This window comes from Salmo salar, chromosome 21, assembly GCF_965601325.2.
Source record: "Salmo salar chromosome 21, fSalSal1, whole genome shotgun sequence".
Taxonomy (NCBI): domain Eukaryota; kingdom Metazoa; phylum Chordata; class Actinopteri; order Salmoniformes; family Salmonidae; genus Salmo; species Salmo salar.
This window is the reverse complement of record NC_138311.1, coordinates 22,491,247-22,635,425: the sequence shown is the minus strand read 5'-3', so window position 1 is coordinate 22,635,425 and position 144,179 is coordinate 22,491,247. Positions and strand designations below refer to the sequence as shown.

At 41.5% G+C, this 144,179-nt stretch overlaps 2 protein-coding genes across 7 annotated transcripts; both read right to left on the bottom strand.

The window, feature by feature from the left end:
- Nucleotides 1-25,853: 25,853 nt before the first annotated feature.
- Nucleotides 25,854-86,950, bottom strand: LOC106581932 (calcitonin gene-related peptide type 1 receptor). 2 transcript variants are annotated; one of them, XM_014164439.3, is made up of 13 exons: nt 86,610-86,950; nt 58,573-58,682; nt 57,153-57,306; nt 44,192-44,302; nt 34,810-34,922; nt 34,401-34,492; nt 34,123-34,249; nt 33,764-33,917; nt 33,587-33,647; nt 33,221-33,287; nt 32,308-32,526; nt 31,454-31,495; nt 25,854-29,235 (listed from the first exon to the last, which is right to left on the bottom strand). In XM_014164439.3, exons 2-13 carry the CDS (start codon nt 58,645-58,647, stop codon nt 29,014-29,016), a joined length of 1,437 nt encoding a protein of 478 aa, XP_014019914.1. In that variant the 5' UTR covers nt 58,648-58,682; nt 86,610-86,950; the 3' UTR covers nt 25,854-29,013. The 2 variants fall into 2 exon arrangements, with proteins under 2 accessions (XP_014019914.1, XP_014019915.1); XM_014164440.3 differs by having other exon boundaries at nt 58,573-58,679.
- A 4,955-nt stretch (nt 86,951-91,905) lies between these two features.
- Nucleotides 91,906-135,661, bottom strand: LOC106581931 (kunitz-type serine protease inhibitor bitisilin-3). 5 transcript variants are annotated; one of them, XM_014164435.3, is made up of 7 exons: nt 135,441-135,661; nt 101,000-101,203; nt 95,579-95,755; nt 94,628-94,729; nt 93,881-93,937; nt 92,809-93,006; nt 91,906-92,501 (listed from the first exon to the last, which is right to left on the bottom strand). In XM_014164435.3, exons 1-7 carry the CDS (start codon nt 135,526-135,528, stop codon nt 92,434-92,436), a joined length of 894 nt encoding a protein of 297 aa, XP_014019910.1. In that variant the 5' UTR covers nt 135,529-135,661; the 3' UTR covers nt 91,906-92,433. The 5 variants fall into 5 exon arrangements, with proteins under 5 accessions (XP_014019910.1, XP_014019911.1, XP_014019912.1 ...); XM_014164436.3 differs by having other exon boundaries at nt 101,000-101,200; nt 135,441-135,634; XM_014164437.3 differs by lacking the exon at nt 94,628-94,729.
- Nucleotides 135,662-144,179: the final 8,518 nt, after the last annotated feature.

Here is a 144,179-nt window from a genome sequence, read left to right as displayed (position 1 = left end):
CAAACCTCCGCTTGCTTTTGGCCAACATGGAAGTAAAAATGGGTATATCGATATGGCTATACAGCACTAGTAGCGCAGTTGTTGCACAAACAAATGATGATATGCATGTTTTCTGACAATATTGTCAAAAGGAACAATTTCAACTGGCTCAAGCCAAGTTTATTTTAGCATCAGCCTATTAGATTACCCTGTTCTCATCGTAAATCCATTGTTATAAGAAGTATGAAAAGGATTATTGCATTCTCTTTCAACCTGAGTTCAGACAAACATGCATTCAGTGAAGCTGCAAAGAGGAGGGTTGATGTCATCTCATGCTGTAATGGGAAGAATTAGAATTTATTGCCCTGTGAATCCTTGCGGCATAATGATTCCGACACTTCCTGCAGCGCCACCCAAAACCAGGTTGCCATAGCAACCGTGATTCCGAGTTCTTGACTTTCCGTGTCACTCATCAGCACCCCATTCCTATAGCAGGTTAATACATTGTTCCCTAGAGTCCTAGGTCTTCAATCTTGCAACTTTGTGTTCTTTGCGTCATAATTTACTATAATTTATTATCTGCGGTAGGGTGAGGATTGCAGAGACAGTGGCTGAGGTTTTGCAGCTTTACAAGGGCTAGGTTCATCTTTCCTATGCATGCTCTACGTCAGTCCTGAGTGGAAATATATGATACTCAAGCAGCACAGGAGGCTGGTGAGGGGAGAACGACTCATAATAATAGCCAAAATGGAGCAAATGGAATGGCATCAAACACTTGGAGACCATGTGTTTGATGTATTTGATACCATTCCACTAATTCCGTTCCAGTCACTACCACGAGTCTGTTTTCCCCAATTAAGGTGCTACGAACCTCCTGTGTCAAGCAGACCGGGTCTTGACCAAGGTCATTTCTGTTCCCTTATGAAACCAGAGATCACAGACTTTATGCTGAAATAGATGCCACTATTGATAGTACTTTGTTGACATGTCACTGTTTTGCAGCATGGAAATGTGAAACTGTCAGTTGTCATGAGTGGAAAATACAGTATGCTGCCATTTAAACGCTTCGACAGATGTGTTACCATTAATATGACAGTGCAAACCAATCTCGTTTGGATAGTGCTACAGAGATTATGACAAAGGTCAAATAATCTATTGCTGTTTTGAACTGCTTTCTCTGTTATTTTACAAAGGCACTTACCTCAAAGATGTTATATTTATGGATACATTTCTTAAGTTACCCTTTAACACCAAGTGTCTTGGGAATTTGACACTAGGACACCGCTGGGACTGAAGAGAACTGCTGAGCCACACACACATTCTACTCTCCCTTAGCAGGAGTCTGGGTAACGGTAACCAAAGAAACCCTGTCAGTTGGCACCCTTTAAAAGGTTTGGCAGGGGACTATGCTTCACAAACGGGTAATAAAACTCTTATGATCCCTCAGTTGTGATGATGCAAATCCCACAGGCCGTTGGATTGGATCGTCGTTGCATTTTTTTTAATTTTGTATACTCTGTTGAACTTGCACGTCAGTGATGTGTGGTTTTTGCCAGGCTTCACAGTGAGCTTGCTGATCTAGTTCTCCTAGTGGATGCTGACTCCCATGTACAGATGTCATGTTGGACGCCCATCTTCACACTGAGCATAATTGTAATTTTCAACAAATGTAAAGGTTTAAAGACTAAATGTTTCTTTAACCTTTACTGCCAGTTGTATAATGTAGTAATGAAGGTAAATACTAGGTAAATAGGTAAATACTGAACATATTACATAATACACATCATTTTATGTATTTTAAACATTTGTATAATGCGTTAATATTAATATAATCTGAAGCATCAATCAATCATATCTTTATAGATATATTTTTTTTATATAAATCTGTAGCTATAGAGCAGCTATATTACATTTTACATAACATCCAATATATCCTGTATTTTAGGGAATGTCCAGGGTTGAGCCAACACCCAGCCACAGATCCAGAAAAGGCCAATTATACAAAATACTTGTGCTCTAAAAATACACAGTGGTGTAAAATACTTAAGTAACAATACTTTACTAAAGTACTACTTAAGTGGTTTTTGGGGGTATCTGTACTTTACCTTACTATTTATATTTTTTACAATTTTTACATTACTTCACTACATTCCTGAAGAAAATGATGTACTTTTTACTCCATACATTTCCCTGACACCCAAAAGTACTTATTACATTTTCAATGCTTAGCAGGACAGGAAAATAGTCAAATTTACGTACTTATCAAGAGAACACCCATTGATCTGGTGGACTCGTGTTTCATGCTTTGTTTGTAAATTCTGTCTGAGTGTTGGGGTGTGCCCTTAGCTATCACTAAATTAAAAAAGAAAAGAAAATAATGTTGTTTGGTTTGCTTAATATAAGGATTTTTAAATAATTTATACTTTTACTTTTGATCTTTAAGTATATTTGAGCAATTACTTTTACTTTGATACTTAGGAATATTTAAAACCAAATACTTTTAGACTTTTACTCAAGTAGTATTTTAGTGACTTTCACTTTTATTTGAGTAATTTTCTACTAAGGTATCTTTACTTTTACTCAAGTATGAAAATGTGATACCTTTTCCACCACTGAAACCATATATTTAATTTACTCAGTTCAGTTAAAAGGCCAAAACCAAGCGTTTTAACCTTTCTCCAGATGTGTATGCATTCAACTTGCAGAAGGGTTTTTGGGGGTGAGCTATTTCTGAAAGACATCAAAATCTACAAATACTGCTTCTAAATGTGGGAGACATGACCTGTCCTTTTGATCCAACCGCATTACTTTAAAGCTTATTCTATGCCACTTCTGTTGACTGCAGCTTGAAGTGGATTCGTAGGTCAGGTTAGTCATTGTTTCTATGACTCATTCCTATTGTACACTAAATGCTGGGTTAAAAACAACCCAATTTGGTTAAATATTGGACAGAACACACATTGGGTTATTTTGACCCAGTCAGTTGGGTCACAAACAACCCATTGTTTTCTCTAAGTTGGGTTGTTAATACTGGGTTATTGAGCATTGATCCACTGGGACAGATCAGAAGACTGGAGGTATGGTTTGCTGGAGTGTGGCTTTGAGGTAGTTATTTTAGGCCACCTGTGAAAGTTAATGTCATTGTGGTAAATCTGTTCTGTTGTATTGTCAATACATGTTAAGGTTGAGCAGTGAGACTTTGTAGCTTTGAAAAGGCTTACACAAGAGTTTGATTTAAGTGCCTATGCATATCCCAATATTGGGATTGTAACCACTTTACTGTAATCTTTCAATATTAATGTTATACATTTCATATAAAAGTATGTCATTTGTATTTTATTTTGGGGTAACTAATGATTTGCGAAGAACGAACTGAACATGACATTTTCTCCAAAAATAACTATCTAAAAGCCATGCCTTTGGATTGCCCAAACATATCATTTAAAGATCATGAATAGTCAGAATCATGTTTTTCATGAAAATGTATGATATTTGAAGGAAACCAGATCAAATATGACAACCAAAGTATGAAAAATCACTGTTACTTCTACATTGATAATGTTTGATTATAAAGTTACTCCCCCATGTCAAACGCTTGTATTCTTTATTAAGGGGACAAGGTGACATCTTAACTCTCATTAAAATGAGAGTTAAGGTGATGTCACCTTGTCCCCAACTTCTTATGGCTAGGGGGCAGTATTTTTTCACGTCCGGATGAAAAGCATGCCCAAAGTAAACTGCCTGTCACTCAGGCCCAGAAGCTAGGATATGCATATAGTTAGTAGATTTGGATAGAAAACACTCTGAAGTTTCTTAAACTGTTAGAATAATGTCTGTGAGTATAACAGAACTGATTTGGCAGGCGAAACCCCGAGCACAATCCATCCAGGGAATTTCTTTTAGGTCATTGTGTTTTCCAATAGATTTCTATGGGAGACCTGATTTATTAGGGCCCAGATTGCAGTTCCTATGGCTTCCACTAGATGTCAACAGTCTTTAGAAATTGTTCGATGTTTTTCTTTTGAGAAATTAAGAATTAGTGCTGTTCTTTGTATGTGTCACTCTGAAGGGCTTTAGTCTTTTGTTGCGTGTGAACAGGAGCGCGCTGTTATTTTTCTTCAGTATTGGAAACAGATTATCCCGTCTTAAATTTGATCGTTTATTTACATTTTAGGATACCTGAGGTTGGATTACGAACGTTGTTTGAAAAGTTTGGACCAAGTTTACAAGTAACTTATTAGATACGTTGTAGACATGTTGGAACCGGTGTATTTCTGAATCAAACACGCCAAAATAATTTACATTTTGGGGATATAAAGAAGGAATATTTTCGAACAAAACGACCATTCATTGTGTCACTGAGACATTTGGGATTGCAAAAAGAAGAAGATCTTCAAAGGTAAGGCATTTATTATGTGGCTATTTCTGACTTTTGTGTCGCACCTGCCTGGTTGAAAAATGATTTTCATGTGTTTGTATGAGGGGCGCTGTCCTCAGATAATCACATGGTGTGCTTTCACCATAAAGCCTTTTTGAAATCTGACACATCGGCTGGATTAACAAGAAGTTAAGCTTTATTTTTGTGAATGTTGAATATTTATATTTCTGTAGTTTGAATTTGGCGCTCTGCAATTTCACTGGATGTTGTCAAATCAATCCCACTAACGGGATTCGAGCGGGATTTGCGCTTAAGGGATCCCTAAGAGGTTAATTAATAATGAATGCAAGTGTTTCACATGGGGGAGTGGACCAGTAACTTTATGATCAAACTTTATCAATGTAGACGGAACAGTCATCTTTCATACTTTGGTCGTCATACTTTGATCTAGTTTCCATCAAATATCATCAGATTTCTTGAAAAAATGATGTCTTTATGACCTTCAAAAAAAGACTGCTGGGTCAACCCAATAGTGACGTTACGTTTGATACTGGAGCTTCGAGGCATGTGTTTATATTTTTTATTTCACCTTTATTTAACCAGGTAGACTAGTTGAGAACAAGTTCTCATTTACAACTGCGACCTGGCCAAGATAAAGCAAAGCAGTTCGACACATACAACACAGAGTTACACATGGAATAAACAAACATACATTCAATAATACAGTAGAAAATGTGTATATACAGTGTGTGCAAATGAGGTAAGATAAGGGAGGTAAGGCAATAAATAGGCCATGGTGGCGAAGTAATTACAATATACCAATTAAACACTGGAGTGATAGATGTGCAGAAGATGAATGTGCAAGTTGAGATACTGGGGTGCAAAAGAGCAAAAATAAAGAAATAAATAACAATATGGGGATGAGGTAGTTGGATGGGCTATTTACACATGGGCTATGTACAGGTGCAGTGACCTGTGAGCTGCTCTGACAGCTGGTGCTTAAAGCTAGTGAGGGAGATATGAGACTCCAGCTTCAGTGATTTTTGCAGTTCGTTCCAGTCATTGGTGGCAGAGAACTGGAAGGAAAGGCGGCCAAAGGAGGAATTGGCTTTGTGGGTGACCAGTGAGATATACCTGCTACGGGTGGGTGCTGCTATGGTGACCAGTGAGCTGAGATAAGGCGGAGCTTTGCCTAGCAAAGACTTGTAGATGACCTGGAGCCAGTGGGTTTGGCGACGAGTATGAAGTGAGGGCCAGCCAACGAGAGCGTACAGGTCGTAGTGGTGGGTAGTATATGGGGCTTTGGTGACAACACACATGGCACTGTGATAGACTGCATCCAATTTGTTGAGTAGAGTGTTGGAGGCTATTTTGTAAATGACATCGCCGAAGTCGAGGATCGGTAGGATGGTCAGTTTTATGGGGGTATGTTTGGCAGCATGAGTGAAGGATGCTTTGTTGCGAAATAGGAAGCCGATTCTAGATTTAATTTTGGATTGGAGATGCTTAATGTGAGTCTGGAAGGAGAGTTTACAGTCTAGCTAGACACCTAGGTATTTGTAGTTGTCCACATATTCTAAGTCAGAACCGTTGACAGTGATGAGTGGTGGTCGTTTGACCGCAGACCCATTACAGATGCAGGCAATGAGGCCGTGATTGCTGAGATCTTGGTTGAAAACAGCAGTGGTGTATTTGGAGGGCAAGTTGGTTAGGATGATATCTATGAGTGTGCCCGTGTTTACGGATTTGGGGTTGTACCTGGTAGGTTCATTGATAATTTGTGTGAGATTGAGGGCATCAAGCTTAGATTGTAGGATGGCCGGGGTGTTAAGCATGTCCCAGTTTAGGTCACCTAGCAGTACGATCTCTGAAGATAGATGGGGGGCAATCAATTCACATATGGTGTCCAGGGCACAGCTGGGGGCAGAGGGTGATCTATAGCAAGCGGCAACGGTGAGAGACTTGTTTTTGGAAAGGTGCATTTTTTTTATTAGAAACTCGAATTGTTTGGGTACAGACCTGGATAGTAAGACAGAACTCCTTAGGCTATCTCTGCAGTAGATTGCTACTCCGCCCCTTTAGGCCTTTCTATCTTGTCGGAAAATGTTATAGTTAGTGATGGAAATTTCAGGGTTTTTGGTGGTCTTCCTAAGCCAGAATTCAGACATGGCTAGGACATCCGGGTTGGCAGAGGGTGCTAAAGAAGTGATTTAAACAAACTTAGGGAGGAGGCTTCTAATGTTAACATGCATGAAACCAAGGCTTTTATGGTTACAGAAGTCAACAAATGAGAGCACCTGGGGAATAGGAGTGGAGCTAGGCACTGCAGGGCCTGGATTAACCTCTACATCACCAGAGGAACAGAGGAGGAGTAGGATAAGGGTACGGCTAAAGGCTATAAGAACTGGTTTTCTAGTCTGTTCGGAACAGAGAGTAAAGGGAGCAGGTTTCTGGGCGCGATTGAATAGATTCAAGGCATAATGTACAGACAAAGGTATGGTAGGATGTGAATACATTGGAGGTAAACCTAGGCATTGAGTGATGGTGAGAGAGATATTGTCTCTAGAAACATTTAAACCAGCTGATGTCACCGCATGTGTGGGAGGTGGAACTAAAGTGTTGGCTAAGGCATATTGAGTAGGGCTGGAGCCTCTACAATGAAATAAGGCAGTAATCACTAACTAGACCAGCAATGGACAAGGCATATTGACATTAGGGAGAGGCATGCGTAGCCGAGTGATCATAGGGGTCCAGTGAGTAGTTAGGCTGGCTGGAGACACGGCGATTCAGACAGCTAGCAGTCCGGGGCTAGCAAGCTAGCAGAAGGGCCTTAGAGGGACGTTGTGATGGAGGAAGTCTGTTATAGCCTCCTTGTGCGGTTACGTCGATAGACCAGTCGTGATGGATTAGTATTGTTCTGTGTAGCAAAGGGGTCCAGTCCAATTGACAAAATAGGTATAGTGGCCCAAGAAATTGGCCGATGGATCTCTTCAGCTAACAGTCCAATATGCTCTAGACAGCTAGCTGGCAGCGGCTAGCAGGCTAGCAGATGGGCATTCAGGGGACGTTGCGACGGAGGGGCCAGTTGAATAACCCCCTCGGGCAGATTACGTCAGTAGTCCAGTCGTGAAGGAGCGCCATACCGGCAGTAAAAGGGGTCCGGGCCAATTGGCAAAATAGGTATAGTGGCCCAAGAAATTGGCTGATGGACCTATTCAGCTAACAGTCCAATATGCTCTCGACAGCTAGCGGGCCGTGGCTAGCAGGTTCGCAGATGGACATTCAGGGGACGTCGCGACGTAGGAGCCAGTTGAATAACCCCCTCGGGCAGATTACGTCAGTAGTCCAGTCGTGATTGGAGCTCCGTACCGGCAGTAAAAGGGGTCCGGGCCAATTGGCAAAATAGGTATTGTAGCTCTGGAGTGGCTGATGGACCTCTTCAGCTAGCCGGGAGATGGGCCTAGTATGGGCTAGCTCCAGGCTAATTGGTGCTTGCTTCGGGACAGAGACGTTAGCCAGGAGTTGCCACTCAGATTGCAGCTAACTAGCTGCGATAATCCAGGAGAGTCATTGAAATCGCTAAGCAACTAACTATGGGCTCCTGAGTGGCGCAGCGGTCTCAGGCGCTGCATCTCAGTGCTTGAGGTGTCACTACAGACACCCTGGTTTGATTCCAGGCTCTATCACAACTGGCTGTGATTGGGAGTCCCATAGGGCGGCGCACAATTGGCCCAGAGTTGTCTGGGTTTGGCCGGTGTAGGCCGTCATTGTAAATAAGGATTGGCCCCTTTTTTAAAATTTTGCCTAAAATGACATACCCAAATCTAACTGCCTGTAGCTCAGGCCCTGAAGCAAGGATATGCATATTTTTGGTACCATTTGAAAGGAAACACTATGAAGTTTGTGGAAATGTAGGAGAATATAAAACAATAGATCTGGTAAAAGATAATACAAAGAAAAGACCAACCATTCTTTTGTATTTTTGGGGGGTACAATCATCTTTTAAATGCAAGAGAAAGACCATAATGTATTATTACAGCCCAGGTGCAATTTAGACTTTGGCCACTAGATGGCAGCAGTGCATGTGCACATTTTTATACTGTTCCAATGAACCATTGCAGTTCTGTTAAAAAAATTCTATCAAGACTGCCCAAATGTGCCTAATTTGTTTTTTATTAACTTTTCATGTTCAAAACTGTGCACTCTCCTCAAACAATAGCATGGTATTCTTTCACTGTAATAGCTACTGTAAATTGGATGGTGCAGTTAGATTAACAAGAATTTAAGCTTTCGGTTACTTACAACCTCATGCTAATCGCATTAGCCTACGTTAGCTCAACCGTTCCGCAGGGGACCCACCAATCCTGAAGAAGTTTTAACCCTTCAAGCTAACCCTTCCCCTAAACCTAACCCTAACCTTAACCCTTTAACCTAACTCCTAAACTGAACCACTAACCTTAAGGCTAACCCCTAGCCTAACTAATGTTAGCCAGCTAGTTAACATTAGCCACCTACCTAGACTTTGAGCATGGTATGATTTTTGGTGCCATGCGTGCCGGATCCAGTTTCTCAAAAATGGCCGCCCACACAACAGTGTCTGGGGTTTACCGAGAATGGTGCGACAAACAAAAAACATCCAGTCAGTGGCAGCCCTGTTCGCTAAAACAGCTATTTGATGAGAGAGGTCTAAGGAGAATGGTTAGATTAGCTGCTGGTCACAAACCAACCTGGACTCAGAGCATTTTGTATTATTCTGTACGTAAATCTGGGAACCTCCATTTAGTATGATATAATATGTTTCATTTGGTATGTATTAATTTGTGGATGTACATCACCCATTTCGTATGATATGTTACAAATTACAATTTGTATTATATGTTGTGAATTTGCAAACCAATATGTTACGAATTAAATCTAATGTTCAATCGAACAGTAACTGAATGCTTTGATGCCTGTCTGCCTGCTTTGTATAGCAAGCCACGGCCATGTGACTCAGTGTCTGTAGGAGCGATCCATTTTCGTGAACATGATGGTGTAGCTAATATAATGTCCGGTGAGTGTAGGATGAAAGGAGGCCACAAAATTGTGAACCACTATAAAGAAATGGCATAGAAAATTATTTTGTATTTTGAAAATACAAATTACAGCTTTCGAAAGTATCTTCTTACAAAATACATTGGAGTGCAGGCTATTATAATACAAAATACTCAGATGCAATTAAAATATGTATTTCAAATACATGGCCAACGGGTCATAGCTCAATAACCCAACTAAGTGACCCAACTGCTGGGTCAAAAAGAACCCAGCTGAGGGACTCCCATTTTACATCTCTATCTCTCTAGAATTATTGAGGAATTGTTACACAATCAGATGTAATTCTAAAGTTAATGAAAGCCATAAAAATGTTCCTAGAGGGGAAGATCATTCGAGGCACATCACCATCTGACCTTTGGAATAGCTATGGGAGAAGGTGATCTGACGTGTTATTCAGTCATTTCCATTATTCAAGATTGGTAGGTCTCTCCTCAAGCTTGGTAGGTCTCTCCACCAGCTTGCTAGGTATGTCCTCAAGCTTGGTAAGGTTCTATGCGGACAAACAGCTGCAGTCTCAATCTGCATTAATCTGGCATTACTGTCTTAATTGCCTTCATTTCCGAGCTAAGGGCAGAGGAGCAAGGGGACATTTATAAATAATCCCTCCCTTGTTTATGGAGCGCTCTTATCTAAATACATGCACAAGATTGCATATTAAACCCATTTGTTGTTGTTGGCATGTCCAAGGGAACATACAATACCTTAAGTTAAATAAATGTCAGCTGTCTCCTTGTCGGTTTATAAACATAGAATATAAACCAACTTTATCCAAGCAATGATTTGATTAATGATGGATTGTTTGATTTGCATTGGCATGCCAAGTTTAAACTAGTTCTTCAAAGCACTGCACTAGTTTCTCTTCACAGCACAATAGAAAGGGAGGTCTCACTTGAACCTCATTCTATTGATTTGGGATTTATATGAACATTTGAATTGCATGCTTCTCAAATCAGGATTATGCCTATGTGATTACATTGGAAAGCAATGTTAGACAGTTGAAGAATTTAAACTCTTTCAACTCTCTATCGGGGTCAATTTCCATTAGCAGTTGCTTATATAATCTATAGCCTATGCACAAGACATGATTGACCTTTATGGGAGTCCATAAGGTTGACATACTTATGTAGCCTGATGACCACAAGTAAAGACAAAAAAAACTTTCACCGGTGATTTCTTACAATCACAGGAAAGCTGCATATAGTGCTCTTGACCCTCTGACATGAGAGTGTGGAGTGACCTGAACAGATATTTCCTAATCTGATAGAGGAGTTACTCTAGTAGTAGTAGTTACCATTGTTAGTGGTCATCAGTCTACTGGCTCCGCAAACATGTCATCTACAGACTCTTCCCTGGTTTTCCTAGAGTAATCGCTGCAAACTGTGCCACTATACAATCCAAAGCTTTCCTTGTCTTTGTGAAACTTGACAAATAAACCATGCTCTCTGACCTATCAGGGAGTAATCGACTTTGCACTGATGGACCTGATGACACTCCCATCAAGGCACACAAGTCTGTGCAGGTAAGCTCTGAAGATTTATACTGAACGAAAATATAAACGCAACATGTAAAGTGTTGGTTTCATGAGCTGATATAAAAAGATCCCAGAAATGTTCTATCCCCACAAAAATGTTATTTCTCAAAGATTTTCTGAAGAAATTTGTTTACATCCCTGTTAGTGAGCATTTCTCCTTTACCAAGATAATCAATCCACCTGACAGCTGTGGCATATCAAGAAGCTGATTAAACAGCATGATCATTGCTCAGGTGCACCTTGTGCTGGGGACAATAAAAGGCCTCTCTAAAATGTGCAGTTTTGTCACACAACACAATGCCACAAATGACTCAAGTTTTGAGGGAGTGTGCAATTGGCATGTTGACTGCATCAATGTCCACCAGAGCTGTTGCCAGAGAATTTAATCTTCATTTGTCTACCATACACCGCCTCCAACATCGTTTCCGAGAATTTTTCAGTACGTCCAACCGGCCTCACAACCGCAGACCACGTGTAACCACTCCTGCCCAGGACCTCCACATCCGGCTTCTTCACCTGTGGGATCGTCTGAGACCAGCCACCCGGACAGCTGATAAAACTGTGGGTTTGCACAAGCAAATAATTTTTTTACAAACTGTCAGAAACCGTCTCAGGGAAGCTCATCTGTGTGCTCGTCGTCCTAACCAGGGTCTTTACCTAACTGCAGTCCGGCGTCGTAACTGATGTTAGTGGACAAATGCTCACCTTTGATGGCCGCTGGCACGCTAGAGAAGTGTGCTCTTCACGAATGAATCCCGGTTTCAACCATACCAGGCAGTATGGAGTCGTGTGGGCGAGCTGTTTGCTGATGTCAACATTGTGAACAGAGTGTCCCGTGGTGGCAGTAGGGTTAAGGTATGGACAGGCATAAGCTACGGACAATGAAAATGTTTGATCAATGGCAATTTGAATGTAGAGAGACACTGTGACGAGATCCTGAAGCCCCTTGTCGCGCCATTCATCCGCCACCGTCACCGCATGTTTCAGCATGATAATTCACGGCCCCATGTCGCAAGGATCTGTGCACAATTGCTGGAAGTTGAAAATGTCCCAGTTCTTCCATTGCTTGCATACTCACCAGACATGTCACCAACTATTGAGCAAGTTTGGGATGCTCTGGATCGACATGTACGACAGCGTGTTCCAGTTCTCACCGATATCCAGCAACTTCACACAGCCATTGAAGAGGAGTGGGACAACATTCCACAGGCTACAATTAACAGCCTGATCAACTCTATGCGAAGGAGATGTGTCACGCTGCATGAGGCAAATGGTTGTCACACCCAGATACTGACTGGTTTTCTGGTGCATGCTCCTACTTTTTTTTAAGGTACTGTATGTGTGACCAACAGATACATATCTGTATTCCCAGTCGTGATATCCATAGACTAGGGCCTAATTAATTTATTTCAATTGAGTGATTTCTTTATGAACTGTACCTCAGTACAATCTTTGAAATTGTTGCATGTTGCGTTTATATTTTTGATCAGTGTACATACCCAGGGAGAAGAAGTCACACATTGATATTTGATTCGCTGACAGATCCTGTGCATGTTGCGTTTGTATTTTTGTTCAGTGTACATACCCAGGGAGAAGAAGTCACACATTGATATATGATTCGCTGACAGATCCAAAGGGGGATTATCCAGATATTCCAATAGATGCCTGACACAGAGGCGCAGACCTGCAAATTATTGTTTGGAAAAAGACTGACGCAAGAAATGGAACAGGACCCTTGGGTGTCAAGCTCAATAAGCTCTCTGATTTCCTTGGGCGAAGACTTATATTACAACTAAGTCAGTAACTTTGTAAAATGAAGTGGGATGACCCATGTTAGTTAAAGTGGATTTAAATATGTTGATAATTTCTCTCACTTTAAAAAAAAGAATTTACAGTCGTTTTTTCTCTCGCTGAAATGTACTTGGTCAATTGAAACACTGAGTAACAATAAAGTACCTTACTGTGATTTTTGTTCAATTAACATGGTCAAAAGGAAACAAAAATTGCTTCTTAGCAAAAAGCAATTTCTCGATCAAAAATGTCACCAGGACTGTCTGGGAGTGTTCTGTATTTAACCTGAAAACAAGAGGTTCTAAACTCTCTTTGTTATTGGTCTATTAACTTCACCAGGCCATCCAAAACCCCACCCATGCAAAACAACCTGACATTTTTTCTGTCTTTTCAAACAACTATTACACTAAAAGGGTATTATGCTAATTTTCACAATTTCACAGTATTGTTCCAACCTCAGTGTGGAAAGAAATATAAAACCCAGGAGAACCCCGTTTTTGACTGCACTGCCCCTTTAAGATCATCTTTCACTTCACTTTAACTCAACAACTACATTCAGTGGCTGTCTTAATTACGGTTTCCTTATGGAGGATGAACAAAAAAAGAAGGAAAAATCTGATATTCTTTCTACAATGTTAACTTGACCCAATGCTCTGTTCCTGATGACAGTGGGTGGTTTTAGCTGGGAGCAATCCAAGCAATCCATTTCAAGGACATATATTATCTCAACAACTGAGAAGACTGTAGTTACTGGTCTGTTGGGACACACACACACACACACACACACACACACACACACTGCTCTGGTTACCCACACACTACAGTGCCTTGGAAAAGTATTCAGACCCCTTGGATTTATTCAGATTTTATTATTACAAAGTGGGATTAAAATTGATTTAGTTGTAATTTTTTGTCAACAATCTACACAAAATACTCTGTAATGTCAAAGTGGAAGAAAGATTCAATAAAATAAAAAAATAGGAATAGAATAAAATATAGTTGTTGCATAAGTATTCAGCTCCCTGGGTCAATACATGTTAGAAAAACATTTGTCATCGAATGGAGCTGTGAGTCTTATTGGGTAAGTCTATCAGTGATTTGCACACCTGAATTGTGCAATATTTGCCGATTCTTTTTTTGTTTTCATTCTTCAGGTTCTGTCAAGATTACTGTAAATTTACAGGACCTTTAATGTAACACAACTGTACAGCATATTTCTTGGAACACCTGACTACAGTAACATGCTGTATTTCTAGAATTTACAGTGCATTACTGGAAACACAATGGTTAGTAAACTGTTGCAGATTTAAAATTCAGGTAGCTAGTGCCAACGACGGGCAGTATTTCTGTTACATGTATTTGATATAGGTATTTCTAGTGATATTACGTTTGATACCGGAACTCCGAGGCATGCTTTGAAATCGCTAAGCAGCTAACTTCAAAGCAGTGTGCCGATGAGTGTTTCACTTTATCAGAAGTACGTCATCAATGACATCCGAAGTGTCATTTGATCACATGCTTTTTCAAACCGTGTGTTGCAAATACGAGATCCCACTGATTTTGCCGTGGTTCCAGTGCTTTCTTCGATTCCAAGCTTACCTCTACTGGACACCGTACTTAAAAATAGAGTTAGGATTTTGTACATATAGTTTAACCTGACAGGTAGCTTAGCAGGTAGAGTAGGGAACTACCGAACATTCAGTGTCTTGAGGGTATGAGGTTGAAAACCATTGAAGACACTCTGTTTTGAATTATAATTTTTTTGATCCACACCTTCTGCACTGTTGCTCAAATAATTTATTTTTATTTAGTATAGTAAAAGCTTCTGTCTTAAGCATCCTAAATAATGCCATAGATTACGTTTTTGAAAAACAGTCAACTTGAATGCAAAATAGGGAAGTATGATGTAAGATGTAGACCTGGTATTCCAACTGATTATAGGCTACTAAAGCCAACAACTCTTCGTAGCGTCACAGTGTTCCAGAACAATTTGGCGAAAGCACCGAAGCCTTCAGAAAGCCTTGGTTTCCCATCACTAGGTATTTCTATACCTATTTTGTAATCTGTTTTTCACTGGCCTGAACTATAATTCATGCTGCTTACTTCGTAAGAGTTTAATTAGAACACATGTATTTTGTATTTTCTAATACAAATATACTTGCAAGTAGCACGCTTAACTACAATCTTCTCGGTAATGATAATGTCGTTTTTTTACTTACTATGAATGTGATACTGTACATTCTTACTTACCTTAGTTTAATACATTGACTGTAAGTTTCTCTGGATAAGAGTGTCTGCTAAATGTCAAAATGAGCACTTGCAACGCACAACGCTGGGTATTATTCTAATGACCTCTGCCCCCAAACAAGGCCAGATTTGATCAAAATGCAAATAGTTTGAGGGCAGAGGTCATTTGAAGAATACCCAGCAGTGTGCTTTGCAAATGTTCATTTTTAACGTTTACATTTTGGTAATTTAGGAGACGCTCTTGTCCAGAGAGACTCATAGCTGATTTATGCTTGATCCGGAAATGCTGTCCGGAGGCTCTGTCCGGAAGCTCCATTTGGAGGATGTGATGCAATTGTACGCCTCCCAATTTTTGTAACAATGCAGAGGGCTCCGTGTAGCTCCGTGTAGCTCCACATTGACATGATTGATTGACGGTAAGTTTGGGCAGGCGGTTGGTCGGTCTTGTATAAACACAAACTCACTTCGTTGACAACATCCTTCACAACAGCTCTGCTCTGTGCCTTGAAGCGCAAGAAGTATGAATGCCCTGATTTTTGATTTTGACTGTTCATGACCTTTTATTTGGTAAAAAAATTATCTTACAGATAAAATGTAAACTTAAAATTCAATCAACATTATTTTAACATTCAAAATAATAAACGATTCAAAACAATAAGCAATCAATTCAAATTAGGCAAACCAAATGGCCATCTAATCAACCAAAAGCATAAACAAAACAATCAAAAAACAAAACAAATCGGGAGAATAATTCCGACAGTCAATCAGTCTGTCAGTCAGTCAGTCCACAATGTGTCTGTGTCTTTGTGTTATTGAAGGGGTGGGATCTGGGCTGGCAGTTGCTGGATGGAGGTGGCACTTGTGGTTGGTCGGCACTGTGTCCAGGGTTGGTGCTGGTGTTGGGGCTGGGGCAGGGAGAAAACTGTGTTGATGCTGGTGCTTGGTTCGGGACTGGAAGTCATGGTGGTACCGGGACTGGAGACCAGGGGTGGTGCTGGGTCTGGTGCTGGTACCGTGGACCAGGAAACAGGAACCGGGAAGAGGGAACTGGGAACTGGGGCTGCTGCAGGTTCTGGGTCGGGATCTGTAGCGGGGAGGAAGGACAACCTGAGGAGCAAGCCGACACATAAGGGAGCCCCAGGGGTCAGTGGTAGTACTCCACTGTGGACTGCCAGCTCTAGGTGAAGGTCTCATCTGGTCCCTCTTCCATGCCTTTCCTGGTGGTCTGGTGCTGGAAACCGGAATCTGGTTTGGTGCTGGGACTGGTGATGGATCTGGAAGCCCAGGACCCGGAGGTCAGTGATGGTACTCCTCTCTGGCCTGCTCGCTCTGGGCGTACATCTAGATCTTTGGTCCTTCCGCCATGCCTGTTCTGGTGTGGTGATGAATAGTTCCTGGTTCTGGTCTTGGTCTATGTTCCGGTCCTGGAGGGGGAGGAAGTGTGAGCAGTGAGCAGACACACCTGGAAACCTGTGACCCATAGGTCAATGGAGGCACTCCCCTGTAATCTCCTTCCTCCTTGCCTCTTGTGCTGGTGCTAATACTGTCTGGTCTGCTCCGGGGGGTTGGCGGTCTGCTGGTCCTGGTCTAGTTGGTGGTGGCCTGAGCAGGGTAGATGGGGAAAAAGAAAGGCTCATCTCGGTAGCAGTCCGTTGTCTTTTCCTCAGGCAGCTGGTCCAGCACTAGTTCTGGATGCTTGGGGGGGGGGGGGATCTGGTTACCTTTCCATCTTCTCCAGTCCTTCCGGTGATTGTCCGCTGGACAAGAGAGACAGGGCCATTCGAGGTCAAGCCACTATTACCATTGCGGACTCCTGGTCCATCCAGTCCAAAGACAAGGATAGAGAAAGGGACACCATCCCAGAAAATCTCCACCAAACAGAGATATGCATAATGAAGAGAAACCATTTACGGTTTGAGACTTGTTGCCACTCTGATTTGTCCCCTATATACATTCAATTGCTGGGCATCTACTACCACATATCACTTAAATTGTTACAGCACTCTCACTAACGGGCGCAACAAGTATAGCCTCCAACAAGGCACACCTCAAAATGTGTTACTAAGCCACAACAACACCATGCACCCACAAAAGGTTTTTGGCGCAACAAAATTACAATATGATATTGTATTCTGTGGGCATGGTACTGAATTGCAGTAAATTACTGGCAGCACATTAGCCAGTAACTTGCTGTTGATTCACAGGAAATGTTTTTTAAATTCCCCAAATATTTGTATTGTTCTTTTCACTCTGTCATTTAGGTCATTATTGTGGAGTCACTACAATGTTGTAGACATTGAACTCTGTAGCTGTTTTAAAATCATCAACGGCCTAATGGTAACATCCCTGATTTGTTATCGATTTGTTATTGTTACCCATCTACCAATCACTGCCCTTCTTTGTGAGGCTTTCGAATAGTTCCCTGGTGTTTGTACTTGAATCTGTGATTGAAATTCCATACTAGACTGAGGAACCTTACACATGTTGGATGTATGAGGGACAGAGGAAGGGTTAGTCATTCAAAAATCATATCAACCCCTATTATTTCACACAGAGTGTGTCCATGTAACGTATTATGTGATTTGTTAAGCCAAATTCAGTGGTGTAAAAGTAAAAATACTTTAAAGTACTACTCAAGTAGTTTCGGGGGTATCTGTACTTAACTTTACTATTTATATTTGTGACAACTTTTACTTTTACTTCACTTCATTCCTAATGGACATAATGTACTTTATACATTTTCCCTGACACCCAAAAGTACTCGTTACACTTTAAATGCTTAGCAGGACAGGAAAATGGTCTAATTCATGCACTTATCAAGAGAACATCCCTGGTCGTCCCTACTGCCTCTGATCTGGCGGACTCACCAAACACACATGCTTTGTTTGTAAATTATGTCTGAGTGCTGGAGTGTGCCCCTGACTATCTGTAAATAAAATAATAAACAAGAAAATGGTGCTGTCTGGTTTGCTTAACATAAGGAATTTGAAATGATTTATACTTTTACTTTTGATACTTAAGTATATTTTAGCAATTACATTTACTTTTGATACTTATGTATAATTTTACTCAAGTAGTATTTTACTGGGGGACTTTTACTATCTTTACCTTTACTCAAGTATGACAAGTATTAGGTACTTTTTCCACCACTGGCTTACATTTAGGATTGCCTAAACAAAGGGGTTGAATACTTATGCAACGTTTCTATTTTAGTTATGACTTTTTTGACATTACAGACAATTTTGTGTAGATGGTTGATGAAAAATGACAATTAAATCCATTTGAATCCCACTTTGTAACACAATAAAAGGTAATACTTTATCCTTCAATTCTAATTTTCTGTTGACGGGGCCTCTGTTACGACACACCTGTCTTTGCGCGCCAGGCTCTTAAGACTTACAGTCCTCAAGAAACTTTCGGGCTGACGCAGGTTGGCCACTGCTTCAGAACTTCTCTTGGTCAGATCTCAACAGATGGTTGGCACCATCAGGTGGTTTACGCAAATAGCATCGGACGTGGTAATAAAGGGCCTCGTTAGGCATGAATTATTACAGTGGGTGTGCAGGTCAAACATACTGGTTGGGGGACACAACTATTTGGGGCACTCTAATTGTTGGGCTTCCAAGTGTAATCCTCTACAGATATTTCATTACCATTCTCATTCCTTTTCTTTTTAAGAGGACAAATGGGCAGCGTGTTGTTTGGCAGCCGAAGCCATTAGAAGAATTGCCATTGATTGCTCAGCAAACAGCCTAACTAGGCTCCAGCCTTCAGAGCATGCTCACAAAGATAATGCTCTTATTTGTGCTTTTATTTATTCATGGTGCTGGTCCGACCTCTGGGGATGAGGGAAGCATCCAGGCCTGATCTTGTCATTTCAATTTATTTTTATTTCAGGGGATGAACTGATGCTCTTCAATTTAGTTAAACTGTGCCTGGGTGAATATGTCCTTATAGTGTTTCATTTACATTACATTTACATTTGAGTAATTTAGCAGACGCTCAATCCAGAGGGACATACAAGGCAGATGACACTGCTCTAACAATCTGTGGCATGTTAGAAATTTGCAACAGCCATCACAATAACACACGAAAGCACAACACTTGTGATATGACAGCACTTTGTTTATGTCATTACCTCTTTTATAAGGGCACTGCAATATAATACATGTATGTGACCTGCACACTGATTCAGATAACATACAGTGTTAGTATAACTGCTCTGTGAAATGACAAACAAAGTGTGCATTGCCTTGGTCAACTCACACCAAATCCCCCTTCGGTATTTCCCAAGGCACAGAAAGACAAATCCGACCAACCTGACTCCTCTTCGCAGCTGTGACCCCTGCAAAGGGACAGAGGGGTGACGACCGAACACCCTCTCAAATATCAGCTCCTGTCCCTGTTGTGTTTCCGGGGGGGCCCTGTGAGGGGAGTAACGAGAAAGAGAGAGAGGAGAGTCCTACTCTTCCCAGAAAACCACGGTCAACCAGTAAACAACACCACGACCACCAAGAGTGCCCCCACGTTGATCCAACTGCATTGATAAAGCAGGTGGAAATAACAAGGAATCTACATTGACAAAACCACCCTCCCAAGAGATGTTGTTCATAAATGTGTGAGGTGGATTGTAATTTGAAAGTAAATGTATTAGGAGTACAGCAGCTTCTCTTATTAGGTTCAGGGTTACCATCTCTGTTTGGTTTACTTCAAAAGGTCCAACACTTAAGAATACATATTATCAGCCAATTGGTCATTGATTTGGTTTGTGAGGGTTCTGATCTATACCATTCACTCTCTTCTATACCATTCCAGACACAACCAATTAGAGGGAGAGCTACTGAGTCCATTAACCCATAAGAGTCTAAGTCATGTCTTAGCCGGCGGAGGAGGGGGGGGGGGGGGGGGGGGGGTACTATGTGGAATTGTTTTAAGAAGGTCATACCAAGGATCATTTAGCTATTAAGATCCCTTGAAGTAAGATCCCTTACTGCCATTAGCCCATACAAATGCTCAGAATAATAGATTCACTACAATGAACAACAGTCCCCCCAAAAGTATATGTGAAAGATATATGAAAGATCAGGAAACATTCTGTATTTTAGTTTTAATGTTATTTAGCATTTTACATTTAACCCCTTATTTTTGTCAGTTAACAGTCTCCATATACTGTATACTTCCATACATGTTTTCAACTGGTACCGGAGGTCCTTCAGATGAGTCTTAGAAGGCCTGTGGTCATCCTAGAGCAAATCAACTGACATGTACGTGTTCGTGAGAGTCTAACCTTCACACAGAGGGCCCATATTAGTGTGTAGCCCAACTGTTTGGATGCTACATACAGACGTTGGCAGATCGGCTATACCGACTTCATACCTGTGGGGGTACTTTGTAGGCCAAACTGTTCAGATGATACAGACAATTTTGTGAGATGACTGACTTTCAGGATGTCTCATGGTCTGACAAACATCACTCTAGCTCTGTCACCTTTCACCGCAGATGCGGAAGTGTTACATAGGCGGTGGGTTGAGATGCATCTAATGCAAAAAAACATATCTGTAGCTTAAACTGTAGCTTTAACAGATATCTATGCTTTTTTAATTATTATGCTAATTCGATTTCCGCAGGGGTGCAGACATCGACCTTGGGGGGTTTAATGTGTCCTTACAAAACCTCTCAACGCTGCTTACATAATGGCTAGATCAGCCAATCAAAAGAGTCCAATCATTAGTCCAACAGTTGCTGAAGCCCAGTTGCACTCAAGCCGGCGATTGTCGTTCTTGATCAAAAAAGTCTTGTTCACTTTGCAGATAACCATTTCCAAAGTTCCGCAAGTAAACAGACCTTTCTCTCAATAGAAAGTTGGCTCAGTTCCTAAGGATACATTGGAGCTATCAGCACAAGCCTTTCTAATTGTTCTTATTGAGCAGAGACCCTCCCTTCACCCCATTTCCTCTTCTATCATAGAGAGGGGGTGATTAGATAAGAAAAGCATACAAGTTGGCTCCTTCCTATCCTGTGTTTCCTGCCTTGCAGCTCTCAAGAGCCTGAGCAGGTCAGGACCTTCTTAGACGTGTTGCATAAAATCAAACTCATGGTTTGTCCTCTGTGTTCCACTGTGTCCATGTACAAAAGGGACTTTAGTAGAATAGATTTTCCAAAATTAGACAAAGCAAAATAAGGAAAATTCCTCTACTTCTAGGGTTTTAAAGCCATCCTCCTTATGGTGTGTCAAAAGTGATTGATGGCATTTTACTGAACACGTTTCACCACTCTTCAATAGATGATGTCATCCTGAGTCTCAGTAGGGTTGGACCGCTCTCCGTTATCCTCACTTAAGTGGTGGCCAGACCATAAACACTGGGTTTTCCTGGCACCGCCGTTATGGTGTTGCCCGATTGTTGATGGAGGACACCGGCGGTTGGTTTTCTCATGAGATCATGTGTTTGGTTTGGCCAATCGTCGACAGGTTAATGTCTGTCAGGCCAGAGTATATAGGAAGGTCAGTCTATCATTAACTACTAATCACCATGCACATGAAGAGGCCATGCCTAGTTAGATCATTTCCTAACTGACTTGTAACCAGGCATCTTGTTTTATATATGGTCCTGTATTTTTTCATTTGCTTTGGCTTGTCTTTTAGTTAAACATAATTTTCTAAAATAGAATGTTTGTTTATGTTAAAATTATACAAAAGGACGCAAGTCATCGAAACAGGTTTTGCACTACTTTCATCTTGAAAATAAAAGGTCTCTATAGCGTGCAATCAACATCTCAAGCCTCAAGTTCCACATTAACTGCAGTGGATTTATTTGATATTCAAGGATGAACCACACAATCTGTCAATACTATTTCCTCGTGTCCCGTCATCTCCAAAGACCCCAAATATATACTCTTAATCCTAGGCAATATTTAACAGACATGTCAGTGGTACCATAAAGGTCAGAGACAGTCTCCAATGCACAGCTCCACAGACATTTCTCTCTTGGCACTTTTCCACTCCTCTGGATGTCTCTTTTTCCCCTTTCACTCATTGCACCCAGCGATCAAGGCTCGTTAGTGAGCCGTGGGAGAATCAGAGCACTGATCCACGGGAACCGTGGCTCTTTGACACATTTCACTGGCACTCATAGCAGGAAGAAAACAGCCTTCAAATGGAGTGCACTGAGAACAGTAGGAAGTTGGATGGGATGAGGGCAGCATTTTGCCATTTGGTTGCACTGGATGCATGTGTTTTTTTGGCTGTTTCAGCAGCAGTGCAACACATGCTTTGCGTCTGTTTTAAACATGTCGGCTATCATTAACAACACAGTCAAAGGTGCATCTCCTCCCTTTACTGTACTGTACCTATCAAAAGCAAGCCTACTTTGTGCATTATGCATCAGTATATCCCAGGCTGTGGCTGAAGACCTGTCGATGGGTCTCAACCAATTCCTTGATGTTGCGGCTTAAAATTGGGCTGCTGGAGGACACATCGTTTTGTTCACCTGGAGGGTTAATACAGGGAAATGATCTCTTCCAAGAGGAACACATTTGAAATGTCATGAGGTAGAGCAAACATGCAACAAAAGAATGGGGTGCTGAGAACTGTGTTCGTTGTACCAAATCTCATCCCACACATCGTTCTGTCTGTGGGTATCTGAGTCACTGAAACAGAATTTGCTGAGTTAAATAGAACATTTTGGAGAATTATTTAACAGCAAAATGATTTGTACTGTATGTACCTATGTGGTTTGAAGAGCAGGGAGTCATCTACACTGAGCCTGTAGTTGTGGTTTGTGTAACGCCTGTTACCGTCACATTTTGAAGCTAAGCGCAGGTGACAGTGGCCCAAAGTCAACCTTGTCCTGCTATAACCAACCATCGGTGTGGCAGCCCTGCTATATTCAGGTCATTCTGCAGGAAGACAAGTTAGCAGCAGGAGCATTGGACTGACACGAAAGTGTTCTCTCTCAGGCAATATACTGTAGAACCTTTTGCTTTATGCGGCCATTTAAAATAAAGGTCTAAAAACCTTCCATTTTGGACTGGTGTGAACGCATAAGGAAGTGTTGAATAATGCCTGAGTTTCCCCTCCCATGCGAAAATCTCACAAACGGTCATTTGAAATTCCAGCCGTCAACTCCAGCTAGTTGTGGCCGGTCAACCAGCAGTAACCTAACTGTATAGGGGAGTTATAATTGGATAACGTGTGATATTGAAAGGGATTGGTGGTGAATACATCTCTTTTGCCATTTTGGAAGAATAACTTAAAGCTACAGTAGTAGCAGACATGGGTTTAAATACTTTTTGAAATCTTTCAAATAATTGCAGCACTTGCTTTAGCCTGCCGTGAGAGCCAGATGGGCGGTGTTTGCATTTTTGTGACTATTCTATTGGTCCCACTGCATCAGGCAAGCTCAAATCAAGCCCAGCTATAGTATTTGAAATGATTTCAAATGGTGTTTGAACCCAGGTCTGTGTAGGAAGGTGTTGAACTGTTGAACTCCTCAGATAACTATTTGTGTAATGAAGATTAACCCTTTCTAGCAGAGTGATTCTAACCCTAATTCTAACCCTAACCCAAAACATAAACCTAACCACTAAGTCTAAATTTGCCTTTTTACAAGTGATGACCATTAAAATATCCTACATTCTCGGAATTTAATTGGTTTACTATTCTTTTGGTACTCACAAATATAGTAAAACGTGTACACAGACGCACACACAGACGCACACACACACACACACACACACACACACACACACACACACACACACACACACACACACACACACACCACACACACACACACACACACACACACACACACACACACACACACACACACACACACACACAGTGAAGTTCAATTGATCATAATATTGATTATCATTCAGGTTTTGTATTGCAAACCTATATGACAATCAGTGTATTTTCTTCTCTTTCCACGCTTGATTGATTATACCCGAGGCATGGAAAGAGAGAACACATACAAGGAAACGGCTTGATAATGCTCAGTGCTTGTGCAGAGTGATTTCATCTGGAACTTACATTGATGAGACTGTTTCAAAAAGCTAATTAGAATAATTTGTAGCAAGTGCATGGTCTGCCCCAGAAATAAGGTTCAGAGAACCATTTTGTAACTCATGAGGTATACTAAGTTGACTGTTAGACTTCCATTTGGCTTGTATTCATATCCTATTTGTAAATAACTGAAATAACAACCAGTAAGTTATTGGGAAATAAAATGTGTCCTCAATGACTTACTAGGCAGATGCTAATAAAAAGTGTATAAAGTTGCATACAGTACTGGATTGGATTGGTTAGTGTGATGCTTCAAATCTATCTATTGCCTTTGGCACAATCCAATACTGACTAGCTCAAAACCGTCAATAGCACATAATAGTCCATTTTTACCGTAGGCATAAAAAGAAAGAATGACGCATGCCCAAGTTGTTGAAGCCCCCACAACTCCTCTAGGTACAATAAAACATACAGTGAAACAATAGCCTGTGGGTAGTGGGCAAGGCACTTGTTCTCCATTTGTCAAGCACGCTCTGTTTGTCACATCACCTATTCAAGTGTCCATTCTTTAAGTGAATTGTTCTGCTTTTTTGTTGGTTTCTTCAACAATCTATAGTTAACTCATAAACAGTATGGTCATGACAGGATTATTCTAAGAATAATCCATCTGAAACAAAACTCTAAATTAAAGAATAGGACTAAATCAAATCAAACTTTAAATGGACTTTAAATAAAGTTTCATTTGATTTAGTCCTATTCATTAACTTACATTTTTTGTTGAGATGGAGACGTGAATCCAACATATCAAATATTAATTTGTAGACAAACTGGAATTAAAGACAGACTACTATCCAAGCAGAAGATACCTCTCCTTCAAACATTTATACTTCGAGAGTTTAGGATATTTTAATGATTCTGCGAAAATTGGCTTTAAAGTTCAGAACCCTCATTGGTTTGAATAGTGTCAGCAATTTGTATATTGTATTCTTTTGAACTTAACATGAATTTGGGTATTTCTAGTACTATATAGGCAGAGACCATTAAACAGAACAAGTCTATGCCAATAATTCAATGTTGACAAACTGGAGATAGAACCTTATAGCCCCAAGCCCTTGGTTTGGATGCATTGACAACCAAACACAATTGAATATCACTACAGTAAATATTATTACATTTTAAAATCAACCAGAGCTTGAAATCCTAGGCCTATTCTATTGTCTATTTTTAGGTGAATTTTGTGTTGAATTGTAACAATAGATGTTGATGACTTCGCCAATGCTATATTGATGATATATGAATGAGAGTATGGTCACATTTCATTTGCTCTGTTAAACCTACCCTTTGGAATGACTTCGATAGCGTTTTTAAGTGGAGAATTCTCAACAATAATTCTCATGATAGCACATTGGTAATAGGTACTGACAAATATTGTAGCGTAAGCAAGGTTGGGCTTGGTTAAAACCCTGTATGGGGAGGCAAAAGATTTGCTGTAGATATATCAATTCTCCAGTAGGAGATGCTGCCCAACCTATTTTTTTATTTTTCTGATAGTGGATATAACATTGAAAATCTGACATTGTTTTAAAGATACAAATTCAACATATTTTATACAAGGTTTGTCTATGTTGAAATGTTAAAACAATAGTTAACATTGATTTTTTTTTTTAAATCCAATGTATTTTTCACGTAGATTCCACGTCACAATACTTTGACATTATGTGACTTTCTTATTAAATTAAAAAACGTCAGTCTATCTTATTTTTTCTGTTGAAATAGAGAATATAAAAAAGTGCTAGTAATGTCTTCTAAAAAATAACAAAGAAAAATAAATGTTTCACAAATATATATTTTCACATCCAAAAATTAAAACACATACAAATTACACTCATACAGTAGAGTGGAGCCAGGGTGTGTAGACTTCCAAATATATATACACACAGTACATTTTTAACATACAATACAGACATTATCCTTGAAAATACTTTTCTTCGTAGTAAGTGCAACTTCAAATGTCAAAGTCGTCTAATATGAAAACACCTTTGAATACAGTTTTAAGATATCATTAAGTTCTTTAATAAGAAACTGTCCTGCAGTCCACGTCACATTCTGACAAATGTTACGAAACAGGATGCATGAAATTTACTTGCCAGAAGTACAGGTAGCTAATATAGAGATATATCTGAGAGTTGGTATTGACATGTCTTCCTGTCTCCATGCCACACTACACATGCGCACACACACACACACACACACACACACACACACACACACACACACACACACACACACACACACACACACACACACACACACACACACACACACACACACACACACACACACACACACACACACACACAAACACACACACACACACTTGTGCTGTGTAATAGTATCTGTTTAGTTACCAACAGTCACTGTATGATTATGATTGAATAATGTTCCAGTGGTAGATGCCTGTTCCTCTTCCTACAAACTCAAATGGGATGGCCAAAACAACTTTCCTTGTTAGGAATTTACAGATGCAATTCAGGCATCCTTCACCCTCCATCAGAGTGCACTGGCAAAATGGAGGAATGGATTTGTTTGTACCCTTGTGGAAAGCTAGCAGAAATGGCAGAGACAATTCATTTGAATGTCAGTCCAATGGCCAATGATCAGTAAAAGCATCAAAATGGTAAAAAACAAACAACTTCCTGCTGACAACCTCCCACACACTTTTATATGACAGCTGCTTCATATTTGAATACCTCGCATACACCCATAAATACTGCGTAAATATATACAGTATATGTACATAAAGTACTCATCTTAATTGCACTTCTGCACTGCAAGATTTACAACATACAAAAGTATGTGGACACCTGCTTGTCAAACATCTCATTCCAAAATCATGGGCATTAATATGTAGCTGGTCCACCCTCCACTCTTCTGGGAAGGCTTTCCACTAGATGTTGGAACATTGTTGCGGGGACTTGCTCCCATTCAGCCACAAGAGCATTAGTGAGGTTGGGCGATTAGGCCTGGCTCGCAGTTGGCATTCCAATTCATCCCAAAGGTGTTCGATGGGGTTGAAGTCAGGGCTCTGTTCAGGCCAATCAAGTTCTTCCACATTGATCTTGACAAACCTTTTCAGTATGGATCTCACTTTGTGCGCAGGGGCATTGTCATGCTGAAACAGGAAAGGGCCTTCCCGAAGCTGTTGGCACAAAGTTGGAAGCACAGATTCGTCTAGAATGTCATTGTATGCTGTAGTGTTAAGATTTCCCTTCACTGGAACTAAGGGGCCTAGCCTGAACCATGAAAAACATGGTTCCTTCTCCACCTAACTTCACAGTTGGCACTATGAATTCTGGCCGGTGGCGTTCTCCTGGCATCCACAAAACCCAGATTTTCCGTCGTACTGCCAGATGGTGAAGTCTGATTTATCACTCCAGAGAACATGTTTCCACTGCTCCAGTGTCCAATGGTGGTGAGCTTTACACCACTCCAGCCGACGCTTGGCATTGCACATGGTGATCTTCGGCTTGTGTGTGTCTGCTCAGCCATAGAAACCCATTTCATGAAGCTCCCGACGAACTGTTCTTGTGCTGACGTTGCTTCCAGAGGTAGTTTGGAACTCGGTTGTGAGTGTCACAACCGAGGACAGACAATTTTTACTCGCAAAGGGCTTCAGCCCTCGGCAGTCCCGTTCTGTGAGCTTGTGTGGCCTACAACTTTGCGACTGAGCCGTTGTTGCTCCGAGACACTTCCACTTCACAATAACAGCACTTACAGTTGACCGAGGCAGCTCTAGCTGGGCAGAAATTTGACGAACTGACTTTTTGGAAAGGCGGCATCCTATGACGGTGCGACACTGAAAGTCACTGAGTTCTTCAGTACGGGCCATTCTACTGCCAATGTTTGTCTATGGAGATTGCATGGCTGTATGCTCGATTGTATACACCTGTCAGCAACAGCTGTGGCTGAAATAGCCAAATCCAGTCATTTGAAGGGGTGTCCACATACTTTACATAATCTGATTGTGAGTTGTTTCCAGCATTTGGATGAAAACAATCATTTAAAAAGTAGTGAAATTCACATGAATGATTCCGATAGTGAACAGTGGCAATTTTATGGAATTTAGAATATATGAACATACAGTATGTGCCAGACATATAGAGAACACAATGTTTTATAGGCATACTGTTTGTCACTGAGGGGAATGTAAGGTTTAACCTATAAATAATTATTCCACAGATTTAAAACAGTGCCAGAACCAAACTTCATAATTGAAGTAACATTCAGTTGTACAGGACAGATATTGGCATAAATGACAATAGTTGATAATGGTAAAGCATGTACCTTTTCAAAAGTTATTAACTACCAAAAAGGGACTGTACTGTTTATCTGCGTAACTTTGCCTTTAACTTGAGCTTAGATTCAGCTAGAGAAACACAGATAATAGCCTCAGACAGCCTAGTTCTTAGTGGCATAGATTGTTGTGTATAAAAATAGCCGACAAGGGCGGTTCTTGGTTTGGCATGTCACAAATAATACTTTTGGGCAAACACCCAGGCTTTATCTAAACAGATAATATCTTCATTTGGATTGTCAAACCTCCTTTTAATTTTTTTTTTTAATGTACAATCATGTTAAAAGGACTGCCTAACACTTTAATGCTTTAAGATAAATTATCAGAATATATACATTTGGCTTCCTCTGAAAAGCAGCAAAGAAGCTTCATACATGGATACTTGAAAAAGGGTGGCAAAAAGTGATTCTCACTAAGCTGATAAAACGATTAAGTGCCCATTTCAATGTGTTAATCGAAGGTAGCAAAATTTGTTTCTTTTTTTTTGTTTCAGTGCGTATACAAGTGGGCGAAAGTTTGTTGTTTATCCCTTCTTTCTCCCCTCCCTCGGTTAACCCAGTAAACCTAGTAACAAACTGCAGCCTCCCCTTCCCCACCCCTCCCCTTCATTCTGAAAAAGAGTCATCCTATCCTCAGCCGAACGGGTTCTCTGATTTTAAGATGGAGGTCTCGATGTCGAGGCAGCCCCCCTTGCCGTTCAAGTGTTCTGTGTTGCTGTCGATGCTGTAGCAGCCCTGGACCTCGGTGATGGACGAAGCAGTGTACGAGGCAGACCGCATGGCATCTGAGTGGGCGAAGGTGCTTCCGAACTGGATACGGTACTGGTTCCAATGTCTCCTCAGAACCCCTTGCACCTACCAAGACACGATGTCGACCATAAGATTCAGCACACAGAAAATAAATCAATACATTTAGTAATAAATGACTAGTAATGAATGAACCCTAATTGCAAGACCGTCCATGTATCCTCACACAGTGTTTGCCTGGCCATCTCTCAGGCATTCACAATTACCATATTAACCCTTGACCACTTCATCTGTTCCATAAAGCAACCCCAATTCAAACACAAATAACACATTTGGTAAGAAACCCTCTCAACTGAAGGAAACGTATAGTATTACGCAGAGCCATGAGTGCATAGAACTCCCTTCCATCTTATATAGCGTAAGTGAACAGCAAACCTGGTTTCAAAAAACAAATAAAGCAACACCTCACAGCCTCTCCCCAATGTGACCTACTTGTTGTGTGTATGTACTGACATGTACAGTTGAAGTCGGAAGTTTACATACACTTCGGTTGGAGTCATTAAAACTCGTTTTTCAACCACTCCACACATTTCTTGTTAACGCAGTATAGTTTTGGCAAGTCGGTTAGGCCATCTACTTTGTGCATGACACAAGTCATTTTTCCAACAATTGTTTACAGACAGATTATTTCACTTATAATTCACCGCATCACAACTCCAGTGGGTCAGAAGTTTACATACACTAAGTTGACTGTGCCTTCAAACAGCTTGGAAAATTCCAGAAAATGATGTCATGGCTTTAGAAGCTTCTGGTAGGCTAATTGAGATGATTTGAGTCAATTGGAGGTGTACCTGTGGATGTATTTCGAGGCCTACCTTCAAACTCAGTGCCTCTTTGCTTGACATCATGGGAAAATCTAAATAAATCAGCCAAGACCACAGAAAAAAAATTGTAGACCTCCACAAGTCTGGTTCATCCTTGGGAGCAATTTCCAAACGCCTGAAGGTACCACATTCATCTGTACAAACAATAGTACGCAAGTATAAACACCATGGGACCACGCAGCCGTCATACTGCTCAGGAAGGAGACACGTTCTGTCTCCTAGAGATGAACGTACTTTGGTGCGAAAAGTGCAAATCAATCCCAGAACATTTTATCTGGTCGGATGAAACAAAAATAGAACTGTTTGGCCATAATGACCATCGTTATGTTTGGAGGAAAAAGGGGGAGGCTTGCAAGCCGAAGAACACAATCCCAACCGTAAAGCACGGGGGTGGCAGCATCATGTTGTGGGGGTGCTTTGCTGCAGGAGGGACTGGTGCACTTCACAAAATAGATGGCATCATGAGGAAGAAAAATGATGTGGATATATTCACATTCTTAAAATAAAGTGGTGATCCTAACTGACCTAAGACAGGGACTTTTTACTAGGATTAAATGTCAGGAATTGTGAAAAACTGAGTTGCAATGTATTTGGCTAAGGTGTATGTAAACTTTTGACTTCAACTGTATATAGGGGACAAATCAGATTTGCAACAAGTCTCAAACCATAAATGTTTCTCTTCATTATGCATATCTCTGCTTGTTGGAGATTTTCTGGGGTGGTGTCCCTTTCTCTATCCTTGTCTTTGGACTGGATGGACCAGGAGTCCACAACGGTAATAGTGGCCTGACCGCAAATGGCCCTGTCTCTCTTGTCCAGGGGACAATCGCCGAAACCCCCCCCCAAGGTGTATGTAAACTTCCGACTTCAACTGTATGTGTAACTGATAGATGCAGACACACACACACACACACACACACACACACACACACACGTACGTTAATGTTTTTAAATGTATGTAAATTGTTAAGTGTTTTGTCTGTAATGTCTTTTTCGTTATATGTCAGACCCCAGTAAGACTAGCTATCGCTATTGGCGTCGGCTAATGGGGATCCTAATAAATCAAATCAAATCAGCACTGCTCATACCACTCTGTGGACTGTCCCGTGACTGTCTCTGGATGCCTGCCAATGCTTTAATGATCTTCAATCTGAGAGAATCATCTCCAGAGGCCCACAAGCTCCCATGAAATGCAACTTCCCCAGATGCATCCCCAGGTCAGGTCACCTCCCGGGGAGGATTTGCACAGAGGAAGTTGCCTAACCTTGACTTGATCGCACAGGGAACTGAGGACAATAATGTACAGGGGAGGAGAGGGTCGCAAAATTCCTGAAACGGTCCCCAAATTTCCTGTGAATAAGCTGCAAGGGAATCCTCCAACCTAGAATTCTATATCTGGGATTTCAGAAAACCTGATAAATTAATGTGGGTCAGAATCTTACCTCTCCGTTGAAGAAGCAGAAGATGGTGGCTACCAGCAGACCCTGAGAAAATAAAGCAAACAAGGGAGCCCAGTCAGTGCTTATTGGTGATAAACCCATCGCTTTAACGCCCTGGGAGAATGTCTCAAGCTCTCAAACACCCAAAACAGTCGAGCCGTGGGGCAGAATGCTGATTTTGCCAACTTTGATGCATTTTGGCAGCGGACCTTTCGAGGAGCATGTAAAACGAGGGCGAGAGAGATACAGAGAGAGAGCAGGGAAAGAGAGAGAGCAGGGATAGAGAGAGAGCAGGAATAGAGAGAGAGCAGGGATAGAGAGAGAGAGAGGTACAGAGAGAGAGAGAGTAGAGGCAGAGAGAGAGAGTTGTAATATATTATTTATTGAGCTGATTCAGCCTGGCACCAGAAGGCACTGACTGTACCTCATCATGAGTTGCAGCATTCAACCCTCCTCCTCCCCTCCCAGACAATGACTTATACTTTCTTCAACAGGCCATGAGATAAAGACGCGGGAGTCAAAGGCTAATAGGGCGCCGACCTGGTCTTAATCCAAAAATAAGAGAACACAATAAGAGACGGTGGCTACAGATGACAACTTCAGTTTTAGTGTGGCAATGGGAATGTTACTGCTGCTTACTTCAGAAGGGGTATGGTTCTCTTTTTCTCCCCCATACACCTTAGTATGCACTTACCGACAGTACGTCACTCTGGACAAGAACATATGCCAAATTACTATGTACAAGTCATACTAACCTTGGTTGGAAACATGGAAGATACATTACTGTAAGCCTAGAAATGTATAATGTTATAATCATATGTGAGCTAGGGTAACTAGCAGAGAATAGATAGTCTTACCTGATAATGCATTAAGATGTGCATGATGTAGTCGTAGATCTCAGAGGAAACCCGTCCCTCTGGTTTGTAGGGCAACAGGACGTACTGGATCCCCAGGAGAGGTACCAGAATCAGGGTGGCGCGCACCGCCTTCATGTAGAGACTGGACTCAGCCTGGTGGGTCACCTTCAGCTTGGTGATCAGGACACGCACAATGTTCAACAGAAAGAACAGGTTCACCTTGAAGGATATAGAAAGAGGCCAAATTTGTCAGAATATAGCCATTGAGAGGATATGTTTAACCAAAGAACCCTCAATCACCATACATAAAAAACAAGGAATACTGTTCACAACTGTTAGCAATAGTGTGTTTAATCTTGATGTCATAAAATGGTGCATTATGGGTAATATATACGTTTCTGAACCACGGATACGTTTATTAGTGGAGAGCAGATTAACATAATATTCATTACAATTCTCTAAACAAGGAGAAATCAGGCAGAATTCCTCAAAATAAAGAAACATCAGCACATCTGATAAGACATGCAGCTCTATACCAGATTGGACCCACAGAAAATAATTGCAAACTACAAGAGGATGCTTGATTGTCCGGTTTCCTTTGAAGTCAGACCAATGGTTTTATCAGGTCATTCCTAGAATGCCAAAGGCACATTGCTCTGCCAAATTACTAATGGGCGGGTCACGAATCTATCAACCTACAGGATAGTTCTGTGAAAGTACCTATCTAGATATTTGTTTCCTGGGCTAGTTGAACAAAAACAAAGTGTGGTCTCTTTTTGTCCATAGATTACGTTCAAGGTAAGGAAACAAAAAATGAAAACCACATCCTTGAACACTGCAACCCCTTTCCACTTAAGTTTGCACTCAAGAGAAGCAGGAATATAGCTAGTATTTACATGTACCACAGACTTACCAACAGAGCAGCGCAGATGGGCCCGTGGATGATGTAGAGGAGTGAAGTGTTGGAGCTTATCCAACAACTGTAGGAGGGGAAGAGACAAATTAGCATTCAGGGTCTGCCACCTTCTTTTATGGTTTAAATTTGATTTTACAAGAGCTGCTTACAGGAAATATATTCATAAAATTGGATTGAAAGCTCTAGAAGTGTGCCAACAGGATTCTAATAGGCAATGGATACATGGTAGGGAATACTTGTAGCTGTAATAGAAACTAATTACAGCAAGATGTGTTATGCTGTATGAATAGCTTGTAGTTGAAGAAATGATAAATTCACTGAAAACAATTGTGGTACAAAATACAGTATCTGAATGTAACTCACTTGTCATTGTAGTAGTAACTGCGAGCGATTACATGTATAGATGCTGGAATTAGAGGAAAGCCTGAAAAACAACAGACATCCATTGTCCGTGACAGACAGTGTTACTTCCATGAAATAACATCCAAACTTCACATCAAAATCATATACGGGGCTACGGAGGTATCCCCAAAAACCTACCCCAGCCGAGAAGATAGTACCACATCAAGTGCTGTTTCTCAGCAAACACAGCAACAACGATGAGGGTGTGCAGGTATATCCCTTCACAAAGCATCCAGAAATAGTTGCAACCAAAAAGATAAAGATGGATAAACTGGGACACTTTACAGCTTGTCTGGAAAAAAAAGAAAATAAGGATGTTGGGCATGCAGTTCTGTGCTTACTCTATGAATATCTCTAAAGGCAGCAGCAAATTAGCAGTGTGTATATTGCCATTGCATTGGTGTTTGGCTGTAAAATATACATATTATAATACACAAATAAAATGATCAATCACATAATATCCATCCACCCACCCACCCACCCACTCATCCACTTACAGGGTTTCTTTGTACCAGCTCCTGGTTATTCGCCACAGCGGTCAGCCAGATGATGGTAATGACCGAGTTCAATACAAAGGAGAAGAAGAGGTTTTTGTGGAGAGTGATTCGTTGACAACTTAAACTCCTACAGAAAGGGGAAAAGGTGTAGACTTTTTCATTGTGGCGTTAAAAACAGAAAGTAATTTGGCATCAACTGTCCGCGTCTAAAAACAGATCCAGGAATAAAACATTTTGAGTATTCAATTAGTTCTATTGTTTGTTTCATTTATACTCACTTGAAATAGAAAAATATTCCCAGGGAAATTAATAGCGATGTCAGTGACAAGCCATGACCGATGAGGGCCAAGTAGAATAAATTCATGGCAGTCTGAAAGAGAATAGACACAATAAGCCTCATATTGCCCTAGCATATTACTGTATGTGTTCTGAACTCCCTAAACCCAGCTATATAATGGCAATGCATTGATGAATCAATACAACATTATATTGTAAGTTAAAGTCCCATAGCCCTGATAATCAAAGAGCAAAGAGTATTTTCAAGTACTTAATGTCCATTCAATCAAAATAGCCATCTGGAAGTTTCTGCAGGAGGGCAAAGTGAAATTCCTCACATGCAGCAAGCACTTGCGTTTGAATTAATGGAACATCCATTTGAGAGTTGTTGTTTTTTGGACCACAACGTACCATTCTGCCTTCATTAGTATGCTCGTTGCATCGTGTGTAGTTGGTCCATGTTCGGTTGCTCTCAGGATGCAGAAACCAGTGGCCGTTGTCACTGCATATTTTTGTCACCAATTCTGTAGAGCATTACATCAAAATGTAAGTAGATGAAACTATAAACACATCAAATACAGTCTTCAAAATGCAGAGACTTGAAGTTGCTTTTTCCGAAGTTATCTTTCCTCATAGTACTATCATTTGCAAGTGCTTTAACGTAACAAGGCTTCTGAAGCCTCTAGGGCAGGGCTGCCCAAATCTCTTCCTGGAGATCTACTGTCCTGTGGGTTTTCAGTCCAACCGTAATTTAACACACCTGATTATACTTATTAGCTGCTCAACAAGACCTTAACCTGCAGTATTTACACGGCCGGATAAAAAACGTACCCAATTTCATCTGGTTATTACTACTGCCCAGAAACTAGAATATGCATATAATTATTGGCTTTGGATAGAAAACACCCTAAAGTTTCTAAAACTGTTTGAATGGTGTCTGTGAGTATAACAGAACTCATATGGCAGGCAAAAACCTGAGAAGATTCCTTACAGGAAGTGGCCTGTCTGACCATTCCTTGAGCTTCTTGCCTCTGGTTATTGAAGACTGAGGATCTTTGCTGTAACGTGACACTTCCTACGGCTCCCATAGGCTCTCAGAAGGCGGGAAAAAGCTGAATGATGTAATTCCAGCCCCAGGCTGAAACACATTTGCGCTTTTGGCAAGTGGCCGATCAGAGGACAATGGCCTTAGGCGCATGCACGAGTCGACCCCATGCTTTATTTTCTTTCGTCTTTTTACCTAAACGCAGATTCCCGGTTGGAATATTATCGCTTTTTTACGAGAAAAATGGCATAAAAATTCATTTTAAACAGCGGTTGACATGCTTCGAAGTACGGTAATGGAATATTTAGAATTGTTTTGTCACGAAATGCGTCGTGCTCGTCAACCTTCTTTACCCTTTCGGATAGTGTCTTGAACGCATGAACAAAACGCCGCTGTTTGGATATAACTATGGATTATTTGGGACCAAACCAACATTTGTTATTGAAGTAGAAGTCCTGGGAGTGCATTCTGACGAAGAACACCAAAGGTAATAACATTTTTCTTATAGTAAATCTGACTTTGGTGAGTGCTAAACTTGCTGGGTGTCTAAATAGCTAGCCCTGTGATGCCGGGCTATGTACTTAGAATATTGCAAAATGTGCTTTCACCGAAAAGCTATTTTAAAATCGGACATATCGAGTGCATAGAGGAGTTCTGTATCTATAATTCTTAAAATAATTGTTATGCTTTTTGTGAACGTTTATCGTGAGTAATTTAGTACATTTTTTGTAAATTCACCGGAAGTTTGCGGGGGGTATGCTAGTTCTGAACGTCACATGCTAATGTAAAAAGCTGGTTTTTGATATAAATATGAACTTGATTGAACAAAACATGCATGTATTGTATAACCTGTTATGGCTAGGGGGCAGTATTTTCACGGCTGGATAAAAAACGTACCCGATTTAATCTGGTTACCACTCCTACCCAGTAACTAGAATATGCATATACTTATTACATATGGATAGAAAACACCCTAAAGTTTCTAAAACTGTTTGAATGGTGTCTGTGAGTATAACAGAACTCATTTGGCAGGCAAAAACCTGACAAGGTTTCATGCAGGAAGTGGCCTGTCTGACAAGGTGTCGTTCTTCTTGTCTCTGTTTATTGAAGAGTGAGGATCTTAGCTGTCCCGTGACACTTCCTACGGCTGCCATAGGGTCTCAGAAGGCGGTAAAAAGCTGAATTGTGGCTGTGCAGGCTCTGGCTGAAAAAAAGTAGCGCGTTTGGGTAGTGGCTGGTTACAGTACTGTGAGACTCAGGCTCGTGCCCGCGTCGACCGAAAGCTTTGTTTACTTTCCTCTGTTTAGCTAAAAGGAGATTCCCGGTCGGAATATTATCGCTTTTTTTACGAGAAAAATGGTATAAAAATGGATTTTAAACAGCGGTTGACATGCTTCGAAGTACGGTAATGGAATATTTAGATTTTCTTTGTCACGAATTGCGCCATGCGCACGACCCTGATTTACCATTTCAGATAGTGTCTGGGACGCACGAACAAAACGCCGCTATTCGGATATAACGATGGATTATTTTGGACCAAACCAACATTTGTTATTGAAGTAGCAGTCCTGGGAGTGCATTCTGACGAAGACAACAAAAGGTAATCAATCTTTTATAATAGTAAATCTGATATTGGTGAGTGCTAAACTTGCCGGGTGTCTAAATAGCTAGCCCGTGATGCCTGGGCTATGTACTTAGAATATTGCAAAATGTGCTTTCACCAAAAAGCTATTTTAAAATCGGACATATCGAGTGCATAGAGGAGTTCTGTATCTATAATTCTTAAAATAATTGTTATGCTTTTTGTGAACGTTTATCGTGAGTAATTTAGTAAATTCACCGGCAGTGTTCGGTGGGAATGCTAGTCACATGCTAGTCACATGCTAATGTAAAAAGCTGGTTTTTGATATAAATATGAACTTGATTGAACAAAACATGCATGTATTGTATAACATAATGTCCTAGGGTTGTCATCTGATGAAGATCATCAAAGGTTAGTGCTGCATTTAGCTGTCTTCTGGGTTTTTGTGACATTATATGCGAGCTTGAAAAATGGGTGTCTGATTATTTCTGGCTTGGTACTCTGCTGACATAATCTAATGTTTTGCTTTTGTTGTAAAGCCTTTTTGAAATCGGACAGTGTGGTTAGATAAAGGAGAGTCTTATCTTTAAAATGCTGTGAAATAGTCATATGTTTGAAAAATTGAAGATTTTGTATTTTTAAGGAATTTGTAATTCGCGCCACGCCTATCATTGGATATTGGAGCAGGTGTTCCGCTAGCGGAACGTCTAGATGTAAGAGGATAACATAATATCCTAGGTGTGTCATCTGATGAAGATCATCAAAGGTTAGTGCTGCATTTAGCTGTCTTCTGGGTTTTTGTGACATTATATGCTAGCTTGAAAAATGGGTGTCTGATTATTTCTGGCTGGGTACTCTGCTGACATAATCTAATGTTTTGCTTTCGTTGTAAAGCCTTTTTGAAATCGGACAGTGTGGTTAGATTAACGAGAGTCTTGTCTTTAAAATGGTGTAAAATAATCATCTGTTTGAGAAATTGAAGTAATAGCATTTCTAAGGTATTTGAATAATGCGCCACAGGATTCCACTGGCTGTTACGTAGGTGGGACGACTTCGTCCCACTGGCCCTAGAGAAGTTAACTAGCTGAATCAGATACGCTAAATTAGGGTTGGACTGAAAACCTACAGGACAGTAGATCTCCAGGAAGAGGGTTGGGCATCCCTGCTCTAGGGCTTGAATACAAAGGAAAGCACATTGGAAAAGGCATTTGATCTGCCTCAAACCCAGTGTTTTTCAATGTTGATCCTGGGAGACCCACTGTAGGTTGAACTTCACTACCACTGATATCACTCAATTAGACCAAGGGTCTCCTACTCCCGTCCTGGAGAGGCAGCCTATAGGGAGGAAGTTAGGGACCTGGCAGTGTGTTGCCAGGACAACAACTTCTCCCTCAATGTCAGCAAGACAAAGGAGTTGATCGTGGACTACAGGAAATGGAGGGGCGAGCACGCCCCCATCCACATCGATGGGGCCGTAGTGGAGCGGGTCGAGAGCTTCAAGATCCTTGGTGTCCACATCACTAAGGAATTAACATGGTCAACACACACCTATACAGTTGTGAAGGGGCCACAACTTTGTGGGAGGCTGAAAAGATTTGGCATGGACCCTTAGATCCTCAAAAAGTTCTAGAGCTGCACCTGAGAGCATCTTGAATGGCTGCATCACCCTTGGTACGGAAACTGCAAGGCACTACAGAGAGTGGTGAGTACGCCCCAGTACATCACTGGGGCCAAGCTCCCTGCCATCCAGGACCTCTGTACCAGGCGTCAGAGGAAGACCCCAAAAATGTTCAAAGATTCCAGCTACTCAAGCCATTGACTGTTCTTTCTGCTACCGCACAGCATGCTGAACTTGGGCTCCCGAGTGACGCAGCGATCTAAGGCACTGCATCTCAGTGCTAGAAGTTTCACTACAGACCCTGGATCGATTACAGGCTGTATCACAACCGGCTGTGATTGGGAGTCCCATAGGGCGGCACACAATTGGCCCAGCATAGTTAGGGTTTGGCCGGGGTAGGCCGTCATTGTAAATAAGAATTTGTTCTTGTTTGAATTGCCTAGTTAAATAAAAAAAAACAGTGCACCAAGTCTGGGACCGTGAACAGTTTCTACCCCCACTGCTAAATAGCTAATCAGATGGCTACAGAGACTACCTGCATTGACCCTTTCTTGCACTAACTCTCTGGCATTGACTATGCACACACACTGGACTCGACCCACACACTCACACATACTACACTGACACTCCAACACACACATACACTTTTTTGCACAAACTCTCCTGCACTGACTCCCACATTTTTTTATGTATTACTTCTTACATTGTTACCCCAGGAAATCTTAAATCTTATTACATACAGCTGGGAAGAACTATTGGACATAAGAGCAACGTCAACTTACCAACATTACGACCAGGAATACGACTTTCCTGAAGCGGATCCTCTGTTCGGACCACCACCCAGGACAATGGAGCTAATTCCAGTAGCCAACCCAAAACAATGATGCCGCAGAAGTGGCAGATGAAGCGGCCACCTGGCCAGGCTCCATAGACGTGCACATCGCACATCGTATACTACTAGCCAATGTCCAGTCTCTTGACAACAAGGTAGACAAAATTCGAGCAAGGGTTGCCTTCCAGAGAGACATCAGAGATTGTAACATTCTCTGTTTCACGGAAACATGGCTCTCTCGGGATATGTTGTCGGAATCGGTTCAGCCACCGGGCTTCTCCATGAATGGCGCTGACAGAGATAAACACCTCTCTGGGAAGAAGAAGGGCGGGGTTGTATGCTTTATGATTAACGACTCATGGTGTAATCATAACAACATACAGGAACTCAAGTCCTTCTGCTCACCCGATCTAGAATTCCTTACAATCAAGTGCTGGGAATTCTACCTACCAAGACAATTCTCGTCAGTTATAGTCACAGCTGTGTATATTCCCCCTCAAGCAGACACCAAGACGGCCATCAAGGAACTTCACTGGACGATATGCAAACTGGAAACCATACATCCTGAGGCTGCATTTATTGTAGCTAGGGATTTTAACAAAGCAAATTTGAGAACAAGTCTACCTAAATTCTTCCAGCATACTGATTGCGCTACGCGCATGCGCAATACCCTCGACCACTGCTACTCTAACTTCCGTGATGCATACAAAGCCCTCCCCCGCTCTCCCTTTGGCAAATCCGACCACGATGCCATCTTGCTCCTTCCGTGTTATAGACAGAAACTCAAACAGGATGTGCCAGTGACAAGAAACATTCAACGTTGGTCCGACCAATCGGAAGCCACGCTTCAAAATTGTTTTGATCACGCGGACTGGAATATGTTCTGGTAGCCTCAGAGAACAACATCGACCTATACGTTGACTCGATGAGTGCGTTTATAAAGAAGTGGATTGGAGATGTTGTACCCACTGTGACTATTCAAACATAATGTAACGCCCTGGCCATAGAGAGGGGTTTTTGTTCTTTATTTTTGGTTAGGCCAGGGTGTTACATTGGGTGGGCGTTCTATGTTCATTTTTCTATGGTTTTGTATTTCTTTGTTTTGGGCCGTGTGTGGCTCCCAATCAGGCACAGCTGTCGTTCGTTGTTGCTGATTGGGAGTCACACATAAGGAGCCTGTTTTTCCTTTGGGTTTTGTGGGGGATTGTTTCTGTTTCGTGTTTGCACCTGACAGTACTGTTTGGCTGTCGGTTTTCTTGTTTTTGTATAGTGTTCACTTTGTTTAATAAATTCCTGAAGATGAACACTAACTCCGCTGCACCTTCGTCTACTCTCTCTTCCGACGGCCGTTACACCTAACCAGAAACCGTGGATGGATGGCGGCATTCGCACAAAACTGAAAGCGTGATCCACCGCATTTAACCATGGAAAGAGGTCTGGGAATATGTCTGAATATAAACAGTGTAGCTATTCCCTCCGCAAGGCAATCAAACAAGCGAAATGCCAGTACACGGACAAGGTTGAGTTGCAATTCAACGGCTCAGACATGAGACGTATGTGGCAGGGTCTACAGGAAATCATGGACTACAAAAATAAATCCAGCCACGTCACGGACACTGACGTCACGCTTCCAGACAAACTAAACACCTTCTTTTGCATGCTTCGAGGATAATACAATGCCAGCATCACAGCCCGCTAACAAGGACTGCGCACCCCCTCCTTCTCCGTGGCTGACGTGAGTAAAAGATTTAAACGTGTTAACCCCTGCAAGGCTGCTGGCCCAGACAGCATCCCTAGCCACGTCCTCAAAGGATGCGCAGACCAGCTGGCTGTTGTGTTTATGGACATATTCAATCGCTCCCTATCCCAGTCTGTTGTCCCCACATGCTTCAAGATGGCTACCATTGTTCCTGTACCCAAGAAGTCAAAGATAACTGAACTAAATGACTACCGCCCCGTAGCACTCACTTCTGTCATCATGAAGTGCTTTGAGAGACTAGTCAAGGATCATATCACCTCCACCTTACCGGCCACCCTAGACACACTTCAGTTTGCATACCGCCCCAACAGGTCCACAGACGACGCAATCGCTATCACACTGCACACTACCCTATCCCATCTGGACAAAAGGAATACTTATGTAAGAATACTGTTCTTTGACTACAGCTCAGCATTCAATACCATAGTACACTCCAAGCTCAACATCAAGCTGGAGGCCCTGAGTCTCAACCCCGCACTGTGCAATTGGGTCCTGGACTTTCTGACGTGCCGCCTACAGGTGGTGAATTTAGGAAACAACATCTCCACTTCGCTGACCCTCAACACTGGGGCCCCACAAGAGTGTGTGCTCAGCCCCCTCCTGTACTCCCTTTTCACCTAGAACAAAATCCTGCGGTTTATTAGTTCAGCATATCTACTTAGTACCAGTGAACTGGAACACCCTGAATCTGCAGCATTAGAAGTATTCTAAGACAGAACATGACGCAGAAGGCACAAAATAAGTTAGAGGAAAAACTAAAAGAAATGGAGCAACTTATTCAAGAAAGATCAAGTGTAATATATTCTAAAAATAAAGCCAACTGGATGGAAAATGGGGAAAAACACAACAAAACATTTTTTTCTCTTCCACATCGAACCAAAAACAATTTACAGAAACTTGTTACAAATGATGGAGTCATCCATGATTCACCAAACAACATTTTGAAATACAATACAATTCAATAAAAAAATGATACAACTTTTACATTACCATGTAGTTTACCAATCAAATGTTCCAACTGTGAAGTACTCAGTACTTATATACCGAAAGAAATAAATTATTTCACTGCAATATATTTGAATAGAAAGTTAGCCAAATTAGATATGATTTATGCTACCACACCTGTCTACATAGATGGTAAATTCGCTCTGGCTATCTACTCCGATTTCAGACATGGGTAAAATAGTCTAGCTAGCTACATTTTCAGATATTACAAGTTTCTAATTTTGACAGAAAGTAGTTTTCATTTCAAGTTAAATTGTACAGTTAGCTAGCTAGCTAACGTTAGCTGGCTGGCTCACTGGCTAACATTACGTGTATGATCTTATTATTCGTATCTCAGCACAATTAGCTTTTGCTAGTTATAGCCTAATGCTAGCTAGCTAATATTGAACCTGGTTGGTTAGCTACCTGCAGATTCATGCAGGGCTGTAACGTCATGAGTTGGGATTATGGTTTGTTGTTTACCTAGCTAGCTACATGTCTTAACATAAGACTCCACTATGCAAGTAGCCATTTCATTAGAATGTCACTACAACAACTGTTGACAGACATAGCTGGTAAATTCGCTCTGGCTATCTACTCCGATTTTTCAGAGCACTGTGCCAGAGCGCCAAATAACTGACGAATTTATGAAAGCTCAACCCTCATTGAATATGGTCGGTGTCAGTAAATATTGGCAAAAGAGTGTAAATTGTTGCCAGCAGCACAGTTGCAGTCGCCAATGCTGTGGATACCATAAAAACTGCCTAACCAGCTCTGCTAGGTCGAGTAAAATGGTCAGTGAGCTGTTCTCTCATTTCTGTCTGGAAGTAGATAGTAAGCTAGCTAATGTTAGCCAGTTAGCTTGGGTGCTTGACTGTTGTTGTTGGGACAGAACGCTTGGATGGGTGGGGATATGCGCTTAAGAGGGTGTGAACGATGCTGAATGGGTGTAGACAAAGATCTCTCCCGTAGGTACTAAAACATTCAAAGGCCATTTTCTCAAAAGTGAGTTTACAATTTTATCAACTTTCAAAGCAGAATTACTTTCCCATTGTTTCTCAAATGCAGTGTATGATATAACACAATTTCAAATTATGCTACATTAGACCGAATCAAGGCGGTCGGTCACAAATAAAAAAGAAGAGACAGAATCATTAGATCACTTGTTTCGGTACTGCTCATATGTAGCTTGTTTTTGATCGCAGGTTCAGGAATAGCTGAAAAAAATTCAACTTTTACTTGGAGCCAACTCTGCAAATAGCACTGCTGGGTGATTTGTTAATCATAGTCAATCGATCAGTAATATAAAAATACTCTTAGCAAAGGTGTTTATCTTAAATTTACAATCTGTAGAAATTATGAGAAATACAAGCTTCAGAACTTCTGTGAAACATCACAGCACAATGGAAAAATGGATGGTCTTCAGAGATAGATGAGAGGGGTTGAGGGTAGCTGTAGGTTGGGACTAAAAACAAACAAAAGATGACTAATGTTAAATATACTGTCCATAAAATGTATGTAGTATGTATACGCTGGAAGTGGACGCCAAAGTATTGTTGTCCATTAGCTTACTCCAATTAGGGGAGAGGTTGTAGGGTTAGGGGAAAATAATAAAGAAGGGATATATATGTAATTAGTTTACTCCAATTAGGGAAGGGGTGGTAGGGATAGAGGAAAATAATAAAAAAGGAATATCTAAAATATCTTTAAATAATATATATTTACAAAAACTAAATATGGGAAATTGGAAATGATGCAGACAATTACATTGATAGCAGCCACAATCTATCAAAAAAAAAGAATAAATAGGACAGCACATGACACATCTGAAATAGCTAGAATGATTCAAAGTTACATTTTGGGCATTAAATTGAGCATTGTTGATGGGAGGTATGGGTTGAAATGACATGGGTCCACAATCCCCAGGAACTCCAGCCTATGTCACTGGGCACTTCGTGGGCTTCGGGGGTTACCTGAGGGGTCAAAGTCCTGGAAGTAGTCAGGGCAGTACTGCTCTGAAGTGAAGCCTGCCTCTGTGTCGTCCCAGCACAGCCACCCATCCCAAGTCCGGTTACACACTGGCCCTGCAACATAGAAACCATCAGAGAAGAAACCTGTTCAAATAAAGCAGGAACACTGAGAGGTGAGGTCACTGACACTGTCTGTTACACTAATCAACACTGTGGTTCACCGAAGCAGGTCAAGCCTATATGCAGTTTAAATCAATATGTGATGTATGTGATACAGTGTCTTCAGAAAGTATTCACACCCCTTTACTTTTTCTTACATTTTGTTGTGTTACAGCTTGAATTAAACATCAATTAAATTTTAGATTTTTTTTTTGTAACAAGTCACATAATTTTATTACGTTTGCAATTGCAACAAATAATCTGCTCAGACCCCAACCAAGGAGCATTAAAAGTCGTGCTATAAATTCTCAGACAACCCAAAGATTCCTTGATGCCCTTCCAGACTTCCTCTGCCTACCCAAGGACGTCAGAGGACAAAAATCAGTTAACCACCTAACCGAGGAACTCAATTTAACCTTGCGCAATACCCTAGATGCAGTTGCACCCCTAAAAACTAAAAACATCTGTCATAAGAAACTAGCTCCCTGGTATACAGAAAATACACGAGCTCTGAAGCAAGCTTCCAGAAAATTGGAACGGAAATGGCGCCACACCAAACTGGAAGTCTTCCGACTAGCTTGGAAAGACAGTACCGTGCAGTATCGAAGAGCCCTCACTGCTGCTCGATCATCCTATTTTTCCAACTTAATTGAGGAAAATAAGAACAATCCGAAATTTATTTTTGATACTGTCGCAAAGCTAACTAAAAAGCAGCCTTCGCAAATGGAGGATGGCTTTCACTTCAGCAGTAATAAATTTATGAACTTCTTTGAGGAAAATATCATGATCATTAGAAAGCAAATTACAGACTCCTCTTTAAATCTGGGTATTCCTCCAAAGCTCCATTGTCCTGAGTCTACACAACTCTGCCAGGACCTAGGATCAAGGGAGATACTAAAGTGTTTTAGTACTATATCTCTTGACACAATGATGAAAATAATCATGGCCTCCAAACCCTCAAGCTGCATACTGGACCCTATTCCAACTAAACTACTGAAAGAGCTGCTTCCTGTGCTTGGCCCTCCTATGTTGAACATAATAAACGGCTCTCTATCCACCGGATGTGTACCAAGCTCACTAAAAGTGGCAGTAATAAAGCCTCTCTTGAAAAAGCCGAATCTTGATCCAGAAATTATAAAAAACTATCGGCCTATATCGAATCTTCCATTCCTCTCAAAATTTTTAGAAAAAGCTGTTGCACAGCAACTCACTGCCTTCCTGAAGACAAACAATGTATACGAAACGCTTCAGTCTGGTTTTAGACCCCATCATAGCACTGAGACTGCACTTGTGAAGGTGGTAAATGACCTTTTAATGACGTCAGACCGAGGCTCTGCATCTGTCCTCGTGCTCCTAGATCTTAGTGCCGCTTTTGATACCATCGATCACCACATTCTTTTGGAGAGATTGGAAACCCAAATTGGTCTACATGGACAAGTTCTGGCCTGGTTTAGATCTTATCTGTCGGAAAGATATCAGTTTGTCTCTGTGAATGGTTTGTCCTCTGACAAATCAACTGTAAATTTCGGTGTTCCTCAAGGTTCCGTTTTAGCACCACTATTGTTTTCACTATATATTTTACCTCTTGGGGATGTCATTCGAAAACATAATGTTAAATTTCACTGCTATGCGGACGACACACAGCTGTACATTTCAATGAAACATGGTGAAGCCCCAAAATTGCCCTCGCTAGAAGCCTGTGTTTCAGACATAAAGAAGTGGATGGCTGCAAACTTTCTACTTTTAAACTCGGACAAAACAGAGATGCTTGTTCTAGGTCCCAAGAAACAAAGAGATCTTCTGTTGAATCTGACAGTTAATCTGGATGGTTGTACAGTCGTCTCAAATAAAACTGTGAAGGACCTCGGCGTTACTCTGGACCCTGATCTCTCTTTTGAAGAACATATCAAGACTGTTTCAAGGACAGCTTTTTTCCATCTACGTAACATTGCAAAAATCAGAAACTTTCTGTCCAAAAATGACGCAGAAAAATTAATCCATGCTTTTGTTACTTCTAGGCTGGACTACTGCAATGCTCTACTTTCCGGCTACCCAGATAAAGCACTAAATAAACTTCAGTTAGTGCTAAATACCGCTGCTAGAATCCTGACTAGAACCAAAAAATTTGATCATATTACTCCAGTGCTAGCCTCCCTACACTGGCTTCCTGTTAAGGCAAGGGCTGATTTCAAGGTTTTACTGCTAACCTACAAAGCATTACATGGGCTTGCTCCTACCTATCCTTCCGATTTGGTCCTGCCGTACATACCTACACGTACGCTACGGTCACAAGACGCAGGCCTCCTAATTGTCCCTAGAATTTCTAAGCAAACGGCTGGAGGTAGGGCTTTCTCCTATAGAGCTCCATTTTTATGGAATGGTCTGCCTACCAATGTGAGAGACGCAGACTCAGTCTCAACCTTTAAGTCTTTACTGAAGACTTATCTCTTCAGTAGGTCCTATGATTAAGAATAGTCTGGCCCAGGAGTGTGAAGGTGAACGGAAAGGCTGGAGCAACGAACCGCCCTTGCTGTCTCTGCCTTGCTGGTTCCCCTCTTTCCACTGGAATTCTCTGCCTCTAACCCTTTTACAGGGGCTGAGTCACTGGCTTACTGGTGTTCTTCCATGCCGTCCATGGGAGGGGTGCGTCACTTGAGTGGGTTGAGTCACTGACGTGGTCTTACTGTCTGGGTTGGCGCCCCCCCTTGGGTTGTGCCATGGCGGAGATAGTTGTGGGCTATACTCGGCCTTGTCTTAGGACGGTAAGTTGGTGGTTGGAGACATCCCTCTAGTGGTGTAGGGGCTGTGCTTTGGCAAAGTGGGTGGGGTTATATCCTGCCTGTTTGGCCCTGTCCGGGGGTATCATCGGATGGGGCCACAGTGTCTTCTGATCCCTCCTGTCTCAGCCTCCAGTATTTATGCTGCAGTAGTTTATGTGTCGGGGGGCTAGGGTCAGTCTGTTACATCTGGAGTATTTCTCTTGTCTTATCCGGTGTCCTGTGTGAATTTAAATATGCTCTCTCTAATTCTCTCTTTCTCTCTTTCTGTCTTTCTCTCGGAGGACCTGAGCCCTAGGACCATTCCTCAGGACTACCTGGTATGATGACTCCTTGCTGTTCCCAGTCCACCTGGCCGTGCTGCTGCTCCAGTTTCAACTGTTCTGCCTGCGGCTATGGAACCCTGACCTGTTCACCGGACGTGCTTGTTGCACCCTCGACAACTACTATGATTATTATTATTTGACCATGCTGGTCATTTATGAACATTTTAACATTTTAACATCTTGATCATGTTCTGTTATAATATCCACCCTGCACAGCCAGAAGAGGACTGGCCACCCCTCATAGCCTGGTTCCTCTCTAGGTTTCTTCCTAGGTTTTTGGCCTTTCTAGGGAGTTTTTCCTAGGGAGTTTTTCCTAGCCACCGTGCTTCTTTCACATGCTTTGCTTGCTGTTTGGGGTTTTAGGCTGGGTTTCTGTACAGCACTTTGAGATATCAGCTGATGTACGAAGGGCTATATAAAAAATACATTTGATTTGAAAATTTGATAATAAGTTGCATGGACTGAATCTGTGTGCAATAATAGTATTTAACATGATTTTTTTCATGACTGCCTCATCTCTATATCCCACACATACAATTATCTGTAAGGTCAACAATGGCGCCGGAGAAAAAGGCTGACGTTTTACGTGTCCGCAACCGATTATGTTTTTTGTTCGTTTATTTGCATTGTTTGTAACTTATTTTTGATTTATTTTGTACATAATGTTGCCGTTACCGTCTCTTATGACCGAAAAGAACTTCTGGACATCAGGACTGCGAGTCTGACAAGCCCAACGCAAATGATATACTGCTTTCTCGGGAACAGGCCCAGATCCCCGTGATTTGCTTGAAGAGGATGAGGAGAAAAAGGGGCCAGAGGGCGGGCTGCCTTCTGAGAATTCGTAGGCAATCGAATAAACCTCCACTTCTTTCCATTCTGCTAGCAAACGTGAAATCTTTGGAGAATAAAATAGATGACCTATGCGCAAGATTAAACTACCAACGGGACATTCAAAACTGTGATATCTTCACAGAGTCGTGGCTGAACGACGACACTATCAACATGTTGCTGGCTGGTTATATGCTGTACAGGCAGGATAGAACAGTGGCGTCTGGTAAGACAAGTGGCGGCGGACTATGTATTAGAGCGGGACTCTAACCCGGAAGCTTATAAGAAATCGCGCTATGCCCACAGACGAACCACCAAACAGGCAAAGCGTCAATACAGGACTAAGATCGAATCGTACTCACTGGCTCTGACGCTCGTCGGATGTGGCAGGGCTTGCAAACCATTACAGACTACAAAGTGAAGCACAGCCGAGAGCAGCCCAGTGACACAAGTCAACATTCACAACATTCACAAGGCCGCGGGGCCAGACGGATTACCAGGACGTGTACTGCGAGCATGCGCTGACCAACTGGCAAGTGTTTTCACTGACATTTTCAACCTTTCCCTGTCCGAGTTTGTAATCCCAACATGTTTTTAGCAGACCACCATAGTGCTTGTGCCTAAGAACTACTTAAATGACTACCGACCCATAGCACTCACGTCTGTAGCCATGAAGTGCTTTGGAAGGCTGCTCATGGCTCACATCAACACCATTATCCCAGAAACCCTAGACCCACTCCAATTTCCAATTTGCAAACCGCCCCAACAGATCCACAGATGATGCAACCTTTATTGCATTCCACACAGCCCTTTCCCACCTGGACAAAAGGAACACCTATGTGAGAATGCTATTCATTGACTATAGCTCAGCGTTCAACACAACAGTGTCCTCAAAGCTCATCAATAAGCTAAGGACCCTGAGACTAAACACCTCCCTCTGCAACTGGATCCTGGACTTCCTGACAGGCCGCCCCCAGGTGGTAAGGAAAGGTAACAACACATCCGCCATGCTGATCCTCAACACAGGGGCCCCTCAGGGGTGCGTGCTCAGTCTCCTCCTGTACTCCATGTTCACTCATGACTGCACGGCCAGGCACGACTACAACACCATCATCAAGTTTGCTGATGACACAACAGTGATCACAGACAACGACGAGGAGGTGGTCAGAGACCTGGCCGTGTGGTGCCAGGACAACAACCTCTCCCTCAACGGGCACGACAAAACCTATTCCCCCTCAGGAGACTGAAAAGATTTGGCATGGTTCCTCAAAAGGTTCTACAGCTGCACCATCGAGAGCATCCTGACTGGTTGCATCACTGCCTGGTATGGAAATTGCTCGGCCTCCGACCGCAAGGCGCTACAGAGGGTAGTGCAAACGGCCCACTACATCACTGGGGCCAAGCTTCCTGCCATCCAGGACCTCTATACCAGGCGGTGTCAGAGGAAGGCCCTACAAATTGTCAAATACTCCAGCCACCCTAGTCATAGACTGTTCTCTCTGCAACCGCATGACAAGCGATAACGGAGCGCCAAGTCTAGGTCCAAGAGGCTTCTAAGCAGCTTCCACCCCCAAGCCAGAAGACTCCTGAACATCTAATCAAATGGCTACCCAGACTATTTGTATTGCCCCCCCCCCTTGTTTTACACTGCTGCTACTCTCTGTTGTTACCATATTCACTTTAATTACTCTACCTACATGTACATATTACCTCAACTAACCTCTCCGCACATTGACTCTGAACCGGTACCCCCCTGTTACAGTATATAGTCTCGCTGTTGTTATTTTACTGCTGCTCTTTAATTACTTGTTACTTTTATTTCTTATTGTTAACCGTATTTTTTTTAAACTGCATTGTTGGTTAGGGGCTCGTAAGTAAGTATTTCACTGTTTCACCTGTTGTATTCGGCGCATGTGACTAATACAATTTGATTTGATTTTAAGGTCTCTCAGTCTCTCAGTGAATTTCAAACATAGATTTAACCACAAACACCAGGGAGATTTTCCAACGCATCGTAAAGAAGGGAACCTATTGGATGGGTAAAAATAAAAAATATACAGTAAATCCCCTTTGAGCATGGTGAAGTTATTAATTACACTTTGGATGGTGTATCAATACTCCCAGTCACTACAAAGATACAGGCATCCTTTCAAACTCAGTTCCCGGAGAGGAAGGAAACCACCCAATGGTGACTTTAAAACAATTACAGTTTAATGACTGTTACAGGAGCAAACTGATGATGGATCAACAATATTGTAGTTACTCCACAATAATAACCTAATTGTGTTATTTTTTGGGCAAATCCAATACAACACATTACTGAGTACCACTCTCCATATTTTCAAGATTAGTGTTGGCTGCCTCATGTTATGGGTATGCTTGTAATCATTAAGGACTGGGGAGATTTTCATGATAAAAAATACATGGAATGGAGATAAGCACAGGGAAAATCCTAGAGGAAAACCTGGTTCAGTCTACTTTCCACCAGAGACTGTGAGATTAATTCACCTTTCAGCAAAAACACAATGCCAAATTTACAGTTTTGACTTAAATCTGCTTGAAAAAAAAACTTCAAAATGGTTGTCAAGCAATGATCAACAACCAATTTGACAGAGCTTGAAGAATTTTGAAAAGAATAATGGGCAAATGTTGCACAATCCAGGTGTGGGAAGCTCTTAGAGACTCACAGCTGTAATCACTGCCAAAGGACTGCTACAAAGTATTGACTCAGTGGTGTGAATATTTGAGATATTTCTGTATTTCATTTTCAATACATTTGCAAACATTTGAAAAAAAATACATTTTCACTTTTTCATTATGGGCTATTGTGTGTAGATGGGCGACACAACAAATATATTTAATACATTTTGAATTCAGGCTGTATACGAGTATATGAAAACTTTCTCAAGGCACTGTATGTTGTTTGTTGACATTACATACAGAAGTTATTGGAGACACCTTCTGAAATATCTTGTTGCTAATGTCTTTGTTTTTTGTCTACTTATCAGTTTGTTATGTACAAAACTAATGAATGAACAACTTTTGATTCTGACTAAGCCTGACTAAGCCCCTAATTGTATGGTGGCAATGAGATATTACTGTGGAAAACCCAGATAATGAAACATCTCACATCAGACTGATTTCTAAATATAGAATTGCTTCCTGATTCTGTCTCCCATCCACCAAAAAGTCTAGTTGACTAAAATCAATCTTAGGAAACAACATTGATTCAGAAAGGAATACAAATGCTGTCACGGTTGTCGTAGGAAGGAGCGGACCAAAGTGCAGCGTGTGTGTCGTTCCACATTTTATTTTCACTGTGAAACTAAGCAATACATACACATAACTAAATAACAAAAACAACAAACCGTGACGCAGAGGTGAAACATACACTAACTCAAAATCAATCTCTTTGGGAAAAACACCTACTTAAGTATGATCTCCAATTAGAGACAACGATGACCAGCTGCCTCTAATTGGAGATCATCCCAAACAAACACAAAACTAGAACATCACAACATAGAAAAACTAAACTAGAAAACCCCCCTGTCACGCCCTGACCTACTCTACCATAGAAAATAACAGCTTTCTATGGTCAAGACGTGACAAATGCCCTTTCTTGGGTTTGAATTTGATTTTTTTTTATCCCTGCTTGTCTCACTATTTACTTTTCTTCACTTTTATCTAATAGTCAGGAGTTTCAGACTTTGTTTTTGACAACAGGGTGGGATGTGGGTTTTAAAGCTTCGGATTGAAATTCACAATCCCCTGGCATGTGGTGACAATAACGCTTGAAATAATGGAAGAGCTAGACGTTGCTCTTGATGGGGAGACTTATTTTAGAAAACATTTCCCTGTCAAAGATTGGGCCTTCTACTGAAGGAAATTTGTCATACCTCCCTACTGTAGCAGCCACCCACACAAACACTTTAATAAATACATATAACACTAAAGTTAAAAGCATTATTGAAAAAAGAAAAGTGGCAAATATACTTCCCCAAATATCTCCAAATGTTTTGGTTGAAATAGTCAGTTAAGTATGTTTAGAGTCTTTAAAAAGTTTTGGTATTACACCTGTAGGGTTACCCTAAAATGAAATACTGATTATAAGTGTGATAGGATTGCTAATTTGCCAAGACTCCAAGCAAACATCCCCTAGCTGATTGCTGGTGTAACTGAATGCTAATTAGGATTGGGCAGTATCCAGATGTTCATACCGTCATACCATTTCTGTACTATACCGGGGTATACGGTATTACCGGAAGTGCACACAAGGCAAACTATTTTAAAAATATATATAATTTCGGCCCCAGGGCAGTAGTGGAAAAAGTACACAATTGTGATACTTGTGTAAAAGTATTGATACCTTAATAGAAAGTTACTCAAGTAAAAGTTAAATTCACCCATGTAAAATACTACTTCAGTAAAAGTAAAAAAATATTTGGTTCTAAATATACTTAAGTATCAAAAGTAGATGTAATTGCCAACATTTACTTCAGTATCAAAAGTAAAAGAAAGTATAAATCACTTCAAATTCCTTGTATTAAGCAAAGCTGACGGCACCATTTTAATGTTTTTCAAATTTAAGGATATCCAGGGGCACACTCCAACACTCAGACATAATCTACAAATTATGCATTTGTGTTTAGTGAGTCCGCCAGATCAGAGGCAGTAGGGATGACCACGTATTCTCTTGATACGTGTGTGAATTGAAACATTTTCCTGTCCTACTCAGTATTCAAAATGTAACGAGTACTTTCAGGTGTCAGGGAAAATGTATGGAGTAAAATTTAGATTATTTTCTTTAGGAATGTAGTGAAGTAGAAGTAAAAGTTGTAAAACATTTTTTTTTAGTAAAGTAAAGTACAGATACCCCAAAACACTACTTAAATAGTACTTCAAATTATTTTTACTTAAGTACTTTACACCACTGCACAAGGGACCTTGATCAGGAGGAGCTTGAATGTCTCTGCTGTTAATCTTGACATCTAGCCACTTAGCTAGCAAGTTAGCAAACCAGATGCATAGCTGGAGCCCTGAGAAAGATATAATATACTCAACTGACCCCTCCCCGGATGTTGTGTTAAACACTCTACAACAAAGCTTGCTTAGTGTCCAACAAGTTTTCTCTGCCCTTAACCTTGTTCTGAACACCTCCAAAACAAAGGTCATGTGGTTTGGTAAGAAGAATGCCCCTCTCCCCACTGGTGTGATTACTACCTCTGAGGGTTTAGAGCTTGAGGTAAACACCTCATACAAGTACTTGGGAGTATGGCCAGAGGGTACACTGTCCTTCTCTCAGCACATATCAAAGCTGCAGGCTAAGGTTAAATCTAGACTTAGTTTCCTCTATTGTAATCGCTCCTCTTTCACCCCTGCTGCCAAACTAACCCTGATTCAGATGACCATCCTACCCATGCTAGACTATGGAGACGTAAACTACAAAAAGTTCTGGGACACTGTAAAGTCAATGGAGAATAAGAGCACTTCCTCCCAGCTGCCCACTGCACTGAGGCTTGGAAACACTGTCACCACCGATAAAGCCACGATAATTGACAATTTCAATAAGCATTTATCTACGGCTGGCCATGCTTTCCACCTGGCCACCCCTACCCTGGTCAACAGCCCTGCACCCCCCACAGCAACTTGCCCAAGCCTCCCCCATTTCTCTTTCACCCAAATCCAGATAGCTGATGTTCTGAAAGGGCGGCCAAATCTGGATCCTACAAATCAGCAGGGCTAGACAATCTGGACCCTCTCTTTCTAAAATTATCATCCGAAATTGTTGCAACTCCTATTACTAGCCTGTTCAACCCCTCTTTCGTATCGTCTGAGATCCCCAAAGATTGGAAAGCTGCCGCGGTCATCCCCCTCTTCAAAGGGGGAGACACTCTAGACCCAAACTGCTACAGACCTATCTCTATCCTACCTTGCCTTTCTAAGGTCTTCGAAAGCCAAGTTAACAAACAGATCACCGACTATTTTGAATCCCACTGTACCTTCTCCGCTATGCAATCTGGTTTCCGAGCTGGTCATGGGTACACCTCAGCCACGCTCAAGGTCCTAAACGACATCATAACCACCATCAATAAGAGACATTACTCTGCAGCCGTATTCATCGACCTGGCCAAGGCTTTCGACTCTGTCAATCACCACATTCTTATTGGCAGACTTGACAGCCTTGGTTTCTCAAATGATTGCCTCGCCTGGTTTACCAACTACTTCTCTGATAGAGTTCAGTGTGTCAAATCGGAGGGCCTGTTGTCCGGACCTCTGGCAGTCTCTATGGGTGTGCCACAGGATTCAATTCTCGGGCCGACTCTCTTCTCTGTATACATCAATGATGTCGCTCTTGCTGCTGGTGATTCTCTGATCCACCTCTACGCAGACGATATCATTCTGTATACTTCTGGCCCTTCGTTGGACACTGTGTTAACTAACCTCCAGACAAGCTTCAATGCCATACAACTCTCCATCCGTGGCCTCCAACTGCTCTTAAATGCAAGTAAAACGAAATGCATGCTCTTCAACCGATCGCTACCAGCACCTGCCCGCTCGTCCAGCTATTCTGGACGGTTCTGACTTAGAATTTGTGGACATCTATAAATACCTAGGTGTCTGGTTAGACTGTAAACTGTCCTTCCAGACTCACATTAAGCATCTCCAATCCAAAATTAAATCTAGAATCGCAACAAAGCATCCTTCACTCATGCTGCCAAACATACCCTCGTAAAACTGACTATCCTACCGATCCTTGACTTCGGCGACGTCATTTACAAAATTGCCTCCAACACTCTACTCAGCAAATTGGATGCTCCAGCAGGTATATTTCACTGATCACCCCCAAAGCCAATTCCTCCTTTGGCCACCTTTCCTTCCAGTTCTCTGCTGCCAATGACTGGAACGAATTGCAAAAATCACTGAAGCTGGAGACTCATATCTCCCTCACTAACTTTAAGCACCAGCTGTCAGTGCAGCTCACAGATCACTGCACCTGTACATAGCCCATCTGTAAATAGCCTATCCAACTACCTCATCCCCATAGTGTTATTTATTGTGGCTCCTTTGCAACCCAGTATCTCTACTTGCACATTCATCTTCTGCACATCTATCACTCCAGTGTTTAATTACTAAATTCTAATTATTTCACCACTATGGCCTATTTATTGCCTTACCTCCCTTATCTTACCTCATTTGCACACTGTATATAGACTTTTTTTTTTACCTATTGTGTTATTGACTGTATGTTTGTTTATTCCATGTGTAACTCTGTGTTGTTGTTTGTGTCGCACTGCTTTGCTTTATCTTGGCCAGGTTGCAGTTGTAAATGAGAACTTGTTCTCAACTAGCCTACCTGGTTAAATAAAAGTGAAATAAAAATAATATTTGTTTTTTTTTAAATGTAGATCGGCAGGTAAGGGTGATCTCGAGCGGCTAGATGTTTTTTACCATTCGGCCATCAGATGTGCCACCAATGCTCCTTATAAGACACATCCCTGAACTCTATACTCCTCTGTAAACTGGTCCTCTCTGTATACCCGTCGCAAGACCCACTGGTTGATGCTTATTCATAAAACCCTCTTAGGCCTCAGTCCCCTCTATCTGAGATACCTACTGCAGCCCTCATCCTCCACATACAACACCCGTTCTGCCAGTCACATTCTGTTAAAGGTCCCCAAAGCACACACATCCCTGGGTCGCTCCTCTTTTCAGTTTGCTGCAGCTAGCGACTGGAACGAGCTGCAAAAAACACTCAAACTGGACAGTTTTATCTCGATCTCTTCATTCAAATACTCAATCATGGACACTCTTACTGACATTTGTGTCTGCTTCGCGTGATGTATTGTTGTCTCTACCTTCTTGCCCTTTGTGCTGTTGTCTGTGCCCAACAATGTTTGTACCATGTTTTGTGCTGCTACCATGTTGTGCTGCTGCCATGTTGTGTTTCTACCACGTTGTTGTCATGTTGTGTTGCTACCATGCTGTGTTTTCTTGTGTTGCTGCCATGCTATGTTGTTGTCTTATGTCTCTCTTTATGTAGTGTTGTGGTGTTTCTCTTGTCGTGATGTGTGTTTTTTCCTATATTTGTATTTATTTTTTTATATTTTTTATACCCACGCATGAGGCTTTTTGCCTTTTGGTAGGCCGTCATTGTAAATAAGAATTTGTTCTTAACTGACTTGCCTAGTTAAATAAAGGTTAAATAAAATTAAAATGTATTGAAAATCATACAGTCGGTATCTTTAAATACCCCGGTATACGGTATAAATGGTGTATCGCTCAAGCCTAAAGCTAATCAGACACTACGCTAGCGGATTAGCATCCAAATAAGAGGCTCACTAAAGCCCCTTGTGTAAATGACACCAAATTACTGCAGCACTGATATATTGGCATTCCTCTTAGTCCCTCAGCACCTTTTCTCTCCTCACCTGCCGATTGGCTAACGTTAATTCTCTGGATACAAATAGGACTGGTGGGATTATCAAAGCTTGTCAGCAATCGACTACTTTTTTTCTACCTATCAAATACCTCCTCGTTGGACATCAGTTGCTCAGCTCGAGTGCTTGTGTAACATTAATCAAACCCACTTAGGATTCAAACTCATACATGAGCACAAGCACTCGATAATCAAGTTATCCTACCTAATCGGCTGAGGATGTTGCCATTCACAATGAGTGGTACAATCTTCAGATTTTCTACAGTAAAGAAAAAATAAGTATGTCAATGTAGCAACCTAATTTTGCTACAAGACAACTTTTCCCTATTTGGGATTCAGACGCTCACTTTCCCTCACACAAATAATAATTTACCATGACCCACTATGCCAATGACAGTGGTGCCTGAACACAGGTAATGCATTTTTGATCATTTTACCTATTTTGTTGTGGTCGTTATCCTTCATGATTTTCTGGTAGCACTCAAACTGGGCGGTCACAATCTTTTTCCTGGTGACGTCTGTGTCATGGTAGACATTCACCACTACGTGCTCCTGGGTCTCGTTCACCTCTGGGCTAGCCACAACAAAGATCTACAAGTAAGAGAACCCAGTGCATTACATAACATAACACATAACATCACATGGCATCACATGACAGAATAAATATAGAATATCCAAGGGAACAGTATCAAGTTAATAGCAGAAAATAATATGAATCATATAAATGCAAAGCTTAAGTGAAATTAATAAACATTCATTTAACATTTTTGCTAATCACAAAATAAAAAAGGCCTCATTCATATTTGATAGAAGTCATCTTAAGCTAAATTAACTGGATTGTATATAGATTGTCATCTCCATCATTAGTTTATTGACTCATTTGGCTGTAAGCAAATAGCTAAACAACAGTATATTTTTAAAATGTGTCTACACCCAGGGTTGTGTCTGAGTTCTATATTTGAACTCCACGGGGGACCGATTAAAACGCTCAGTCACCATATCCTCATTTAGGACACAGGAAGAGGCAGTAATGTAGAGCAGAGCGACTCCCTTTAAATCCATATGAGCTCCATGGAAAATTAAACAAAGTCAATGGTGTACAAAGACATGTCAAACCACCCAATGTGAACCCAAATACTATGGGGCAATGTTAAATTGCAAGTCTTAACAAAATGTCATGCCAAAATAACAAAATTGTGGGTGTACTGGGTGGGCAGATCAACAAAATCCTATTGCTGAATCATTAGGTGATCACTGGACGCAAAAGCAGGATACACTGCTTTGTATTCAATGATTTTAAGTTTGTCCTGCTCTTTTTTTGAACAGATCAGTCCCCCAGAGAGGGATAAATTGATGGGGACAATAGTGACAAGATTCAATGAACAAGTTAATGCATGTTTACCTACCAGTGTCTGGACCTATATGCCATCATATTGACCCCTTGCCAATCTCACATGCACTTTATTGAATATTCATCAATATAAATGTTCACCAAAGTTAGAGATTTTCTGCATAGAGAATTCACTAGATTTAAAAAAAGATACAAACACCAATTGATGTTCCCAACAAACGGTGGCGTTCTATTACTGAGCATGCCTTTTAGAAATGTAAACATACACAGTATCTTATTTTTTTTATATATCTTTTTTTCACCTTTATTTATCTTATACGATATGAACCCACTAATGAGACAGTAGACATGAAAAGAGCATTTCTCTGTGCTTATATGGCCCTGCACATATGTGTGTGCGTGCGTATGTGTGTGTGTGTGTGTGTGTGAGGGACAGAGAAAGCGACAGAAACACAGACAGACACAGAGAGAAAGAAAAAGAGAGAGTAAAGAGAGTCAATTCTTACATCAGTGGGAGTGCACAGCAGGAGACAGATGACCATCCAACACCAGCCGAAACCGTCCATCTTCTTTTTCGGCATGTCAGACGATCCACTCTTTAATGGCTATCGAGCTGCTAAGAGGAAAAAAGCCCATTCAAATACAGATCCACATTTTCTCACTACAGCAATCAACATCATCCCTCCATCTCCATCCCTCTTTCATCACTCATTCCCTCCCATATGAAGATGCACACCCATTTGCTGCTCTCTACCTAAATCCAATGCAATCGAATGAGCACCTTCATGAGATTATTTCCAACCACGGACATCACATCGGCTCCTTAGTGCAGCTGTGGGCTGTGCTGTGCCATCACCAGTATTTATGGCAACAGAGCATGCACCTGCACTCCAGTTCAGTTCAAATTGGCCAGTGTGGATAGTAGCGAGGTCAACACAATCCCGGAGGATGACCAGAGGAGACTGGGGAGAGTGAAGAAACACCTGATCTGTAATATGTTCAGACGTTACAGACTCGGAGGCGTATTTCTTGTACAACTGCCATTTGCTCCTCTTGATGTAGTCCTGATGTTTTTGTATATTGTAAATATATAAACAGTAAAATGCATTTACTACTCCAAACAATCTTTGAGAAAAGTCTTTATGTTACTCTATTTGTATTTTGAAATTCACATAGATCATTTGCATATTAATTACATTTTGAAATTCCCAATGCAATTCCCAACGCAATTCCCAATGCAGACACAATGCAGACACGATGCTTTGTCAGGTGGATCAGAACACAGCGTCTTGGATGCTATATCAATCAGCATCTAGGCGCGTCGCCCTGACACGTTGTTTGGACCGGACATCCTACGTACTGCACACTTAATGTAAGTGTTGTAGAATTGGGCCTTGTCAGGGCCACAAAAGACTATATTAAAAGTTGCATGGTAATGCTTTGAGGTTGCAGCATGGCTGGTGCATAGTTTAAGAGACAAAATTCAAACGTTCACATGCCCCTCGGGTCAAACAAAAGATGAGGGAATTTCAATCTTAACCAAGTGTGGGTGCCAGGAAGAAATGTCTGTGCAAACGTCTGCGCTGGATTCAGAGTCTAATGCATAGACCCGAGGGGAGCCCATCTAGCACTAATAATCCATCCGATTAACAAGACATAGATGTACAGATATGTTTGCAGAGTCAGAGTTCTGTATGATGCATTGGCTGAACCTTGCAGTAATGTTGCTAGCTGTTAGCCGGAAACAGACTTTTCTAGTGAAACAGTAGGGAAGAGTGACCATTGTGTATACAACTGTTATATCACAATATGTTAGCTAAATATGTCTGTTTAGCCTCAAGTGCTATGGGAAGGGAGATGTGCTATACTTGAGTGGTAGGGTTAAATGAGCAGAAATACCATTAATGGCCTATAGGAGTAGGACATTTTTCTACTTCAAGTTGCATGGCTAATTTTACTAAACTGTAATGCAATTGACCCAGTATAATAGGAAATATAACTGAGAGAAAATTGCTGTTTGTATTCAAGAACTGCTGTTTGTATTCAAGAACATCCAGCAAACAATTCAATGTCTTTGTTCACAATACGATGCTCAATAGACTCGGTGTGCACAGAAAGAAAATCATTTTTATAAAGAATTCACAACAAAAATATATCAAGGCCTACTTCCGATTCAAAGCCTAACAAACATGGTCATGGGAAACTTCACTTTATCCTGAGCTGCGCTATCTACTATTCTAGAGAACCTAAATCCAAGCCAGGGGAATGGATGCCCACCTCCCAAGTCTGCTAGGAATTAAAACGCCATTACACCAGGGAAATGCTGGAACTGGGATTGTAAAAAAATATGCCTAAGTGCAAATTGGAAACAGACAGGAAACTATCAGCTGCACTGTCACACACTAATGGTCCTCTGTGCCAAATCCCCCAGCTGTATTGGAAGGGCTGACTCCAACCTTTTACAAACTGAGACTAGAGCCAAGGATGGATCTGTCCAATGATAATATAAAACATACATTACAGATGTTTAATTTATTGATTTTATTTCACCTTTATTTAACCAGGTAGGCCAGTTGAGAACAAGGTCCCATTTACAACTGCGACCTGGCCAAGATAAAGCAAAGCAGTGTGACAAAAACAACAACACAGAGTTAAACATAAACAAACGTACAGTCAATAACACAATACAAAAATCTATGTACAGGGTGTGCAAATGTAGAAGAGTAGGGAGGTAAGGCAATAAATAGGCCATAGAGGCAAAATAATTACAATTCAGAATTAACACTGAAATGATAGATGTGCAGATGATGATGTGCAAGTAGAGATTCTGGGGTGCAAAAGAGCAAGAGGGTAAGTAATAATATGGGGATGAGGTAGTTGGGTGTGCTATCTACAGATTGGCTGTGTACCGGTACAGTGATTGGTAAGCTGCTCTGACAGGTGATGCTGAAAGTGAGAGAGGGAGATATAAGACTCCAGCTTCAGTGATTTTTGTAATTCGTTCTTGTCATTGGCAGCAGAGAACTGGAAGGAAAGGCGGCCAAAGGAAGTGTTGGCTTTGGGGATGACCAGTGAAATATACCTGCTGGAGCACGTGCTACGGGTTGTGTTGCTATGGTGACCAGTGAGCTGAGATAATGCGAGGCTTTACCGAGCAAAGACTAAAAGTTGACCTGGAGCCAGTGGGTTTGGCGATGAACATGAAGTGAGGGCCAGCCAACGAGAGCATACAGGTCGCAGTGGTGGGTAGTATATGGGGCTTTGGTGACAAAATGGATGGCACTGTGATAGACTACATCCAGTTTGCTGAGTAGAGTGTTGGAGGCAATTTTGTAAATGACATCGCCGAAGTTAAGGATCTGTAGGATAGTCAGTTTTACGAGGGAATGTTTGGCAGCATGAGTGAAGGAGGCTTTGTTGTGAAATAGGAAGCCGATTCTAGATTGAATTTTGTATTGGAGATGCTTAATGTGAGTCTGGAAGGAGAGATTACAGTCTAACCAGACACCTAGGTATTTGTCGTTGTCCACATATTCTAAGTCAAAACCGTCCAGAGTAGTGATGCTAGTCGGGTGGGAGGGTGCAGGCAGTAATTGGTTGAAGCATGCACTTATTTTTGCTAGCATTTAAAAGCAGTTGGAGGCCACGGAAGGAGTGTTGCATGGCGTTGAACTCGTTTGGAGGTTTGTTAGCAGTGTCCAAAGAAGGGCCAGATGTATACAGAATGGCGTCGTCTGCGTAGAGGTGGATCAGAGAATCACCAGCAGCAAGAGCAACATCATTGATATATACAGAGAAAATGGTCGACCCAGGAATTGAACCCTGTGGCACCCCCATAGAGACTGCCAGAGGTCCGGACAACAGGCCCTCCGATTTGACACACTGAACTCAATCTGAGGTTACAGAATGCATCCATGGTTTACTTGGATTAGATTCAGATATGCAGTGCTACTTCATGATACACATCTCTGAGGGTAAAACTTGGCAAAAATGCCCGCTGGGGTATAGACTGAGAGGTTTGCAGAAACATGTTATCTAATCAGCAAACCAGCTTAAGACACCAAGAGTGAAATGCTTAGCTTTATGTCAAAGACAATAATCTGCAAAAGCCATTTGGAGGATTAAATCATTGTTGGACATTCTAAATAAATATTCAGTTGTCGTATGTTTTCAAGATGAATGACCATGATTTTTTTTATTGTTGGGGGTTTTACAATATCAATTTCAACTCATATTTTCATTTTATATAACATGTACCCGTTAGCCGCCACTCAAAATAAAAACTAAAGTAAGACATACATACAGAGAAACTATCATATTAATCAAACATGATTTTGTAATAATAAAATTGGTATGTAAAGAAAAATAAACAAAAAGAGGTAGGCCTACACCCCCAACTCCCCATCCCATTCCCCCCACATCCCCCCAACCTCCCAACCCGGACTCCAACAATTCTAACAATATATCCCTTTGTAAGACATTCAAAGGACTGTTTGAGATTGACAAGAGGGATACATTTGGCACCAATTTAGAATGATGACCCTTTTGGTCCCACTTTAAATGACTTTCAGCTTATAAAGGCTTACAGAAAGTCTTCATAATGCCTTCCTAAGCATTACATACATGTGTTACAAAGCATCTACAACCATATGTCATGCTTTTTAAAGCGTTCATAAATGTGCCATACCTGTGTGACATAATCACCAATGTCAAATGTGACATAACCCACTATGTTGAATATGACATAAACATGTGCTTTATAAATGGTGACATGTTGTGCTACAAGATGACATAGGCTCTAAAGTAAGGGTGGGCAACTCCAGTCCTCGAGGGCCTGATTGGTGTCACACTTTTTCTCCATCCCTAGCAAACACAGCTGATTAATCAAATTGCATTCTAACCTGAAGATCATGATTAGGTGATTATTGGAGAGGTGTGTTAGCTGGGACTGAGGCAAAACTGTGATGCCCACCCCTGCTCTAAAGAGAAGTCATGTTAGTCACATTACACCAGGCACCAATTACCTTGATGAAAGTCCCCAACATCAGGAAATTGAAAGTGGCTGGGCCCAGTCAGGTCTTTGACACAACAATATAACTAGCCATACCGCAGGGTGCTGGGCCCAGTCAGGTCTTTGACACAACAATATAACTAGCCATACCGCAGGGTGCTGGGCCCAGTCAGGTCTTTGACACAACAATATAACTAGCCATACCGCAGGGTGCTGGGCCCAGTCAGGTCTTTGACACAACAATATAACTAGCCATACCGCAGGGTGCTGGGCCCAGTCAGGTCTTTGACATAACAAGCCATACCATGGGATGCTGGGCCCAGTCATATTCACTCACTCCACCACTGAAAGGTCAGCCACAAAATGTTGGCACCATTGTAACAGGTTGTAATCAAGCCCTGGTCTCCAGTATGAGAACAGAAAGGGTATACATTACATGGTGCGGTAGTCTCAGGTTGGACTACTCCAAATCATCTCAGCTCTGACACACACACACACACACACACACACACACACACACACACACACACGCACACACACACGCACACACACACGCACGCACGCACGCACGCACGCACGCACGCACACACGCACACACACACACACGCGCGCGCGCGCGTTGCAGGTCCATCAATCCATCTAAATACCTCTCACACCCTACAGTAATATGTGGATCATGAGAACATTCATAAATCAGCAGACAGTTTTTAACCAATTTATTCACGTCCTGTAATACTTTCTTTGAATTGAGACACCTTCGGTCATTCATAACACATCCATAAATACTTTATATCACATGACACTGTACTTACTTTAAAGTCAGATATCTTTGGTCATTCATAACACATACAGTATCAGTCAAAAGTTTGGACACACCTACTCATTTCAGGGTTTTTCTTATTTTTTTTTTTACTATTTTCTACATTGTAGAAATAATGAAATAAGACAATATGGAATCATGTAGTAACCAAAAATCAAGAGTAGCCACCCTTTGCCTTGATGACAGCTTTGCACACTCTTGCACACAATTAGGCCCCCCCAAAACATACTGATTTTAAAGGGCCCTACCAACGTTTTTTTGGCTGTGCATGATTGCACTTGAGAGTATGTCATCCTGCAGCACAGCATTTTGGGTCAAGTTGAGGTCAGGTCCAATATTGGCTGGGCACCCATGAGGGAAAGAGGTTGGGCCATCTTAGAAAGGGTTTAGAGTAATGGAATGTGTACAATTTATCCAAAGTGACTGGTGTTATCCCACCATCCTGGTGTTGCAATGCTCTACCAAGATGCATAACAGGGTTATAAATGCTTTGTGAAGCCTCAATTTAATATGATTTCTAAAGCCTTTATTAAGCGGTGCATATGCCACCCTTTATAAAGAACAGGTTTATGTCATATTTGACATAGTGGGTTATGTCACATTTGACAATGGTGGTTATGTCACACAGTTACTCCACATTTATGAACCCTTTATAGAGCATGACATATGGTCACAGATGCATTGTAACACATTTATGTAGCTCTTACGGAGGCTTTATGAAGCATTTATGAGTTGAATGTAATTTGAAGCGGGACCAGGCTAGGTCCACCAATTTTTCACATTTGTCTATTTTCTTTATCAGAAATGATTGGTTATGGGTACCTTCATGTGTTTGTAAAATATTACTGTTCTCAGATTTTTTATTAATAGATTTTAGTGTATCCATTGCTACGCATAATAGAATGTTCAAATCCTGATTATTTGACTGTGATATGTGGGTGTCTCACCTAGCTATTTTAAGATGAATGCACTTACTGTAAATCGCTCTGGATTAGAGCATCTGCTAAATGACTAAAATGTTAAATGACTATGTTTTACATACAGATCTCATTACACTGTATTAAGTAATTTTTTTAAAACATTTTAAAAATATTGATAAATAATAGAGGTATTTATTAATAATCTAGTTATTTGTTACATTTGACTGTGGAAAATCTAGCAGTACTACTTATTTCTCTGAATGTGAGGTGGATATATAGCATTTTGCAAATAAAACATGATTATTTGTGTCTCTGAAATTAAACCATCAAGTGATAAACAGTAAATGCTCGAGTGTTAAATTTAACACTGGTCCAGTATCTATACGGGTCCACACTTCTCAGTGTTAAATTAACACACTGCTTAGTGTAAAGCCTTATTTGTATTTTTCCCAGTGCCTTGACTTTCGATGGTATGGAAGAGTTACCCCCCATGACTGTATTTGTTAGTGAAAGAGACATGGTTGTTGCGTTGGTCAATTTTCAGTCCTGTGTCCTTCACCAAGTGTGATCTTAAACTAATATGTCATCTTTAAAATTAAATAACAATAAAACAAGTATTTAATTAGGCCTTATTTTGGGGGCCTAGTTTTCAGGCATGAAACTCACACTATAATGGCTTGCAAAGTGATGTGTAAATCCTATTGGAATTCAGCCAGAGTGGGATATCCAACTTTTGAAATTTTATTCACAAAGCAGGGGTGGGGAACCTTTTTGCCATCAAGGACCATTTAGATATTTATAAATTCATTTGGGAGCCATATTAGGCTATTTTCTGCTTTATTAATGTTTTAATGTGACTTTAATCACTGACAGTAGTTTTTCAGTTTATATATGACTTGTATGATGTTTCTTGTGTCCTTGAGTATTTAGAAAAGTGCTAGTCTAATTTCAATAAATATTAGTATTGGCAATTATGTTGTTGTTGTTTTTATGATTACTTGTTGAATCTCACCTCTAATGCGATGACTGAAACTGCTTATTTTTGACGAGGTGTTTGATGTCAGCTGGCTGTGAAGATGACGCAACTCGCAGCTGGTTTTCCAGGTTTTCCCAGGTTCCAGTCAGTCTTGAGCGGAATCAAGTCTTTGCAAGAGTCAGTTTGGAAAAGAACTGCTCACAGCAGTAGGTCGTCCCGAACACAGATGCAAATTTAAGTGCATGTCTCCTCAGAACAGAAAAATGCTCATTGCTAACGTACATTTTGTAGAACTCAAGGAGAGGGAGGTTGTTGTACCTGGCTTTGAACCCGTCATTGTTATGCAGCTCAATGACTTCGTGTTGTAGGCCATCCGGCACATCCGCTGGTTCGACGATAAACGGGGCTGCAAATATGTTCAACTCCAGTTGTTTACTTTTCACATCCTTAAACCGCTCACAAAATGCCTTCGCGAGCTTTCCACACTTACCGGCATATTCCGACGTAATTTCAGGCTCTTGTCCTTGCAGAGTAGGAAAATGCACTGTGTTACCCCTTTCTAGTTGGACTTGCCACAGCTTTAATTTCGCTTCGAACGATTTCACGTTTGATCTAAGAAGCTGGTTTGGCCAAGTATCAGACAGATACTTAATTATGTCCACCATGAAGGCCAAATCACACATCCACTTGTCATCACTCAGTTCCGCGACAGGTTTCCCCTTCATCTCCATGAATTGTTTTACTTCATCCTTCAGTCACTGCTCAACCATGGCACCTCACAGTGGTAAACCAGATCACCATACTCCGATTCAAGATCACTCAATAGCTCCAGAAATTGGCAGTTGCTCAGCCCTTTGCTTTTGATAAAATTGATGGTCGACACTACAGTTGCCATTACGTTGTTCGGCTTCAGGGACCGTGCACACAGACTTTCTTGAAGTATGATGCAGTTGCATACAGTTAAATCACTTGGATCAAGACTGAGACAACTCATTTCTTTTTTCAGTAATGCAGTTAACCCCTTTTTCAAGCCAACTATGGCTGGTGCTCCATCTGAAGTACGGCCACTTAATTTTTCAAACCGTAGCTCAAATATGCTCATGGCCGAGACAAGTCTCTCAAACTAGTTCTCATCTCTGGTCGTGCCATTCATGGCTTCCAAAAACAGCAATTCCTCCCTTGTGCCAAACTCAGCGGTAATCCCACGCACAAAAATGGCAAATTGGGCCGTATTTGTGATGTCAGTCGTATCATCACATGACAAAGAGAAAAAAATCTAAATTTCTTGCAGAGTCCTTCAATGTTTTTTCTATATCTTGTGCCATGCCACTTATCCGCTCCGTGACGGTTCTTCGAGACAAACGGACACTTTGGAACAATTTAACTTTCTCCTTCCAAATGAGACTTTAGTTTCTTTGCAATTAGCTCGCTCACCACAAAACTTGCTTGCATAACATTTTACCCATCTAAACAAGGTTTCGTAAAGGTGGCTTGTTGGGCACCCAAACCCCGCTGAAGAGCAACGACTTTATCCACACTAAGTTGTTATTGCAACTCATTCAGTTAAGCATGTTTTAAACTGTAATGATGCTCCAAATTTGCCTTTTTCATTACTGCAAGTGCATTGTTCAGGGGCAGAAAGACAGATTTTTACGTTGTTAGCTCGGGGATTCGATCTAGCAGCCTTTCAGTTACTGGCCCAACGCTCTAACCACTAGGCTACCTGCCACCCCGATGAATGTCAATGCTGGGGTTCTTTTACACAGATGAGTGTTAATCTAACACTTACAGAGATAATGTAACACCTGAATTACCAATAGACACTAGGTAACACTGGCCAAATTGCTGTGTAGATTTTAAACAAATACATGTATGTCATAGAACAAACCCTGCTGTGATTAGATAGTGAAAAACACACCAATCTCTTTCATAACTTTAAACAATAAAATATAATTTACCAACATTTCTGAAAGTGGATATACAGCATAGCATTTTGGAATGAAACTCTTCCAGCACAACTCACAGGAAGAAGTGTCTGTAAAAGTGTTTTTGGAGGACCACCCTATCCCACCCTCTCCTGTCCTAATACACATAATGCTCCCGTGAATCTTGTTGCTATGGACTACAGCTATTATTTACGATGGAAATAGCCACAATATCCTATGTCTGGGGCCGCACGCTATAAGAAAAATGGAGGAACACTTAAAACATATATTACCTCCTAAGTGACCTACAGTTCATAGAGATCAAGAAGAGAGAACTCCGCTTATCATATAGCTCTGATTTTTGGACAGGACAAGATACCACAAATGACTCATTCAATAGGGTGAAATGAGCATTGCAGGTAGAATTGTATTTTAACATAACAAAACAGATATGATTATTTTATCACGTGGAGTAGCCAATCATGCCCTCTCCATCCACTACATTTTTAGCTACAACAGAACGTTTTCTCTTTCTGAACGCAGCCCACGGCTAAGCTAAGCAGGTATCAGGTCAGTTATTGATCTATTTGGGTAATACAACTTTTAGCGTTGTTTAGACACATCTGTGGAGGGGGAAGACAGTGGGTGGTCTTCTAAAAGCCATACATCAGAGTAGTAGGGAGGGAAGAGGTTAGTCACGGGGCCTTTGTAACAAGAACAACATTACTTCTTCTACATCTGAAGGCCGAGAGAGATCCCTGGGAAATATGAAGAACAGCTGTGAGTTCTCGCCTGCCACAACAAGCGAACTAAGGAGCCAGCGAGTGAGCAGTCTTGGCTTATCAACTCCATTGTCCGTTGATGCAGTTGTGTGTTGTAAACATCCTACTGCCCGCACAGGATGTTTGCACCCCATCCTTCCCAAGTTTCTTTGTATGGCATTTAGAGAAGCAATTTATTTCCCTTTTTAGAGAATGCTCAAACATTGCAGTCTTTTTCTCACAATATGACCTGCTGCGATTACACTTATCGTTCGATAGCACGCCAGATGCAGACCAATCGCAAGGACACAACCGTAAACATTGGACAATACAATGTTTACATAATTCCCATCACTGTTTAAGAATTCAAATAACAAAAGGCTACTGAAGCACCTAGATAAGAGCAGTGTGTGTGTGTGTATCTGTAAACCAAAAAAAAAACAGTCAAAATATTGAAGTTGCTTATCTTTCTTTGTAGAAGCATGCAGTATTCAGCACCGTGGGTGTATTTTATAATTCCCATATTTCAAAACGACTTCACCATTCACAAGTTTGAACATTGAGTTCAACAACTGTGTAGGGAGGATCCTTGGAGAGACAAGGAGGCCATTGTCCCATTTCTTAAGGTCATTGTTGCAGTCAACATGCAGCTTTAAAACATTATACTAGTGGCAGATGTCACCTGGGAGCCAAGGGAGGACAGTCTGACTTTTGGCTTCTTTTGGGCCTGGAGTAACCCAGATTAAACCTTCTCCTGGGCCCGTATTCATAAAGCGCCTCAGAGTAGGAGTGTAGATCTAGGATCAGGCCATCCCTGTTCATTCATTATAATCTAAAAGGCATAACTGAACTGAGATCAGCACCGGTACTCTGAGACGCTTTATGAATACAGGTTCAGGACAAAAAAAACACTCATTACAGAAGCTCAATGGAGAATAGATTATCCGCTTTTCCTTCACTGTATTACAAAGTGAAGGGGCACCTTCTCTTTGACACAAGCATGGACCTTGATGAAAAAGTCCCTTCATTTTCCCTGATAGTGTGCAGGTGAATGACTTATGGCACTCTTTCCTATACAAGATACAGCATGTGCCAGGGCAGTTATTCAAGGAAACAGGTGGCTGAGTGCATAGGCATTATCAGCTGTAACCATGAAACACTTTTCTACGGACCGACATAAGGATTCCAGGTGACAAATGATGTGTTGAATGAATTTGAGTCCAGCTTCAATGAAAGCAGATAATATGCATCCAGCTGGGCTGTGTTTATTTGCATATGCACATGCTGGCTTTAAGACCTGCTAACAAACCCTGTGTAATGTCAAGGGAATGAATTCGGCGAAACACTGTTCAAAGCCCATTTTTTGCTAGACCCATCTGTATGTTGTAATGAAATGTAGTGAACACTATGTCTAGGAGATATGGGACACTTGGATGGCAAAGGGGGAGCAAATCAATCATCTTTAGTTCCTAGAATGTCTCTTGAAGGGAAATGATCTTTGGTTCCTAGAATGTCTCTGGAAGTTTTCTGCATGGTCACATTCCAGGAACAGACCACAGGGGAGGGGAGACATATGAAATATGACTAAATGAGAGCCTGTTGAGTAATATACTGTATATATATATATATATATATATAATGTAACGTCAGTGGGGAACCGTCAGAGCATTCTAGACCTTCAGAGGATCTCGTCACAGTATCTCGGAGCATTCAAACGGCTATCAATAAAATGCAATTGTGTTCGTTGTCCGTAGCTTATGCCTGCCCAAACCATAACCTCACCGGCACCATGGGGAACTCTGTTCACAACATTGACATCAGCAAACCGCTCACCCACACAATGCCATACTGTCTGCCATCGGCCAGGTACTGTTGAAACCGGGATTCATGCGTGAAGAGCACACTTCTTCAGCGTGCCAGTGGCTATCGAAACTGAGTATTTGCCTACTGAATTCGGTTACGACACCGAACTGCAGTCAGGTCAAGACCCTGGTATGGATGCTCTGGATTGACAGCGTGTTCCAATTCCCACCAATATCCAGAAACTTCGCACAGCCATTGAAGAAGAGAGGGACAGCATTCCACAGGCCACAATCAACAGCCTGATCAACTCCATGTGAAGGAGATGTATCGCGCTGCATGAGGGAAATGGTGGATTTCCTTATATATGAACTGTAACTCAATAAAATCGTAGACATTTTTGCATGTTGCGTTTATATTTTTGTTCATTGTATATTGAGACAAATCACAAATAGCAAAATAGAACTCAATTGATTGAACATGAACAGTTTTTTCAATATGATTGAAATATGGCTATAGCCTACTGTTTATATTTTATTGCAGGCATCTCAGTTTTCATTTGAAGCAACCTTTTATACGTCACTTGCTTGTAACATTGGCAACTTTGTATTTGTAGTCAACTATTATACTGATAAACAGCCAATCCAGTAGGTTGCGGCAATACACTAATAGATTGTAGTCTGTCGTAAAACCTTGAAGAAGAAGAAGACAGAGCAAGAGAAAACATTCATGTAAATGCAATGTAAAGGTCAAAGTAAGCATAGGCCGATTAAAACACCTGGTTTTCTGAGCAATCTTTCGAATTATTAAGACATGTAAACCCCTTAATCGGTGTTCCAGCAGTGTATTTGATCTGTGCATGTGCTAGCACCAGCCGAGTGCCTCCCTCTTTAACGCCAGTGAAACAACTGAATGTATGTGTCCTGGAAGTCGTTTTCACATAAAAACTTGAAATGTCCAAACTCAGAATCAAATATGCTTCCCAAAAATAACATGGTCACTGTGGTAAAACTTTTATTTTGATTGTGGCATCAGGTAGCCTGATTTCCGATGTGTCCATGTAAACAGAGTTATTAGGGAAATCGTTCTTCTTGCAAAGCATGTAAATGTTTTAATATAACTATTATATGACTCTGACTATGCACAATAATCGCATTTTTGTGTGCATGAAACCACACTCATTGTTAGGTAGCTTGTGTTCTGGTAGTGGGTCAATGACGATGGCGGCTGCAGCAGCTGTTATCAACTTCAAGGTGGATGTTGTTGCTAATTTGTTAGCGTCACCATTTTCAAGATTTACTTTCACTTTGTTTGCAAATAGTCATAATCTGGTGAGTGGCACTGTTTTTTTGTTGCAGCTCTTTGAAAAGAATGACAGTGAAACATTGTTGCATTTAAACTTTAGATCACCGGTTAGTGTGTTGAACGTGATAAAATATATTTGCAATGGGAAGTAATAGCTGGTTTGTTCATTTCATTTTGGCCATGAAATGGTTTTGCTTTTGTATTGGTATGATTTCATGGGGCCTACTGGGGAAAATGGGCGACTTATTCTTTAACATTATTTGATGCTGTGTGTGACTGCTGTCGCATGTCTACCAGCCGTGTCTATGTGTTTGACCAAAATTGGCTCCCCTTCAGAGCACAGGAGTGCACAGGCATTACGGTCGCTGTCCTTTCAGCCCCGTGAGCCTGTCACCTTTGATGTGACACTGTTGTTGTTGCTGTTGGTGATAGTATGATAGGGGTGTTGGCTACCATAAATTGTGTAAACAGTGCATTATTGTATGCTGTGTGTCATGTTGTGTCCATGCCGGTTCTGTATCTGTGTGCTGCAGCCCGAAGCGCAGCCAGGTCTGTTTGATTCAGTCATAATGTCATCAAAAAGTAATTATCCTTCTTCACTAGAGCAAGAATGGTCTGACTAAAGAACCTATAATGTCGGGCGCATTAATTAAGTGATGCTATGTTTTCTGTTATTTCCTAGACTTTTTCCTAGATCACCTGCAGAGATAGAGCACCTTGTGTACTCACCTATGGTTCTAACTGGTTATAACTAGGTATGACCATGTACAAAATCTAAATTACCTTACATATATGCTTAGTTGCAGTCAAAACAGCTCATAAAAGTCTATCAGTGGCATGAATATTTCGTAGAATTGTCATACAGAAACAAGCGACCCCCTAAATGTGCACATAGTGATGTATTGGTGTGTATTCTCAGAAAAATGGTTGTTCTACAGGAAATGTTCTATAAATACCCTAATTCCTGTAATATCTCCAATATTCCATATGCAACTTAAGCATCCTGCCATATGCCCTACCAATCCCATTGTTTCACTAGCAGCAATGCTAAAGCTGGCTGTGGGGTAAGCAAATAAAGAAAACTAAGCCATATTTTGAGTAATTGTCTCTCAGGATCAATGGATGAATTGCTTTTTGTCAATAAAATGAAGTATATTTAAAATGTTGGTTGTAGCACCCCTTCAATGGCAGTTGTTTTTTCCACATAAATATGACAAAATGTATATTTACTTCAAAATTCTAAAAGTGATACTGATATCAAATGATGGTGAATCCGCTTTTTAGTATGTTGATTGTATTTGGATTGCACTTGGAAAAAACCTCCACATTATTTAAGGGAACAATTTAGAATTACATTTTACAAAATATGCAAATTAACTGTAATTTTGCTCAAATAACAGTCTGTTTTGACAAAAAAAAGTCAGATAACATTATTTACATGTCTAATGATGTTTTGATATGAATTAAGTTGATATTTTGCAATGATTGTTGCTTTTTCCAATGACCCCAGTTGTTAATTCATGTACTATATGTAAAATATGTTGGTAGTATGAGAGTTAATTTCTTCAAGATACCTGACTAATTAATTACATTCAGGGAACATTGTCTCTGAACATTATTTCATAACCAACCCAGAAGCAAAGGAGCAAACAAGAAAATGTTCTCAGAACATTCTAGGAACATCTGTAACGCTCGTCGTAGAGAGGGGACCAAAGCGCAGCGTGGTAAGTGCTCATGATTTTATTCCACTATGAAACACTTGAACAAAATAACAAAACTGAAAACAAGCCAACAGTTCTGTCAGGTACAGAAAACAACTACCCACAAACACAGGTGGGAAAAGGCTAAGTATGATTCCTAATCAGAGACAACGATAGACAGCTGCCTCTGATTAGGAACCATACTCGGCCCTAAAACAAAGAAATACAAAACATAGAATGCCCACCCCACACCCTGACCTAACCAAATAGAGAAATAAACTGTCTCTCTCAGGTCAGGGTGTGACAGTACCCCCCCCCCCCCCCCCCCCCCCCCCCCGGCCGCAAACTTGAACCTATAGGGGAGGGTCCGGGGGGGAATCTATTCTTGGTGGCGGCTCTGGTTCGGGGTGTAGCCCCCACTCCACCCGCTGATCCCCCCGCTTCTGTGTAGCCGGAGGAACCAGACCGTGGATCATCGCCGGAGGCTCTGAACTGCCGACTGCCGCTGAAGACTCCGGGCTGCAGGCCGCCGCTGAAGACTCCGGGCTGCAGGCCGCCGCTGAAGACTCGGGCTGCAGGCCGTCTCAGGAGGTTCCGGGCTGCAGGCCGTCTCAGGAGGTTCCGGGCTGCGGAGCGTCGCTGGAGGCTACGGACTGGGGAGCGTCGCTGGAGGCTACGGACTGGGGAGCATCGCTGTAGGTTCCAGACTGGGGACCGTCGTTGCAGGCTCTGTCCCATGGATCATCACTACAGGTTCCGCGCCATGGATCATGACTGAAGGCTTTGTGCCATGGATCATCACTGGAGGCTCGGGACCAAGGATTATCACTGGAGGCTTCGTGCCATGGATCATCACTACAGGCTCCGGGCCATGGATCATCACTACAGGCTCCGGGCCATGGATCATCACTACAGGCTCCGGGCCATGGATCATCCCTACAGGCTTCTTGCCATGGATCATCCCTACAGGCTCCGGGCCATGGATTGTCCCTACAGGCTCCGGGCCATGGATTATCACTGGAGGCTTCGTGCCATGGATCATCCCTACAAGCTCCGGGCCATGGATCATCACTGGAGGCTTCGTGCCATGGATTATCACTGGAGGCTCCGGACCATGGATTGTCACTGGAGGCGTCGTGCCATGGATCATCACTGGAGGCTTCTTTCGTGGAGCTGGAACAGGTCTCACCGGACTGGGGAGACGCACTGGAGACCGGGTGCGCAGAGCTGGCACAGGGTATACTGGGCCGTGGAGGCGCACTGGAGGGAGAGTGCGAGGAGCAGGCACAGGATGTACTGGGCTGTGGAGGCGCACTGGAGGGAGAGTGCGAGGAGCAGGCACATGCTCACCACGATAAGCACGGGGAGTTGGCTCAGGTCTCAACCCTGACTCCGCCAATCTACCCATGTGCCCCCCAAAAAATGTTTTGGGGCTGCCTCTCGTGCTTCCCCGGCAGGCTTCTGTATCTCTCCAATACTTGCCCCCAAGTCCAGTCTATCCTCTCTCGCAACTCCTCCAGAGACCAGGAATCCATCTCCTCCCGGGCACGCTGCTTGATCCAGTTGTGGTGGGTAGTTCTGTAACGCTCATCATAGGGAGGGGACCAAAGCGCAGCGTGGTAAGTGCTCATGATTTTATTCCACTATGAAACACTTGAACAAAATAACTAAACGAAAACAAGCCAAGAGTTCTGTCAGGTACAGAAAACTAAACAGTAAACAACTACCCACAAACAAAGGTGGGAAAAGGCTGCCTAAGTATGATTCCTAATCAGAGACAACGATAGACAGCTGCCTTTGATTAGGAACCATACTTGGCCCAAAAACAAAGAAATACAAAACATAGAATGCCCACCCCACACCCTGACCTAACCAAATAGAGAAATAAACCGTCTCTCTCAGGTCAGGGCGGGACAACATCATTCTGGTTGTGCACCAACTCTGTGTTATCAGACCCTATCGGTAATCCCTCCCATATGATCATGGAAGTTCCTGGCCTCAAAATTTCAGGCGGCAGCCATGTAAGCAGGACATGAGAATGGACAGACCACATCATGTTGACTCACAGTTTGCCTTGGGCACTACCAGATGTCAAGAGAAACAATAACAAATGCACACAGATGCTAGGGAGGAGCTGTTTCACAAACGGACATGCAAGGAACCAAACGTCTTAGGCATGAGTGTTATGTTTACCCACCATAATATAGGAAGGACATGCATCACCTAAACTGGCTAAATTGGCCCACAGAGACATGCAGTATAATTCTGGAGATGAGAGTGAAGCAGACACTTGTGTTGAGGGAAGGAAATATGCTTCATATTGGCACTGCAAGGGGGAGTAGGGGATCTTATGTCAACTTTCCTCTTCACCCAAATGACAAACCCAGATGCAAAGCCTCTGTCTCTTCCCACACCACCTGCAAATGGTTTGCCAACCCTACCAAAGCTTGGCATGCACACTCAAGAATCTTCCCACCATTGTATTACTCACTAGAGGCTAACTAAGACAAGGCCAGTGAAGGCATTCCCAACATTTGCTGAGAATGAGGAAGTCTCAAGGAGGTATCCCTGCTGCTAAATAACAATTGGACACACAATAGTAAAGCATGCTGTTAGTAAGGCAGCATTTCAAAAACACATCATTCTAATGGCCTTGGAAAATATGAAGGAAAAAAAAGAGAATGAAGTTTATTTTTTATTTTTTGTATAAACTTGCCAAATCCCAAGGGATCTTCAAAGGTTAAAACTAAAGAGATGTTGACATTTTGACGAGATTAAAGTGCAAACGTATAAAGTACTATGTAATGTACCTTGCGGAAATATCAGGACTGTGCCTAAAGTAAAATGAGGCACAACACAGTCAGGGCCCAATTTCACAATAGCGATGGAACTTAGGCTTACAAGTGTTTTATTGATGCATCTTTCCTACAACGGCTGTAGACGTAACATGCGTTTCCCAAAACACTAAGCTGACATATCACGAAATTCAACAAAAATATAAATGTAAAGTGTTGGTCCATGTTTCATGAGCTAAAATAAAAGATCCCAGAATTTTCCATATGCACATTAATTCTCTAAAATGTTGTGCACACATTTGTTTACATCCCTGTTAATGAGCATTTCAAATTTGCCAAGATAATCCATCTAACTGACAGGTGTGGCATATCAAGAAGCTGATTAAACAGCATGAACATTACACAGGTGCACCTTGTGCTGAGGGTCAATAAAAGGCCACTCTAAAATGTGCAGTTTTGTCACAAAACACAATGCCACAGATGTCTCAAGTTTTGAGGGAGCATGCAATTGGCATGAATGTCCACCAGAGCTGTTGCCAGATAATTTAATGTTAATTTCTCTACCATAAGCCGCCTCCACATCCTGATTCTTCACCTGCGGGATCGTCTGAAAACAGGCACCTGGACAGCTGATGAAACTGTGGGTTTGCACAAGCGAAGAACTTCTGCACAAACTGTCAGAAACCATCTCAGGGAAGCTCATCTGTGTGCTTGCCATCCTCACCAGGTTCTTGACCTGACTGCAGTTCGGTGTCGTAACCGAATTCAGTAGGCAAATGCTCACCTTCGATAGCCACTGGCACGCAGAAGAAGTGTGCTCTTCACGCATGAATCCCGGTTTCAACAGTACCGGGCCGATGGCAGACAGTATGGCATTGTGTGGATGAGCGGTTTGCTGATGTCAATGTTGTGAACAGAGTTCCCCATGGTGCCGGTGTGGTTATGGTATGGGCAGGCATAAGCTACGGACAACGAACAGTATTGCATTTTATTGATGGCCGTTTGAATGCTGATAGATACCTTGACGAGATCCTGAAGCCCATTGTCCTGCCATTCATCCACCATCATCATCTCATGTATCAGCATAATGCGCGGCCCCATGGTGCAAGGATCTGTACACAATTCCTGGAAGCTGAAAATGTCCCAGTTCTTCCATGGCCTGCATACCAGACATGTCACCCATTGAGCATATTTGGGATGCTCTGGATCGACAGCGTGTTCCAATTCCCACCAATATCCAGCAACTTCGCACAGCGATTGAAGAGGAGAGGGACAGCATTCCACAGGCCACAATCAACATCCTGATCAACTCTATGTGAAGGAGATGTATCGCGCTGCATGAGGCAAATGGTGGATTTCCTTATATATGAACTGTAACTCAATAAAATCGTAGACATTTTTGCGTTGCGTTTATATTTTTGTTCAGTGTATATTGAGACAAATCACAAATAGCAAAATAGAACTCAATTGATTGAACATGAAATGTATTTCAATATGATTGAAATATGGCTATAGCCTACTGTTTATATTTGCAGGCATCTCGATTTTCATTTGAAGCAACCTTTTATACGTCACTTGTTTGTAATATTGGCAACTTTGTATTTGTACTCAACTTTATTCTGAATTTATCGGCGGTCACAGAGAGATGGATAAACCATGTGATTCTATGTTTAGCGGAGATCTTTAATGTATAAAGTGAGGTGGCAGGACAAAAAAAGCATCTAACGACCCACTTAGCTGTTCTACGAATGGCCTGAGTCAGGCGTTAGATTAGCGTTTTCAAGTGCAACGTCAATTAGGAGAAACAGCTCGGAGATTTAGCGACGCTCCTACGAAGGTTCTAACGACGAACTTAGCGCTAAGATGCTTTTGGGAAACCGGGCCCAGGATAATAAGACAATACATATACAGGTCAGCGTTTGATTTTAATATAATTAACATCACTATGGTAACTATATCTCCTAATGCATCTACTTGTATTCATACTTGAACGTCCAGTTGTACCTCAATTTTGCACAGATATTCTGAGATTTAAAACAATGTACTACGACCTAGACTGACGTCTTGTATTTAAATCAAAGATGAAAAGTTGACACGTTTCCCTTGTGTCTTGGTAGACTAAAGTGAAGTTTTAATATCAACTTACACACGTATTGCCTTGGAGTAGACAGTTTTAAATTACTCATGCAACAACAGTAGCTACTTTCTTAATTAAGAAAAAAACAATACAGACATTTCTGCCTGAAAACCACTTATCTTCTCACTGCGGCTGTGGGCTGCCTACAATGTCATGTCATCCTTGAACAAGGCAATGTGTAATCATCTAATTTGTTTACCAGGCGAATATGAAAAACAAGGGGAAACTCAAAAGGGAGAAACACACACACACACACACTCACACACTCACACACTCATAGGAAAGAATCCGGTTTGAAAGGTTTGCTATGTTGCGCAGCTGGAAAAATATATGTGTAAAAATACACAGGTATAAATACAGCAAGGACGAGTAGCACCATACACAGCACTTGTAGTGTTAATAAAAGTTCAACTCTATATTAGGGGTATGATTTCAATGTAGACTTGAATTACAGTATAGGTTAGTTTAAATAGCCTAACCTGACAAGCATTAGCCTACTTGTTTTTTAAGTTAAAGAACTAGCTCTTATTCCATCATACATTCCACTTGGCCAGACCACATTTTAAGGTCAGTTGACGATCAAATGCAGTCAAGTGCATTGGGCAAACATGCACACGCATGTAGTGTTGTGTCTAGTCATTACACTGTCATTCATTGCCTAGGGGTTTTTAGGCCAAAAGCCACTGTGGAAAAGTTGTTTGTTTACCTTTATGATCTAATCTCTATATCTGTGGTCTGTTTACTTCCACAAGACATCAATTACATACTGGGCATGTAGCCCTTAATTATGGCTTCTCATGGGATACCATTCCCCAAGTTCCCTATGGGAAATATAAAGTTATTCTATCATAAATAACGGCCAGTGAAAGAAAAGGCCGGTGGTGAGTGGACCTCTCAACCCACTGGAAGAAGACCATCCCTTGTCCCTCTGTAGTCTCAGAAGTTCATCATGTCCATCAAAATGTAACCACGTCACTCCATCCATCCCACTGCCTGAGGCCAGCATACAAAAAACCCATCCACAGACTAGCATCCCCATTCTACGCTAATAAAAAGGGATACCAAGGGCATGGGGGCTCAGGCTGGAAGCTGTCCTTGTTGATCCTAGGACCTACAGATCTAGGGTCATGCTACCCAAATCTTAACCATAGTTGTTAGAGGTGGTGAGAGTGGCTGTGAAAACGAATTAGGGCAACCTTACTGGACTGAACTGGACTTTTAGTAGCCCACCCTATTTATTTATGACGTTTGTTTGGACAGGGACAATGTACAACAAAAGCAAAGGTCTCAGAGCACTTAGAAGTGATGCATTGCTCCAGATTTAGCTAACCACTATAGAGCAGATTCAAACCATGTTTAGCCCAGCATCGCTCGTGCTAGACTGGCTTGGTTTGGCTCAGCAGTGTGAAAGGGGTATTTGTCTCTCGTTGCATCTGAGACTTTCTGACAGATCCTGTCCCGGTCTCTATGGAGGCTAGCTGGCCTGTGAACTCGACCTGGGGGGGCCAAAGAATCCTCCCACTCGTGCACACCATAGGCCCTAGACTTAACCTCTGAGACCATTCCCCTCACACATGATAGACTCATGTAGGCTACTGTAGCATTAGTGTGTTCACATGTCAACTGGAAAAGAACAAGACATTTAAAGTACACAAATACATACATGGAAATGAGATGCATGTACAGGCAATGTACAAAGGATTACAAAGGGTAGTAGTGTACAGAGCATTGCAAAATCAGGGATGTTGTGACGCACACAGGCAAATGTTAAAACCACAATATTGACATCTGAGTGGGAGGACAGCTATTGAAGATCATAAAAACAAGATGACTAGTGTAAATACAGTATCTACTATGCAGACACACAAGCTAGCTCTCTAAATATATAGAATCTTATGGAACTGACACATGATATTGTTTTCGCTTGTACTATTCTGCCCAGCGCAGGGGTGAGATAGTACACTGGATGGGGCGGATACGCATACTAACTCCTAGGGACCCTTTCTCTCTCTCCGTGCCCCATCAGAAGCCACCTCCCACCCTCTAAATCAGGAAGGTTGTGTCAGCCGCTGACAGTTTGTTTAGCACGCACCAACATGGAACACCCCTTGGAAATGGCCACAGATTATTTCCACTGTCCTATATTCTTCAAAAAGCCCTCAAACTCAGATCAACGTTAGCTGAGCACACACACACACACACACACACACACACACAAATATAAAAGATGCTGTCCAAAGGGTCTGACCGTTGCAATAACACACGCTAAGTCCAGTCAACACGACAGGGCCGTCAGTGAAACATACATAGTTCAAATCAACGGTCACTAACTAAAATAATGATCTGTAATACATGAGTGTGTATGGGGGGGGGGGGGCTTGTTTCGACTCGGAATGAAATACAGGGACTAGAGGGAGGTTTGAGAGAGTGATGCATATCAGCATCATTGTAGTTGAGTGTAATGTGATAGCCGAAGCCTAGGGAGAGCGGAACACTAAACATATGACGTGTGCCAAGGTTGTTGTTTAAACAGGGGGATTCAATAATGGCCCGATGCACTTGAATGCATACGAAGGGTAATACAATATGGAGACAGGATGTGAGATGATGGTGTTATTAGCCCGCTCTCAGAGTAATGACTAAACCACAGGCTGGTGAGAAATAGAGAGACAGAGAGAGATAGATAGAGAGAGAGAGAGAGAGAGAGAGAGAGAGAGAGAGAGAGAGAGAGAGAGAGAGAGAGAGAGAGAGAGAGCGAGAGACCAATGAGAGGGGGAGAGTGTGTGTGTGCATGTGTGTGAGAGAGAGACAGAGAGAGAGACAGACAGACAGAGAGAGTGAAGCTCTATGTCGGACAATCAAGGGCCTCCAGCATGATGAAAGCATCACAATGCATTTGTGTTTGTGCGTCCCGACTTCATAACATTGGAGATTATTTATTGGAGATGGTTTAGCAGTGAGCAGCATCATCTCTGCAGATCAGCAGCATGTATCCACAGTGTCTGCTCCATGAGGAGATACCCTGGCTAACATATCCGCCTGAAGGTGTTTACATCTTCTGGGAGAGAGGATGCTGTCTTAAACTGTGTGGCAGCTGTTGGTTCAGATGATGTTTAGATATCGGAAAAAGTAAAGGGACATTTGTGTTGAGGGGACATTTATGGTGAGAATTTGTTCAGAAGCTCATCTATTATGCAGACCAAACTATGAACAATGTCAGATTCGAAGGTAGCTCTTGGGATAATACATCATATTCGTCTTTGAAGAATGGTATTTTCTTTTTTATATTCCTCCCATGTTTTGGATTTTTTGCATACTTTTTCATAACATTGTGAGCAGTGAGTTCATATTCACATGTAATGTGAATCTCTAGGTAAGACAATAACGACTGATCTCAACCTATCCGAAATACAGTCCATTCTGTAGCTCGACCAGAGTGAGAAACAGACACATGTTCAATCTTCAACACTGTCGCCATTGTTGACTTTTCTGGATTCCTCAGCATACTCTGTGCCATGGCTATGGTTGAGCATCTAAAGGCAATGTTACCAAGTCACGGAGGCACCTTTTTTTACACTGACATTTAATATCCCACTTCGAGGCAGCATGCAATGCCCACTCTACAGGACTGCTCGGGGTGGAATACAAATCCAATGCTGTACAGTTCAAAACAAATACTCCCCTTTTAGTATGTGAGCTCATACAGATGAAGGATCTTAATTTAATCACACTTATTTTGCTACAAATGTTCCTGCACAGCAGGAAATGTTAACTCGCAGTGAATTCTAGGTTAAAAAAGGCTTCTAAAGTTTGTAATTTTCACTTTAAAATGTCAGACTTGATTTGCCCTAATGAAAAATATCAACCCTACAAAACATTTCTATTAATTATATTATAATCCCAAAAATAATTTCCTGTTGCTGCAGGATTATTTTCCTGCTGTAGCAAACTGGCTAAAATGAAGATCCTTCATCTGTATATTTACTGTGAACACTTAATCCTTGAGGATTTATTAGACACTTCTGTCAGTTGGCATCTCATGAGATATTCAGTCTGAAGAACCTTCTCCGGCTGTCCTATATCCCCAGTCCATGCTGTGATTCTCTGATCCACCTCTACGCAGGCGACACCATTCTGTATACCTCTGGCCCTTCGTTGGACACTGTGTTAACTAACCTCCAGATGAGCTTTAATGCCATACAACTCTCCTTCCGTGGCCTCCAACTGCTCTTAAATGCAAGTAAAACTAAATGCATGCTCTTCAACCGATCGCTGCCAGCACCTGCCCGCCCATTCAGCATCACTACTCTGGACGGTTCTGACTTAGAATATGTGGACAACTACAAATACCTAGGTGTCTGGTTAGACTGTAAACTCTCCTTCCAGACTCACATTAAACATCTCCAATCCAAAATTAAATCTAGAATCGGCTTCCTATTTCGCAACAAAGCATCCTTCACTCATGCTGCCAAACACACCCTCGTAAAACTGACCATCCTAACGATCCTCGACTTCAGCGATGTCATTTACAAAATAGCCTCCAACACTCTACTCAACAAATTGGATGCAGTCTATCACAGTGCCATCCGTTTTGTCACCAAAGCCCCATATACTACCCACCACTGCGACCTGTATGCTCTCGTTGGCTGGCCCTCGCTTCATACTCGTCGCCAAACCCACTGGCTCCAGGTCATCTACAAGTCTCTGCTAGGTAAAGCCCCGCCTTATCTCAGCTCACTGGTCACCATAGCAGACCCGTAGCACGCGCTCCAGCACGTATATCTCACTGGTCACCCCCAAAGCCAATTCTTCCTTTGGCCGCCTTTCCTTCCAGTTCTCTGATGCCAATGACTGGAACGAACTGCAAAAATCACTGAAGCTGGAGACTCTTACCTCCCACACTAGCTTTAAGCACCAGCTGTCTGTCACGTCCTGACCATAGAAAGCTTTTATTTTCTATGGTAGAGTAGGTCAGGGCGTGACAGGGGTTTTGTCTAGTTTATTTATTTCTATGTTGGTTCTAGTTTATTTTTTCGATGTTGGGGGTTTGTCTAGTTTCTGTATTTCTATGTTGTTTTTTGGGGGGATGATCTCCAATTAAAGGCAGCTGGTAATTGTTGTCTCTAATTGGGGGTCATATATTTAAGTTGTTGTTTTTCCCACTAGGTTTTGTGGGAGATTGTTTTGAGTATGTTGCACCTCTTCGGTACGGTTTGTTGTTTTGTTTCTTAGTTTATTTGTATGTTTTGCATAGTTTCACAGTTATAATAAAATGTGGAACGATACACACGCTGCACTTTGGTCCCATTCTTCAGACAAACGTGACACTGTCAGAGCAGCTCACAGATCACTGCACCTGTACATAGCTCATCTGTAAATAGCCCATCCAATCTACCTCATCCCCATACTGTATTTATTTATCTTGCTCCTTTGCACCCCAGTATCTCAACTTGCACATTTATCCTCTGCACATCCTACCATTCCAGTGTTTAATTGCTATATTGTAATTACTTCGCCACCATGGCCTATTTATTGCCTTACCTCTCTTATCCTACCTCATTTGCACATGCTGTATATAGATTTTCTTACTGTATTATTGATTGTATGTTTATTTATTCCATGTGTATCTCTGTGTTGTTATATATGTTGAACTGCTTTGCTTTATCTTGGCCAGGTCGCATTTGCAAATGAGAACTTGTTCTCAACCAGCCTACCTGGTTAAATAAAGGTGAAATAAAAATATATATATTTTCCTCAGCACGCTTTTAAATGGAACACAAAAAAATCATGAAAGATTTCATAAATGTTGAGCGAAGCAATAATATTTTGCGTCATGTCATTTTTTTTAATGCTAGTGGGTTATTGTGGATGTTTAATACGTAATTAGACTTGTGAGTTTAAAAGGGTGAAAATGATGGACGTTTGGGGGAAGATGAGGAATACAGTGTCAGCAAAATGCATCTGGAAAAGCTTTACGATGTCTAAAGTGTCCTGATGGACTTGAATGTTTTATAGTACTTGGTTTGTACATGTCTACTCTATCCTCTCCTTGAAGGAGTAATATCTCTGCATTTCTCATCGTATCGTAGCAAGATCTGATGTGCGCATCATCATCTTCTTCATGGTCTTCCCTCTAGCTTCCCCACAACATTTCATCAAGTCCAATCTGTGCCTTACATAACAATGCAGCTGATTCTACAACAACTTCAGATAGCACTGGTGCCAAACAGTGTTTGGGTACACCAAGAATGACACCGCTGCAATGCTGTCAGTAAAAGTTCAGTTCAACTGGATGTGCTGTGCCATGTAAAATTAATGTCTGCATTCATGTCTGTTTTCAAATGTAACAATGTCTGTGGAAAACCCCATTTTCCCTGTGTCTGAAGACAGTTGATGATATTACAAGATGGCTATCTGTGATACAATAATTCTCATTCATTTGACTCAATGTTCAGGCCAAATAGAAAAACTCTCCAGTCAACTCATTCTCAAACAGCAATATGCATACACTTACGGAATGCCCAGTAAATTACTTTTTGTTTAGGAATAACATGGTTATGATGACAATGTAGGATTTATAGGTTACCTACCATATCATGCCCTAAATTAAAACTAATTCGTAGCCTAACACTTACACTTTATGTGCAGCTTCCACAATAAAGTTTGAAAAGGTTCCATATAAGGAACCATACACGGTTGTAAAAACACATCTTGAATAGAGCCGGAGTTAAAAAATAATTACATATTGTAGGTTGTCTTCCTTATAAACATGTAATGAAGCACGCTGCAGTGCAACCTAACTGATAGGCTACCTCCCACTAAGCATTTACCATCAGGCAACATCTTTTGGACGTCTTTTTTTGGTAATGTCCTCGGACGTTGATTTCTGGTCCAGATCAAACCAAATTGGAACCAATCATAGACGGCTATATTTGGTTCAGATTTGGACCGGCTTTGATTTCAACGTCCGGACCGGCCTATGTTTGGCCCAAATATAGGCCGAGATAGCACTGGTGGACGGCACAGTACAGTTTGGACAGCACAGTACAGTACAATAGGGCACAACAGAGTACAGTACATTACAGTACACGATAAAGAAAAGTACAGTACACTACCACAGGAGTTACAGTAAAGTAAAGAAAAGTATATTATAGTGTACTGTTTTGTACCCTACTTTACTCAAATGTACTTCACTGAACTAAACTGTACTGTACTCTACTGAATTAAACTATACGGCATTCTACTGTACTGTACTGAATTAAACTGTACTGTATTGTACTGTACTCTACTGAATTAAACTATATACTGTACTCTACTGTACTGTACTTTACTGTGTCTACTGAACTCTACTGTACTCTAATAAATTCATCTAATCTCAACTGTACTGTACTGTACTGTACGGTACTTTAACGTACTCTACTCTAATTAATTAAACTCTACTGTAGTATACTGTACTGTACCCTACTGTACTGTACTGTAATGTACTGTACTCTGAATAAAACTCTGTCCTGTACTGTATTGTACTGTATTCTTCTGTGTTCTACTGTGCTCTACTGCACTAAACTGTTCCTTACTGTACTGTGATTTTCAAACTTGTGAAACATAGCCTAGTTTTCTATGATTCGTTCAGATTTGGATCTGGTCCACACCGACCAAATTTCTACTTGATTGGGTGTGGAGTTTATTAGAAAATAAAACCCAGCATGCTTTGCTAGTGTTTGTTTTACATTTAGGTCATTTCTAACCTTTCATTCTGCACCTGAAACGCAGGTAATGTCAACGTCTGGAAAATACTCCTAAAATACATATTTTCAACTAATATTGCTTACTGGGCTTGCATTTGTTTTCTGTTCCAATCCTTTCAATTCCTTTCAAATTAAAACTCTTTATTGGAAAGGCTGTGATAGATTAAACAAATCCGTTTAACACTAACATAACCTACTGATTAAGTATTCATAGGCTATTCCAAGTAATAGGCTATAGCCTCGTTATTGACCTAATTCCTGATCTTCTTCCATACTGTCTCACAGAGGTATCGACCAAGCCTTCTCTTGATGTGTTCTCATTTCCCCATGGAATTATGCAAAATATTACTGCAAATGACTAGCCTATCTGCGGTGCGCAATTGATTTTTGAGTACTACAAGAAATACAGTAGTCTATCCATGTCGACAGTGCACTGAAATCCAAAAGCCAATTTCAGGACAAAATTAATCCGACAGAAATGTAGCTCATTACAACAGACTCTTTTCGATTATCATGGTCTTGAATTGGATATTCATAGGCTCTTGATTTGAGAAATGCAAATGCCTATGCATGGATAAAACTGGAAAATAGTCATCCCAAAATAGATCTGTAAATATGGCCATTATAGGCTATTCGAATATTTCTTACCTGATGACAATTGCTTTAAAATCCAATGACAACGTGATTTAGAAAGTCACATAAACCGACCAAACACTCCAGAGACAGCTTTCCAAACGCAACCTTCGGAGCGGTGATAGTGAACCAAACCCAACCGGTCCCAACACTCAATGAATAAAGTGTCAGACTAGAACCGCTGTCAGGTTGTTGGAAGCCACCCACTATTGTTAGCCGACTTCCTCTTACATCACGAATTAGCCTACAGCGCTTCGGGAGAACCCACCAAGCTTTAATATCATTCACGCGTAACAGACGCCGACGGCATATAGGGGAGACCGGGTTGGTTGTCTCGCGGGTTGGGCCCGGTTTCCCAATAGCAATGGAACTTAAAAAGTGCGTCGTTGAGGCATGTGTCGATACTGATAGGATCGAAAGAAAGGCAGCGCTGCTCTCGGGTCATATGTCTCCATCCAAATCTTATTTGAACGTTATAATTATTCCGCAATACTGACGACGGATCAGCTCTTAGAGAAATATTATCACATCGCTGCAAATATTCAGGCACCTTATTCTAACGCTTAGCCTATAATAATACACTAAAATCAACACTTTGCATATCATTGCGCACATGTTAGGCTACACATAATGAAATATATTTATGCAAAAATTACAGTAGCCAAATAGCAAAATAAAACTAAATTGAATAAACATGAAATTGATGTCAATATTATTGAAATATTTAGGTCTATATGTAGCCTATAGGGGAGACTGGGGATGGTTGCAACACTTTTTGCATTTTTGTCAATTTCTCCGAGATTGTTTGAGCTACAACATTCAAAATGTGGTATGAACAACTCACATTTGTCTTCTACAAATTGGTATAGGTAATATATCTCTAAATCAAAACGGACAAGGTGTGACTTTGTCTCAAATACAAGGAGTGAAATGTTACAATTTACCCCACCAGCAAACCTCCGAGGTCAGTTGTAATAGGGCTTGGGTTGAAATTTTAAAGTAATAAAAAAAGCATAAATCATGACATATAACAACATATTGAAAGCCTTTATTGAGAACAACATTACCATGTTTAAATTTTGTTTGGAAGTAATAATAACAATTGTTATTACTTTTACACTCCACTAACTGGCCATTTTCAACTAAACAATAATGTCTGACTACTAAACAACAACATCTGAAGTAATCAACAATGTGTGTGTGTGTGTGTGTGTGAGTAAGTGTGTGAGTCACAGTTGCGATAGTGGTATGGTAGTCCTGGGGAACAGGCTTGGTGGGCCCATAATTCACATTCCCTGTACTGCACCCAGACCGCCTTAGACAACTTGCTACACAGCAAATTCCCCTGTGTTAAATTAACACCAAAAATGTGGACCCGAATAGCATAGGAGGTTGGTGGCACCTTAATTGGGGAGGACGGGCTCGTGGAAATAGCTGGAGAAAAATAGGTGGAATGGTATCAAATACATCAAACAGATGGTTTCCATGCGTTTGATGCCGTTCCATTTGCTCCATTCCAGACATTATTATGAGCCGTCCTCCCCTCAGCAGCCTCCACTGCCTTATAGACGCTGAACATTGCTAAATCAACACACTGCTTAATGTAAAGCTTTGTTTGCATATTTCCCAGAGTGCCTTGCCTTTCAAGTGACTTTTAATGTTACAACACATGACTGAATTTGCTAGTGACAGAGAGATGGTTGTTGCATTCATCAATTTATCACTCCACAGACTTCAAAAAGTGAGATTCAATGTGAAGATGTTATCCTGGAAATGTTAATATTTGACACATTACAATGTTTTTCATGAGGCCTTATTTTGAGGGCTTACACTCTAAAAAATATTGGGTTGTTTGGATGACCCAATTGCTGGGTTGCAGGCATTTGTAAAAAGAGCAAGGTTGATTAGTTGATGCTGTGTAATTGAGATATGACCCAACGGATCAGATCAGAAGACTGGAGGCTTGGCTTAGTAGGGGTGTGGCTTTAATTAAGTACTTTTTGGCCACCTGTGAGAGTAAATGTCATTCCAGTTCATCTGTTCTGTTGAATTGGTATCACTAGTTAGGGTTAAATTGTTTTATTGCTTTAATGAAGTGTATAAAAGTCAATGAGTTTCTTAAAAGCGTACACAAATCCTAAAGTGATAGTACTCACCTTGTTGAAATATGTAAATGATCATGTAAATATTTTTTTACTAGAATATGTATTGTGCAATAATATTTAAAGAAAATTATACATTGCAGTATACAAACTTAGCAATTTTTTGCTATTTCTGTTGATCTTGTGATCTAAAAGCAAGTTACTGGCTAGTTAGGTCTTCAGCCAGCATGCAACAAAAGGGAGTGAAGAGTCGTTCAAAACTCTGACACTGTTGTCAAGTCAACGCATCACAAGAGACATGCCAAACGGGAGATGTATAATTATTGATGCAATTGACTCTGGTTTCTCTTCATTATGCACAACCCTGCATGGTTGATATTTTCTGGGGTTGTGTTCCTCTGTCTATTCTCTCTCTCATGATCCTTTTCTTTGGACGAACCAGAAGGCAGCAAAGTTAACGGTGGCTTGACCACGGCTGGCGCAGTCTCACTGGTCCAGCGGACAAGGCCGGAATTGCTGGAAGGACTGGGGAAGATGAAAATGTAACTGTGGCTTGACCGCGGCATGACCTGACTCCAAGGACCACCCCAAACCCCAGCACCAGACCAGCTGCCTGTGGAGGAAACGACGGACTGCAGGCCTTGAGGCGAGTAGAGTGCTCCCGACGCGGGCCTTACTCCCTCTACTCTTGGCCTGCAGCCCTCCTCCCCTGCCTTTCTTCTTTTTTTTTTTACATCTGCCCTCCTTAGGCAACCACCGACCAGACCAGAACCAGCAGAAGACCAACAGAAAGAGAGAAAATACCAGACTGTATCACCACCAGAACCAGAGGGGTGAAGAAAGGATCAAACACACCAACCTATGCCTGGAGTGAGCAGACCACAAGGGAGTGCCTCCATTGACCTAAAGGTCACAGGCTTCCAGGTGTGTCTGCTCACTCTGAGGTTTGTCCTTCCTCCCCCTTCAGGACCGGAGTAGATCAACACCCTCCTCCTTCAAATCCCCCCCACCCAACCTGAACAAAATGACCGGGATGAACCCAGGAGTGATGCACAGCTACAACGCGGTGAGGCTGGCACTAATCCCCATCGAGGAGGCTGCCAAGGACGGAGCGCCGCCAATCGCTGGGGAGCAGCTGGAGCAACTTGAGCAGCAATAACAACCGCCAGACCAGAAACCATGATCCGCCTGGAATTCAGCAGGGCAGTTCTACAGAGAGGTATGGGCTTTGTGAAACCCCCAGGGCCAGGAATAATTTGAAGCCAGTTTCAAGACCCCCTAGTTACTAGAACAGTTTAGATTAAAATACAGAAATTGTAAAGATAAAGGTTCCACTTCACAGTAATTACACTTTCAGACACAGAATCAAAAGTATATAGTTACAGTCCAGTTCCACAACAAAAGCATCCAAGAGTATGACAGAAGTTTGGTTTACACCATTTTGCCACTCAAGGCAGGGGCTAGGAGGGTCCTGGACGAAGACAATGTCTGGACTGGGGCACAAAAATGTCTGGTTCAGTTGAACCAGACCCAACAGGAGTGGGTGGAGTCTAACATCTCCCAGTACCATCATGCTCCGTCCACTACAACGGCAAGCCCAAACGATGCAGGAACTGCGGCCAACCTGGCTGTCTGGCCGCAGCCATCGTCTGCAGAATCTGTAACATGATCCTGCAACCTGAGTGGGGAAGGGGGTCACTTCTTTAAAACCTGCCCCAATTCCTATGCCGGCAGGGCAAGGGCCACCGCCACCAACCCCGCTAACCCAAAATCCCAACCCCTCCACCAGACAATGAAGACCCAGACCTTTCCACAAGTACTTTTTCTTTAATTTTGAGCATTTCTATGCAAAACAAATTTTATGGGTGATATTTTAGTCACTCAAAAGGCTATTTTACATGGGAATCAGAACGGCTGTTTGGGACCTTTAAAAATAGATCCAGCTGCTTGATCAACCCAACATGAATGAAAACCCAAATGATGGTTAAACTAACTTGTGTTGGGTTATTTACGGAACCTGTTACATTATGCTGGCTTGCAAAGTGAGGTGCAATTCCTATTGAAATCCAGCCAGAGTAAGGATTTCCAACCTTGTGAATTTGTAGGTTATTTTATTTGCTTATGCATTAGTCATACATCATTAAAATGCCATTCAAGTTAAAGTTTAAAGCATGGTATTAAATCAATTCATATCATTTATATTTAATAAAATGTACGTTTAATTGTTCAATCAATGCACATGCAAAAACATAGATATTGAAACAATTCCTAAAATCAACCTGCAATAGAGCATGCTGGGAAATATAATGATGGCAGTGGTTTCAGCTCAGATCTGGTTATTAACGGTCCTGTTTATCATGAAATTGGATGATATTTTAAGGAAACCAGATCAAAGTATGATGTTAATTATTTTTATACATCTCCCGTTTGGTAGGTCTCTTGTGACGTGGTTTTCAGCAGCACCGATGGATGTGCTGACTTGACAACTGCGTTTAAGTTTTGAACGATCCGTCCCCTCTTTTGTTCCATGCTGGCTGAAGACCTAGCTAGCCAGTAACTAGTTAACGCCAGACACAGATGAAAGGGGAAACACAGTATAAGTATCTTCGCCACAGATGAATAGGGTCAACTTTTAAATTATATTTGCTAACACCCTACAGTCAAATGTTGGCACCAGTAGAGTAGCTATCTAGCTATGTAAACCATATCCCTCTGTAAGCACACCTTCTCCTATGTTGGTTACAAGGCAGTACTTATTTAAATAAGGCAAATATCATGTTACCATTAGTGTATTAAAATGTGAGTTAGGGTGATGTCACCCTATCCCCTTAATAAAACTGCCTCCTGAATCCAAGTGTTTGACATGGGGAAGGGGACCAGTAACTTTATGATCAAACTTTGTAGAAGCAACATTCATTTTTCATATTTTGGTCATCATTATTTTATCTGGTTTCATCCAAATATCATCCAATTTAATAAAAACATGATTTTTACTGTTCATGACCTTTAAGGTAAGGGTTATGGTTGAGGTTTGGGTTAAGGATCCTGTATAGCGTCTACGATATGGAAATGTTAGCCTATTCTGATAATACAACACTGCCCCCTTGTGTCTGAATAACAGACTTATCAGCAGAGTAAATTCCAATAGCATACATATTGCAATATAAAACGGGGCTTTGAACAGAATGAAAATATCCAGAAATGCAATGTTGATGACTATGCAACATTTTATTTAGGCTCCAATTGGTTGATTACATTTTTTTTTGTTAAACATAGTTGGAAAGAACATATATAATGTGCATTTATTTCCATGGTAAGACATTACTCACATGAAGGAATGATCTTGACCTGGGATTAAATAATTACACTGATAAAGTAATTGATAGAGATTGTGCTTTATAGTAGCGCTATTTCATGGGCAATGCGTGCTATTGGGTTCCTTAATGTTAATCACTTGTCAATAAAAACAAACTTGTCTGGTGTCCTCAGGAAGAAAATTACAATGATATACCGTTGTTTAGGATGTGACAGTGAAAAAAAGTCTACAATTTTGATATTACAAAACCCCTCATACAAAGAGCTAAAAGGTTAAAATAACAAAATTACATAATAGTCCAAAACAAACCTTTTATACAATTGCTGTAAGACTACAACATAATACCACAGTCAAATAAGAATCATATAAATAAAGTGTAATTAAAAAGTAGTGTAAGAATGATTTAATACAAAGCCTTGATTTAGACAGTTTGAAATAAGATGTTGGTGTTCTTCTTTATCCTGATGGTATTCCTTTTGTGAGTGGGATCTGGAAATGGCACAATACAAATGACAAGTTGCAATCGTTCAAACACTTCTCTATGGCACTAGTCAAGAAGAAACATTGCATTCTTCAGGTAAACGCTATTTAGCAAAAACACACCTGATTTTTAAACGAAAGGTCAAAGAGTGAAACAAGTACGGCACTAACACACCTGATTCAACTAATCATGGTCTTCAGTCTGGATGTTGATCATTTGAATCAGGTGTGTTAATGCTGGGCGGGAACAAAAGCATGCACGCCCAGTAGCTCTATAGGACCGGTGTTGGAGAAAAAACGGTAACTTGGATCTTACTCGGCTTCATACATATCTTCATGCAGTGTCTCTTGAAGACAAAGTTGTTCTTGCTGCCCCCACAGCCCCTGTTACGCAACCAATGACATCTCTTTGTCTTGGGGTTGTACACATATCTCCTTTCCGTTCTCCTCTCCTCTCTGTCACACGTCGTGCCCTTGTCAATGGTACTGAGACAGAACTCTGGAGGACTGAAGTCTGAAATAATTACAAAAAGGCAATAGTAAACTGAAATGACGTACAACAAATGACTCCATAATACCAAAGACACATTTTATAACACTAAAGAAAGTGTGTAGGCTACATCACCCATGCAACTCTGATAGAACATACTTTAATAAAAGCATTTTATTTTAGCTTTATGGAAATGAGGTTAATGGTAACCTACTGTAAAAGTGACTACGCACTGGGTACACACTGGCTGAAACAAGGTTATTTCCACACAATTTCAATGAAATTACACTGAACTAACATGGAATAGACATTGAATTGACATCTGTACCCAGTGGGTACTTGATTCTACTACTTTTCTTTTACATTTGGAATTTACCTCAACAAAAGGAAACATTGTTTTTACTACCTCAAGAGTCAAACTGTGGAAAAGCCACAAGATGTCAGCCTTGGGTTACGGGAGTACCGTAGGTATCCTATATCACTTCACTGGAATGACAAATACGAATACAGAAACACTCCTTTCCTGAATTCACTGACCTGGGTGGAATTTTGTAACATGAATCATAGCTACTTGTCTGTGACTGAGGGATGGCAGACTCCCTGTGCCCCTTTTTTACTGTGTTGTGACCTCTGTAACAGACAGTGGTGGTCTGAGTACTCACTCCTCATACACTCCCATTTTAATAGCAGTGAATCAGTGTTACATGGAAGAAGGAGGTGGGAGGAGGTATGGTGGGCGATATGCTGCCTTTATAAGATGTAGTTTGTTTACCTAACTGCTTCTGAAATGGCGCATATAAAAGTACTGTCCCTCTCACCTAGCTATCGCAGTTGCAGCATGGTATGTGTGCAATAGTACACATGAGAAATGACTGCATTCCTGGGTTACAGTACTAACCTGTGGCCTGGTGTTGATGATTCTGCTGCATGTGTGAGGCGCTTAAAGCAAACTCACCTGAAAAAGAGGAAATATTCAGGATTCACATGCTGCTTTCAATATGAGACTGGAGCATGGTGGAGCGTGCATTTCTTCTGCCTTTTACCAGTATTAGAAGTTGTGATACTGTAGTTAACTTAGAAGGAGTTAATATCAACTCACCATGACAGAAGAAATATATACAGTAGCAATTCAGTTCTACAAAAGGTACATGGTGTTGTCATTTCTATTATCTCTATAAAACTTCTCCCTCAGCTTTTTCCTCTCTCCCTCAGAATTCTCTTAAACAGAGCTGACAGGATATCAGCCCTTCCACTTAGTGTCTGTGGTTCATAGTCTTCAGAGACCCCACAACCCTACTTTCCTGTCCCTGCCAATCAGAAGGGCTGACAGAAGGGCAGACTGGCATGCTGGGAAAATGAAAAGTTTCTTGGACAAACAGTTTAATATACTGATGCTATGTACAGTATCATGAACAAGTACTGTAGGGCTACATGCAAAATTAGTGCACAAATGAAACAATTACTTTGTCTGGTTATTGAAACATTAGATCAATATATGGTTATGTTTATAGACATCCATTTTGTTAAATCAGATTAGGCCTGCCTGAAATATCTTTGGTGCTACTGTACAATTAATTGTCTTCTTTAATCAATTACTAGAGCTAACATTTGTTTAAGAAATAAAAATACATAAACATTGTCTTACCAGTTACTTTGACAGGTTGTACATTAGGTTTACTAGTGGGTTTTGGGACGGTGACCTCCAATTTAGGAGTCACATCCAATTTAGGGGCCACATTGGCGTTTTCTGCCATGAAACCAAAACATGGTTAGAGTTTACTTACATAATAAGTTACAGCATATAATAGAAATGTAATATAATACAAACAGTTTAATACTCCATTGTTAAAACCTGTTTACCGAGGAACTATTGTAATATGACATACTGTACAACATACAGAAGTTATTATACTTATGGATTCAGATTTATTAAAAGAGAAAAGTTATTTTGAGCCCAATGAAGATGGATTAAGGATTCTGATACAGAAGGAAAATGTAATTATCTTTGAGTTGTCGTCAATATTGTTTTTTTACATTGTTTGTCCATTTATATTAACACAGACTGCCAGCTAGCGTTGGTCACAGTAGAACAATTTATCCGTTATTTTCTTTGACAAATGCAGTAAATAAATGAATTTAAATTCATTGAAATCGGACTAAAATAATTAACTATGCTCAAAAGGCCAAAAAACCCGATCTAAATGCAAAATGAAGATGAAGCATGACTTGATGGTTTGAAAAAAATCCATCAACAAGATCATTTGCAAGGTAGAGCAATATCGACTGGGCAGCTACATTGAAATGATTTATCTCCTGTGGGTATTTGGTCTTTTAAAAAGGTATGACTGCCTAAAAGCCCAGGCATCACAAAAATGACATAAATGCACTTTGGAGAAGTAATATACTCCCCTAGCACATTTCTATTAAAAGAAGCCTTGACAGTGCTGCAAGTCCAAACCTTTTTCCTTACATTTGAAAATATTGATTAGCCTCACTGATCAAATCTTTCTTGCAAACCATATGATTGGTTAGTCCCTTTTAGACTACTTGGGTGTAATGCAGTGTTTTGAAGGGCAGTTTGATGCCGATGCACTACCTGGGTTCTGGCACCTGGCCTGGCACGCTTTCATACTCTTGAAGTTATTGGCGTTGCCGAAGCAGCCTCCGTAGTAGAAGTGCTTGCACTCCTGGCTCTGGCTGTCAAAGAAGTAGCGCGTCACCAGACCTCGGCATGGCCCCGGAGCCTCATCCAGGTGACAGGGACTCTTGTCAGCTGGAGAGAGATGGACAAAGAGAGATGGAGAGGGCAGAGAGAGAGAAAGAACATTATTGAAAAACTGAAAAGGGGAGAAATGGGTACTAGCTACTGGGTCATTTGAGAAATGGGTACTAGCTACTGGGTCATTTGAAAAGTTGATAGCTGGGAAATGTGAAAAAAAGTGCAGTAGAGGGAATGGGCTACTGAGACATCCTGTTCACTGAAATCAAATACAAATCTACACTAAGGACCCTTGGCACCCAGTCAATTGATTTCAAGGGAAATTGTGAATAATAGAAAAAAAGTGGTGGCACTAAAACTGGAGTGCTAGAGAGACTGACTGAAAAGATGGAGCAAGGAAGAGAGAGAAGACATACTTAGGCACGGAGGAAGATAGTGTGGGCTGCTGACACAGTCATGAATAGATAGATGTAAAATAGATGTGGCGAGAAAGAGGAATTGACTGGAGACAGAAAAAGAAAGAGAGAGAGAGCGAGAGAGAGAGGGGAAAGTGGAGGTAAGAAAAATACACCACATTACATTGAGGAGAAATGGATTTGCAGAGATGCTGAGTTGAAAATCTTACTGGAGCCATAGTCAAATGCTCTAGTGTCGATGAAGCATGTGATAAGAACTAAGCAGATACAGTGCATTCGGAAAGTATTCAGACTCCTTGACTACTTCCACCTTTTGTTACATTACAGCCTTATTCTAAAATGGATTAAATAGTATTTTCCTCTCATCAATCTACACACAATGCCCCATAATGACAAAGCAAAAACTGGCTAAGAAAAAAAATTAAAATTGATAAAAATAAAAATCTTAAATATCACATTTACATAAGCATTCCGACCCTTTACTAAGTACTTTGTTGAATCACCTTTGGCAGCAATTACTCCGAGTCTTTTGGGGTATGACGCTACAAGCTTGGCACACCTGTATATGGGGAGTTTCTCCCAATCTTCTCTGCAGATCCTCTCAAGCTCTGTCAGGCTGGATGGGGAGCATCGCTGCACAGCTATTTTCAGGTCTCTCCAGAGATGTTTGATCGGGTTCATGTCCAGGCTCTGGCTGGGACACTCAAGGACATTTAGAGACTTGTCCCGAAACCACTACTGCGTTGTCTTGGCTGTGTGCTTAGGGTCTACAGTGTCAAGAAAAAGTATGTGAACCCTTTGGAATTACCGGGATTTCTGCATAAATTGGTCATCAAATGTTATCTGATCACAAGTCACAACTATAGACAAACATAGCGTGCTTAAACTAATAACACACAAATTATAGTATTTTCTTGTCTATATTGAATACATAATTTAAACATTCACAGTGTAGGTTGGAAAAAGTATATGTGAACCCCTAGGCTAATGACTTCTCCAGAAGCTAATTGGAGTCAGGAGTCAGCTAACCTGGAGTCCAATCAATGAGACAAGATTGGAGATGTTGGTTAGAGCTGCCTTGCCCTTTAAAAAACACTCACAAATTTTGTTTGCTATTCACAAGAAGCATTGCCTGATGTGAACTATGCCTCGAACAAAAGAGATCTCCGAAGACCTAAGATTAAGAATTGTTGGCTTGCATGAAGCTGGAAAGGGTTGCAAAAGTATCTCTAAAAGCCTTGATGTTCAGTCCATCAGTCCACGGTAAGACAAATTGTCTATAAATGGAGAAAGTTCAGAACAGTTACTACTCTCCCTAGGAGTAGCCGTCCTGCAAAGACGACTGCAAGAGCACATACTCAATGAGGTTAAGAAGAATCCTAGAGTATTAGCTAAAGACATACAGAAATCTTTAGAACATGCTAACATCTCTGTTGACGAGTCTACGATACGTTAAACACTAAACAAGAATGGTGTTCATGGGAGGACACCACGGAAGAAGCCACTGCTGTCCAAAAAAAAAACATTGCTGCAAGTCTGAAGTTTGCAAAAGTGCACCTGGATGTTCCACAGCACTACTGGCAAAATATTCTGTGGACAGATGAAACTACAGTTGAGTTGTTTGGAAGGAACACACAACACTATGTGTTGAGGAAAAAAAGGCACAGCACACCAACATCAAAACCTCATCCCAACTGTAAAGTATGGTGGAGGGAGCATCATGCTTTGGGGCTGCTTTGCTGCCTCAGGGCCTGGACAGCTTGCCATCATTGACGGAAAAATGAATTCCCAAGTTTATCAACACATTTTGCAGGAGAATGTAAGGCTATCTGTCCGCCAATTGAAGCTCAACAGAAGTTGGGTGATGCAACAGGACAACGACCCAAAACACAGAAGTAAATCAACAACAGAATGGCTTCAAAAGAAGAAAATATGCCTTCTGGAGTGGCCCAGTCAGAGTCCTGATCTCAACCCAATTGCGATGCTGTGGCTTTACCCCCTGACGAGCAGTTCACACCAGACATCCCAAGAATACTGCTGAACTGAAATGGTTTTGTAAAGAGGAATGGTCCAAAATTCCTCCTGACCGATGTGCGGGTATGATCCACAACTAAAGAAAATGTTTGCTTGAGGTTATTGCTGCCAAAGGAGGGTCAACCAGTTATTAAATCAAAGGGTTCACATACTTTTTACACCCTGCACTGTGAATGTTTACACGGTGTGTTCAATGAAGACATGAAAACATATAATTGTTTGTGTGTTATTAGTTTAAGCAGACTGTGTTTGTCTATTGTTGTGACCTAGATGAAGATTAGATCAAATTTTATGACCAATTTATGCAGAAATCTAGATATTTCCAAGGGGTTCACATACTTTTTCTTGCCACTGTGTCCTGTTGGAAGGTGAACCTCCGCACCAGTCTGAGGTCCTGAGCGCTCTAGAGCAGGTTTTCATAAAGGATTTCTCTGTACTTTGCTCCTTTCAACCTACCCTCAATCCTGACTAGTCTCCCAGTCCCTGCCGCTGAAAAACATCCCCACATGATGCTACCACCACCATGCTTCACCGTAGGGATGGTGCCAGGTTTCTTCCAGACGTAGATTGATGAAGAAAAATATATAATTTTATCCATTTTAGAATAAGACTGTAACGTAACAAAATATGGAAAAAGGGAAGGGGTCTGAATACTTTCCGAATTCACTGTATATCATTAATGCGATTTCGATGTTTGAGTTGCTTTGTGTATCACCAACTTTGTTTGAGATTATATTACTGCAACACTGCTCACTGCATCCAAGTTACTTGACATAGGCGTTTCAAAGAGCTGTCAGTCAAGGCGAGCTCAAAAATATAAGCTCCCTGCCCACTCAGCCTGTCTTTTCAAACTTCCTGGTAGTTAGCCATGAGAGAAAAAGTAATTTTCAGAATGACTGTTCAGGACCCTTAACATTTTTAAGAACTGTTTGTTTACGTACGCCATTCAAACTGGAACAACCATTTCAGTAAGGGATGCAAAAAAATCTAACTGATTGGATTAGTTTAGAAAAGGTATGTTATTTATCTTTATGAAGCATAAGATAAAATCAATCAATCAATCGACATGCAAAAACAATTAAAAAAAAATCTGCAGTAGAGCATGCTAGAAATATGACAATGATGGGTGTGGTTTTGATTCAACTATGGTTAACACCAAGAGTGGGGTTATGTTACACCAATGAGTGGTTTTGGTTCAATGTGCTGCGTATGAGGTGCATGCCCTTGTATTAGAGTAAAACTAGGCCTTCAAAGTAAGGCCTTATGAAACACTTTTGGTATTGTGTTGCAATATATAATTATAATTTTTTTTATGTTAACATTCACTTAGGATCTCATTTAGTGAAGTCCATTTGACCCAAAAAGTGATGAATGCAACAACCATGTCTCTGTCACTAACAAATAGACATGGGTGGTAACTCTACAATTCACTCGAAAGTTAAGGCACTCTGGGAAATATTCAAATAGGTTTTACACTAAACCAGTGGTTCCCAACTCCAGTCCTCGATTACTCCTAAGCGTACACATTTTTATTGTAGCCCTGGACAAGTACACCTGATTCAAATTGTCAACTAATCCTCAGGCCCTCAATACAACAAAACTGTGTGCTGTTGGGGGTACTCGAGGACCGGAGTTGGAAACCACTGCACTAAGTAGGTGCATGTTTTGGTTTTGTCCTAGCACTACACAGCTGATTCAAATAATCATCAGCATTTCATAATTTTAAATCAGCTGTGTAGTGTTAGGGGGAAAAAATAGTGATGTTACGTTTGATACCAGAGTGATGAGGCATGCGTCGAAATTATGAAATTTGAAGCAGTATCCCGATGCTTATATGACTTTATTAGAAGCATGTGATGAATGACATCCAAAGATTACATTTTGCCGAACAACCACCTAATTGGTTTAGTATTGGTTTCGGTAGAAGACAATAAGGCTGTCCTGCGTGTGTGACGTCATCTATAATAATTTTAAATTATTTTTTTCACCAGCAGGTACCACTAGTGTAAACAATGTTGCTCAAAGCCTCGCGTAATGAACCTATTTGACACAATTGGCTGGAAATGCTCAATGGCTTCAGGAAGCTTAGTTTCCCCATCACTAGCAAAAACCAAACCGTTCACCCCTTGGGGTCCCGAGGACCGAGTTTGGGAAACGCTGGAGTATATGGTCCCACTCTTTCAGTGTTATTTAACACTGACTAATTTGCTGTGCACGTAGCCAATCAGCCAACAGCGTCATTGTCCCAGTCTTGCCAATAGATTTGGCTGATAGTTTAATAGAAAAACATCCACATTTCTTTGAAATGGCACTGTGTGCATTATGGGAATGTGTTTGTGAGTAAATGTTTGGTCTGACAGTCTTATCAAAGTGAAAACAATGATAGCGTTCCTCCCAAAACCATAAAGCACTAAAACTATATTGCTAATTTTAACAGTAAGTAGTTCCCAGTGTCATATCATATATCATTCAATAAAACCTGCATTCCAAAGCAACTACGTCAACGATGTCATTGCGTTCATTGTCTCAAAGATAATGTCTAATCTATTTTGATACACTGGTAACATGGCTGATGATTGTCTTGAAGAGGACTCAAACCAATAATATAGTAACCAGGGAATAAGTTGACCAGGGAACAAGGTAAAGCAAGTACAAACTACAAAAGGTACATATCCGAACAAAAATGTGTATGCTTGCTTCAGGTGCAAAAAAAAAAAAAAAAAAACAAGTGTCGCTCTGAATATGCAGAATGATTCCTGGTAGAAAAAGGAAGCATTTTTCACATATCAACAGTCATATTTTCACATTTGACCTGCAGAGAAATCAGAGAAAGGGTCCAACCACTCACCAGACACCAGGCACATTCCCTCACACGCTTCCAAGGTCTCAAAATTGTTGGCGTTGCCTCTGCAGCCACCGAACTCGAAGGACTCACAGCGGCCCGTGTCAATTTCGAAATAGAAGCGCTCCTTTAACGTCTTGCAGGGCCCTACATCCTTCTTTAGGGCACACAACTCGTGGAAAATGAAGAGCTCGGGCTGGGCTCCATCTGCTATGAAAGGAAGAAAGCCAAAGTTGGCATACAGTCATGCACAGATTCACAGAATTCATGGAAATGCTCTGTTGTAATTTAGGTCATCGCTGTGCTTTAACCTGAGGCTTTGGACTAGATTAGAACTTCTCTCTGGTACATTCCAAACGACTCCAATTTTAGTAGTTCAAGACCCCTTGTTGCGTTCAGATAAATTATTTGACATTACAGCCTCGCTGGTAACTCTCAACAATCCTGAATAGAATTCAACATGTACAGAATTCTCAAGAAATGCACCTAATTAGACGGACTTCCGGTAAGTGCACTCAACAACAAAACCCTAAAAAGTATAGCTGTGACTTTCACGGTGATTTTTAAATGCATTCCACCAAACGCACATACCACGTGTTCTACAAAACACGGGAACAGATGACTTGGAATAATATCAAAACACTGTAGCATCTTCACAGCAAGCCATCAAGATGTTAAATCACCATCTCAGTCTGGGGCTAGATTCAGCCCGTTGTGAAAGTACCGTTCCTTCAGATCAGGGATGATGGGGGGGGGGGGGGGACAGCCTGCTTTACAGTGGTTGGATCACACGCTGGATGACTGTTGACGTTTGACATGTTTCGATATAAAATAGAGGGGTATCGATCTTGATTGTCACATTGCAGTTGTTTGAATCATTATATGTGTGACCAGCTGTATATGATAGAAGGTAGCCTTAAGGCAAACAGAGGGGCTGTCACGGTTGTCGTCTGTGAATGAGGACCAAAATGCAGCAGGTACGTGAATGCTCATCTTGATTTTTTAATTATCTTCAAAAATGAACATACAAAATAAGAAAAACGAAAAACGAACAACTAACAAACAGTCTGGCAAAGCAAAGCTCAACACAGAACAATCACCCACCAATCACACACACAAACACACCCTAATATATGGGACTCTCAATCAAAGGCAGATAGACAACACCTGCCTTCAACTGAGAGTCCCAACCCCAATTAACCAAACATAGAAACACACACACCAGACTAACCATAGAATACAAACACATAGACCATCAACCAAAAACCCGGAAATACTAAATCAAACACCCTTTACACAAACACACCACCCCGAACCACATAAAACAAATACCCTCTGCCACGTCCTGACCAAACTACAAAAACAATTAACCTTATACTGGCCAGGACGTGACAGTACCCCCCCCTTAAAGGTGCTACCCCAGAAGCACCTTAACAAAAAATAACCCCAAGCAACACCAAAAAAAAATCCCCTTTTCTAAAGGGAGGGAAGGGAGGGTGGCTGCCGTCAACGACGGCACTGTGCTACACCCCCCCTCCCCAACCCACCTATTTCTGGAGGTGGCTCCGGCCGTTCCAGGCTGTCGGGGCAGTCTGGCCACTCGGGACGTTCAGGGCAGTCTGGCCACTCCGGCAGTTCAGCGCAGTCTGGCCACTCCGGCAGTTCAGCGCAGTCTGGCCTCTCCGGCAGTTCAGCGCAGTCTGGCCTCTCCGGCAGTTCAGCGCAGTCTGGCCTCTCCGGCAGTTCAGCGCAGTCTGGCCTCTCCGGCAGTTCAGCGCAGTCTGGCCTCTCCGGCAGTTCAGCGCAGTCTGGCCTCTCCGGCAGTTCAGCGCAGTCTGGCCTCTCCGGCAGTTCAGCGCAGTCTGGCCTCTCCGGCAGTTCAGTGCAGGCGGGCAGCTCTGGCGACGACTGTCACCCAGACAGCCTGCTTTACAGTGGTTGGATCACTTAACCTTCAACATCCTGATCTTCATCTGCCAAAAGGGACTGGGTTTTCCTTTTCCACACATTGTAGATCAGGTTAGTTGGCCCCTCTGTTTGCCTTAAGGCTACCTTCTATCATATACAGCTGGTCACACACATGTCAAACGTCAACAGTCATCCAGCGTGTGTCGCTTTGTTTGTGAGGGTTGTTTTGATAGCAAACAGCCTGACAACTAATAATTGCTGCAGGATTCTATGCCCAGCAACACCTGCAGACTCCACAACCCCACCACGTTGCTCAGGCCCCAGCCAGGCCCACAGCAGGTCAGCTGTCTTAACAAATACCCTCTCGCCAGCCTGCTGCTAATGAGAACACAGGCGTGGCATTCCAATCTGCCACCTCTTCCACGGATACAATTCCTTCTTGTAACGAGGCCAGGAACACTAATCAAATACGCAAACCTCTGGGTTTATGGCGGTTTGATTTTGCAGGGGAGATTAAATGTTTTCAGAGTATGACTCCAGATATTTTTATTCACATTTCTTTGTCCGGGCAGATAACCAGAGAGCGAAGCGGCCCTTCCAGGGGATAATTACACAGCAGGCAAGCAATCCACATTCTGTCTTCGTCTCTGTACCACTTTAGCTGTGTAAACATGTATCTGTCCTTAGACTCCCTAAACAAACTGCACAGGGCAGTAACGACAAGTTCATGCTTTGTCTTTCCCTCAAAGCCCACACAGCACCACCCTGGGTGCAACAGGAGTCACTTCGCTTGTCAGTCCTAAGATCTACGAAAAGTAAAAGAGGGGAAAAAGTGACTGCTCATTTGTTCCACCGTGCTTGTTTTAAGTGGATACTGGGAAAACAGCTTTTTTTTTTCACAGACGTGTAATAAGCGAGGACAAGTCTTCCCAAAGAGGAAAGAGAAAACAGCATGTTCCTATTGATTTTATCTGCCTGGTGAGGCCAAGAGAAATACAGTACAACAGACAGTATGTATTTCCTTCACTTATTGTCCAATGTCCAGCCTTGCTAATGTGGGCCATCCAAAAAAACAACACTCCTAGAGACAACCGTATCGCCTCAAATGTTGGGGAACTAAAAACTTGATCTGAATAAAAAAGAAAATCATTGTTATTGCACCAGAGACTATTTTCCATAAAATTATGATCTTAGAAACTTGAAAAAGTTAGCCTTGGTGCACAGTAACTGTAAACAAGTTGTGTTCCACCTAATCAAACTATTCATTATTTGAAATAAAACAGAATTGGACATATTGTGAAAATCAAGTGAAACTTCACCAAAAGACCTCATTTGACAGTACAGTGCATACATAAGTTATTTTTCAGACCCCTTCTCATTTCTCCCCTTCCACCCTCCCTCCCTCTCAAAGTATGTCTGCATCTCAAGAGTGGACCAATGTGCCCTTGCACTGAATGCCAATGAGTTGGGGCTATTTATGTTCATCTTCCCACAATACATCAACAAAAGCCTGGTTGACGCCAACCAATTGATCAGCGTTTTCAGCTCACCCCAATACATGTACTGTAGAGCCTGGCACAATAAGTACCAACACATTTTTGGCCTCTACATTTGGATAATGAGCTGAATTACTCAACACTGGTGGTGTGCCTAACTTCTTGGTAACGAAGAAAACGGGCAGGTTGCCCCGATTAGAGGCTCAGTCGTAGCTTGTTTAGAGAAATGTCAGGGGGAAGGCAGCGTTAATGTCATTGAGATAGGAGACTTGACATTTGTCAGGCCTGAAAAACAAACATAATTCAAGACCAACAATGTGAGGGCATACTATATTATAATCCCATAAGATGATTAATTGAAGAAGACAAATTGGATTGGTTTAAAAGGTGTGTCCAAGTGATTGTTCCAAGTAGTCCCAAGTCCAAGTTAGTCACCATTATCAAAGCAAAATGAATCGTGTGGATGAAGACGTAAGTCTAACTGTAATGTCAAGAAGTAAGGGTAGGTCAACTGATAGTAACATGAGTCAGCGATTATGTCGCCCTTATGATGGAGGGTTCAAGTGTCACCACAATTTATTTACGTGACCAAATGTTGGAAGAGAGGTTTTCATCCTAGTCATAAGGTATGCAAAGTTGGGTGAGATCACTGTAATGACAGTATATAAAGTAAAGGGCACATCATCCCTGGCTGTGCAAACAAAGCCTAATCATTTCCAATGAAATATGAATTTCCAAGATGTAGGGGTTTGGTTCTGCTTTCCCTGTAAGGTTGAGAGAGAGAAGAGAGAGGAGAGAGAGCATGAAGTAGAGAGAGCAAGACAGAAATGGGCAGAGGAGAGGCAGGAAGAGAGGCTCAGAAATACATAGGTGACAAGCACCATTCAACTATGAATCAGAGTATTAGAAAAGGAAGATGATACAGAATGATACAAGGAGATTGATAGATAACGGTGATGACAGAAGACGAGTCATGGCTCCTTGAGAAAATCTCACACAAATTAAAGGATACCTTTCAGAGGCGACTAATTATGACCTCATAATCACAAGCATCCTGTGGTTGCTATAGAAGAAGGATCTCACTTCACATGACAGATAAAAGATGCCTCAAGCACTTTCCAAACGAGACCAAAAAAAAAAACAGATCAAAGGAGCCTGGGTGAAGTGTTTTCTACATGAAGTACACTGTTACCACTTCAATTCATATTAAGTGCTTGGCTCTACAAGAGGCTCTCAGAAAAGCAAGGTTCATTAGCAGACACCTTAGTGACCGCTAACTTCAAACCCATTCATTTTGATCTCGTTTGCTGGGACTGCAAGCAAAGCCTTGCTTAATTTTCTAAAAGCCTACAACGAAAACCATGATTTTTTTTTTATTAGTGTTGCTCAGACAGTTTCTCTCTCTTCCATAGGGACAACTAGGGATGCAATAACAGACGCATATGTTGTAACTACTTCGCTCAATAACTTATCCCATTTGACGTATTGGGCTTGAGTTTGGATTCAATGTAGGTTGTCTTTAGCGCAACTGCTCTACCATGATATGGCATCTCCAGAAACATCCCTGACGAGGCAGAAAGAGTTATTTGTGACGTCGCTGTCAAGGATGACCAGTGTGTAACCCAAAGGAAGGGACTTGGATGACACTAGTCGATGAGTATCTCCTGTGGAAATTGAATATTCTACATTCGTAAGGACATTGATAAGGGCATATTGAAATCCTTGTTCAACCATAACTATATACTGAACAAAAATATACATGCAACATGTAAAGCGTTGGTCCCATGTTTTATGAGCTGAAATAAACATTCCAAGAAATGTTCCATATGCACAAAAAGCTTATTTCTATAAAAATCTGTTTACATCCCTGTTAGTGAGCATTTCTCCTTTGAAAAGATAATCCATCCACCTGACATGTGTGTAATATCAAGAAGCTTATTAAACAGCATGATCATTACACAGGTGCAACTTGAATTTCTGCACGGTCAGAAACCGTTTCAGAAAAGCTCATCTGCGTGCTTGTCGTCCTCACCTGGGTCTTGACCTAACTGCAGTTTGGAGTCGTAATCGACTTCAGTGGGCAAAAGCTCACCTTCAATAGCCACTGGCACACTGGAGAAGTGTGCCCTTCATGGATGAATCCCGGTTTCAACTGTATCGGGCAGATGATAGATAGCGTGCATGGCATCGTGTGGGCAAGCAGTTTGCTGATGTCAACGTTATGAACAGAGTGCCCCATGGTGGTGGTGGGGTTATGGTATGGGCAGACATAAGCTACGGACAACAAACACAATTGCATTTTATCAATGGCAATTCGAATGCACAGAGATACCGTTATGAGATCCTGAGGCCCATTGTTTTGCCGTTCATCCGTCACCATCACCTCATGTTTCAGCATGATAATGCACGGCCCCATGTCGCAAGGATCTGTACACAATTTCTGGAATCTGAAAATGTCCCAGTTCTTCCATGGCCTGCATAGTCACCAGACATGTCACCCATTGAGCATGCCCGGGATACTCTGGATCGATGTGTACGACAGCATGTTCATGTTCCCACCAATATTCAGCAACTTCGCACAGCTATTGAAGAGGAGTGGGACAACATTCCACAATCAACAGCCTGATCAACTCTATGCGAAGGAGATGTGTCGTGCTGCATGAGGCAAATGGTGGTCACACCAGATACAGACTGGTTTTCTGATCCACAACCTTACCATTTTTTTTTAAGGTATATGTGACCAATAGATGCATATCTGTATTCCCAGTCATTTGAAATCCATAGATTAGGGCCTAATGAATTTATTTAATTTGACTGATTTCCTATGAACTGTAACTTGTAGCATGCTATGTGTTTGCATACAGAGATAGATAGCTGCTGAAATGTAATTAGCATAATAACAAAAAAGTAATAAATTACCATAAATCTGTCAGTTTAAGCTAGAGATGTTTTTTTGCATTGGATGCATCTCAATCCACCGCATCTGCCTATGTCGCACTTCCGCATCTGCGGTGCAAGGTGACAGAGCTAGAGCGGTGTTTGTCAGACCATGAGACATCCTGAAAAATCTTTTTTTTTACTCACAAAATAGTCTGTACACTGCGTGCACAATTATTAGGCAAATTGTATTCCTCGGGATTCATTTTATTGTTGAACAAACACAATGCTCTCAGTCAATCCAAAATGTTATTGAACCTCAAACCTGAATATGTAACAAAGGAAAAGTGAGTTGTGTCTTTCTCAGGGAAATATATACGTGTGCACAATTATTAGGCAACTAAATTACAAGAATAATTTCTCTCAACTCACTTGTTTATTCTCAATTTTTAGAGTAAGTGTAACAGATAAGTAACACAAAATGACAATTATATAATATTTTTGGCCTTTCAAAAATATTCAGTGAGCAATATAGCCACCCTTATTTTCAATAACTGCCATGAGCCTTCCATCCATGGAGTCTGTCAGTTTCTTGATCTGTTCACAATGAATTTTCACTGAAGCAGCAACCACAGCCTCCCAAATGCTGTTCAAAAAGGTGTATTGTCTTCCATCACTGTAAATCTTACGTTTGAGAAGGGCCCACAAGTTCTCAATAGGATTTAAGTCATGTGAGGAAGGGGGCCAGGTCATTATTCAGGCATCTTTGAGGCCCTTGCTGGCTAGCCAAGCAGTGGAGTACGTGGATGCATGTGATGGAGCATTGTCCTGCATAAAGATCATGGCCTTCTAGAATGCTGAGGACTTCTTCCTGTACCACTGTTTGATGAAAGAATCTTCCAGAAACTGGCAGTAGGTTTGGGAGTTGAGTTTCAGTCCATCTTCAACCCAAAAATGTCCAACTACCTCATCCTCAATGATAGCAGCCCATACCAGTACCCCTCCTTCACCTTGCTGGCACCTGACTCAAAGTGGTGCCCTGTGTCCATTACTGATCCAGCCACGGGCCCATCCATTTGGTCCATCAAGAGTCACTTTCATTTCATCTGTCCATAAAACCTTTGAAAAATCTGTCTTCAGGTATTTCTTTGCCCAATCTTGACGCTTCAACTTGTGAATCTTATTCAGTGGTAGTCTTGTTTCGGTCTTCTTGACCTTGGCCATGTCTCTGAGCACTTGACACCTTGTACTTCTGAACACTCCAGGTAGGTTGCCGTTCTGGAATATGGTGGCACTGGAGGATAATGGGTTCCTGGTAGTTTGACGTTTAATTATTCTCAAGTCTTTTGCAGTTAATTTGCGCCTTTTCTTCCCCATGCGTTTTTTGCGCCCCAGTTGACTATTCGCAACAAAATGTTTGAATGTCCGGTGGTCACACCTCAATAGTTTAGCTATTTAAAGAGTGTTGCATCCGTCTGAAAGGCATTTTACATTTTTGGCTTTTCAGTGTCAGTTAAATTTCTTTTTTGGCCCATTTTACCTGAGGTAATGAGGCTGCCTAATAATTATGCACACCTTGAAATAAGGTGTTATTCACTTTCGCCACACCCTCCCTCATTAAACAAATACATATGACATGAAAATGATAAAACCTGTTAAGGATAGGGGGCAGTATTGTCACGTTCGGATGAAAAACGTGCCCAAATTAAATTGCCTCCTACTCAGACTCAGAAGGTAGGATATGCATATTATTAGTAGATTTGGATAGAAAACAGACGCCCATAGGCGACTGAAGGTGCCCGGGTACCAGTTGAAAAAAAATGAATGGAAGTACAGTATATATGGAGACTGTTTAGAGACAAAAATAAAGGGTTAAATACATGAAAAAAAATCTAAAAATGTTTCCTGATCTTTTTAATATCTCTCAGATATTAAAGGGGAGGAGGCTATTTGTTGTTCAATGCATTTGTATGGGCTAGGGCTGACCCCATTTAGTTGACTGGTCGAGTGTTTGGTCGACCAAGTATTTTTTTACTCGAGCAGTTGCATGTAAAAAAAAAAGTTTTTATGGCACATCTTAATTGATGCATGTCTCAGTGCACTAATCCATTGCAGAGGCCGTGACGATGGCACAGCAGTATCACCAGTAGTACCTTTACCGTTAATTCCCATAATTTCTAATCTACAATGTTTATTTGGTAACCATAATTTCTGTTAATGCATTCAAAATATTATTGTTACAGTCTTTTACTGTTCTCATTGTCAGAATGGACACATTGTTTGCAGAAAGCGCACAACCTAGCCTGAATAGTGTAGGGAATCATGGTAGCATCTAAATCGCTGTGAAATATATTTTCAATAACAAAACATTGTTTTTACAGCTGTTTGATGCTGTAAAAATTATATTTGTTGTTATTGAAAATATATTTCACAATGAGTTATGGTACAATGATTAAACTTTTTTTTTATTACAATACAGAAATACCCTATGTGTAGCACCTTTAAGCTTGGTATAGTTAGCATACTTATTATTTATACTGTATACATATAATTGACCACTTTCTTTTCATAACACTATTTAATTGGAATATGTGTGTGGGGAAAATCATTATTGGTTTCATGGTGATTATAGTTGTGTTTTCACAAAACAAGAGAACACAAAGCTCGTATACTGTATGCACACAGGAGACCTTGTGCAATCAGCAGTGTAATCACCTCTGTACTTGTTTGTGTTTGTTTGTTAAAAAAGGTCTCCCGTCTGCCAAGTGAGTCTGCGAGGGACTATCGTGGGACCTCTACATTGTAACAGTCTTTTCAGCGATTGGCTCTGCTAGCACATCCAAGGATATCCCTTAAATTATTTAAACCCTCTTTATTACTACACATTAACCCCTTTGAAATTAAGAACTTAAGAAAAAAGTTGCTAAATATACACAGCTATTTAGCCTGAGTTTACAACAAGCAACATTTTCAAGAAGCTGAAACAAGTGTACAAGCGATACCTGAAGAAAAAGAGCAAGCCAAAAGTGCAGCTACTGTCTCTAAAGTAAACCAATGTATACTTGAGGTAACTATGAGGTTATAGTGCTGATGTTGGACCGAGATATCTGAAGTACAACGCAAACAAGTCAGATGCACCTGAAATAGAGAGTTTCAAAAGACACAATTCACTATCCAGTATCCATGCGTAAATGTTTTCTGCCTACCAACGAGTCCATCCTTGAAGAGGATGTGATTATACTGTAGAACCGATGGAATAGATAGGAACCCAGAAAGAGCTTTGTCTGATGTCACCCTTAGACCGATACACACTGTAAATGTGCTCTTGATTAAATGGTAAGATCAATATGTACTTATTTTCTGCAATGCAGGCTATCAACATTCAAACAACACAAATGAGAAAAAAGGGAATCCACATTCAATATACAGTTGATGTCGGAAGTTTACATACACTTATGTTGGAGTCATTAAAACTCATTTTTAAACAACTCCACAAATTTCTTGTTAACAAACTATAGTTTTGGCAAGTTGGTTAGGACATCTACTTTGTGCATGACACAAGTAATTTTTCCAACAACTGTTTACAGACATATTATTTCACTAAATCACAATTCCAGTGAGTCAGAAGGTTACATACAAGTTGACTGTGCATTTAAACAGCTTGGAAAATTCCAGAAAGTTATGTCATGGCTTTAGAAGCTTCTGATAGGCTAATTGACATCATTTGAGTCAAATGGAGATGTACCTGTGGATGTATTTCAAGGACTACCTTCAAACTCTGTGCCTCTTTGCTTCATATCATGGGAAAATCAAAAAAGAAATCAGCCAAGACCTTAGAAAAACAATTGTAGACATCCACAAGTCTGGTTCATCCTTTGGAGCAATTTCCAAATGGCTGAAGGTACCACGTTAATCTGTACAAACAATAGTACGCAAGTATAAACACCATGGGACCGCTTAGGAAGGTGACGGGTTCTGTCTCCTTGAGATTAATTTACTTTGGTGCGAAAAGTGTAAATCAATCCCAGAACAACAGCAAAGGACCTTATGAAGATGCTGGATGAAACAGGTACCAAAGTATCTATATCCACATTAAAAAGTCTTATATCGACATAACTTGAAAGGCCGCTCCGCAAGGAAGAAGCCACTGCTCCAAAACCGCCATAAAAAAGCCATACTACGGTTTGCAACTGCACACTGGGACAAAGATCGTCGTTTTTGGAGAAATGTCCTTTGGTTTGATGAAACAAAAATATAACTATTCGGCTATAATGACCATCGTTATGTTTGGAGGAAAAAGGGGGAGGCTTGCAAGCCGAAGAACACCATCCCAACCGTGAAGCACGGGGGTGGCAGCATCATGTTGTGGGGGTGCTTTGCTGCAGGAGGGACTGCTGCACTTCACAAAATAGATGGCATCATGAGGATCAAAAATTATGTGGAAGCAACATCTCAAGACATCAGTCAGGAAGTTAAAGCTTTTTCCCAAATGGGTCTTCCAAATGGACAATGACCCAAAGCATACTTTCAAAGTTGGCTTAAGGACAACAATGTCAAAGTATTGGAGTGGCCATCACAAAGCCCTGACCTCAATCCCATAGAAAATTTGTGGGCAGAACTGAAAAAGCGTGTGCGAGCAAGGAGGCCTACAAACCTGACTCAATTACAGCAGCTCTGTCAGCCGGAATGGGTCAAAATTCACCCAACTTATTGTGGGAAGCTTGTGGAAGGCTACCCAAAATGTTTGACCCAAGTTAAACAATTTAAAGGCAATGCTACCAAATACTAATTGAGTGCATGTAAACTTCTGACCGACTGGGAATGTGATGAAAGAAATAAAAGCTGAAATAAATCAATCACTCTCTCTACTATTATTCTGACATTTCACATTCTTAAAATAAAGTGGTGATCCTAACTGACCGAAGACAGGGAATTTTTACTTGGATTAAATGTCAGGAATTGTGAAAAACTGAGTTTAAATGTATTTGGCTAAGGTGTATGTAAACTTCCGACTTCAACTGAATATACAAAAGGTATGTGGACACCCCTTCAAATTAGTGGATTCGGCTATTTCAGCCACACCCGTTGCTGACAGGTGTATAAAATCGAGCACACAGCCATGTGATCTCTATTGACAAACATTGGCAGTAGAATGGCCTTACTGAAGAGCTCAATGACTTTCAATGTGGCAACGTCATAGGAAACCACCTTTCCAACAAGTCAGTTCGTCAAACTTCTGTCCTGCTAGAGCTGCCCCGGTCAACTGTAAGTGCTGTTATTGTGAAGTGGAAACGTCTAGGTGTAACAGCCGCGAAGTGGTAGGCCACACAAGTACACAGACCGGGACTGCCGAGTACTGAATCGTGTAGTGCGTAAAAATCATCTGTTCCCAGTTGCAACACTCACTACCGAGGTCCAAACTGCCTCTGGAAGCAACGTCAGCATAATAACTGTTCGTCGGGAGCTTCATGAAATGGGTTTCTTTGGCAGAGCAGCCGCACACAAGCCTAAGATCACCAAGCGCAATGCCAAGCATCGGCTGGAGTGGGGTAAAGTTCGTCGCCATTGGACTCTAGAGCAGTGGAAACGCGTTCTCTGGAGTGATTAATCACACTTCGCCATCTGGAAGTCTGATGGACGAATCCGTGTTTGGCAGATGCCCGAATGCATAGTGCCAACTGTAAAGTTTGGTGGAGGAGGATTAATGGTCTGGGGCTGTTTTTCATGTTTCGGGCTTGGCCCCTTAGTTCCAGTGAAGGGAAATCTTAACGCTTCAGCATACAATGACATTCTAGACGACTCTGTGCTTCCAACTTTGTGGCAACAGTTTGGGGATGGCCCTTTCCTGTTTCAGCATGACAATACCCCCTGCACAAAGCGAGGTCCATACAGAAATGGTTTGTCGAGATCGGTGTGGAAGAAATTGACTGGCCTGTGTCACGTAAAAACCTTCCCAGTGTGAAATAGTTCCCAATCGTTCTGATTGTGTTGTGATTGTGACGTCATGTTGTAAAATTTCTCACAGCGTGAAAATAATAATGGCACGCGTCTCTTTGTGTAGATGGCTGAGCTCGTGTGGATGCCTCTCTCACCCTCAACAAACTTTTGTGGGCGCGTGCATTTGCTAAATCTGCCAATCCGGACTCAAGCGTTAAATGCTGAGGGTTTATGTGAGGAGATGTTTTGTGATTGCAAAGACTTGGCTCTACTTTTTCGATTGATAGCCGTCTTGAACAAATATATGCACTCTCTCAAAAACTAATGCTCGAGGCTGAATGGAAGCAAGTCCCCACAGCAATGTTCCAATGTTTAATAACACACTTTTTGCAAAACTGTAAACACAACTCACTGCTTTACACTCAGTTTGCAATTTAATTACACACTTCTAGCAAAACTGTAAACATTGGTCTCTACATTGCTACACTATTTCGCCAATTGCCTTTCCACATTGACACATGTGAAAACACTTTTAGACAATGAGTTCACTTACAAATCAGAGCTAGAGCACTATAAATAGGCCACAGGTAAACATTTGGTTTGGACAACAATGGAGGCCAATAGTGGACAGAGAGTAAGAGGGGTGAGAACTAGAGGAGGACAAGGAAGTGAAGAAGTAAGAGGAAGAGAAGAAAGAGGTGAGGTAGGAAGGGGGAGAAGGAGAGGACGGGGAAGAGGTAGGGGAGTCAGGAACACAATAACTGATGAAATCAGAGCGACTGTGGTTGACCATTTTGACAACCATGGGATGAGCATGAGGGAGGCTGGGCAACGGGTTCAACCAAATCTGAGCTGCTATACTGTTGCAGGTATCATCCGGATGTTATGAAATGAGAACCGGTAAGTAACTATAAGTGTTGTAGTCTTACTGGTACAGTAATATGTACTGTACTTTCATAATGAGAAGGATCTATCACTAAAACCATTCAAATGTTTTTACAGAACTGCAAGAAAACCAGTACCTTGTGAAAGAGGCTGACTGTTCATCCCAGAGCAAGAGACCCACATTGTAAATATGGTCATTGCAAATAACTGCAGACTCAGAGAACTGCAGGACCACATAATGGCAGATAACACCATATTCCAAAACTGGAATTGTCATTGTTATTTAAAGTACTTCCATCCTTTTCTTGCTTGGTGCTCCCATATTAAAAATATGGCAGGCAAACACACACACACACACACACACACACACACACACACACACACACACACACACTTTTAAAAGTACCTCTGCGCTCCATCACAATGTCAGTCTAATTACTGTTACTGAGGTCCCCACAGAGGTGATTAGCAGAATCCAATATGACAATATAGCATGCCCTTTCCCAGCACATTCCTCACCCACTACTCATCACTTTCAGTTGCTAAATATTGAAAGATATGCTTAAGCAGGTGAAGTGTATTTTTTCATGGTAGATTCAGATTCCTTTTCTGTTTTGAAGAAACAGAAAGCCCTCATCATGACCTACAATATGTTTTTTCCATTTAGACTTTTCTCCAATAACTAGACAATCTAGCAATAGATGTCAATGTCTTCTCTGTGACTATGGTTTCCTTCATCAACACATTTGGACTACTGGGGCGATGGTGGAGAGACAAATGCAATGAGGGACACAAAAGAGCAGTAAGTATGACCAGAAGGGCTAAAGGTGTAGGTTCCAAATGTGTTCTGGTATCAGGAGAGAAGCTTTAAAATCAGAGCCACTATCAAGTGGCCAGGCCTTCCATTGTTACTAAAGGGAGAGAGGGATGAAAAAAAAAAGTTATACGACCTATGAAACAGTCTGAAACTAAAGGTTGACTATGCCAAGTCACTAACATAAATGTTGATCTCAAAGAGCTCCTCTTAATGCAAATCCTTTAAAGGCCCAGAGCAGTCAAAAACCTGCTTTTCCTGTGTGTTATATATACATAAAGGTTTGGACACATCTACCTATTCAAGCGTTTTTCTTCATTTTTTACTATTTTCTACATTGTAGAATAATAGTGAAGAAAAGAAAACTATGAAATAACACATATGGAATCATGAAGCAACCAAAAAGTGTTAAACAAATCAAAAAATGTTTCATATTTTAGATTCTTCAAAGTAGCCACCCTTTGCCTTGAAGCTTTGCACACCCTTGGCATTCTCTCAATCAGCTCCACCTGGAATGCTTTTCCAACCGTCTTGAAGGAGTTCCCACATATGCTGAGCACTTGCTGGTTGCTTTTTCTTCACTCTGCGGTCCAAGTCATCCCAAACGATCTCAAATGGGTTGAGGTCGGGTGATTGTGGCGGCCAGGTCATCTGATGCAGTAGATGATGCAGCAGACTCTACTTCTTGGTCAAATAGTCCTTACACAGCCTGGAGGTGTGTTGGGTCATTGTCCTGTTGAAAAACAAATGATAGTCCCACTAGGTGCAAACCAGATGGGATGGCGCATCACTGGAGAATGCTGTGGTAGCCATGCTGGTTAAGTGTGCCTTGAATTCTATATAAATCCCAGACAGTGTCACCAGCAAAGGACCCCACACCTCCTCCTCCATGCTTCACGGTGGGAGCCAGACTTGCAGAGATCATCCATTCACCTATTCTGCGTCTCACAAAGACACAGCGGTTGGAACCAGACCAAAGGGCAGATTTCCACCGGTCTAATTTCCATTGCTCGTGTTTCTTGGCCAAAGTAAGTTACGATAATGCCCTTTTGGTGTAAGAGATGTTTGAAAATACCGCCTGAAATTTCAGTCTGTTTTGGTAGGATGGATTTTTGGCCTGCCTGGTGACGTCACCAGGCGTTATATTAGTTCAAAACCTCTCTGTCAAAAAGAGCTAATTTGCAGTTCTCCTCCCCACTCAGACAGTCCTAGAAAAATTATTTATTGAGAAATTGCTATTTGCTATGAAGCTATTTTTGTTCCTTTTTGACCATCAGAGTAAGGTACTTAATTGTTACCCAGAAATTATTTCATTATGAGATCAAACAGCTGCATTGGGCCTTTAACAATTCCTTACCTTTGCCCTACCTCTACCACTCCCACCCCATTATAAGGAAACAAATTAAAAGCACTTTACATAGAGGACAACTAATAGTCCGTATTGCTCACTCTGTTCAGATCTTTTGTGAAAGGCAAGTTCTGACTTAGTTCAACCAGGCCTATTTTCCACACCTTTTGTACACTCTCTGATATCAGTTGTTCTGCATGAGCACTTAGTATATCATTGCACAACATCTTATGACTTTCCCTATCACGTGACGTGAGAGTTCAGATCTTTTATCTCAAACATATTGTAGGCTATACACTTAGCAGAATGTCAGGCTGATTGTATCATAGATACCTAAAAGGCATGTGTCTGAACAGATCTCTCTCTCTATCCCTGCATCAGAAGAACACTTGACCTGGATCTGCTGTTTTCATGAGAGTTAACTTCTCACAGTGTGGCTTGTTATTCTATACAGGGTGACATTTTAACTACAGAAAAATGTGAAGATGTTGCCAAAAATCCATATTATTAAAATTATTTATTTTTAAAAAGTGTATGTGTATTGGAAAAGGCTTGAGGGCAGTATGTAAACTGGTCACTAATGTGCAGTGGAAGATCAGGTAGATCTAGGAAAACATACACGTCTTAAAAGCAGCTTGGTCATTGCTCTTTTCATCAGGGTTTTGTTTCCAAGTCTTCCAGTAACTCAAGCCACATCTCTCGTGGAGCCAGTATCATGTAAATACAATGGATTCCTGACACACATCCCTAAAAAGCATTCGACTTCAGCACTGAATCATTTTCTAAGTCAGCCAGGAAGAACATAATCCTATCCGCTAACAGATGCTCAGTGAAATCCTGATTAGCTCTAACAGATTCAAATAGCCTACACTCCCCCCAAAAGTTTCAGTACAAGTAAAAATATATCAGTATTAACTCAGACATGCACCAGCCTGAACTGACTCATAGGAAGAGGAATGACACATGGGGGGCATTAGATGGCTGAACACAAAGCTCTTAGTGACACCATACAGTCTGTTACTCCTGGCAACTGCTATAAAAAGTGTCATTTGGCCCTTTGTTCAGTTTTCCCAAGGTGCATCCTATTGATATTAATGTTTAACTCCTAAAATACACACAAACCCATGTCTTAAAGATTTTGAAAGACAGCATTGAATTTTATAAGCTGTTAAATCACATACTGGAAAGTATTGGAAGCCCTTATAAGATATAACCTTTTTTTTTGTTGCTTGACCAACTTTGTATTGCAGGTGAGGGATAGCCTGATAGCTAGTTAGTAAGGAGCTGATGGAAGGAATGGGCCAGGAGTAGGCATTGCTTCTCCAGATTAAGGCTGGGTGATATGGCCAAAATACCATATTATGGTATTTTTCAAAGTTTTGACAGTGTTTTACAGTATTTTATGTTTTAAATTTGCTTTATGATAGTGCGTGACCCTAGGGTGGCTACACATACACTCTAAGTGATTCCAATAGGTCTTTATCCAGTCTGATTGTTTTATACTGTTCAATTCAACTTCAACAATAAATAATTTCCTGCATTTCCATCAATGTGCATTTCCTGCACTCATTTGAGATCATTTCCACATTGCCACGTCGGGCTGCAAAAAAAAAACAAGGCCTTATTTTTAAACAATTGTTGCAATTGTGATTTGACTTGCGATTTAGATCAAAACATTTGGGTGAAATGATGGAATCACAGAAATATAATTGTTATTCTAATTCTACAGTTAGAATAAAAATAATAGTGGAGTCTTTGAATACAGTGTTGTTTGACATGACAACGAATTAAAATGCCAGGGAGGAGTTATTGTGACAGGGTAGGAACCAAAGTGATGGTCAGTGTTTCCTAGGGGACCCTATAATCTTTGACTACATTAAATGTTTCCTCATGGCTGCGTTTCAAACAACTTACTTATGCCCTTGGGGGAATCCTCGTGACCATCTTTGCCATCAGTCCAAACAATTAGCAAAGTAAGGGAAGTTGGCAATGTAAGCTACAATTCTGTTCACTCCAGGGCATGAAACACCCCATAATTCAATTCGCAATGATTGTACATCCACTAAGAACATACAAGTGTAAGTAAAAACTAATGTAAATAATTTTGAAATGTTGCTACTAATGCACATGACGGTACTAACACGTATAGTAAAAGTAAGGATGTTTTTGTTTGTTTCGCTTTAGGAAACATTAGCTAGGGCATACAACAACTTCCCATGACATCCCACTTATACATTGTAATTTTCGATTTACCTGATATCGTCAGACGGCTAGCATTCGACATCTGCGGATGCGTTGTCTTCTAGCCAATAAATGAAATCATTATTGACTGTAGCTTATATAAAGCGTGCAACAGCTACCGGTGGTTCCATGATGACTGAAAACACAACCGTGGGATGAACGACTGACAAATTTCCGGACAAGGGCGGGCCATTTAAAATGTATTAATTCTTCCCTCGCCCTGCAAGTGTCAACTCATCATACGACATGACACGTCATCAGAAGTGTCCACTTCACCTTCGGGGAGAGGGTGTGTCTTTTGTGTTTGGAATGCAGCCTGTGTAGCCTACATATTCATGCTTCGCCAATTCCTCTTTGACTTAGAAGATACTGTTGCACAAACAACGATTTAGGCCTACAACAGCACTGGTATCAGGCTTTATTAGCTAGCTATGTTTGCTCTGACTCTGTAGATTTATTAGCTACCTAGCTAGCCATTTAACTAGCAATTAGCATTAGTGGCTAACACGATTTACCTACAACTTGCTAAGAAAAGACAATCTACCTGTTTGCAGATGTAAGAAACATAAATAGTATAATAATAGTATAATATTTATAGCAAAGTGGAAACATTGTTGCATGTGCTGCAATAACCATGCAGACGGAACATAGTCTCGTGGTCAAGCAACAACAAATGCGCTCTTTGAGTGATAAGGGGCGGGGCAAGGTCTGTGAGGAAAGTGGCATGGAGAGAGAGCGAGCGAAGAGGGAGGACTCAAGTAGAAGTGTAAACTATAAAAATCGGCGTTGCACACGGCATATCACATTTTAACAAACCAAACATTCAAATACTGGTATAGAAGTTAAAGTAAAAACCCAAACCTGTCCGTGCATCAATACCGCTATATAGTAAAATACGGTATACTGCCCAGCCCTACTCCAGATATAGCATCGTATATTGAAGCACACCAACTTCTCCAAGTGACAGTGGACAGGATGTAGGGATTAACCTGTGGCTGATGCTCCAGCCAAGTACTGTACATTTGTCATTTCAACGCTGTGTCAAGCAAAAGTGCACAGTCATTTTCTCACATACTCCACTGTTTGTCACTTCATCCCTGTGCAGTGCAGAGACTGTCTGGAAATGGAGAAACAGAACTTTATATGTGCAACTGAACTGACTCCCAAGAGAAGACAAATTTTCCTGCAGCGACGGAAAAGTCTTGCTGAGTATCTTTGTTGCTCTGATGAAGATAAAGCTGAATATGTATGACAATGTTTTACACCAGCTATTTCTCTTTTTGTTTACTCTGGCTGAGGGAATAGGAAGTGACGGAAAGTGAAAGTAAATAACAAAAATAAACGCAACATGCAACAATTTCAAAGACTTTACTGAGTTACAGTTCACATAAGGAAATCTGTCAATTTAAATTAATTCATTAGGCCCTAATCTATGGATTTCACATGACTGGGAATACAGATATGCACCTGTTCGTCATAGATACAGTTCCTTAATAGAAAGTTACAAGTAAAAATGTAAGTCACCCAGTAAAATACTACTTGAGTAAAAGTCTAAAAGTATTTGGTTTAAAATATACTTAAGTATCAAAATGAAATGTAATTGCTAAAATATACTTGAGCATAATTTAAAATTCCTTATAAAATGTGCAAATCAGACGGCACCATTTTATTGTTTTTAAAATGTATAGATAGCCAGGGGCACACTCCAACATTCAGACATTATTTACAAAAGATGCATTTGTGATTAGTGAGTCCACCAGACCAGAGGAAATAGGGATGACCATGTGTTCTCTTGATAAGTGAAGGAATTTCACAATTTCCCTGTCCTGCTAAGCACTCAAAATGTAACGAGTACTTTGGGTTGTCAGGGAAAATGTATGGAGTAAAAAATACAATATTTTATTCAGGAATGTATTGAAGTACAAGTAAAAGTTGTCAAAAATATAAATAGTAAAGTCAAGTACAGATACAAAAAAACAACTTCAGTAGTACTTGAAAGTATTTTTACTTAAGTACTTTACACCACTGATAATGACAAAATGAAAACAGGTTTTTAGAAATTTTCGAAAATGTAAAATTAACAGATACCTTATTTACATAAGTATTCAGACCTTTTGCTATGAGACTCGAAACTGAGCTCAGGTGCATCCTGTTTCCATTGATCATCCTTGAGATGTTTCTACAATTTGATTGAGTCCAGCTGCAGTAAATTCAATTGATTGGACATGATTTGGAAAGGCACACCGGTCTATATGAGATCCCACAGTTGACAGTGCATGTCAGAGCAAAAACCAAGCCATGAGGTCAAAGGAATTGTCCGTAGCGCTCCGAGATAGGATTGTGTCGAGGCACACATCTGGGGAAGGGTATCAAAAAATGTCTGCAGCATTGAACAAGAACACAGTGGCCTCCATTATTCTTAAAAAGGAAGAAGTTTGGAATCACCAAGAATCTTCCTAGAATTGGCTGGGGGAGAAGGCCCTTGGTCAGGGAGATGACAAAAAAACTATGGTCACTCTGAGCTCCAGAGTTATTCTGTGGAGATGGGAGAACCTTCCAGAAGGACAACCATCTCTGCAGCACTCCACCAATCAAGCCTTTATGGTAGAGTGGCCAGATGCAAGCCACTCCTGAGTAAAAAGGCACATGACAGCCCACTTGGAGTTTGCCAAAAGGCACCTAAAGACTGACCATGAGAAACAAGATTCTCTGGTCTGATGAAACCAAAATTGAACTCCTTGGCCTAAATGCCAAGCGTCACATCTGGAGGAAACCTGGCACCATCCCTATGGTGAAGCATGGTGGTGGCAGCATCACGCTGTGGGGATGTTTTTCCAATGGCAGGGACTGGGAGACTAGTCAGGATCGAGGAAAAGATGAACGGAACAAAGTACAGAGAGATCCTTGATGAAAACCTACTCTCAGGACCTCAGACTGGGCTGAACATATGCCTTCCAACAGGACAACGACCCTAACACACTCAAGACAACGCAGGAGTGGCTTCGGGACAAGTCTATGAATGTCCTTGAGTGTCCGGAAGCAAGACGTCAGTGTCCGCGAGGTGGTTGGTTTTCCTTTTATAATACGTGATTGTCTGTAGACCCTGCCACATACGTCTCGTGTCTGAGCTGTTGAACTGGGACTCAACTTTGTCCCTATAGTGATGTTTAGCCTGCTTGATTGCTTTGCGGAGCGAATAACTGCACTGATTGTATTCTTCCATATTCCCATATTCCCAGTCTTCTTTCCCTAGTTAAATGCGGTGGTTCACGCTTTCAGTTTGTGCGAATGCTCCCATCTAGCCACGGTTTCTGGTTGGGGTAGGTTTTAATAGTCATAGTGGGTACATCTCCTATGCACTTCCTGATATACCGATACGGTGAATGAGTTTGTGCTGATATTATTTTCTGAAGCTACTCTTAACATATCCCAGTCCACGTGATCAAAACAATCTTGAAGCGTGGATTCTGGTCCAACTTGCCGAATGGAGGGCGGGGGCGGGCCTTATATGCATTCTGGAAGGTAGTATAACAATGGTCAAGAATTTTTTTTAGCAGCACGAGTACAACAATCAATATGTTGATAGAATTTCGGGAGCCTTTTCCTCAAATTTGCTTTGTTAAAATCACCAGCTACATTAAATGCAGCCTCAGGATATGTGGTTTCCAGTTTGCATAAAGTCCAGTGAAGTTCTTTGAGGGCCTTCGTGGTATCGGCTTGAGGGGGGGATATAGACCGCTGTGGCTATTATTGACAAATTCTCTCAGGAGATAGAATATCTAACAATCAAATGCCGACCGTACTAAGTATATTCTAGTTTCATCAGCTATCCAAGTGGCTGGTAACAGACGATCCTTCAGGTGAAGAAGCCGGATGTGGAGGGCTGGCGTGGTTACACGTGGTCTGTGATTGTGAGGCCGGTTGGACGTACTGCCAAATTCTCTAAAACATCGTTGGAGGCAGTTTATGGTAAAGAAATGAACATTCAATTCTCTGGGAACAGCTGTGGAGACATTCCTGTTCAGTATAGATGGGATACTTGACCAATATAGATCAAGCAAAATCATATTTGCAGAGCATTCGGAAAGTATTCAGACCCCTTGACTTTTTCCACATTTTGTTCCATTAAAGCCTTATTCTAACATGGATTATATTGCCCCCCCCCCCCCAAATCTACACACAATACCCCATAATGACAGAGCAGAAACTGTTTTTTAGAAACGTTTGCCAATTTATATATATTTAAGTAAATGTGATATATATATTTAAGTAAATGTGAAATATATATATAGAAATATGTAAAAAAAAAAATGTAATCAAATTTACTTAAATATTCAGACCCTTTACTCAGTACTTTGTTGAAGCACCTTTGGCAGTGATTACAGCCTCGAGTCTTCTTGGGTATGATGCTGGAAGCCTGGCACACCTTTATTTGGGGAATTTCTCCCATTCTTTTCTGCAGATCCTCTCAAGCTCTTTCAGGTTCGATTGGGAGCGTCTCTGCACAGCTATTTTCAGGTCCCTCCAGAGATGTTCCATTGGGTTTATGTCCGGGCTCTGGCTGGGCCACTCAAGGACATTCCACTCCTGTGTTGTCCTGGCTGTGTGCTTAGGGTTGTTGTCCTGTTGGAAGGTGAACCTTCGCCCCCAGTCTGAGGTCCTGACCGCACTGGAGCACGTTTTCCTCAAGGATCGCTCTGTACTTTACTCCATTCATATTTCCCTCGATCCTGACTAGTCTCCCAGTCCCTGTCGCTGAAAAACATCCCCACAGCATGATGCTGCCACTACCATGCTTCACCATAAGGATGGTGCCAGGTTTCCTCCAGACGTGACACTTGGCATTCAGGCCAAAGAGTTCAATCTTGGTTTCATCAGACCAGAGAATCTTGTTTCTCATGGTCTGAGAGTCTTTAGGTGCCTTTGGCAAACTCCAAGCGGACTGTCATGTGCCTTTTACTAAGGCGTGACTTCCGTCTGGCCACTACCATAAAAGGCCTGATTGGTGGAGTGCTACAGAGATGGTTGTCCTTCTGGAAGGTTCTCCCATATCCACAGAGGAACGCTGGAGGTCTTTCAAAGTGACCATTGGGTTCTTGGTCACCTCCCTGACCAAGGCCCTTCTCCCCCAATTGCCTAGTTTGGCTGTGCAGCTAGCTCTAGGAAGAATGGTTCCAAACTTCTTCCATTTAAGAATGATGGAGCCCACTGTGTTTTTGAGGACCTTCAATGCTGTAGAATTTTTTTGGTACGCTTACACAGATCTGTGCCTCGATACAATCCTGTCTCGGAGGTCTAAAGACAATTCCTTCAACCGCATGGCTTGGTTTTTGCTCTGACATGCACTGTCAACTGTGGAACCTTATATAGACGGGTGTGTGCCTTTCTAAATCATATCCAATCAACTGAATTTACCATGTGGACTCCAAAAAAGTTGTAGAAACATCAAGAATGATCAATGGAAACAAGATGCACCTGAGCTCAGTTTTGAGTCTCATAGCAAAGGGTCTGATACTTATATATAATGAAATACCTTATTTACACACACATATATATACATACATACATACATACATACATACATACATACATACATACATACATACATACATACATACATACATATATACATATTTGCAAACCTGTTTTTGCTTTGTCATTATGTGGTATTGTGTGTAGATTGAGGAAAAACATTTAATCAATTTTAGAATAAGGTCGTAACAAAATGTGGAAAAAGTCAAGGGGTCTGAATACTTTCCGAATGCACTGTATGTCACTGTATGGTATCTGTTGTGCAATTGATTTAACTGTAAAATGTTTTCACTTTCCGTATAGTACCAGAGCTGGTGTTTAAGACCTAGACCCTTCTTGCACTCTACAGGTTTACTATTCTGATTTCTTCTCAATTTGTATCATTCTGGTTGCAAAAGCATATTACTTAAACCGTTGAAATTATTCACCACAAAATGAATCCACCGCAATATAATATACTCATCATGACCATGACACCTTTTGTCAATAACCATCTCATTCCAGTTTGAAATGGTTTTATGAATGCTTATAAATGGCCAGAACATGTGCAGGGGATTATTATTTTTTTTAACTAATTGCAAGAATGCGATTGCAACAGTACGTATTTGTTTTAATCATGTAGGAGGGTACTGAAACAGTCTCATGTATACAAGGAGGAAAATTACCTCAATGTTCAATGTACTGAGCCAAGTCAACAGATTTCATGATATAACCACATGCACAAACAGACAAGCTCCAAGTTCCGCTGCATTAATATTTCAATGTGCCATTACGAACACCAATCTATTCTTGAAAACAGCTTTAGTAAAACATTCATGACAATAACAACCCTGTTTGGATCAGTTCATATTGTGTGTATGCGAAGGATGCAGATATGCTGCCTTCATAGCTGCCTGGCAGAGAAGACAAGTACAATTTACCATCGACAGTAGGCCAGAATATTGATTGCTGTACACTCTTAGAAAAAAAGGTGCTCAGTAGAACCATACAGGGTTCTTCAGTTTGTCCCTTAGGGGAACCCTTTTTTTGTGTTGGGTAGAACCCTCTGTGGATTTCTACCAAGAACCATTTTATCATCTAAAAAGTTCTTCCTAGAACCGTCTATGAACAGTTCCACCAGCCTTATTAGCCTTTGCATTGAATTATTTATGGCAATACATATTTCATAAGGCCTTTCTTTGAGGGCCTAGTTACACCCTAACACAGTGGTGTTAGGAAACTCCTGGTTTACAGGCCACATCAGGCCTGCAAATCACATTACACTGGCTTGCAAAGTGATGTGTAATTCCCATTGGAATTCAGCCAGTTAGAATATCCCAAAAAATGGACTTGTTTCTCAGCTGCAACTTGCGTTCAAAATGACTGCAAGGGTAAGAAATATTGAATACTGAAACTACCTCACTCATCTAAACAACCATCTCAATAACGGGTCCAATATATCAAATTACTACCAGATTGTATTAGTAAAAAAAAAAAAAAAAGTATGTTATTTATCTTTCTGTAGCATAAAATTAATCAATCAATCAATATACATGCAAAAACACTATTACAGTAAAACAAACCATTCTGAAAATCTCCCTGCAATAGAGCATACTAGGAAATATTATACAGTTGAAGTCAGAAGTTTACATACACCTTAGCCAAATATATTTAAACTCAGTTTTTCACAATTCCTGACATTTAATCCTAGTAAAAATTCCATGTCTTCGGTCACCACTTTTTAAGAATGTGAAACGTCAGAATAATATTAGAGAGAATAATTTATTTCAGCTTTTATTTCTTTCATCACATTCCCAGTCGGTCAGAAGTTTATATACAGTCAATTAGTATTTGGTAGCATTGCCTTTAAATTGTTTAACTTGGGTCAAACGTTTTGGGTAGCCTTCCACAAGCTTCCCACAATAAGTTAGGAGGATTGGGCCAAAATCCACCTAACAGTGCTGGTGTAACTGAGTCAGGTTTGTAGGCCTCCTTGCTAGCACACGCTTTTTCAGTTCTGCCCACATATTTTCTATAGGATTGAGATCAGGGCCACTTCAATACCATGACTTTGTTGTCCTTAAGCCATTTTGCCACAACTTTGGAAGTATGCTTGGGGTCATTGTCCATTTGGAAGACCCATTTGCGACCAAGCTTAAACTTCCTGACTGATGTCTTGAGATGTTGCTTCAATATATCCACATAATTTTTGATCCTCATGATGCCATCTATTTTATGAAGTGCACCAGTCCCTCCTGCAGCAAAGCAACCCCACAACATGATGCTGCCATCTCCATGCTTCACAGTTGGGATACTGTTCTTCAGCTTGCAAGCCTCCCCTTTTCCCTCCAAACATAACAATGGTCATTATGGCCAAAGAGTTCTATTATTGTTTCATCAGACCAGAGGACATTTCTCCAAAAAGTATGATCTTTGTCCCCATGTGCAGTTGCAAACTGTAGTCTGGCTTTTTTATGGCAGTTTTGGAGCAGTGGCTTCTTCATTGCTGAGCAGCCTTTCAGGTTATGTCGAGATAGGACTCGTTTTACTGTGGATATAGATACTTTTGTACCTGTTTCCTCCAGCATCATCACAAGGTCCTTTGCTGTTGTTCTGGGATTGATTTGCACTTTTCGCACCAAAGTATGTTCATCTCTAGGAGACAGAACGCATCTTCTTCGTGAGGGGTATGACAGCTGCGTGGTCCTATGGTGTTTATACTTGCATACTATTGTTTGTACAGATTAACGTAGTACCTTCAGGCGTTTGGAAATTGCTCCCAAGGATGAACCAATTTTTTTTCTGAGGTCTTGGCTGTTTTCTTTTGGTTTTCCCATAATGTCAAGCAAAGAGGCACTGAGTTTAGAAGGTAGGCCTTGAAATACATCCACAGGTACACCTCCAATTGACTCAAATTATGTCAATTAGCCCATCAGAAGCTTCTAAAGCCATGACATTTTCTGGAATTTTCCAAGCTGTTTAAAAGGCACAGTCAACTTAGTGTATGTAAACTTCTGACCCACTGGAATTGTGATACTGTGATTTATAAGTGAAATAATCTGTCTGTAAATAATTGTTGGAAAAATTACTTGTGTCATGCACAAAGTAGATGTCCTAACTGACTTGCCAAAACTATAGTTTGTTAACAAGAAATTTGTGGAGTGGTTGAAAAACAAGTTTTAATGACTCCAACCTAAGTGTATGTAAACTTCCGACTTCAACTGTATATGGTCCTATGTAGAATCCTTCTTGCCTTCCAAAGAATAATCAAATATCACTTTCTTCCCAAAAAGTTTAGGATGTTAAAGGTTCTAAGTAGAACCCTTTGCCTTACAAAGAACCCTAGTCTCCCAAAAAGGGTTCTTCAGATCAAAATGGTTCTTGGTAGGACCCTATCTCTCTGCAAAAGAGCCCTTTTGGAACTCTTTTTTTCCAAGAGTGTAGTTAAGCAGGTCTGAAAACTTTACCAGATGGCTTACTGACAAAACAAACCCAAGAAGCATGCTGCAGCTTAAATTGCCTGCAGGTGAGATTTATGCTCAATTGAAATGGACGCTGTCCAATTAAAAATACAAAATTGGGGCCGAACACTGACTAAGTGTTGAAATCCTAACATTTTCACTTATAGAACCCCCCAAAAAACGTTGCTCTTTTACAGATCTCCTGTAAAAATATGTGCTCTAGCTACGGTAGCCTACCTCACAACAATACACTACAACAGAGTTACAGTAGACGTTACTGAAGTCAAACTGCTATGCAATTCCCCTTTGCATATGGCCTGGGGTTTTAGCATAACGAACCACATCAAACACTGAGTGAACAGCTAATTAAATTTCCCCACAAATTAATGAGAGTGAGATTGTTTATACTTTTCGCCCGCACCAGACAATTGAAGGGGCCTTAAAGGGATTGTGCAAGATTTTGTCTACTTACCCAGAGTCAGATGAACTCATGGATATCATTCTTATGTCGTTGCATCCAGTATAAAAGAAGTTAGGTAGTTTCAATGAGTTCCTCTGACTGTTTTTATTTTATCTCTATTTAACTAGGCAAGTCAGTTAAGAACATTCTTATTTTCAATGACAGCAAGTTAACTGCCTTGTTCAGGGGCAGAACGACAGATTTTTACCTTTTCAGCTCAGGGATTCGATCTTGCAACCTTTTCGTTACTAGTCCAACACTCTAACCACTAGGCTACCTGCTGCCCCTGTGGGTAAGTAGATTAAAGGCTTAATTGCCAAAATATCACTCTATCCCTTTAAGAGTGTGGATCCATTTCACTGTTGGTACTACTGTTGAATTTATAAAAGGGTACGCTACTCTATGACTGTTTTTCCTCAAATTCACCGAAATGATATGCAATTAGCAAATGACAACATTCTTCTATAAGCAAACACTTTTTGCAGAGTGCAGAAAGCAAACACTGCTTATTAGCATTCAAGCATATTGTATATTCTAAGGTCATGGTTGTGATATACAGGCCAAATAATTGTTGTATGTGTGCGTTTGTGTAAATCATAACAAATGTATTATCAAACTTGTACAATGTGAGGTGCCATAAAAAGGTAAGCATGCAAACAGGCAAACTTGTTAAAGACCAATCTTATAGGGGCTCAATGAACACAACACATTTTCCAGTGTTAAATCAACACTGAGAGTGTTAAATTAATATTGAAAATGTGGACTTGTATAGACACTGGAACAGTGTTAAGTTAAAGGTCCCGAACTAGTCTCTCATTCCCATGTAAAATAGCCTTTTCAGTGACTAAAATACCACCCATCATATTTTTGGAGGATAGAAATTCAAAAAATGTGAGTTATTTTGGTCTCATGGCTAACTATCAGGAAGTTTGAAAAGACAGGCTGAGTGGGAGCTTATATTCATGAACTTGCCTTGACTGACAGCTCTTTGAAATGCCTATGTCAAGAAACTTGGATGCAGTGAGCAGTGTTACAATAAAATCATCTCAAACAAATTTGGTGATACACAAAGCAATGCAAACAATAAAAATACATCAAAGACGTACAACTTTTTAACACGTCTCTTGAGCTGCCGAGTTTTGAATGACCCTCCCCCTCATTTTGGAGGCAGGTGGTCCAAAATAGTTGAGGGTTGTCTAACTCTTATGTATGTATTTTTTGCGTTGGCGAGGGTTGTGTATTTTTTTTTTATTGGTCACAAGGGAGAGTAGTGTGTTTTTTTCCCAGGTTTACATTCACCATTTTGCAGGTTTTACTGTATAATTTCTTCCATCCTAGACAAATCTCCTTATCTGCTTATGCACAACGCTTTTCCGCCTGCTAACTATACCAGTCAGGTCAATATAGACTACCAGTCTGTCTATACAGCCCTTTAGCCACCATTCGTAAAGGAAATAGTGGTGGGTGGATCGTTTTTCCAGATCTGAAATATGCTAACTAGCAATTATACCACACATAAAATCATCCAAAGCTACACCAATGTTCAATATAAGCGGAGAGGCCATGGTATGCCTTTGCGAATGAAAGAACGTGAAGACATGAGACATGCAGCTCAAAAAAACTTGAATGGTATCAAACACATGGAAAATATGTATTTGATGTGTTCGATACCATTACATTGACTCCGTTCCAGCCATTACTATTAGCCCAAAATGCCCAATTAAGGTGTCACCGGCCGCCTGTGGACCAAATATGTTCCCAGCAGGCCCAGTTATTCAGGAAAGCTTAACGCACGCTCTGCCTCCTCTCCAATCCGAGCGGCTAATTCTTGAGCACCTAGAACCCATAATGCTTCAATAGCCTAAATATTTGTATTACCTTTTATGTGTGGCATAAACACAACCAGTCACAATTTTTTAAGCTGATTAGGTTACTCTCCAGTAGGCTACCTGCGCACGTTCGTCCAAAATATAATTCCAGCAACCAAAATGTGCAGATTGCGGTGTTGAAAATGCAAACCATGATGTAATTTGTCAGTAAGCTTTGCTTATTGGTTGTATTTGATATCATTATAAATATACAGTAGCGTCCACATTTTTGAAAATCTGATTTCTACCTAGGTGATAATTGTCTGCAGCTGGGTCTGATCGTAGTGTAGGTCTAATGAATCAGGAAGGGTAAATTAGTTCTGGTGGTCGGCGAACCCTGGTCTCAACCCTGCTCCTGATACCGCACAGCAGCAAACCCGCCAGCCTTAGTCCAGACCCTCCGAACCGCCTTCACCACTCTCAGTGGGTAGGCATGTCAAGAGCTGTGAACAGCCAAGAACCACCCAACACCACAAACGACCCGCTAGAGGCCCTCATCCAAATCTGCAACAAAATGATCAGACCTGGACCCCCCCTTGCAATAACCAATCATCTTGACCATGCCGACACACTCCAAACATAAGGCCTTTCCTCAGGCGGCAGTTCATGGTTCTCCCCACGAGGTAAACCATCCACATGCGGCAAAAGGTACATACAGATAACAGCCCCCACGGTAATTATTGTTTGAATGGTCTATTACTTCGAATTTGTACCTTAATGATGCATTGACTAATCTGAATTTCCTTTTAAACTGTAATGAATTTTGGAAAAAATAAATAAATTGACCTTCACCCGGAGCAGGGTGTTATTTTAATGAGCTCCACCCTGAAACTCTTTCAACTGTGATCAAATTTGGCCTTGTTTGGGGGCGGAGCTCATTAGAATAATACCCAGCAGAGTGCTTTATAATTTTCACATTTTGGCCATTTAGCAGACGCTCTTATCCAGTGACTTACAGCATTAAACTAAAGAAGATAAACAAGAACATATCACAGTCATAGCAAGAAAGAATGTTAGGTTACCGTTACTGAGAATGTTGTTGTAGTTAAGCAGGAAACTTGCAAGTTTATTATTGTAATAGGAAATAAAAAATAATTGTATTCAAATTAAACTGTTACAAAATACGGGAATTGTACTTCAGGCCAGTGAAATACAAGTTACAAAATCGGTATTGAAACTATTGAAATACCTTAATGAAATACATGCCTGCACTATAAATCTAACCACTGTGCTTCCAGTAATGCAGTGTAAATTCTGGAAATACAGTTTGTTGCTGTAGACAGGTGTTACAGTAATATGCTGAAAATGTGTGTTTCAATAAAAGGCCCTATATACAGTGAGGGGGAAAAAAGTATTTGATCCCCTGCTGATTTTGTACGTTTGCCCATTGACAAAGAAATGATCAGTCTATAATTTTAATGGTAGGTTTATTTGAACAGTGAGAGACAGAATAACAACAAAAAAATCCTGAAAAACGCATGTCAAAAATGTTATAAAATGATTTGCATTTTAATGAGGGAAATAAGTATTTGACCCCTCTGCAAAACATGACTTAGTACTTGGTGGCAAAACCCTTGTTACAAATCACAGAGGTCAGACGTTTCTTGTAGTTGGCCACCAGGTTTGCACACATCTCAGGAGGGATTTTGTCCCACTTCTCTTTGCAGATCTTCTCCAAGTCATTAAGGTTTCGAGGCTGACGTTTGGCAACTCGAACCTTCAGCTCCCTCCACAGATTTTCTATGGGATTAAGGTCTGGAGACTGGCTAGGCCACTCCAGGACCTTAATGGGCTTCTTCTTGAGCCACTCCTTTGTTGCCTTGGCCGTGTGTTTTGGGTCATTGTCATGCTGGAATACCCATCCACGACCCATTTTCAATGCCCTGGCTGAGGGAAGGAGGTTCTCACCCAAGATTTGACGGTACATCGTCCCTTTGATGCGGTGAAGTTGTCCTGTCCCCTTAGCAGAAAAACACCCCCAAAGCATAATGTTTCCACCTCCATGTTTGACGGTGGGGATGGTATTCTTGGGGGTCATAGGCAGCATTCCTCCACCTCTAAACACAGCGAGTTGAGTTGATGCCAAAGAACTCCATTTTGGTCTCATCTGACCACAACACTTTCACCCAGTTTTCCTCTGAATCATTCAGATGTTCATTGGCAAACTTCAGACGGGCATGTATATGTGCTTTCTTGAGAGGGGGACCTTGCGGGCGCTGCAGGATTTCAGTCCTTCACGGCGTAGTGTGTTACCAATTGTTTTCTTGGTGACTATGGTCCCAGCTGCCTTAAGATCATTGACAAGATCCTCCCGTGTAGTTCTGGGCTGATTCCTCACCGTTCTCATGATCATTGCAACTCCACGAGGTGTGATCTTGCATGGAGCCCCTGTCTGAGGAAGATTGACAGTTCTTTTGTGTTTCTTCCATTTGCGAATAATCGCACCAACTGTTGTCACCTTCTCACCAAGCTGTTTGGCGATGGTCTTGTAGCCCATTCCAGCCTTGTGTAGGTCTATAATCTTGTCCCTGACATCCTTGGAGAGCTCTTTGGTCTTGGCCATGGTGGAGAGTTTGGAATCTGATTGATTGATTGCTTCTGTGGACAGGTGTCTTTTATACAGGTAACAAACTGAGATTAGGAGCACTCCCTTTAAGAGTGTGCTCCTAATCTCAGCTCGTTACCTGTATAAAAGACACCTGGGAGCCAGAAATCTTTCTGATTGAGAGGGGGTCAAATACACTGCTCAAAAAAATAAAGGGAACACTTAAACAACACAATGTAAGTCCAAGTCAATAACACTTCTGTGAAATCAATCTGTCCACTTAGGAAGCAACACTGATTGACAATACATTTCACATGCTGTTGTGCAAATGGAACAGACAACAGGTAGAAATTATTGGCAATTAGCAAGACACCCCCAATAAAGGAGTGGTTCTGCAGGTGGGGACCACAGACGACTTCTCAGTTCCTATGCTTCCTGGCTGATGTTTTGGTCACTTTTGAATGCTGGCGGTGCTTTCACTCTAGTGGTAGCATGAGACGGAGTCTACAACCCACACAAGTGGCTCAGGTTGTGCAGCTCATCCATGATGGCACATCAATGCGAGCTGTGGCAAGAAGGTTTGCTGTGTCTGTCAGCATAGTGTCCAGAGCATAGAGGCGCTACCAGGAGACAGGCCAGTACATCAGGAGACGTGGAAGAGGCCGTAGGAGGGCAACAACCCAGCAGCAGGACCGCTACCTCCGCCTTTGTGCAAGGAGGAACAGGAGGAGCACTGCCAGAGCTCTGCAAAATGACCTCCAGCAGGCCACAAATGTGCATGTGTCTGCTCAAACGGTCAGAAACAGACTCCATGAGGGTGGTATGAGGGCACGACGTCCACAGGTGGGGGTTGTGCTTACAGCCCAACACCGTGCAGGACGTTTGGCATTTGCCAGAGAACACCAAGATTGGCTAAATTCGCCACTGGCGCCCTGTGCTCTTCACAGATGAAAGCTGGTTCACACTGAGCACATGTGACAGACGTGACAGAGTCTGGAGACGCCGTGGAGAACGTTCTGCTGCCTGCAACATCCTCCAGCATGACCGATTTGGCGGTGGGTCAGTCATGGTGTGGGGTGGCATTTCTTTGGGGGGCCGCACAGCCCTCCATGTGCTCGCCAGAGGTAGCCTGACTGCCATTAGGTACCGAGATGAGATCCTCAGACCCCTTGTGAGACCATATGCTGGTGCGATTGGCCCTGGGTTCCTCCTAATGCAAGACAATGCTAGACCTCATGTGGCTGGAGTGTGTCAGCAGTTCCTGCAAGAGGAAGGCATTGATGCTATGGACTGGCCCGCCCGTTCCCCAGACCTGAATCCAATTGAGCACATCTGGGACATCATGTCTCGCTCCATCCACCAATGCCACGTTGCACCACAGACTGTCCAGGAGTTGGCGGATGCTTTAGTCCAGGTCTGAGAGGAGATCCCTCAGGAGACCATCCGTCACTTCATCAGGAGCATGCCCAGGCATTGTAGGGAGGTCATACAGGCACGTGGAGGCCACACACACACTACTGAGCCTCATTTTGACTTGTTTTAAGGACATTACATCAAAGTTGGATCAGCCTGTAGTGTGGTTTTCCACTTTAATTTTGAGTGTGACTCCAAATCCAGACCTCCATGGGTTGATAAATTGGATTTCCATTGATTATTTTTGCGTGATTTTGTTGTCAGCACATTCAACTATGTAAAGAAAAAAGTATTTAATAAGATTATTTCATTCATTCAGATCTAGGATGTGTTATTTTAGTGTTCCCTTTATTTTTCTGAGCAGTGTACTTATTTCCCTCATTAAAATGCTAATCAATTTATAACATTTTTGACATGCGGTTTTCTGGATTTTTGTTGTTGTTATTCTGTCTCTCACTGTTCAAATAAACCTACCATTAAAATTATAGACTGATCATTTCTTTGTCAGTGGGCAAACGTACAAAATCAGCAGGGGATCAAATACTTTTCCCCCTCACTGTATATCTACAGTAATTTACTGGTTTCTGCGCTGTCAGTATTTTATTGTACAGTTACAGTAACCTACAGTCTACTGTGCTGACAGTAATTTACTGAAATTACTGGACATTTTTACAGTGTAGTTTGGAAAGAAAATGGCTTATGCTGGAAAGACAAGACAATAATCTGTCTTTTTGTTATAAAAATGCTCAACTTACTTGAGTGACCAATATAGCCTATGTTATTGGCATCAGCAGAAAGCATCAGCCATATTCCTGGTGAGTGCACATATTCACTCTTTATCATTGCTGGGTCAGTGCCACTTGAGTTTGTTTTCAGAGAATCATTTCCTCCTCCAGGTTAGGTGAACATCATATTGTATTTGTGTCTCCCCTTCTCGTGGGCCTATTATATGGATCAGATAACGCCATTTTTATCAATCTGTTTGTCAGTGTCAGCAGAGTAGGCTAAAATGTAATTTTTGTCTTATTAAAAGTGTAGCAGAATTGCATGAAACGTGTTTATAAAAGGCAACATTTTACCCGTGCATAGATAAATGTATTCTATCTAGCCTAGGCCCAAAGTCTACGCGCTCAGCCATGCTTTCAAGTGATTGAATTATATCATTAGCCTGAATTATATTATTAGCCTAAATTATAATTAACTATCTAATCTACAGTACTCATCAGATTAGGAATAGTATGCTATTTTAGACAAGTGTGCAAATGCGATACAAGGAACGCTTTATTAAAGGTGCATTTCTATTGTGAAAATTAGCTTCCCCAAACATAAAACTCACGCGCCGCCAATGCGATTGTACGACATGCACATCTGTGCACAAACACAATAACCCTTATGATTAACTATTAACAATGATGAAGGTACATGATTTGCAACAACATAACCGAACTGAAACGTGACTGTACCATAACTCCGTTTTCTGTTTCTCAATTGTGGGGATATCACGTGCCATCAGGTGATATTGAATTTGCGAAATCCAAATTACGCACGGGCTTCTTGACACATGAAGTCTATTCGGGAGAAATGTTGTAGAACATATCTTGAAACAACTAAACAACTGTAGATCGCTGTATGGGCACACAATGGAGAAAATGATGAATCAATAAGTAAAAATACGTATCTTACCTATTTCAGTGTCCGATTCACAAGATCCCAAATAAGCGGAATGAACTAAAACAATGCATGAAATCAACCAGCTATTCATTGCAGCCATGTCAGCGTTCGGAGAGTAGACTACAGTAAAGTTGTGGTGTGAAAACTTAATGAACTTTTCTTCAAGAGACTGATGGTTGTAGCGGTTCACCCATGCACTTCCGGTTGATAATAGACTATTGGCTATATTTATTCTCCTTAATAGTGAGCTGAACATAAATTCTTAAAACTGTTCATATTCATATTTTCGAAATTAAAATATATGACTATATTTCTGGTATTATTATCATCACTGTTGTTATTCACTCCTGTTTGATTATGCAACTTCGGGCACTTTGGCCGGGCTAGCTTTCAGAAATGAAAACTTATTCAAACACCATTTTACCAGTATTGTACTTGTCTTTGATTTGTCTAGAAACTATATCTGATAATGGCTGCGATCGTACTATTCAGGAATGTATATAGTTTTGTCAATTTTCCCAGACAGCCATACACAAATGTCATTTCCATCACGTCATTAAATATCAATTTTAGTTGAAAATGAAATATCATACAATTGATTTATAACGCATTTCTTATACATTTGTACATGAACTTGTATTGAATATTATTTAAAGTGATTTTTAAGGTTTTCCTAATATTAATAATTCAACGACGCCTGAATGTATAAACATGCCTTGGTGACAGCTGAAAACATTTATTTATCATGAAAAACAATATTTCCATCCAACCTTTTTGTGAGATTATGATAACAACCATATGATTTCCCTATCTAAAACAAATAAATGTATGTAAATTATACATAATATACTAATTTACCTCAAAATATGGGTTGTGATGGAAATGACAAGGTGTGGTGGAAATGACATCTATGTAAAAAAAAAAAAAACGTATGAAAACAATATTTTATTGCAAACATTTTGAACAACAACCATTGTTTAACATTTCAGACCTATACTGGGTTGTAGGCCACTCACAAAGTGAGTGATGCAGTAGCCGATGGGCAGAGCTCAAGGAAGTAGGCCAGTGTCTTCTGATCCCTCCTGTCTCAGCCTCCAGTATTTATGCTGCAGTAGTTTATGTGTCGGGGGGCTAGGGTCAGTCTGTTACATCTGGAGTATTTCTCTTGTCTTATCCGGTGTCCTGTGTGTATTTAAATATGCTCTCTCTAATTCTCTCTTTCTCTCTTTCTGTCTTTCTCTCGGAGGACCTGAGCCCTAGGACCATGCCTCAGGACTACCTGGTATGATGACTCCTTGCTGTCCCCAGTCCACCTGGCCGTGCTGCTGCTCCAGTTTCAACTGTTCTGCCTGCGGCTATGGAACCCTGACCTGTTCACCGGACGTGCTTGTTGCACCCTCGACAACTACTATGATTATTATTATTTGACCATGCTGGTCATTTATGAACATTTTAACATTTTAACATCTTGACTATGTTCTGTTATAATATCCACCCTGCACAGCCAGAAGAGGACTGGCCACCCCTCATAGCCTGGTTCCTCTCTAGGTTTCTTCCTAGGTTTTTGGCCTTTCTAGGGAGTTTTTCCTAGCCACCGTGCTTCTTTCACATGCTTTGCTTGCTGTTTGGGGTTTTAGGCTGGGTTTCTGTACAGCACTTTGAGAATATCAGCTGATGTACGAAGGGCTATATAAAAATAAATTTGATTTGATTGATTTGTTTTTGAGAGATGGGCCCAGATAGCAGAGGGGTCATGTAACATAGAAGAGCTCAGTGAGCAAAGTGAAACTGTATCATTTGTGGTATATCCAACACAGGTGTGGAGGGTCACCTGCTTGTGAGAATCACCAAAGTGAACTGCCTGGATTTCACTGGTGTATTTACACAGGTAGTTCTCTGCAAAGTCAATATGCACAATGATCTCCTCTTTCCCCAGATTCTCTTAATTCTCTCAGTTGAGTATTGGTGTCGAATGTTGTACACGTGTTTCCCCAACTTCTCTTTCAATCCTTTGGAGAAGTCCTCCAGTAGAATCTGCAGTGTGCCACATACCTTTTCTTTTACTGTCAAATGGACAGTGAACTTCTCCATGTTTCCCTCTTTGTTTTTCTTCTCTCTCTCTTCAGTTTTGTTTTTCCACTCAAACCACCATGTCTGCTCACCAGCATCAAAGTCAGACGTTTTAAGCTATTTTGCTTGGCAAAGGAAGCACTCTCTATACATGCACTCTTTCTCCAGGTTCTCACAGCACAAAGACTCAACAACTTTCTCCGTGTTGCTGCAGATGATCACTTTGTGATACTGTAGTTTGTACTCCATGAACTGGAGGTTGGCGTGGGTTTTGCAGAGGCATGTGGCCCTATCCTGGACTGTTGGCTTGACAACCCAAAAAGGACATATTTTGCAGAATTCACAGTAGGAAATTTGAATTTCTGAATATTCCCTCTTAAACTTCTGATAAAGGATCTGAATTGTGGCATTCAAGAAGCGCTTCTGCTTTTTCTTCTTGTTCCTCGTTAGTGTGTCCTTTTTCCCTGTTGTTGCTCTGCTGTTGTCATCACGTTCATAGAATCTAGTGATTTTCTCTTCTGTGGCAGTGCTAATTCTGTTACACTGATTTTTCCTGGAGTATTGAAGACTTGATGGCCTGTTTTCATTTGCCCTCATTGCTTTTGCTGAAAATCCAAATTCTCTGTTTGCGGCTTTGACCAGGCCATACTTTCTCAGGATGTTGCCTTTGAGCATTTTTGAAGCCACTTGTTTGTCTTTGGTGCTGCACATTTTTTTTAATACTTTTGTTTTAACTCTGCAATGATGGCATTTTGAAACAATAAAATCCTTCTCAAGTTCTTCGGAGTTCCCTTCATTTGCTGTTTTGTCTTTGTCTTTGGGGAATCTTGTCTCTTCATTTTGTTCATCAGTCGATGATACCTTTTTTTGTATTTCTCAGCTTTCCGTAAAGGATTATCAAGATTGACATTTTTCATACTAAGATCTCTGTATGCTTTTGAGCGACCTCTTCCAACCTTTTTCCTTCCAGCAAGTATTCGACTTCTCATTCATGTTGCAGACGATGAGGAAGGGGTATCAGGGTGTTTATCAGGGGCAGGTAAGTTAGGGGCAGGTATGTTAGCCTCGTATTCTGGCTGCAAATCATCTGGTGACTGAGGTGGTGTGTTGCCTGATAGGTAGGTATCCATTGCAACTGTTCTCTTTAAAGTCTGTCTTCTATTGCGTTGGTTACATTTTCATTGCCATCTCTTGTTTCTTTGTTCTCGCTTTGTAAGCTCAGAGATAGATTTCACTTCTCCCGTCTCTTTTTTTCTTCCAGTATCTCTCCCTGTCTTTTTGCAGATGTTCCTGGTATCGTACAGGATAATTTATTATTTTGTTTCTATATGTCTGTGACCTTTGTGCTGTTTTATGTGGCATCTTCTAAAAATAAAGACATATGTTATGTATGGTACGACGTGCTGTACGTCATACTGTACGTTGTTATGGTTTACGACAGTGTGCTGCTTTACGGATGAATGGGTTGTCAGAATGAGTGGCACATGTTATTAAACGACAGAGTGATGCAAAATGTGAAACTGTGCAGATGTGCGTTCTTCTACAGCTAGGCTAGATATAACATTGGCGACCACCGCCAGCACCATTCCTCGCCGTGCCTGGCGAACCTCCAGTCCTGTGGAATAACTGGCTTGAAAGCTTTAACACTTATCTCGAAGCTATGGACTTTTCTACAATCTACGACAAGCGGAGGACAGCACTGCTCCGTCACTGCCTCGGTACAGAGGGATAGAGGATTTTCAGAGCGCTTGGATCGGCTCCTACATTCACTGCTGCAGTCAGCCTCCTACGGAACCACTTCGCCGGGAAAGAGCGAGTGCTCCTCCGACGCTACCGGCTACGGAAGAGACACAAACGGCCGGGTGAATCCATTCAAAGCTACGTGGCTAATCTGAGGGATTTGGCTAGCTCTTGTAACTACGGGACACTTCAGGACGAGATCATCAGGGATCAGTTGATAGAGGGGACGTTATGTGAAAAGACAAGGGAGAAACTACTTTTGGAATCGGATAATTTACAACTAGATGGAGCTATTAAAATAGCACTCCAGGTTGAAGCGGCGTTGGAATGCTCTACTATGCTAACAGACAGCTCTGCAGCATACCCTCGGCCCCTAGCCATTCTCACACAGCAGCTTCAGTCCGAGCAGGCGCACTACAACGATCACGCGCTGCGCACGGCCTCCCACGTTGATAGCTGCATGGACACAGACACCGGCATGCCCGTGCAGCAGGCACACAGACAAACAAACAGAAGTAGCTGTGGCAACTGTGGGGCTAGCTCTCACAATTCAAGGGCTTCAAACTGCCCAGCCCGTGGGAAAATATGCAAGAACTGTTCAAAATACAATCACTTTGTGAAAGTATGTCGTTCTGCCCCAGCTACTAGCTCCACCCAGCACAGAACCTTAGTTTCATCTCACTCTCAACATGAACACATGGAAATCCGAACTGTCTCCACCAACCATGTGTCATTCAGGACATGCACTGTGCAGCTGGGTGAGGTGGGTTTGCCTTTGCTGCTGGATACTGGCGCTGCGGTGTCGTTGCTCAACCTTGCCACTTACTACAAGTTTTTCAGTCACCTACCACTCCAACAGCCCTCCACTGCCCTGTGTGGGTACGGCAGATCCAAGATAGACATTGTGGCCACCCTCCAGGTTCCAGTACACTACGGCACCAAGCATCTGCCATCATTCACATTTCATGTTGCAAAGCGGGGTGCCAACCTCTTGGGCCTCGACCTCTTCACAGGCTTGGGATTCACACTGAGAGATGACAGTGGGTCAGCTATCCACCAGGTTACCTGCACATGGCAACAGAACTGGCCAACTCTGTTTGATGGACTGGGCTGCCTCACAGCCTTTACTCACAGGCCCCTAGTGAATCCGGAAGTGACCCCAGTCATGCAGCCCCTACGGCGCATTCCCTTTGCACTGCGTGATGACGTCACAAAAGATCTCCAGGCACAGTTGGATGCAGACATCATTGAGCCAGTCAACGCTGCCCCCTGGATTTCAAACTTGGTCATTGCAACCAAAAAGTCAGGTGGAATCCGGACCTGTGTGGATCTCCGTGCTGTGAACAAGGCCGTTGTCCCGGATAAGTACCCCTTGCCTACAGCTGAGGAGCTGACCGCACAATTCCATGGCTCCACGATCTTCACGAAGCTTGACTTTCGTCAGGGTTATCTTCAGGTACCCCTCCATGCAGCTAGCAGAGACCTCACGGCCTTTGTCACACATGCTGGCGTGTTCAGATATACACGCATGCCTTTTGGACTTAGCTCCGCCCCCAGCTGCTTCCAGAAGGTGATGAGCACCATCCTCACTGGAATACCTGGGGTGGCGGTCTATCTGGATGATACACATCCACATCCACATCCACTCTGTGGAGTCCATGATTATCGACTCCACAGAGTATTCAGCGCTCTACTGCAGAACAACCTGACCCTTAACGGTGGAAAGTGCACCTTTGCAGCTCCAGCCGTCGAGTTTGTGGGGTTCCGCTTGTCGGCCATAGGCATTGCCCCACTCATGTCGAACATTGAAGCCGTCCACCGGATCCCGGAACCGACCTCAGCCTCTCAGGTGGCCTCATTCTTGGGCATGACAGCTTAATACCTCCGGTTTCTGCCCCACTACTCCCAGACCACAACGCCCCTTCGCCAGCTCCTCAAGAAGGATGAGCCATGGGCCTGGACGGCAGCCTGCTCAGACGCGGTCTGCTCACTGAAGAGCCAGCTCACCACAGTCCCAGTCTTGGCTCACTTTGACCCCATCTGCCCCACCATTGTCACATGTGACGCCTCAGCTGGAGCACTAGGAGCTGTCCTCTCACAGCTGCAGAAGGGCATTGAGAGGCCCGTCGCCTTCGCCTCAAGGGCCCTGAGCCCCACAGAACAACGGTACTCTGTGGGCGAACGAGAAGCACTGGCCTATGTCTGGGCATGCGAAAGCTGGCACCTCTACCTATATGGCCGTCTGTTCACGCTCCGAACCGACCACCAGTCCCTCACAACGCTACTGTCGGCATCAGGAACTGGCCACAAGCCACTTCGGCTGCACAGATGGGCCGACCGCCTCAGACAGTACGACTATCAGCTGAAGTTCACTCCGGGGAGGGATACCGTGGTGGCAACCTCCTCTCACGCTCCTTTGACGCTCCTACTCCGACCGTCTTGCCAGACGACAACAAAACAGAGCTTGTACAAATGCTTTACGCTCCTCTTCAGTCAGTCGTCTTACTGGAGGAGCTGAAGCAAGCTTCGGAACAGGATCCCACACTGTCTACCCTGCGCACCTACATATGCACTGGATGGCCAGCACATGTGCCGGAAGAGCTGCCGACTTTTGCCAGGGTGAAGCACGAACTTTCTTGCTGGGAAGAAGTCTGTGTCTCTCGAGGGTTTTGCACTGTGGTCCTGAGTGGTCTGCGTGGCGTGTTCTATTCATGGCGCACGAGGGGCACTTGGGCATAGTGAAGGTCAAACAGCGATGTCGAGACCTTGTGTGGTGGCCAGGCATCGACCACGACATTGAAGCCCTGGTTAGGGATTGTGCTGCATGCCTCCTCAGTGGGAAAACAGGACAGTCCGCCCCACCCCCCCCTGCAGCCTCTCGCATGGCCGTCCCGCCCCTGGGAGCACATCCAACTGGACATCTGTGGCGAGATCCATGGACACGCAGTCCCTCACCATCAGCGCTTCCTGGTGGTGGTGTATGACCTCCACTCTAAGTGGCCAGAAGTGGTTCCTGTCGGAACTGTCACAGCACAGGCCATCGTGGACATCCTAGACAGCCTGTTCACAAGGTGGGGCCTACCCCTCACCCTTAACACGGACAATGGGCCCCAGCTAACCTCTGCCGAGTTCTCCTCATATCTCAACAACAAGGGAATCAAACACATCCGCACGGCCTACTACATCCCACAAGCTAACGGAGGGGTGGAACACTTCAACCAAACGCTGAAGAACAGCATCAGAGCGCACCTGGTCCAGGGGTGCACGTTCCAAACTGCTTTGAATCAAACGCTAATGCACTACAGAGCAAGCAAACACACAACACAGGCCTCCCCGGCATCCCTCATGCTAGGTCGTGAGATGGAACTGCCACTGGACAGACTCAGAACACAGAGAGTAGCAGAACCGGCGACTAGGTGCACCCAAGAACAGCAGGCAGTGACCAGATAGATATAACAAAATACTACTTAGTTTTCAACTTGTGCACACCTTGGAGCATTTTCTAGATTCAATTAATTTAAAACATGATTAAATAAGCCTAAAGTTAAAAAAAAACAAGTCAAGTAAAAACGAATAAGATAATGGATTGTGTCATTTCCACCGCTTTCTGTCATTTCCACCACACTTTTGTGATGGAAATGACATTTCTACAGTTTCTGGAGAAAATTGACAGACAGCTTAGTATGCTTTGATTAGTATTACAACTAGCATATCATTTACCTTAAATACATAAAATATTTTTTAAAAATCTAAAGTTCTACCACAAATTAAAGAAATTATAGCCTGTTTGGAAATGACTGACAATTAAAATATTTTCTACACAAGCAATATTTACCTCCACTTTTCTTAAACTTCTGGACATCACATCTGGAACAACTGTCCACTGCAGCCATGTGCTTCAGTGTCACAATATATAGTTTCCATAGTAACTAAATTAACATTCTCTTGGAAAAACTGTATTAATGAGGAATTTGTACTCAGTGGTGGAAATGACACCACTCCCAAAGGACAGGTATATTTTGTGTAAAAAACAATATAAAGGGCATACTCACAATAAATATTGATATAGATTTTATTTAATTGACTCTTTCTGTAGTATATAACATTATATAATGTGTAATTATTAATGTTTTCTCATAGAAAAACATAGAAGAAGCTTAAAAGTCTGAGTCAGGGACAAGGGCAAAATAGTGAAATTGAGGTATAAAATGCATCTGAAAAGTAGCTAAATTATTTGATAGAGGTGTTTAAAAAAGTATGGGGTGATTTATAGTGTGAACTTAACATACAAATATTTGTATTTATTTTATTTTTTATAAAATCCCCAAAATTGACCCGAGGACATGGAAGTGCCCGTAGTTGCATAATCACCCTCCTACTGTATTGATGATAGTGCGGTGTTGAATTTGTGTATGACCGTTAACCTACACTTCAGGTAATATAAATAGCTAGGAAAACATTTACATGAATACATTATGTTCGTACTGTGACCCCCACCGTTTGGTGCGACGCAGACTCGGTGGAGAGCGTGGTGAAATGGAGAAGACATTAGCTGTGTTCGAATACCCATACTAACATATCGTATACTACATGCGTAATGAGTATATACTACATACTGTTAGTTCATTTTAGTATTCTATAAACAAATGGTATCGTTTCAGTTGAGCATACTAGAGCTTTGCCTGTCTACCGAAAGTTGATGCTGTTGCTATGCAACCTCTTGCTAGCTTGTTAGCATAACAAATGACTAGCTATACATTTTACGATTTGGGGTGTGTTTGTAAATTCAATCTGGACTGCCAGAGTGCGCTCTGGGGGTTCTTAAATCCAGAGCGTTGTACGTTCTCGGAGCATCAGAACGCACACTAGACGCTCTGGGTGAGGAGTAGGGTTGATTCGAGCTTTCAACAGCAGTCAAGCACCAAAGCTAACTGGCTAATG

What these genes read in the sequence shown, in the direction of transcription:
- LOC106581932 (XM_014164439.3), bottom strand. Translation starts at nt 58,647, where the DNA reads ATGCCGAAAAAGAAGATGGACGGTTTCGGCTGGTGTTGGATGGTCATC. An exon ending in TAACGACCACAACAAAATAG is followed by an intron (nt 44,303 to 57,152) that starts GTAAAATGATCA and finishes TCTATGTTGCAG; the next exon opens with GGCCAGTGTGTAACCGGACT. An exon ending in ATACTAATGAAGGCAGAATG is followed by an intron (nt 34,493 to 34,809) that starts GTACGTTGTGGT and finishes ATTCTCTTTCAG; the next exon opens with ACTGCCATGAATTTATTCTA.
- LOC106581931 (XM_014164435.3), bottom strand. Translation starts at nt 135,528, where the DNA reads ATGGCTGCAATGAATAGCTGGTTGATTTCATGCATTGTTTTAGTTCAT. An exon ending in TGAATCGGACACTGAAATAG is followed by an intron (nt 101,204 to 135,440) that starts GTAAGATACGTA and finishes TTCCTTTCATAG; the next exon opens with CAGATGGAGCCCAGCCCGAG. An exon ending in GAAGATATGTATGAAGCCGA is followed by an intron (nt 92,502 to 92,808) that starts GTAAGATCCAAG and finishes TGCCATTTCCAG; the next exon opens with ATCCCACTCACAAAAGGAAT.